The sequence below is a fragment of the Xiphias gladius genome, chromosome 16 (assembly GCF_016859285.1).
Source record: "Xiphias gladius isolate SHS-SW01 ecotype Sanya breed wild chromosome 16, ASM1685928v1, whole genome shotgun sequence".
NCBI classification, from domain to species: Eukaryota; Metazoa; Chordata; class Actinopteri; order Istiophoriformes; family Xiphiidae; genus Xiphias; species Xiphias gladius.
Genome location: NC_053415.1, coordinates 27556165 through 27698905, shown reverse-complemented (window position 1 = coordinate 27698905; position 142741 = coordinate 27556165). Strand labels below are relative to the sequence as shown.

At 42.7% G+C, this 142741-nt stretch overlaps 9 protein-coding genes and 1 long non-coding RNA gene across 15 annotated transcripts in view; 4 read left to right on the top strand and 6 right to left on the bottom strand.

The window, feature by feature from the left end:
* The window catches only part of itgav (integrin, alpha V), a 63090-nt gene extending 23522 nt beyond the window's left edge, over nucleotides 1–39568 (bottom strand). The window contains exons 1-14 of one of the 2 annotated variants that reach the window (XM_040148739.1): nucleotides 39486–39568; nucleotides 27184–27314; nucleotides 16842–16933; nucleotides 16319–16433; nucleotides 14634–14695; nucleotides 14116–14164; nucleotides 7311–7433; nucleotides 5539–5583; nucleotides 4944–4987; nucleotides 4593–4649; nucleotides 3129–3181; nucleotides 1859–1934; nucleotides 1459–1588; nucleotides 1209–1306 (exon numbers count right to left, since the gene is read on the bottom strand). In XM_040148739.1, the coding sequence (XP_040004673.1) occupies nucleotides 1209–1306; nucleotides 1459–1588; nucleotides 1859–1934; nucleotides 3129–3181; nucleotides 4593–4649; nucleotides 4944–4987; nucleotides 5539–5583; nucleotides 7311–7433; nucleotides 14116–14164; nucleotides 14634–14695; nucleotides 16319–16433; nucleotides 16842–16904 (915 nt within the window). In that variant the 5' untranslated portion in view covers nucleotides 16905–16933; nucleotides 27184–27314; nucleotides 39486–39568. Of the gene's footprint in view, nucleotides 1–1208; nucleotides 1307–1458; nucleotides 1589–1858; nucleotides 1935–3128; nucleotides 3182–4592; nucleotides 4650–4943; nucleotides 4988–5538; nucleotides 5584–7310; nucleotides 7434–14115; nucleotides 14165–14633; nucleotides 14696–16318; nucleotides 16434–16841; nucleotides 16934–27183; nucleotides 27315–30971; nucleotides 31519–39485 lie in introns of those variants that run through there. The other variant, XM_040148738.1, reaches the window with a different exon arrangement.
* On the bottom strand, nucleotides 37462–42169 carry LOC120801716 (olfactory receptor 6N2-like). Its single transcript, XM_040148904.1, has 3 exons — nucleotides 41263–42169; nucleotides 39486–39547; nucleotides 37462–37515 (listed from the first exon to the last, which is right to left on the bottom strand). The coding sequence occupies exons 1-3, from the start codon at nucleotides 42167–42169 to the stop codon at nucleotides 37462–37464; spliced, it is 1023 nt and encodes a 340-aa protein (XP_040004838.1).
* A 2600-nt stretch (nucleotides 42170–44769) lies between these two features.
* On the bottom strand, nucleotides 44770–45696 carry LOC120801596 (olfactory receptor 11A1-like). The gene has a single exon (XM_040148748.1). The coding sequence runs from the start codon at nucleotides 45694–45696 to the stop codon at nucleotides 44770–44772; it is 927 nt and encodes a 308-aa protein (XP_040004682.1).
* Nucleotides 45697–50842: 5146 nt separating this feature from the next.
* Nucleotides 50843–51769, bottom strand: LOC120801595 (olfactory receptor 11A1-like). The gene has a single exon (XM_040148747.1). The coding sequence runs from the start codon at nucleotides 51767–51769 to the stop codon at nucleotides 50843–50845; it is 927 nt and encodes a 308-aa protein (XP_040004681.1).
* A 5174-nt stretch (nucleotides 51770–56943) lies between these two features.
* Nucleotides 56944–57870, bottom strand: LOC120801594 (olfactory receptor 11A1-like). The gene has a single exon (XM_040148746.1). It carries the CDS (start codon nucleotides 57868–57870, stop codon nucleotides 56944–56946), a length of 927 nt encoding a protein of 308 aa, XP_040004680.1.
* Nucleotides 57871–60513: 2643 nt separating this feature from the next.
* LOC120801597 (olfactory receptor 11A1-like) lies at nucleotides 60514–61434 on the top strand. The gene has a single exon (XM_040148750.1). It carries the CDS (start codon nucleotides 60514–60516, stop codon nucleotides 61432–61434), a length of 921 nt encoding a protein of 306 aa, XP_040004684.1.
* Nucleotides 61435–71973: 10539 nt separating this feature from the next.
* LOC120801590 (MAGUK p55 subfamily member 4-like) lies at nucleotides 71974–92022 on the top strand. Its single transcript, XM_040148740.1, has 20 exons — nucleotides 71974–71995; nucleotides 73392–73513; nucleotides 73604–73681; nucleotides 75274–75357; nucleotides 75464–75595; nucleotides 80300–80381; nucleotides 80556–80641; nucleotides 81174–81245; nucleotides 82488–82684; nucleotides 83106–83164; nucleotides 83944–83961; nucleotides 84607–84648; nucleotides 84739–84759; nucleotides 85439–85477; nucleotides 85568–85735; nucleotides 87285–87365; nucleotides 88235–88328; nucleotides 88869–88977; nucleotides 90549–90683; nucleotides 91837–92022. Exons 1-20 carry the CDS (start codon nucleotides 71974–71976, stop codon nucleotides 92020–92022), a joined length of 1827 nt encoding a protein of 608 aa, XP_040004674.1.
* Nucleotides 92023–95318: 3296 nt separating this feature from the next.
* Nucleotides 95319–105079, top strand: tmem237a (transmembrane protein 237a). Of its 2 annotated transcripts, none has more exons than XM_040148745.1 (11): nucleotides 95319–95420; nucleotides 97371–97452; nucleotides 97538–97663; nucleotides 98696–98801; nucleotides 99050–99201; nucleotides 101229–101349; nucleotides 102211–102402; nucleotides 103098–103171; nucleotides 103257–103344; nucleotides 103879–104000; nucleotides 104804–105079. In XM_040148745.1, exons 2-11 carry the CDS (start codon nucleotides 97383–97385, stop codon nucleotides 104869–104871), a joined length of 1119 nt encoding a protein of 372 aa, XP_040004679.1. In that variant the 5' UTR covers nucleotides 95319–95420; nucleotides 97371–97382; the 3' UTR covers nucleotides 104872–105079. The 2 variants fall into 2 exon arrangements, with proteins under 2 accessions (XP_040004679.1, XP_040004678.1); XM_040148744.1 differs by having other exon boundaries at nucleotides 97535–97663.
* LOC120801601 lies at nucleotides 99772–106093 on the bottom strand. Of its 2 annotated transcripts, XR_005709116.1 has the most exons (5): nucleotides 105992–106092; nucleotides 105521–105649; nucleotides 103853–103989; nucleotides 103092–103169; nucleotides 99772–101351 (listed from the first exon to the last, which is right to left on the bottom strand). It is a non-coding gene; the product is annotated as an uncharacterized LOC120801601 (long non-coding RNA). The 2 variants fall into 2 exon arrangements; XR_005709117.1 differs by lacking the exon at nucleotides 105521–105649 and having other exon boundaries at nucleotides 105992–106093.
* Nucleotides 106094–106098: 5 nt separating this feature from the next.
* Nucleotides 106099–142096, top strand: LOC120801591 (abl interactor 2-like). Of its 3 annotated transcripts, XM_040148741.1 has the most exons (11): nucleotides 106099–106331; nucleotides 116666–116833; nucleotides 121736–121912; nucleotides 122651–122668; nucleotides 124334–124437; nucleotides 129549–129701; nucleotides 132888–133012; nucleotides 136470–136634; nucleotides 137021–137101; nucleotides 139131–139313; nucleotides 141504–142096. In XM_040148741.1, the coding sequence occupies exons 1-11, from the start codon at nucleotides 106119–106121 to the stop codon at nucleotides 141677–141679; spliced, it is 1563 nt and encodes a 520-aa protein (XP_040004675.1). In that variant the 5' UTR covers nucleotides 106099–106118; the 3' UTR covers nucleotides 141680–142096. The 3 variants fall into 3 exon arrangements, with proteins under 3 accessions (XP_040004675.1, XP_040004676.1, XP_040004677.1); XM_040148742.1 differs by lacking the exon at nucleotides 122651–122668; XM_040148743.1 differs by lacking the exon at nucleotides 129549–129701.
* The last annotated feature ends 645 nt before the right edge of the window (nucleotides 142097–142741 follow it).

Genomic DNA, 142741 nt, shown 5'->3' with positions numbered 1-142741 from the left:
TTTTGACCATTACCACGATGTACTCATTAATGTGATGCGGAAGATGAGGGGGAATTTGATACCGTTATCTACATCAAGTTATGTGAACGTGAAATTTTAGGTGAACACACCCGAAACGCCACACGAGTTGGGGTAAAAACTTTAACGTTCACTTTCATTTTCCAAATCTATGGTTTAACCTTTCTGAGCGTCTCTGAGGCGCCAGAGCGACTGTTTCATCTGAGTAAAATCTAGAGCCTGAAAAATTTTTCCCATGATAACTGGACAAACTCCATCTGCTGAGGAAGATCGTGCGATACGACCGAAAGCAACCACAACAACTACTGGATAGACCCTGTGGTGAGATTGTTCACATTAATGTGTGACACCATGATAAGCTACATTTTCCAATTTCAGATACAGTGAAAACCTTCATTTACGGGCAGCTCAATGAATAAAGTGTGTAAATGCTAACGCCACAAAGTCCAGCTGAGGCTCATGGGAACGTCTTTGGTTCTACGGGTATCTGGTCATAAACCAAAGCATTGAAGAAATTAAAATGTTGGCCTGATGATGGCGCTAGAGGAAAAGTCAGAGGATCACCAGCCAGTGGGATTGGTCCTCTGGGAAACATCCTACCAATAAATGGAGAAATATCTGTCTGTCTGTTATTCGGAGGTGTGTTCCTAATATTTTGTCAAGCTTAATTCACATAAACGGGATGGACAAAATATTAGGAACACCTCCCAGTATAACCCGGTACAGTTCAACAGCACCACAAAGTACAGCCCCCAGGGTCACGGTCATTAAAATCAATCAACGCCTTTTTCAAGCAGAGTCAGTATAATCTGATCAAGGGAGGAATTATTGCAGGACTGTATTAGTTTTATCTAGGTGTACCTAATAAACTGGTGAGTGAGTGAATGTGTAACAGCAGTCCTTTTGAATTTGTGGTCCAGTCTTTTCTGATCAGGTATCTGACAAACAGGATCAGCAGTAGCATTGAGATCAAATGGTGATGATTAGATGATTGAATACTATTCTGAACTATTAATCAGATAACAACCAAGTTTTGAACGGGCACTGCGCCGGTGAACTCCTTCATTTCATGTGAATCCATCTAAGGTTTGTTGAGAATTTCAGTCTGGACTGACAGAGACTGACATCTGCCACTAATGTGGCTAAAAAACGGATCTGGTTTCGGTGTTGGACATGTTGGCGGTACTTACCTGGGAAGGTGACGGGTCGGGCCCCCGCGGACGGCCATTGTGGATGTAGACCAAGCCGTTGTGGTCGGGGCCTCCATAAGGAGCAGAGATGGCCACATCTGGAAGGGGGACAAAGGAAAACAAGACACATGAGGGGGAGGAATTATCGAGCTCAGGGTCTGGACCTGGTCGGCACGCAGTGTCTTGCTCAGGGACATTTAAGCAGGCAGCTGTGTGTGTGTGTGTGTGTGTGTGTGTCTGTGTGTCTTACCGTTATATCCATCCATGTCCAGGTCTCCCAGCGCTGCGATGGCAGAGCCGTATCTGGCGTAGACCTCTGACCCCGTCAGCAGCTGAGGTGAACGGAAGGAAAATCCGCCTCGACCCAGGTACACAGACACCTGGACACACACACACACACACACACACACACACACACACACACACACACACACACACACACACACACAAACAAACACACACACACGGTTGGAGCTACTATGCAGAAGAAGCAAAAGTAGTGAGGAACTTTACCTACTCTACTTTGTAGAAACTACTGTCTTTATTACCACATTTGTGTGTGTGTGTGTGTGTGTGTGTGTGTGTGTGTGTGTGTGTGTGTGTGTGTGTGTGTGTGTGTGTGTGTGTGTGTGTCCAGGTTCGTTTCCTACCTGTCCCACCTCCCGGAGCTTTCCGTCTGACCCTCTGTCCATGAAGAGCGGAGCTCCAACCAGCAGATCCATCAAACTGACCCACAGACACAGGAAATGAGGAAAAGAGAAACACCACAGTGTCACGGAGCTTAACATAAATTATTCATCTTCTGATGATGAACTCTTCCTGCCCTATTGGTGTTTTCATCTTTACCACATTTTGTTTACAGTAAGATTTCCCATTAAGCTGGAGGCCTCACACACATGTTGAGTATAATTCCTCCGTCATAAAACACGTGTAAGGTATTTGTTCGGAATCATTTGAAACCAGCATTGTTTATTTCGATTTGTGGTCTGTGTGGCCTCTTCTTTTTTTTGGCACACCGCAGCGTTTTATGACACATTACTGCCACCAGCTGTTACCACACTGCAGCTGGCAGAAATATGTTGTGTTAACCTCGTGCGCTGAAGAAATAGTGAGTAGTTACAAGTAATAGTTTTGAATGTTAAAATGGACAAACGGAGGTCAGAAATCCAATACTAAGTTGGAAGGTAAAGTCCTCTCTACCCTCTTAGTAACTACTGGCTATTTACTAAACCAGGTCGCACCATTAAAACTTAAACGTCTTAGCTGGTACAAGACTTCAGTCATCTGTAAATCAGTCGCTAGAAAACAACTGTGACGCTGCACATAGATCTTTTGTAGTTGAAGTATTTACTGCATTTTATGTGTGGCTGTGCACATGGGTAAATATGTATTTCAGAGTAAGTAGTGTTTATACAGATTATGCTACCCTGGAAACCCGGCTCTGTTTGTGTTGTAGCTCTGCTCTGATTGGCTCAGAGAAGGTGTCAGAATGCAACGGACCTGCTTATCAGAGGGTCAAAGGGTACCTGAAACCCCCTCCCTCTACGCCTGCCTGCGGGCAGATTAGAGGGATCTGTGTCCAACCATTTCCGTAACAATCCACGTCGTGCCGTGACTGGCCAGCTGGAGAAGAACCGCTTGCGGGGTCTGAACTCTTCTCTAAGCTCCGTTTTTTCATTTTTTTTTTCTCTGTCGCTTCTCGTGCGAACAAAAACAAGAGCAACGGCAACAACTTGGCTGTAAAGAGTGTCTGAAAACGATCACGTCTTCACGTGAGGTCATTTAAACAGATGGACAACACGCCGTGTGAACTGTGACTCATCTACAATGACACGACATGATCGCAATTCTCATTTCACTTGGAGGCCTTCAAAGCCTTCAGACGGAGAATCAGTGCGAGAGCAGACACCACAGACTCACCCGTCATTATTAACATCAGTGGCAGCTACTGAATGTCCAAAGTAGGCGGCCATCTGCAAGACAGAGAGAGAGAGAGAGAGAGAGAGAGGAAACAGGAAACTGATAAAACTGTATGGGGGGTTCAGAGGGTGAGTTATGTAGGACGGACAGGAAAGTCAAGAGGAATTCTGTCATTACCTCTGAAAACGACTGCTCGTCACAGCCTCCCTCTTTCTCCCTCCCACCTCCCCTCTCTCTCACTCTTCTTCTTCTCCAGTGTTTGGGAAAGGTAATTTGGAAAACGATATGAGTTGTTTTATATTCTGACTTCAGTTCAGTGTTTACACGCTCTTCCACACCTTGAGAAGATTCAGCTCCTAGTTTCCTGACAGCATTTCAGAACAATCATAATAAAACTAGAATCACCACCTCCCCCAACCGCTCAAGTTGCAGTTCACATCCACGTCCGTCCAGACTCAAATAATATGAAGACTTTGAAGGAATTTAATCAAAAGTATTGAGTGTATTTCATCATAATTAGCATATGAGTTCTTGAGCTTTGGCTGAAAACGTCTTTTGTGAGGTCAGAGTGACCTTGTGCCTTTGAACTACGACCTCCAAAATCTACTGAGTTCATCCTTGAGCTAAAGCGAACGTTTGTGCCAAATGTGAAGAAGTTCTCTCGAGACGTTCCTGAGATATCGCGTTCACCAGAATGGGAGGGACCAAATGGCTAAATTGAGGCTGCGCTTAGTTCCTGAAAAGCTGACACTTGAATCTGGAACGTGGCCTTCAGTTGGTTTGGGCATTAAATAGAGTAATGCTAGTAAAAGCAGAGTGACTGAGTCAGATGAAATTTTATTTTCCATTTTTCATCATTTTAGCCACAAAGAGAGATCCTTTAAAAACCAAGAGTCTCCTTTCCTCATACTTATTTCCTCGGTTGCCGTCTCCACGATCACGCTCCGAACAGTAAAATTACTCCCCATTACTTGGAGGCAAGTTCCAGTTTTCTGTGTTTATGAGAATAATGAACTGACAGTCTCTTTTACTGACCGACATCGCTCACCACGCATCTTTTGTAAACCAGAAGTGTGGAAAAGCTTTCCACTGCTCCCCTCCACTAATGTTAGTCCCTGGGTGAGGATTCATGATGTTACGTTTTCACCACTTTCTTCAAGTTATTCCATCCAAACGCACCCAACCCTTTCCTTCCGTGGGACGGAGACCGTAGTGTGTGCATTCTGCCTTTTCGGTCGCGTCAACTAAACGACGTTATGACATACAAGACATCGATTTTTCTGGATTCTGTAGATTGATTCAGAATCGGAGGAGACAAGAATCGCCACCCGGGTTCTGTTTTTGGTCCTCCGTGACAGGGGCCCCGCTGTGCCGACGGCAGTTGAACCGACACACTGTGCGTATACACACACTGTCGTGACAGCCTCTAGCAGACACGTCTACCCGTGCTGTCCCGCAGCTCACCTGTGTTCCTGTGAAGTTGACCATGGACTCCATGTTGAGGCCGTTGAAGATGTTCACCTGAATCATAAAAACACAACACGGGACCTCAGCTGAGCGCTACACAAAGCCCTGTGCTTCCATGTTCTCCAGGTCCTTCATCCTTATTTTTCCACTACAATTATCTGAGCAGCCAAACAGATGATTAAAACTGAGCAGAAGCACAAATAACGGCTGTGTTCACCACAGCCAAGGAGATATCACCATGTGACTGCTGGATGACTCTAATTATGTCAATATCCATGAGTCAATTATGTGATGTACAGAGTGTGTGTGCGTGTGTGTGTGTATACTGTGTGGGCTTTTAACACTTACATAACCCAGTGCCTTGTCCCCCCGAGGTACTCCCGTCACGTAATCTACGGAGGTGAGGACAGAAAGCCGTGTCAACATAACTCTGACTAGTTTGGTTTGCCTCTACAGCTGCAGCTAACAATTATTTTCATTAATGATTAATCTGCTTAATATTTTTTCGATTCATCGATTAATCATACGGCCTACAAAATGCCAGGAAGTTTTTGTCATTTCCAATAGCCCAAGGTGATGTTATCAGATGCCTTGTTTTATTCAACCAACGTCTACAACCCCAAAAATATTCAGTTTACTATGAAGCTAAGACAGAAGCTGGAACCATTACTTTTCTGGCATTTTTGCTTTATCGATTATTAAACTAGTCACTGTCAATCAGCTAAGTGATTAACTAACTGAAAGTTGCAGCTCTGCATCTAAGGTCAGTCTGATTTACATGGAGCCTTTAATGCAACTAATAATTAGCAGCCAATTCTGAATAAATGTGTTGAGTTCTGACAAATCTCTTTCATACTGGAGCTGCGATCAGAGTTTCCTTTATGCCCTGATGTTGGTGGCAAAATCAGCCGAACAGCCAGAATCTCTGGGATCCATCTCTTACCTTCCTTTGCATCGTCATTGAAGTCTCCAACTGTCACAGAGTATCCTGGTGAACACGGAGAGATACACGCCAAAGGTCAGCGGCAGAGACTCTGGTTTCACATTTGTGATTAAAATGATAAACCAGCCGTTCTGTCCTGACGACATTTAGGTCAGAAAAAAAAGATCAACCTTCTAATCACTACTGGACGCAGTTACTCAGACTAATAAGATAACCATCACAGCATTAAATCAATGTCAATATCTACTACATACTTAGTCTTTAAACTCACGTGGTAAACGTTATCTCCGCTCCACAGAGTCCAGTGTTTTTATTGAATGATTTGAAGAAAGTATCTACCAGCAGCTGTTCTGACTACTACTGTGATTTAGGAGTGTTTTTTATAAACTGGACATTAAAGCCACTGACTAAACCTTTCATTATGTCAGTTGTAATAACAATGGCGGCTTATGTGATTTAAAAATTGCACCGGTTCAAATTACGATTTTTCACTAAATATTTTACGGAGGGATGAAAACCAATAATTTAACCATTTGTAAAGCTGGATGATAATTAAATTATCGCCCTTCAGATAAAAACCAATCTCAGAGCGTTGTTTCACTGATGCTGCAAAAATCATTCTCAACATTTTTCTTTGTGCCACTGTCTCTGATTTTTACACTAAAGAGGTTTCCCCTTCTTCCTGCCGCGCTGTGCACGTCGGGAGAGACAAACACTATGAGCGATACCAGAGACCGTCAGGGTTGTGGGATTTACCAAGACCAGAGATGTAAATGAGCTTCGGTTCATCTGATCTGAATTAAGTGCTGCAAGGTAAAATGTGATGCTGGGCCGTTTTGATCTGGAAAGCAAACGAGGTAAACGTGTGTTTTATTCGGTTCAACCCGACACTTTTGGATTTCAAATCAAGCAAAAGGAAGGTTTTACGTGGCTTTATGTGAAGGATATTAGTTAAAGAGCCTGCTGCTGAATGAGTACTGACAAGCAGTGGGAGATTTTTGGTAAAACTTTTGAACAACTTTTACTAGATTATTTCTGTAAAGACGTAAATAATGACATTACTATTACTGGCTCCTTTCTTCATATGGCACCGGACTGGGTAAACCACGGTCGGCCGCTATTTGTATGAAGGTATCACTGTCTGCCTCCATATTTTAAGCCTCTGAGTAGGAACTCATTCACTTGAATATTACAAGAGGCCAAACGTGCAATTTCAAACGGTGCCGCCTCCTTTACTTCCACTTCACCTGCTTGAAGCCTCTGCGCAGTCCTTCAGTAGAGAAGAACAAACAGTTGGACTGAAATGTGACCGGCTTGTTAACTCTTAAGCCACATCTTTTGGTTGTTGCTTTCTCTGACAATCATTTATCAGCTCTTCATCTTTTCTTTTAAATTAATCTTTATCCTACTGTATTGTATATCTTATGATTCTTTGCTTTTGTGGTGCAAAAACATGACACAAGGCCGATATTAATATGAATCTCTTGTCGACCGAAACCATAGGGAGTTTTTCTGCTTTCATTAACGTCCAGATATTTACAGAGAGATGCTCCAGTATCTGATCACATCCTCATTTGCACCAAAGGGAACCCGACAGTGACGATAGATATAATCATTTATTTACACTCGTCTTCTACAGCTTCAGGTCTGAAAATGTTCAGTGCGTCCAGCTGTGAGTGGAGCGTATTCATGCGTTTTTACAGATGTTAATGGTCGAGGTGGATCTTGTCTGTACACAAACGAATGAAAGGTGTGTGTGAGTGTGCGGTTACCGAGGTAACTGTCGTCGTACTGGGCACCGGCTGACTTGGTGGCGAGGGTGTTTCCGTACGGGGTGATGTAACCTTTGTCAATCCGCGAAAAAATCTCAGAGACGTCATCGGATATCAGCTGGCCTGAAGACAGAGGAGTTGAACATTAGAGAGCAGAGCAGAACAACAAAGGAACAAGGAGAGAATGAGAAAAGAGAAAAGAGGAGAACAAGAAAAAGAAGAGACCTAGGAGAAAACAGGAGAACAATGGAGAAAAAAGAAAAGAACAGAAGGGAGCAAAAAGAGATAGAGAGGAAAGTGAACCAAGGAGATCGAGGAGAGACTAGGAGAGAGAGAGAGAAGAAGACCATAAAGAATAGAGTCAAGAGAAAAGTGCAGAAATGGGCAGAAGAGAACATACGTCAACAGAGCAGAGGTGATGGAGAACAATATGAGCAAGAACAGAACACAGCAGAGCATAAGAAGGCAAAGAGCAGGAAAAGAAGGTTTTACACAAGTTTGTTTACAAGCTGATACGCTTAGAAAAACACACACAACTTGTAATTAAAGCAGCCACACAGCCGCCACAGACGCACAGTGTTAACAACTGTCTAATCAAAAACAGAGCTGTGTGTGTGTGTGTGTGTGTGTGTGTGTGTGTGTGTGTGTGTGTGTGTGTCAGTGTGTGGTTGGTTGTGTAACTGAGAGTTGACACAGCAGGAAACAACAATTAGCTCACACACCCAAGGCAGAGAGAGAGAGAAAACATGAGACTCATTCAGCGTTCACCCGCTATTGTTCGACGGTGACACAAACACGGTTACAACATGCTGCTGATACACACACACACACACACACACACACACAGCCACACCCTGTCTGAACCCTGCTCGTTAGACTCTTAATGATGATGATGCATGCTGCAGTCCAGCGTGAGACTGTTGACTGGTCTGGACTGTACCAGTCTTAATTTGCCCTTATATTCGTGTAATGCAGCCGTTTTCAGAGTCTGGCGCTGTGGGCCCCCGCACAGACGAAACTCAGACCAGTGGGGGGGCATTTGTCCCCATTAAAAGTACCCTGAATCAGCTGTGATCAGCTCCTGTTTGCAGAGGAGTTCTATAAGGAGCATCTCGTTTCCCCTTTTCTCCATGAACTGCTCCTCACTCACTTAAATCCTGTCTGGAGCCACTTCCCTTGGATTTTAACGTGGAGTTTGTGAAAATGGTTCTGTTGCTCTGATGTATGGGGACATACTAACGCCAACATATAGGCCCATTTGGGAACCACAAAGCCTAAACACCTAAAGCTCATCAAATCGTAGTGTCAGCTACGGGGAGATACTGCTGTTCTCTTTTTAGCCTGGTTGCTTTTAACCTGAATCTGTTCACATTCAGTCAAACTGTCTCCATTAAAAGCTGCTGAATCAGCTCTGATCAGTACAGACAACTATCACTGGATCACCGTGATACTGAAGGACTCTTGAAAAAAAAAAAACATGAAGATTCTCAGACTTCTGCCGTAACAAGAAGTGTAAAAAAAGGTGGATTTACTGATGTTTATTTGCGATGGACATGGGCGATCTAAGGCTGCTTCCACACCTTATTCTTCTAGTTCATTAAAAAAATCCCTGGTTTGCTTTCCTGGTTGGTGCAGTTTGTATGGGTTCCTGTGAAAGCTGTCAACCGAACCCAGGCTGCTTGAAAAGGATGGTCCTGGTCCGCTACCAGAGTCCGTATGGAAGCGGACGTTTGTGGTCTACTATTAAATCCATGTGCTGACTGTGAACTGTTCAGGTAGCAATCTTACGGTAGCTGTCTATATCTATGTAAATGGTTTGGTTACCATGGCTACATGTATGCAGGGACGTCCCTGATCAATCAAGTCTAAAGCAGTTAAAACTGTGTCGTGTTTGTGTCCTGCTCATTGTGCTTTGGCAGGGTCATTAAGTCCATTAAAAGCTTGTGACACAGTGATCCCACAGTAAGACCCCCCTGTAATATTTCTGTACAAGGTCTGATGACGCAGGATGACAACTGAGTTACCTGTCAGTCTGTATGACTTTATGTTTACTCCTCTAGGTTAGTTTGCAAAAACCGTCAGCGTGAACATGAACTGGATCAAAACTAAAATGCAAAAATGGATCATTTTTTCCCTTGGTTCCGACCAAATGAACTGAACTATAGGTGTGAAAGCACCTGAAAAAAATTGTGTTTCATGTCTGTGTGTTAGGAGTTAGGACCCACAGAAGGAGTATGATCTTTCACAGAAACTGCTCCAGTCAGGCGTTAAAGGTTGTAAAGCATCTTAACCACCTCCATCAGCTGTATGTTACCAGCCACTGCTGCTGCTCCGACTGACGACCGTGTTGGTGAGCGGACTAATCAGCAGCCAAACTACAATAACTAACTTCCTGTTGTTTTTAGAACACCTGTATGTAGCTGTCTGTCTCATCTCTATCCATTCATACACTAGATAGATATTTGTTCAGGGACCAAAACACTAAATTACAGAAAGAGCGGAAACATTCGGTTCTGGATTTACAGTAACTCACTTTTCACACTGAATACCTGTGGACATACAGATAAAAAACTCAGCCCCCTACCCCACTGCTAATGACCTCCAAAGGGCAGTGTGACACTTAAAAAATAATAAAATCCTGCAGATCCAGGTCAGGAGCTTCAGTCCATGTTCACATCAAACATCAGAATGGGGACAAAACGTGACCTCAGTGACTTTGACTGTGGCGTGATTGTTGGAGCCAGACGAGCCGGTTTGAGTGTTTCTGAAACTGATGATCTCCTGGGATTTTCACACACAACAGTCTCTAGAGTTTTTACTCAGAGTGGAGCCAAAAACTAAAAACATCCAGCGAGCATCAGTTCACGTTGATGAGAGAGGTCAGAGGAGAACGTCCAGACTGGCTGGAGCTGACAGAGGCTACGGTAACTCAGATAACCACCATTTACCGCTGCGGTGAGCAGAGAAGCTTCTCAGAATAAACAACATGTCCAACCCTTTGGTGGATGGACTACAACAGCGGTAGACCACGTCAGGTTCCAGTCCTGTCAGTCTAGAACAGAAACCTGAGGCTGCGGTGGGCAAAGGCTCACCAACACTGGACCTTTGAAGACTGGAAAACGTAGCCTGGTCTGATGAATCTGGATTTCTGCTGAGGCAGCAAATGGTTGGGTAAGAATCTGGTGTCAACAGCATGAATCCATGGATCCAACCTGCCTCGTGTCAACAGTCCAGGCTAGTGGCGGTGTAATGATGTGGTTAATGTTTTCTTGACACACTTTGGGCTCTTAATACCAACCAATCATTGGTTGAACACCAAAGCCTGTCTGAGTGTTGTTGCTGACCATGTGCTTCCCTTAACTGCCACAGTTCACCATCTTCTAACGGCTACTTCCAGCAGGATAATGCTCCAGGTCACAAAGCAAAAGTCGTCTCAAACTGTTTTGATGAACATGAGTTCAGTGAACTTCAGTGGCCTCCCTAGTCATCAGATCTGGATCCAGTAGAACCCCTCTGGGATGTGGTAGAACGGGAGACTGGCAGCATCAATGTGCAGCTGACAAATCTGCAGAAATGATGTGATGCAATCATGTCAACATGGACCAGAATCTCAGAGGAAAGTTCCCAACATCTGGTGGAATCCAGGCCACGAAGACCTGAGGCTGTTTGAGAGCAAAGGGAGGAACCACCAAGTATTAATGTGGTGTTCCTAACAAAGTGCTCGCTGAGGGTATATTTATGAAACTGGACTGTGACATTTGATGATTTTTCTGTACTTACTCCCTGATCCCAGAGTAGGCCGTGCCCACAATGACACAACTCACTCTGCTCATGGTGATCCAGCGGCATCAAAAAACCACCAAAAAACAACGCACAACCCAGCCAATCAACAACACCATGTCATCAACAATCTGGGATGCATTTCAAGTTTCTGGTTTGTTTGGACTAAAGAACACAGTCCGCATAAGCCAGAGTAGTCATTAAAGGAAAAGTCTGACATTTTGGGAAAAATGTCAAGTTGGGGTTTTCAACATGGTCATATTTTATTAGTTTTGGCCATCATTTCTATGAGTTATGATAAAACTGAAATCAGCAAGGAAATTCCTGATATCTGAGAACTCCACAGTTTCAGTAGAACGAGGTTCGACAAGGAAAGAAAGACGAGCAGTCTGACGATCTGACAGGTTGTAAACCAGCCATCAGTTTATCCAGATTATCTGAAACCACTTTATTTGAATGAGCAACTGAAATTCTGTTAATAAACCCTCATTGTGTACAACTGCAGTAAGTAGATCAAGGATGAAGCAGAAAGTGGGTCTATACACTGACATGGATTTTTTCCAACAGTAAGACAGTTTGGGTAATAATACTGTTCACATTTGTTTCCTCTTCCAATAAAAATTTAACTTAAACACCTGTCTTGTATTTTGTTTTTACTGAAATTCCTATCTAACCAGTTTTCTTGTAAACAAGGGTTTTGTTTACATTCAGTGATTTTTTTTTTTACCCAAAATGCACTGTGTGTATCTTTGTCTTGTTCTAACAAACACAACAAATTTCCAGCATTTTTTGAATATTTTAAACGCACTTGTCTTCTTCGCTGCCTTTTATTACACATTACCGTGTACCTTGGTATATTACCGCCTCCTGTAGATCACTGGAAACCATTCGTAGGAATACGTAAACAAAATGGGTACCCACTTATAGACACATCCCTCCACAGTGTTACTGTGATAGAAAATGAGGAAAGTTAGTGGGATTTTCATTTAAATATCATTTTTAAAGAAGGATTCAACTTAAACCCAGATTCAGCTCCAACAGATAGTCTGTCTTATGTAACATGTAATGTAAACAGAAGAGCAAGGCTTCAGTGTCTTCATGACCAAAGATGTTAACACTGTACTGTAGTGTTGATTAATGAAGTTGAGTTGTTGGGCTCGTGGTTTCCTATTTCCTATACATATGCATGTGAATGTATGTTTGGCAAATTGACCATTGGACTGAACTATACATTGATATGTACTGACCAACCAGAATGAGTTTCTTTGTTCTCTAGAAAACTATAACAGACTAGGAGACAGGGGTGTTTCGCCGACTTGTGTAAGTTGCTGTCTCCTATTATTGATCGATAATAATCACATTAATATTCAAATCCATCAGTGTCTGTGCTTTATTTTTGTCTGTGTCCAGAGTGTTTACAGAATTTCCACCACACTACTCGCAGTCAAAAACTCCACAGGGCGCCTTTAACTTTGTGGGTTGCAAGTAGCTCTTTTTGATCAAAACGTTCCAGAAACTATGGAACCAGAATGAGGCTTTGCGCAAACGTGCGCTACAGTTTTCATTGCGCCTGCGACCGCAATCTGTGTGTATCAGCGTCCGGTTTACTAAGACAGCAGCTCATTACACCGTGAGCTGCTGGACTGACCCCGGTACTGCACCCAAACTCTCACTTAAATGTTTTTACAAAACAAAGAAAAGTTTAGTTGCAGTCTGTACCGATTCACATCAGGGCTCCTGATGTGATGTGTGAGTGTGCTACTGTACTACTTTCAACCATAACTGTGGTTGAAAGTAGTACTTCATCTTCTTCACTGGCTCAGTCAGAGTCTCCCTGCAGGCACGATCCATTTAGCTGGTACCGTGTTCCAAAGATGAAGCGGTCTACATTTGATTATATTAAAAACCAAAATGAGGAGAGAGAGGAGGAGGCTGGGGGAGAGGGAGAGCCGACAAAAGGTCCCGAATCCGACTCAACTGATACTTTACTTATGTAAATCCCATCTGCGCCGTGTTTACGCCTCCTTTTCAGAGGAGGAGAATTTTCCCCACAAAACTGACAGTTGCATATATACATAATCATCCTCTGTAAACAGTTTACTCCCTTAAATGCTAACGTAATGAGTGAGACACACACTACAGACATGCGTACAAATGAAACGCAAACTGCGACTCCGGCCTGCTGAGACTTTTTGATGAAGACAGCAAAAGCGTTTGGGGCAGAATGTGTCACATCTGTGCCTCAGTGCGAAGGGCCCTGCATGACTCTGTCGTTCTTGATATTCACTGCTGTGTGGCTGATGTCTGAGTTGATGTAATAAATGGATAAAGAGGAGACTAACAACTCCAGAGCATGTCTTTCTACAGTAGATGATCTGTTTGTTGTTTGATGGTTATTTATTTCTGCTTTAGAACGTCACCACTATGAAACCATTAACAAGTTTTATTTCTGTATTTTCTTCCCTCTACTGCCTCTCAGTCACTCTCAATCACCCCACCCATAAAGTTTCTGAACCAGGGCACCTGGAACTATCGTACAGGATGTAGATTTGATCCCTGGTTCCTCCAGTCGAAGCGCAGCTTTAGCTCTTGGAACATTCCTGCATTGGAAATACCCTAAATGTTGTTATCACTGATAAAAACAATGGAAAAAACTACAAAAATAAAGTGCATCTATCCACTTTTAACTAGTTGAAAAGTGAAAGCAGAGAGCGACGAAGTATAAATGGAGTCAGCTTGCCTGGATCTGACCTGTTTCTCTTTCAGTTTGACGCCCTTTTCATACATACAGCCTGTTCAAGCTTATCCTTCCTCGTTGTCCTGTATAAAAGGTACAAACACAGAATGGGGGGGGGCATTCACAGAGCCGGATCGACGTCTGTGTAAAAGGTCCTCCTGACGGCAATATAGTGGGATCTCTGTTTAAAAGAGGGTAGAGTCACCAAACCTGCAGCAACACACACACACACACACTCTCTCTCTCTCTCTCTCTCTCTCTCTCTCTCTCTCTCTGTACAACACTCACCCTGCCAGTAGAAGCTGCCAGGTCCTCCCACCACCACTCTGTTGTTCTTCTGAACCCACAAAAACAAAAAGGGAAAGGAAACAAATTCATTACTTTCCTTTCGTATTCGGCCCTTTAAGACGGTCCAGTGCTTATTTCAAGAGGTGTGGGGGGTTAATGATAACACGTCAGCCTCTACAACCACACGGACCCAGATGCTTGCACTGCTGGCCCAGGATGAAACCCCGACCACAACACTGTTTTTCCACACATCAATGTATATCTAAATACAGTTTGCTATTGTTTTAACAGTCCGGTTAGATGTAGGAAAAAAAAAACTGCATTTGCTGTACTGGTACTTACAATGTGCAATGACAATAAAGCTGAATCTAATCTAATTGTAAATCAACCTGTGATTCCCAACTCTGTTATTACCTCCACGCAACAGTAAGCTCTACTCACAGTGCTGCAGCAATAAGCCCTTTGAATTAAAACCTGCAAAAACACTGAGTTTTTCTGGGTTAGTCTTGGATACCTACCTTAAGGAAGTCAGCACTGAAGCCGGCCTGGCAGAAGCCCTGCCCTTCTGGTGAGTTGGCACCTGGACAGAGGAATCAAACATTTTATCATATATAATATAAACAGATCAAGATCTAATTGTAAAAAGTATTCGTTCTCATTTTATATTCATTTATGTTTTTTAAATAATTTCCCATAAAATCTCAATGTTTCAAACTCAAACATTTGTCCTTCCCAACGCCGCTGCAGTTTGTGCTGGAAAAACCAAGAAAAGAAACAGAAATTCCCTGTGTCCCGCCCAATCAGCACCTTATTTTAGCTAGATCAGTGACTGGCGAAGGGCCCTGTTAATGCAACGTGAAAACTAACCAGTCACATTCCACTGAGAGGGCGGGTTCTTTTATTGATAAGGCAGCGAGGACTTCCACCAGCTAGAAGTCGTGAAAAGTGGCGATACGGTTGTGAGCTTGTTGATAACATCCTTTTCACCGCTGAACTTCAGTGAAAAAATGCAACCGGAGAAGAATGGAAGGGATTTGGCATCTGGTGGTTACCTGCTGGTCAAGGGTTCATTCATGAGATTACTCATGAGTGTAGAGGCAGGAAGGTTTTGGAGAGTGTTTGTGAACGTTTTTCGTCATCTGTTTCTCTCACATGAAGGCAAACTGGTAAATCAGTTTTAATTTATTACACAGCAGCTTAACAGACACACATCACGACTGTGATTTTAATGGTGATTTCAACAACAGCGTCGTTTAGAGAGGAGATTGGGTGCGTTCCATCAGCAGGCTCATCAGACGTTTGAAGATTTTGTCTGTAGGTGTGCGATGTTATCACTAATTAACGCTTAGTGCGCGATGCACTGTTTGTCTGAAATATTTACAGCTGGTACTAGTCACTGAGCCCTGATCCAGGATGCAGTAGTACGGACTTGGATCAGAGCTAGTTATTTCAACCTGGACTAAATGATTTTTGTCCAATTGTTTTCAGCAGAAACAAGTCAACACAACACTGACATATCATCATTATTTAAGTTGATATGTTGAACTTGTTCTCAGACAGATGCTTATTTCCACATCCAGATCCATTCATCTGGATCTGGTGTCTGAGTCACCTGATGAATCTAAGTCCGGTACTCCCCTTCTTTTAGCTCTGGTTTTGGTCTGCACCAGCTCCTGAAGGGAAACATCTGGCTCTTTAGCAGCTAAATGCTCCTCCATGTTCACCAGCTGTTCTCTGACTGTGTCTGTCTGCTGTTTGCTGCTGAGCAGGTAGTGAACCAGAGCAGTAAACAGATATACAATGAGCTGGGAGTCACTGCAAAGCTCCGTAAAGCCGAGGAGAGCTGCAGATGTATTCATTAAAAGAGTAACTTAACATCCCCTGACAATCTTGTCTTTGCTGACCTCCACTGGTTTAACTTCCCACCTTGCTGCACTGATGTACAGGTGTACTCCAGTACACTGTGAAATCACTGTTAGGTGTGGTTACAGGTGCGACTAAGCTCACATGTGGCTAACAACCAAGAGAGGTGAAGCAGACGTGAACCTTTCAACCCCAGAGAACAGCAAAAGCCCTGCTTTTCAGCCTGGTGTTAAGTTACTCTGTAAACAGGCAACACCTGCAACATTCATGGCTCAGCGTTTGTTGCATGTAAACTCTAGAGAAGACAGACGAAGAGAACAGGGAGAGGAAAGGAACCAACTTGATCTGCAGGGTGAGTATTCGACCACTGTGCCTCCTTTCTTCAGGTAACACGTTCCCACCGGCTCACGCTCAGAGACACCAAAGGTTGACCACTGGTACAGAGGAGCACAGGCCTGGAAAACACACACACACACACACACACACACACACACTTAATAAAAACCCAAACCACTCGGAGCACCAGGACCCTGGCTGGGAAACAATCGTCTTGTCTTACAAATACTGTAAATTATGTGTTTTTGAAACTGGTATAGTTAATGCTGTTCAACAAACTACACAGATGTACCGACTAACCACTTGGCAGGTGAGTGTGGAGGAAGGAGTTTTATGAACAACTGCTGAATATATAAAAGGTGGATTAAAGCCTTTGTAGAACCTCTGGGTTCTCTACGATCTCTTCAAATTTTACCGGAATTACACAGAATGAATATTTTGCATCCATCGTAACAGCTGATGCTATGGCTGAACTCAATTTAATGTAGCTATTACAGAATTAGGTGTGTGTGTGCAGTCCTTCTTACCAGGATGTGCTCTCCATCGGATCGTACCGAGGCTCCGAACCACTGCTTGGATTTAAACTCCATCTGAGCCCCGTCTGAATTCCTCCTGTCATCTGCAAAGAGGGAAATTAGTGTAATTATTATTAACTGACTTAACTGACACAAAAACAGCACGTTTTTGAGATATCAGAGAACTTCAGTATTAGGATCATAAGAGTCCAAAACCATCCTGGACCAGCAGTGTTGGCAGATTTGACGGACACCAAATATCAGAGCCGCAAACCTGCCACATCATCAAAGTAGTAGCCCGATTTTTGGAAAGGATTTGTCGTCCTTCCAACAAACGTAGGCATGAAAGAGTAATTTGGGATTTTTTTCCTTTCATTTGAGGTGGGTTATGATGATACCGTTAAAACCGCCTTGAAACCCAGGTGGGTATACATGGCAGTGCTCTGCACTGGTTCAGGTGCTACTTAAAAGGCAGGTGTTTCCCTGTAGGTATTGCTGACTACAGGCCAGCTGCAACAGGTATGAAGCCCAAGGATCGGAACTTCCTCTCAGTAACTCAGTAACAGAGTACCTGCGGGAGTCTTGTTTTCCTTTCTTAATGCAACTTCAGCTTAGATAATGGTTCCTTCCTGTTTTCTACGTCTGATAAACACTAGACCATTAAACCAGAGATTCGACCATTTCTGTCAGTTGAAAGTCTGGAAACTGTCATCCACACCTTCATTACCAGTTTATTTGACAACTGTAATTCCCTGCTCCCTCCCTCTCTCTCAGGAGAAAATCTCTCTCATGCTTACAGCTCATTCGAAACTCAGCTGCCAGGGTTTTAACCGGTGCAAAGAAACATGATCACATTTCCCTGATCCTTGCTTCAGCTGCTCTTTGTTTTGATTACAAAATCGCACTGCTTCTCTTTAAGCCCAGAGAGGTCTCGACCCAAGTTATATTTATGACCTTCTGTTGCCTTATGTCCCCTCCCGCCCCCTGAGATCCTCAGATGCCACTGGTTGTTGTTCCAAGGTCCAGACTTAGACAGACTTTGTGAATTATCTATTACTTCGTTGGTGTTTTATTCAGTTGCTGTCTTAAACACGTTTAATCTTCTGTGCTCTTATTTGTGTCCTGTTTTGATTTTTATTCTAAAGCCCTTTCTGTTTTGAAAAGTGCTGCATAATTCAAGTTCATCATTATTATTATTATAAACACATTACTTTAAGAACAATGTAACGTATCTATCAGATATGGATATTTACTAATATATTCATGTAATTTTAACACAAAACCACAATTAAAATTTCAAATTATGTTAAATTAAAAAGAAAAACCGTTCTGGAAAGTCTTTTTCACACAAAAAATAAGACTTTGGAAACAACACTTGAAGAGGAAAAAAATGAACTAAAACGGCTTTTGGTTTTTATTCTTCTCCATCATACTTATTCTAAATATTTGGACTCTATAGGATTGTAAGGCCGGGCAAGGCAGATTTATTTGCACCCCATCTTTCGACAACAAGGCAATTAAAAGTACTTTATATACTGTAAAACATAAAGGAATTACAACAAGTTAAGATAAAACAGAATAAGACAGATTAAGCCATAGAATAAAAAGTACAGTGAAGCCACAGTGCAATGGAAGATATGAATAAACAGTCCCAAAAAGCAGTCCCTGTACTGCACTGTACCAACTTTTCATCAGTGGAAACTGTCCATTGATGAAGTGAATGGCTCCGAGAACAAATCTACTACTGGATCAGAAATATTGATGCATTAATGTGTAAACGTTAAACATAATGTGAGTTTAATGTGAGAAGTACTAAATATACCCTGCTGAGTAGCTTGTCAATGATTATTAAGTCTAATCTTATCATAACCTATAATAATACATCGTGATTTATATTTTTATATTGTGGATCTGAATCTGCAATTTAACCAGCGGCATCAGTTGGCAAATAAATGCGGTGCAGTAAAAAGTACAACATTTCTATCCGAACTGTAGTCGAGTGGCAGAAATACTCACGTATAAATACTTTAAAACTGTACTCAAGTAAGTACTTGAGTAAACGTACGTAGTTACTTTTCACCACTGGACACTGACCGACTTTTTTGACAAGTTGGTTCTGTAACAGCTATCGGAATTCCTCTCGCAAAGTTGGAGTCAAACACACAGTTCATAAAGTTCAGGAGAGTTAAATATAAACCCAATGAACAACGATGAAATCAAAACCACAGTAATGCATCGCGTACACCACGTACACGTACTGTCCTTTATATACACGTACGTATGCTAACAAGTAATACAGTGTTAATGTGAGGAAGAGACCGCCAGCAGCCGGCCCGGCCCTGCTCTCAGCCTGGTGCCAGTTGGCTCCAGTTACGCTGAACTCGGAGCAGAAAACACCACAGAGCTCCGTGTGGTCGCTGAAACAAAAGGAGGAGTCTCACACACATCTGACACAATATGTCGATAGGAAGCCCATAAATGTTTAAGCCTGGTCTGGGAATAATGTACCTAGACAGCGAGGAAATGTTTGGGATTTTCCCACTGGGGCGGGAAACCCCAGCCTGCTGACAAATGTTGGCTGTTGAATTTCAAGTCCTCTAATTCTCAGAGGCACAGTATGTCTGGCTGAAGAAACAGCGGCTAGAAGGTTTTGGTTCCCATCAGACAGACGTTGTGGATAAAGTACAATAGGATTCATTTCCCCTGTTTGGCGATAAATCAGATATTTAATCCCTGATCTGTGATTACGCTGGTCAGTCGGCCATCCATGATGCCAGGGGTTTTCTGCCAGCTAGTTACCGTCTTAGCAGCACTGTAACCATGACAACAGACTCTGTCTCTCTCTGTTGCCTGTTCCTTAACCAAAGACATGAGTTAATTTGACAGTGTGACTGAAACACGAATAAGAGCGCACAGGTCTAAAACGTGTTTTCTGATCCTTAACGGTGGCCGTGAAGTAAATGTAAATATCGGCCCGAGCGGCGTCAGAGTGAACGTGTTTGGCCGTAGCATGTCGTCAGCATCATCGTGTCAGAGGTGTGAGTGGCGCGCCGTCGTTTATTCATGTGAGAATGGTGTGAGAATCAAGGTCGACATGTGACGTTGCGAGTGAACTTTTATGATATGAAATGTACCGGTAGGTGTTGCCTGAGCAGAGATTAGAAGTGAGCTACAGACATGTCAGACGTGCACACTTCTCCTGAACATTAAGCCGTCAAGTGTTCATCATAAGCGTTTGTCCATTTTTACCACTGTTGCCATCTTGCCTTTGCACGATAGCATGCTAACATCTGCTAATTAGCACTGATTCTATTGCTTTTTTATTTTAATCAATTCTTTAATCTACAAAATGTAAAAAATAGTGAAAACATGTCCCCTACAGTTTGCTAGAGGGATGTCCTCAAATCTCTGGTTTTGTCCGACCAACAGTCCAGAACCCAGAGATATTTAATTGACAGTGATCTAACGGGACGGACACGAAACAAGTTCTAAACACAGAACCCACTCTGAACGATGGTGGTCAAATCACAATGTAGGGGGCCTGAGTTATACTTATATCCTGTTTCCCACTCACGTCCTAGAAAAATAAATCCTTAAATGTCTAAATATATAGTGCACCATGACTGGACGAGTCACATTTCTGAAAGAAAATAAAAAACCCAGCAGGAACAAAAGCCTGTGGTGCATCATGGTTAGACATCCAGAATATATCACAGACCAACACTGAGTCAGAGTCATTAACCCTCCAACCCTTCCCCACCCCACACACACACACACACACACACACACACACACACACACACACACACACACACACACACACACACACAGCCAGCGATCACGTAGGTCAAATCCACAACAAAGGCTTCTATTGTGGAGGAAAACACACACACACACACACACACACACACACACACACACACACACGGCAACATAACTAGGCCACTCACTAACACCATTACAGTCAGAGCGAACAACATCAGTGTACAGTTTCAGCTTCCATCGGTGCCCGCAGGGTCCCAGTGCCCTGCTCAAAGGCGCTTCAGCAGGCCAGGAGAGCCGGTTATAATGTCAGGGTACGAGCTGAACGCCGCTGAAAGGTAAACATCCTGTGCAAACGGCGCGCTCGCGAAGATTTTTCGAAGCTCTGCGAGACAAATTCACCTTTTATGGGCATAACAGGCCTGGAACAGTTCACAGCATGAAGGCAAGGACCTGCAGTGCAGACCAGGTTTGATGTCATTTTTGAAACTGTGTCACCATTACATGACCGGACAGCACTGATGAGGGGTTTTTTAACTGTAAAATGCCCCACTCTGTGTGTTTCCTAGTCAGAATGAAAAGAGAAAAACCATCCAGGGAACCCATATCAGGGTTGTGTCATGTGTTTAACAGTAGAGGGAGAAGGGCACGGGGAGAAGACGCTCTGCTCGGGAAGGACCCAAACGGACGGGAGGTTTGAACCCAGAATCCACTCTCTAATAACTTAAATGACGAAACCGATGCAAATATAGCGGAGGATTAGTGGGAGAAGCGGCGGCATCTGTCCCTCGTACTCAAAATGGTCATTAATTAAAACTTGACAACAAAAAAACCTGTCAGCGCTGCAGCCTGAGAAAAAGACAAACTCTTCTTCTTTTGTTCTCTCTCTTTCTGTCATGTCTGAATGAAGCCTTGAGGAACTCTGACATTATAAAAGTCACTTGTGTCTGAATCATGAAAACCCATTTATGATTGACATTCCGTGACTCCATGTCTGCAAAGGGCTTACAGTATGTTCCACTGTGCGCACGGTATTCGGGCCATGGTGTCTATGTTGTGTATTTAAAAGGGGGCAGAGCAGCACCGCGTGTTTGTTACTTCCTACTTTCGTGGCCGAGGTCTTCCGCAGAATACCAACCAGCCTCGACCCAAGTCACAGTCCCACAAACGCAAACACACACTGCTCTGTCTGCTGGGATTCAAAGTTCACTTTTAGTCTTCCAGCACCTCCCTCGTTTGTTCAACAAATGTGTTTCTCAAAGATTTTTCTTTGTTGTCTTCTAGTTTCTAGTCTTTAATGTTGTCTCCCGTTTGCTCAGTATATTTCAGTGTTTCCAAGGGTTAAACAAGACGCAGTTCTGTTTAGAGCGCCAACGATTAGTCGATTAGTCCATCAAGACAAAATAAATTACCAGCCATTTTGAAAACTGAATAATCGCGTCAGACGTTTATTAAGCATAAATGCCGAATGTTTGCTGTCTTTAGCTACTCAAACGTCAGGATTTCATGCATTTTTTGGGCGTGACGACTTGATAGTGAACCGAATCTCTCTGGGTTTTAGACTGTTGGTCAGACAAAAAAGACAACTGAAGATGTCACCTTTGTCAGTGGGAATGGTAACAGGCACTTTTCCCTATTTCTGGCTTTTTAATCTATAAAACTAATGATTAATTAATTGAAAAAAACAATCTGCATATTGATGAAAATAACACTTGGTTGCCACTCTAGTTCTACTACTTCTTCACATGTAGCACAACGGGGAAGGGAGGGCATAGTTTCTGAATCTGTACCGGTTTGAACATGTCAAAAAAAAAAAGAACAACCTTATTTGTCCCTTTGGGCCAAGTTATCATCGTCATCATCGTCATCATCATCATCATCATGCGGGCATCAATCAGTTGTTGCTACATGACCTGAGTGGCCCAGAGGGGAAAACGTAAGCTACATCATATCATATTAATCTCTGTATAAAGCACCTGGCTCGTCTCTTCTCTCCTCTGCCTGTTGATTTCACCCGTTTCACTGCATTTTTGTCTGAACTCAGTTTCAACAAGACACAAGACTCCGTTCGTGCTCTCACAAAAGAAACCATCCGATTACAAAACAATAACGCCCGCTCTTAAAAATGCCAGCTGGCGGAGAAGTTAATCGTATAAAAAGGGCTGGTTATGAAAGTCAAGAGTCATGTCTGTCATCTGAAGCACTGAGATTGGGCATTTGTTGAAATAACACCTTTCATACACCGTGTCCCCACCAGCTGATTATCTCAGTTAAATCCTAATCATGAGGCATTGTGTCCACACCCAGCGTGACTGAGAGACAGATAAACCAGCAGTAACTCTGGGGCGTTCTGAGCTCTACTGACTCGGTGCTCGCTTTATTAGGAACACGTGAACATCGAATGTCATCCGTTACGCTTGTTCTGCCACAAAGTCTACTTTTATGTCTTCTTAGACACTGTGTTAATTCAACTCGGTGTTCTAGCGCTCAGCTCACTGTACTGGACTGCATTATATTCAGAACACCTCTCAGTATGATGTAGTCCAGCAAAACTCTGGCCTCAGAGATAAACATGTAATTAAAGGACATCTGAGTCCACAAAAACTGAACATTGTAAACTGTATTTACGGCAAAGCTGTCGTATTGAATTGCAACAGATCGTAGAGGTGTACCTAATAAAGCTGCCACTGGGGGTGTTTTTACGATGTAAACAACCACGCGGGATCAAGTGTCCCAGTGTGAGACAATGAAGGACGGGATGAAGGCAAAAAACGTCATTTGCAGACTTCTATTAAACTCGTGCAAAATCCTCTAGCTCCGCCAGGAATTTTTGGACGTTTGTCCCTCTGAGCTAAATTTCATCATCCCTGTGATTCTTTGTATTCCCAGCCTCACCAGTTGCTTGATTTTCACTGGATTGGTTTGACATTTGTACTGAACATCCAAGAAACCCCTCAGGATCATTTGCAACAGTTATCGCTGAACATTTTACAGTTATCAAATTAATTAAAAAAAAAAATTTTTTTAACTGAACAAAGAATTTTTAATTTTCAAAAATCAACATCTCTGCTATTTTACACTTTTTTTCCACCAAATTTTCATCTTTTATCTTTAAAACTTCTTTCAGTTTTTTATATATCTGCAGTTAATATTAGCACTTTCCCATAAAAGGAGATTAAAATAATCCTTCTTGGGAAAATACAAGGTCAAAATATCTTAATATCACATATTGCTATATTTATCAAGATGTGTGGCACAACTTCGGGATCTCCACTAAAATTTAGTTTGAAGTTATTTTTCGTTTTTGTGTTTTTTGGGGGGGGTTTTGGCATTTTGCCTTCATTTGACAGTTGCGGCAGAGATAAAGATGGGAAACTTGAGGAGGCGAGAGAGGCAGAAGACATGCAGCAAAGGTCCACAGCTGGACTCGACCTGGGGATGCACAACAAACCTAAACTTTCCATGACCATGTGATCTGTGTTAGGGTATTGTACACACTGACTGACAGTCTCAGTTACTGTCTCATTTACGCACAATTAATTTAGTGTTTTGATTAGGTAAGATGTAAATGGCTGCTGGTACATGGTTATCGTAAATATCCTGCTTTGTCTCCACACAGTTTTTTAAACTGCTGTGCCTTGTCACACAGGAAACAGACTTAACAGTCAGTGACAATTGAAAAATATGAGGAAATAAAAATTTTTACCAAGGCAGAAATAAAAACATGTTGTTGGTTCTTTAGCTGATGAGAGCTCTCCTTGTTGAGACATTTGGTTTTTAAGGCCTATAAAGTCATAACTTTAAAGTGATACTACATAACGGTTGCTGAACGGCAGCCGCTGTGGCCACAAGTGACGTTAGAGGATACTGATACATGCCCAAACATAAAAGCAGCACAAGTAGAGAAGAGTCATAAAGTCATAAAACTACCCTAGACTTTAGTTACCATAAGCTCCTGGTTAACCAGACCAAGTACGGCTCTAGCAGCAAAATCCCCTAGTGTACTGAACTGAACACAGAGCTGAGTTTCATTTCTTATGAACTGAACTTTGACTGTATGAGAGGAGAAACTTGTTATTTTTTTCTTTTGAGAGTTACACGGTCTCACCTTCAGCAACACGAAGGTCATTTGGAAAAATGTGGTCCACTTTTTTATCTGTTTAAACCTGCAATAACTTTTTTTATTTAGCCACATTGGAAAAAAGCTGTAAACACAACACTTACATGTTATCCCCTTTTAAGTCTGAACGGGAAACATTAGCAATAGTTTAGACGTGTTGACTAATCAAAAGTCTAACATTGCACTCTCTTTAAGCTCTTTGTTTGGTCTCCACCAACTCCTGTGTGGGGCTGCCCACTAAAAGTCGTTGCATCAGTCGAGAGGACCCTGAGTCGACTCGCATTTGCATCTCACTGCACTTTTTCTTTTTTAACTGCCTCAAAGTACACAGAGCAACGCGGGAGCAAGAGAGTGGGGGGCTGTAAACTTCATTCAACCCAGTCTTGTGATGACAGAGCAGTCCTCTGCTCCTGTTTCATTTCATTTTTGTTCTTCCAAGAACATGAAACAACACATTCGCAACACATTCCTGAATGTGTCCTGACATGAGACAACAGCAGCAGGCTGAGCTGAGCCCTTATTACCCCATCAATACTTCCCTGTTACTGCAAACTGAGAGATGAAAAAGATCACTGGCTTTCAGTGACCAACGGTCCCATCGGTGTTCTGGCTACTTATTGGCTACTCCTCCAAAGCAGCTTTTTAGTTTATAAGTCATTTTGAAAAGGGCTTTTTGAAATAAAATCTTGACAATTGTTTTTATACTCAAAGTTATAATCCTTAAGATTTTCATGGACTCAACCCATGTTTTTTGATATACTCAATATTATTTTTATATACAATAGTTTCCATCCAGCCACAGACTCCATCATCCCCTCACTGGATTCAGATTAAAAACCCAGCAGGAACAAAAGCCTGTGGTGCATCATGGTTAGACATCCAGAATATACCACAGACCAACACTGAGTGAGTCAGAGTCATTAACCCTCCAACCCTTCCCCACCCCACCCCACCCCACACACACACACACACACACACACACACACACACACACACACACACACACAAGGGATTGACAGGAAGTGACGCAGCCTGTAATCCAGTGTTACTGTCTGTACTTTAATATGATGGATATCAGCCTCACTGTTTACCGCTCACTCTCCTACATCTGGATCACAGCTGGATTAAGTTACTGTCACGCTAACGCAACACTTCCTGCTGCTGCTGCTTCACATTAAAAGACTAAGACCGGCAAAACACGGGGGGGGCTTTTAATGTGTAGCGGCCGAAGGAAAAGCGACATCATTTCCTCTGTGGTTAGTGGTGACCGCAGACGCAAAAATGTAACTTCAAAAAGAGACGATGGCTATTTTCTGCATTTCTTGTCTGTGGATCACAGTTTAATGTATTAAAGTTTAATGTTTGCGAGAGAGTGATGAAGAGTGGAGAGCAGGCACAGCGAGCTGTTGACATCTCCTCAGCACCAGAACCAGCTCCTCGGACCGTGTCCCGCTGCTGAGGGGAAAACTACTGGCTGTGCGCGGCACGAAATCAGACGGAGCTCGTGATCACCGCTGACTGACGTCTTCATTGAAACAACCTGAGTCTGTTTGGCTGCTCTGGAAACAGATGCACCGGCTGCTCTAATGGTGGGTTTCTGACGAAGTAGCTGCTCAGAAGGTGTCTGCTGTTGTATTAAACCACCTGCTGATACCGCGGTAACGACACGCGTCGTCAAATCAGGCAGGACCGAAGTCGTAAGGATTCTGATTCGAACTGGGACGGACTAGTCAGCGGAGCTAGACCGATAAATTGTCCAGGCCAATTCATTTTTTGCTCTAACCAAACAGTAACGACTGACGCACTGTATTTTCGTCCTGTTGATCAGGTAAATATGGCCGCTTAAGGTTTTCTTGATAACATACTTTCTCTATAGCTTCATACTACGAGCGAGCACCAATCAGGCTTTAGCTCTGTTCCAATCAAAATCTGATAAGACTCATGGGATTGATAGCTCGTGTTGTCACCATCAGATGTGTCTGATCACACCCAGGATGAAGCAGATCTGATGAAGCAGGCTAGCTGAGTTACAACAACCTGTACAGCTGCTGAATAAGTCTGAGATTTGGGCAGCGATTCACAGGTGCTGAACCGGGCGACTTACACGGCTAAAATAACTTGGGTTAATTCCTCTGTGTGGTAACAAAGAGGAACCTATTAAAGTTTCCAATGAGAAAAAAAAGACATTTGAATTAACTATGACTATTCCATTCTGCATGTAGGCAAAATATTTACAGACACTGTTACGCTCAATTTCGATTAGGATTACGAGGATTTCTTTGCTTTACGTCACGAGAAACCCACTGCTGCAGAGGGGAGGGAGGCAGGGGGGGCTTATTCAGGGAACTGGGGCCCCCGCCTCAGGGTATCAAAGCTGCCTGTAAACACCCTAAACAAATCAAAGCTGGGTTATTCCGAGCACGTCATCATGGCTGCCCTAAAGTGTGGAAGATTAATCAGAACTACCGGTACCTGAGTTGTCGAACTGCAGCTCCTGGCAGTTTGAAGAGCTCTTCCAGGAGCAGCTGTACACCGCTCCCCTCTCCACAACGCTGCTGGAGGCCGAGGTGTTGGCCCGAGGAGCTCCTATCAGAACCTCTGACCTGAGGAGAGGAGACGAGGATCAGAGAATTATTTTAAAGTGGTGCTTCAGCAATCTAGCCTTACACATTCATATAGTTGGGGGACTTGCAAGAGAGCATGGTCAACATTGAAGCAGCAGAGTCTGAGACATCCTGACTTTTAAGCCCGAGTCATGCACGCAGGCCGCAAGGGTCTGTGTGGGTCCATGTGATCTGCATTTCCTCATGTGCCCTGGTAGCCAAGGTCTGCGTACTGTCCATAATGTGTGACCCCATGCGCCACAGAAAGTATGATGCATCTCCTTGTCAACGCCTCTCACGTCGGCCCGTGTAATGTATTCCCATTCTTGGCCCTCTTCTCATTAAGCGGCCGCACACACCATTTTAGGTTTTGACCTTTTCTTGCCAAACACAACAAAAGAGCCCTTCTTTTCGTTTTCTCCTGCAGATGTGTGGAAGTCTGTAGCTGTACGCCTTCATATTGACATATAAACAAACTTTTACTGCCTAATATGGACCAAACTCCAACAACACTGGATACTACAATTCCCACAATGCAACACGACAGCATCTTTCATTACACCTTCCCAGACTGGCCCACATGATTCATGTCCCCCCTTTTGCAATGCAGAGTTTCTGTTGTAAATGTGTTGCCTCTGTGTCCAGGCCGGTCATTTTGTCAGACTGTGGCGACTAACTAATGAACTAACTAACGATTTTCACTATTGATTAATCTACTGATTACTTCCTCGACTGTTCGTTTGGTCGATTAAGCAACAAAAGGTTGTGGAAAATGACAACAAAAAGGACGTCTTCAATTTGTGTAATTTTTTCTCAAACGTCTCATTTACTACATGAAGTAGAAGAAAAGCTGAGAAAACGTACATCTGAGCAGCTTGAAACAGAGAATGTTTGACATTTTGGCTTGAAAAATTACTCAAATGTTTAATCAACTACCAAAACAGTTGCCAATTAGCGCTTAGCCACAGCTCTGCCTGTTTGTGGGCTCCTCCACCATGTATCGTCCTGAGAGAATACCGGGGCGACTGCACCTGAACTTACTCGCTGAAAAGAAGGATATTGTGAATAAAAATCAGAGCTGAAACTATAAGTTGATAAACTGATTATTGAAAGAAACTGAATCGCTCCAGAGGACTCCAGGCTACGGAGACACTCTATGTTGTTTCTGAATTTATCACCCGTCTGCAGCTCCTGTACATAGAACACAAGTGCTGCTGTGAGATATAAAACAAGATTTGGCCAAATGCAGTGACGTTGTGGGTTGACAGCTTTTATCTGCGTTCACAACAGAGCTGTTAGTAATAAAGAACGTCTTTGTTCGCACCAGCTTGGTTTTCCTTGCAGAGCGAAAAAAGGATTTATCTTCCCAACTTGGCTGGAAAGCAAAAGGGCCGTTCAGAGGATTACAATTCACGCGGAAACAAAGAAAATGTTAACCGTTTACGCTTCAAGGGGCCTTGGCTCTTAGACACAGCGCTGTTTATCGGACACTGGCTCATTTAGACTGAGTCCGTTTTATTGATTTATTGAGTCTGCTTTTCAGGCTGTCACAGAGCACAGTCAGTGGAACGAGACTAAAACAACAGGGAAACTACAGCTCCGGTAACCTTTCACTACATCTGAATGTGTTTTACTAGAAACCCCACAGTATATATGAAACAGAAATGAAACTATATGAAACTTTTTAAACATTAACAATGCACAAAGATGCTCTGAGTCTTACTTACAAGTTATGTTTTATTCTTACTGAAATCATGTAATGATGGTTATTTCTGCTATAATTATTTTTGAACCTTTTTTATCCACAGGTGTGGGATATTGTTCTGATTGCAGTATTGTTTACTTTTATTTGGTTTCATGTTATCTAATGCTGTGAACTGCCGCCACGTCTGTAAAAGGGGGCTCTTGTTCCACAGTGTGATAAACCTTCAGGCTTACAGCATCTGTTTTTCTTCCTCTTCTCACAGGGCACAGACTTTATGAAACGATGCACATTAACGCGTTACATGAAATTATTTACACGTACACGCAATGTTGCGGTTGATATTTTTCTTTTGGTTTTGTAAATCCGGCCCATATCTCATTATATTTTTGATGTCTGCTGATACACAGCATAGATCTCGTCGGCGTGTGCAATGGGCCAAATATTTGCCATGACACACGATAAAACCTCAAAAGTACATTGTAAACTCACTATTGTGAACCATGGACACTGCAAAAGTGCTTTAGCGGATCTGGTGAGGAAGGTCTAATCCTAGGAACAAAATAAAAGCAACGAATAAGAGCAGGTTGCCAGTATCCTTATCTTTTCAAACAGATACTGTTTGAATACAGCAGGAAACAACAACGGGAAACTTATGGACGTATGATAGGAATGTAATAGTGATATCAAAGGCCCCACACAATATAAACCATGTACAGTTGAAGTAATGGCAGTAGTGGACAAGCTTCTCTCAATAACAGTTTCAGAAATCCTTAATTATCTCTTAACCTGTGAACCCAGGACTTAGTACGACCCCAGGCTCCATTAACTCACTTGGGGCGGCTCAGTTTTATTAATGGGACGACTGATTAAACGCACCTTAAATTCACGGGTTAACCCCCTTAATTATTAACGCCATGGCACAATGTGTAGGGGCTGGTTTTGGACTGTTTGGCATCCAGTTCTGCTGCAAAGGCTTTTTTAAAAATACAAATATGTGTTTAATCATCCAACAGGTCAACTGAAAACTAGAGAGTAGTGGAAGAAGAATTCAAGACCCTCACTTCACCACACCAATACAGCCATGTAGAAAATACTCTGTTCCCAGTAGAACTCCTGCGTGAAAAATCCTTCCTGTGTGTAGAAGTAGTATCGACTAGTGGTAACTGAGTATCACAGTAAAAGTACTTCCTGTAGTCACAGTATCACAGTAAAGATACTTCCTGTAGTCACAGTATCACAGTAAAGATACTTCCTGTAGTTCCAGTATCACAGTAAAAGTACTTCATTGTGCTGGGACCTGTCTCCTGTGACTGGTCTCTGATTCTCAGATCATTGATCCAGAGTCACGGAGGCTTCGGCAGCGTTTTACTGCTGGAGCTGCTTTTAGTTCAGTCCGCTGGTTCCCAACCTGGGGGTCGGGCCCCTCCCCAGGGTCACCAGGTGAACCTGATGGAAGTTCTGCAGCCCTAACTTCCGTTCACAGTTTTGGACTTTTGTCTAATTTTGAAATATGTGATTTTTTTGGATTTTTTTTTACTTTGGCCTCTTTAAATCACAATGATTAAATTGAAACCATGTGAGAATTTGGAGGCAAATGTCTCCGTGTTGGAGCTGAAAGCAACTCGGAGACCTCCGAGGCTCGCTCCAGGGCCCAGGTGGAGTCCGCTCTCCGTCGGGGCCTTAAAGTGACTTTAATGTGAAACCGTCCAATAGCTAGAGCTGCCAAATGACTGAGGGGCAGTAGAAGTACAGTACGAGTACCTCGAAGTTGTACTTAGGTGTATTCACTTGTGTAAAAGTACTTAGTTACAGTATCCAGAGTAAATGGAGTAACGGTAAAATGTTGCCTTGAGGGGCAGAAACCTCGTTTCCCCAGCCGAGCATGTCCCCCACCCCCACCATCATCATCACTATCATCCTCATCCTCATCCTCGCTATCTGCTCTGTCTTACTTTTGGTTGTTCGGGGGCTTGAAGAAGTCCACCGAGAAGCCGAAGTAGCTTCCCTGCGGTCCGGAGTACACGGAGGGCTCGTCCACGTCCAGGTTGAAGGAGCCGCAGCGGTGGAAGCCGACGCAGACCAGGACGAGCAGACCGAGACCGGACCGACCTCCCGCCATGGCTGCTGCCGAGCACCGAGGGGAAGCGCCGACGAAGAAGATGCCCGCTGGTAAGCTAGCCTCCCGCGCTGTGTGTCCACCGGCAGAGTCGCTTTAAGCGGCTTTAAAATCTCAGTCTTCCCAGCGGGAGCTGTCCTCCGGAGCCGCACGGAGAACAAGTCGTCATGTAAGTGTTAAATAAACCACAACCGCGGCTCGGACCGAAGCCGTCGGGAACCGAGCGCAGCGGCAGCGAAGAGACCGGACTCGGTCCGGTTCTCGGCGGCGGTTCGTTAGCCTGTTTTAGCCGATAAAAGCTGGAGAAACTCGGGAACAATCCCGGGGAGAGGCCGCGACTACGTTTGTGTGTGAGTGAGTGAGCGAGCGAGCGAGCGAGTGAGTGAGAGAGAGAGAGAGAGCGTGTGTGTGTGTGTGTGTGTGTCATTGCGGGTTTGTCCCAACCAGCTGAGGTCAAGTCGGGACATCGAAACACACGTCCGGTTCAGCCCTTTCAAAACAAAAGCATCGCCGACTGCCAAGCTGGGAGTAGTTTCGGTTGTGAATCGAGCTTTTCTAACTTTATGTCTTTATTTTATTCACGAAAAATGAGATAATGTCTGTTTATTTATTATTAGTGAAATTAAAGTGTATTGAGTGGAAACATACTGAAGTCGGCCTGTAAAATAACCAGAGGACCGGACCTCAGGAGTATCTGCGACCTGGCCCCAGTTTTTTTGGGGGAAAAATCAAGATGTGGTTATGACAGAATCCACTGAGCGACTAGCAGGAAATGACATAGCTTCTTGTTAAATATGTGCGGCAGAAGAAAAATGCAGTCATGGCATTTGGTTTGAAAATACGAAATAAAGCATCGTAACGTCTCGTAGACACCGGGAGGAATATTTCTCCGTCCCCGAGGGTCTTGGAGAATTCTGGAGATACCTTCAGCGCAGCAGTCAGTTCTGCCAAACAACGAGCTTGTCAAAGAAGACTGAGTTTTTATTTGTTGGGATAAACCGATGCCTGGATGTCATGGTGATGCAGGCCTCACACCGAGGCCATGGGTTGGTTTCAGCCACGTGGGCGGGGGTTTACACTCAGGTATTGGTTATTGTAAGACCCTGGTTGCAGTATGTTTGGGCTCGATAGGATCCATTCTGTAGTTCACCAAAGGTGCCGGGATTTGTGGGATCGTCCGGACCGAAGCCACTCACACAAGTGAGAGTCTCAGGCCTCATGACGCTAATATTAGATATACACATTAACAAAAAGGGCACAGTGGAAGAAATCTGACATTCCTATCTCCCATCAAGCCTCGTCGTTCTTGCACTAATAGGATGAGCTGTTGTTTCTGTTTGCAGTCTTGACTTGACAGGCTCGTTAGCAGAGTATTTACAGCGTGTGTCCGACCGCACCCTCCACGCAGCGACTCAACCAGCTGCGCTGACAGATGTAAGCAGCGGCCGGATCATGCTTTTACTCTTACGGCTGAGCCGCTTTCCTGTGGTGGCCGACGTGTCCGCGGGTGACTTGATGCAGCGACTGCTGCCGCACAACAGGAAGTTCATTCCGCCTCCTCATCAGACAGAGGGAACGCGCACTTCTGCGAGACTGGCAGGCGTCGCCAATTACAAGGAAATGTTATGGGGGGGGGGGGGGTCTATTCAAGTCCTCTTTCCGGTCCTGCCTTACTTCTTGCATGGCTTCAGTCTGGGTCATCAGCTCCTGATGATCAGCTGCATGTTTCCGTGTGTGCGTGCGTGCGTGCGTGCGTGCGTGTGTGTGTGTGTGTGTGTGTGTGTGCGCGCACACAAGAGCTCTGAAATAGTCATAATAATCAAATGTGCTGTAACAGTTGTAGTAATAAATAGGACTGATACAACAACAGCTACGACAACCAATAAAAGGACCTTCTGTGTGTGTGTGTGTGTGTGTGTGTGTCAGACACGGATTAACCACAGCTCAAAATATTACACAGGCTGCACCTCCAGCATTATTGCCCAACTAAAATCTTCCAGTCTCTGTCTGAGGCCCCAGAGAAACCACTCAGACAGATCCAGATCCAGCTCTGGCTGTTTTTGGTGTGAAAGCACGTAGACTGATGGAGGCAGAGGAACCCACCAAACCCACCCGGCCTTGTCGAAAGACGTGATTCAACGCCTCCAGCTAGAAAACATTACAAAAACATGACATTTTTACTAAGAGGGAATGTGGATGAGTTTGATTGGATTTGCAGCTGCAAGTTTGCGATCTGTTGTTAACGTACTGTATTTACTGCTTGTCAAAAGTATGTTGAAGTCCTCGCTTATTATTTTATTTCTGCATTTCGTACTGCACAAAGTACCAATAACCACAATAAACAGAAGTGAAAAATAAGAGGATCCACAGGGGGACCACAGGACATTATTACATTAGATTAAGAACAGGATATTTTTAAAAACTTGAAATTTCTTACAACTACTAATTCTACTGCTATCGTCACTTCTATATCTGCTACTACAACTGTCGCCATGAAAGTGAAGCAACACATACTGAGTTACTGATGATACTGTCGATGCAGTTCGTCATTCGGTCAGAGGTAAATCCACTCACACATGCTGCTCAGTGGGCTGTGTTTACTCATACACACACACACACACACACACACACACACACACACACAGTCAGCTGCTGATGAAAAACTCAGACCGAGCACAGTGTTGTGCTTCTCAGCTTAATGGGATTTAAAGGGGCATCACATCACACGTTGCACCAACTGACTGTAATGCAACAAGCGGTTGCTAGCTTTGTTTATCCGGTTCCACTGATTTACAGACTACATGACCTGAGGTTTTGGAATTTCTGATTTTCAAACCCGCCTCCACTTTCACCAGTAAGGAATCAGCAGAACGGAAGTGAGCGACTCTGGTTCGAATGGCCATTTTGACATCGGTGGGGGTCAGCACCCTGACAGGAGCCAGATGAATAAATGGTAAATCAAACAGAAGCAGTGATGTTCTGTAGGATCCAGTCAAAGACACGTAGGAATGTAGTGACACCCTCTCTTGCGAAAACCTCCAAAGGATTGAGAGAAATGCGCACTTTGGTCTCACAGAAACCTCTACTTGAATTTATTAACCAGTTTCTCCATTTATGGACCAGATGACTACTCCACTATTTGAGTGAATACTTAATGGCAGGGGGGGGGCATTTTGGCAGAGGCTGGTGCCAAGTCTGTGTTTGACAAGTCACAGTTCTGAAATCAAGACAGGCAACTCCTACTTAAAGTCCCAAGTTAAGACAGTCCCACAAGTCTCATGTCAAGTTCTTAGTCAGGAAAAACAAGTCCCAAGTTAAGACAGTCAAAGCAACCCAAGTCAACCCCAGGTTTGTTCCCAGTTAGGGCAGGCAAGTACCACAAGTCTCACATCAAGTCCAGAGTCAGGAAAAACTAGTCCTAAGTCAAGTTGGCAAGTCTCTAGTCAAGTCCAAAGTCAAGTCCAATTCAAGCCTTAAGTTCAATACAATGATGTCAATACAAAGAACTCCCAAGTCAAGATGGGCCAGTCCAAGTTTAGGTCAAGTCCCAAATTAAGAAAGGCGGGTCCCACAAGCCACACGTCAGGTCCCATGTGACAAAAAAGTCAGATGTCAAGAATGGTAAGAGCAAAGTCGAGTCAAGTTCTAGTCCCAAGTCAAGTCTGGGGCTGTTTTATGTAAGTTCTCTTTTAACACATTGTAAAGATAGTACACACAGCAGTGGCTTAGAAAGACATCATCTGTAATGCATAAGCAAAAGTCAAACATTGATATCTAGAAGTTGTCTTACACAAATACCAATATTCGGCAACGCATCCAGCTCACAGAGTTACAACCTAGTGCTTTTTCTTGTAGACTGTAAATCCACAAGCAGTCATGTCAGTGTGCAGCAAAAGCTCAGATGCAGACCCAGCGAGCGAGTTGAGTGGTTTTCGTCTTATTTGGCCATGAGCTGCACTGAATCACTGCTACAATGAAGTGTGCACTAAAGAATGTGTGGCAGAACTCCCATGGGATTCACAGGAGGGGGGAGGTTACGTGTTTCTGTGTGTGTGTGTATCCTTGTACATCTATCTTTGTAAGGACCAATTTGAGTTTTAGACCCTCAGGAGTGAGGACATTTTGTCTGGTCCTCACAGCTTCAAAGGGCTGTTTGAGGGTCCAGACCTGGTTTGAGGGTTCAGGTTAGATCTAGGTTTAGGTTAGGGTTAGGGGCTAGGGAATGCATTATGCCAATGAGTGTCCTCACAAAGATAGAAGTACAAACGTGTGTGTGTGTTGGCAGAAGTGGGTCTTTTTGTTGTGCGGTTTCTGAACGTAGTTTCCAAACAAATGTGAAGCAGGAACTGCAGATTGGAATTAGTGAAGGTGAGAGGTCACACGCTGTGGGAGGGATTTAACTGAATAAATACATAACTACATGTCTATACGTTCCTGTCCCGACTCTCTACAATCCCCTTTTTTGGGTAGACCATCAAAATAACTTAATGAATACACTGATACAAGTGATTTACAGTTGGTTTTGTTGCTAGAGAATGATTTATACTTCCATGGGGAGGGTGTTTGGTGTAGCAATGGATTCCCCGTACATATCCTCTGTGGTGCCCCTGTAAGCAGGGGCTTCTGTGTTGTGCTGGCTAGTAATCAAGATGTCGTGAGAGAAGGATCTCTTTGGAGTTGATCTAAATCCATTCTGAAAGGGACAAATATTAAGGTAGAACCTCCATGTAAATAAAACCCCGCGCTCAGCTGCTACACAAATGACAGGAATAAGAGACAAAATGGGGGCGTTTGATTAGTTTACTGTAACTTTAAGCTGGCAGTGTTTACCTGTTAAAACAACTGAAATTCATAGTTAATGACAAGCACACACACACGAAAAAAACAACAACAAAAATATACTGAGTAAACTGCCACAAACATTAAGATGGGATGACGACAATAAATGGAACTAAAATGACAGATTTGAGACCCACCTTTCCCACGGGAGAACAGTAAGAAGGGAATTGGTGAAGAAGACAAATGGAATTTAAAGTGGAGACCAGAGAAGAAGAGGCAAAGGAGGTGGGGAGTTGGACGGGAACCTTATGGATACACGTCTTACCAACGTTAAGTTTGAAAGCCTTCCTACTCAGGTAAATGCTTCTATTTTGACACATTTTGTTCAAGTGTATTAAGAAGAAGTTACCAAACATACGACCCTGTTACACTCCTCTTCAAAACTCGAGTACATGTCAGGGCTACAGCAGCTACAGAGATGGTTATTGGTCAGTTTGAGCTGCTTGTGTTTTCTCCTAAAACTTTCCAACCCTGTCTCCTAGAAATTAAGTTTACATGTGACTGGACTGTTTTCCCAGTTATGTTGTGGTGGCAAATGTAGTCTCTGGCTGGATAATGTTCAGGGGACAGGTTTTTTGAATGAACGAAGCGCTGCATTTATTAACTGCACAAACGCACGACTGTGACGCCAGAGACCAGGTTCACATCCAGAGTCCCGTCTGTGGTTCAGGCAACAACAGCTCTTTGGGTAAGGTTCAGGAAAGATGGTGGTTTTGGTTCAATGTAAATAAACAGGTTGGTGTCTGAAGTCACCTTGAACTTTTTCTCTATTAAACCAGACCAGGATCTTTCCCGAACCTGAACCAGGTGCTGTGAGAGTCTAAACCGAACCATAAACCAGTTTAATGACGCTGGAGTCACTACAGGTGGATATTGAGCTGCAGGATCAGACATTTTGGTGGAAAACAAACACGATGTCTGTGAAGATTTTACTGATTCATTCAGTATCAACATGTTTGTGACTTGTCAGATTTGTAAATAGACAGCATTTCCTCATTATGTTCGTAGAAAACATGAACCTTTGCTGTGGCTCTAAAATGTGGTCTGGTGCTTCCTGTTTCCTTTAAATCATTCAGTTGTGTCTAGAACTCGACCGGAGTTCAACTTTGCCAAAAGCCATGAAGTCCAAAGAAGTCTCTGTAGACCTCTGCAATAAAACTGTGGCGAGGCCTAGATTAGGGTGAAATATAAAACCATTTGTAAAGCTTTGAATGTTCCCAGGAACACAGTGGCGTCAATCACTGTGAAATGGAAGAAGTTTGGAACCACCAGGACTCTTCCTAGAGTTGGCCGTCCCACCAAACTGAGCAACCGGGCAATTCTGGTCAGGAAGGTAACCAAGAAACCAACAGTCGCTCTGAAGAGCTTCAGACATCCTCTGCAGAGATGAGAGAACCTGCTGGAAGGACGACCATCTCAGCAGCACTCCGTGAACCAGGTCTCTATGTAGAGAGGCTGGACTGAGGCCACTTTGAGTAAAAGGCAGATCACGGCCTGCTGGGAGGTCTTCTCAGCAGCAGGGACAGGGAGACTGGTAAAACCTGAGGCAACGATGAAAACAGCCAAATACAGAGAGGTCCTTGAAGAAAACCTGCTCCAGAGTGCAGGCGACCTGAGACTGGGGCGACTGTTCACCTCTCAGCACGACAATGACCTAAAGCAAACAGCCAAGACAACGCTGGACTGGCTTCAGGACCAGTCTCTAACTGTCTTTCAGTGTTCCAGCCAAAGCCCAGACTTATCCCCATAGAACATCTGTTGAGAGACCTGAAGACGCAGGTCACAGACACTTCTCTTCCAGTCCGACAGAGCCTGAGAGGATCTGCCACAAAGAAAGAGATCAACTGCCCCAATCCAGGTGAGCAAAGCTGGCAGAGACTAAACCAAGAAGACTTGAACCTGTGATCACTGCCAAAGGGGTTTCGACAAAGTACTGGACTAAGGGTCTGAAGACTTTTGAGATTCAAAATAAGAGATTTCCGTCTTGGATTTTTAATAAATTTGCTAAATTTCCTGAAACCATGTTTTCACCTTGTCATTATAGGTTATTGATTGTAGATTGATGGACAATAACAATTTTATCTATTTACAAATAAAACTACAACACAAAATGAAAAAAGCGACGGGATCTGAACTTTGTGAATCCTCTGTACGAGCCTCTATGTCAAGTCAAGGTTAGACAGAGGAGCAACAAGAGCAACATTTAAAATGAGTCTGTTTTTCTTTAAACTACACACACACACACACACACACACACACACACCACCACCACCACAAGAGGCTTATTAGACATTATTTGCTGCCACGTAGTGGAGAGACAGGAGACTGCAGTCCGACTGATTTTTTTTCTGTCCACCTCCAACCAACTTATTTTACTGAAATAAGAAAAACAGGAACAAACAACTACATAACTTTTGTCCATCAAAAGGACACACAACCGTTTTTTTTTTGCTTTTACACATTTAGGCCACAGGAAAAATGCCATAAAGTCAGGTATGCTAACGTAAAGACACCTGGTGATTCTTCCTCCCAGATTACTTAATGTACATTTTTATATTCTCTTACTGTGTATATATTATTATTATTATTACTATTAATAGCAGTTTTTACATATTACTTCCTATTGCAATTGTAACACAGCATTATTCCATCATTAAACTTTTTTTGATTCTGATAAATCGACACTTGGATAAGAAACGTCCAAGGCCTGACTGAGTAAAATCGAATTAAAATGAATTTAAAAAACTTGTCCCGAACAATATACAGAATAATCCCATGACAGCTAAGTCACATAGAAGTAAGAATCAAGGTATCCTGTCCCTACCTACAACTGGAATTACATAAAAATGTGTGAATATAAATATTCCATCCACAGCTAAATGTCCCACATGCAGAACCAGCCACTATACAGTGTTTATCACTGGCCTTACCTGTCAAAGCTTGTACATGAATAACAGACCAAACAAAGTCAGCGGCCACTATTTTGTCTTGGCATGGGAGAAGATTTGCCAACAGCAGAGGACACATTTGAAACAACAAAAACTGCAAAAATACAGAAAACACTGATGACTGAAGCATGACGAGGTGCCACAGTAGGATTTTTTGTGCTCATCTTAATATTAGTTTGTAATATTACTGCTTGATTGTCCTCTGTGTGCATTACCGATGAAGCACACAGTCCACATATCTGGGAAAGTATCCACAGTCCAAGCAATCTAAAATAGTTACAGAAATACACACATCACCCAGCAAAGTATTAAGTTTCAAGGTTCAACCAAGTTATTAATAAGAAAAGTGAAGGCTTTCAATAATCAATGTCTGATAATGGGCTTATCAAATGAGAGTTCAACAGATGGACCCTCTACCCTGCATTGATCCAGACTGAAGCAGTTGTGGAAACTTTATGTTCTGCTGCTTCTGGGATGCAAGCAGCAATGTGTACAAACAGGGTCCAGTGCGGGGCAAAGCCACACACACCTGACTTCACTTGTGTTCTCTAATCAACACTCACCAAGCGCTTTAGTCGGAACACCACACTAATACTAGGTGGTTCCTCCCTTTGCTTTTCGTGGCCTGGATTCCAGCAGATGTTGGGAACTTTCCTCTGAGATTCTGGTCCATGTTGACAGGATGGCGTCACATCATTTCTGCAGATTTATCAGCTGCACATTGATGCTGCCAGTCTCCTGTTCTACCACATCCCAAAGGGGTTCTACTGGATCCAGACGTGGTCTCCCGCTGTTGTAGTCCATCCACCTCAGGGCAGGAGGTGTTGTTCATCCTGAGAAGCTTCTCTGCTCACCACAGCTGTCAACGGTGGTTATCTGGTGTCATTCTGATGTGTGATTTGAACATGAACTGAAGCTCCTGAGCTGTAGCTGCAGGAGTTTATGCATTAATGTGCTGCCACACGATTGGCTGATTGGCTAATTGCATGAATGAGCAGGTGTACAGGTGTTCCTATTAGTACAGTGCCTGCTGAGTTTATATTCATAAAGGGTTTTCCCAGTTATGCTGTGGTGGCAATTTATTTGGGGAATCAATCCCTGGCTGGATTATGTTCACAGGCAATGTTTATATAATATTTATTTAACATTACGTTTTTTAAAGGTACTTTGTATTTGAATTTTTCTAGTTTTTACTTTGCTGGCTGGTTAGCTTTTACATACATTGAAACATAACCGAATCCCTAAAATCACATGCTACATTTAAAAAATGTATTATTAAAGTTTTATGGAAGTAAGAGTTTTTTTTAATTTTGTACATTATCTGAACAGCCAACTTTTACATACAGTATGAGAGGACAGTGTGAATGGCAATGTAGAACAACAGGGAAAATGTGGGTAATTTTTATGAGCACGGACAGAAATACAGATAGGATTGTGAGGTTGACAGATACAGATAATGTCTTTGTGTTACACCCGTAACATCTCTATAATGAATATGATCTTAAATATAAAAATAATAACATCTATTTTTTTCAACAAGGTATTTTGGAAAAGGGTGCATTAAGTGTTTACAGTCTTACAGTCTTCACTCTACAGATGTAGAGTTTTACATCGGTCTAGGTACTATGAAGTGCTCTGAGACCAGACTGGGAACTGTTAAAAACACTATCATGTTCATAAAATATATCAATTGAGATGAAATGACTTTCTCCAGAACCTTAGATAGAAAAGACAGTTTGGAGATTGGTCCATAGTTACATAAGGACAGGGTGAATAACGACATGTTTAAAACTGTCTGGTAAAGAACCAGAAGCCAGTGCGTTGTTTAAAAAATGTAAAATAGCAGGGCAAACAGTGGAGAACACCTCCCTCAGCAGCTAGGTGGGGATGATATCTAGGATGCAGGAGGAGGAGATCATGTGTGACACTGTGCTCTCAACACTGAAAGTCTAATGGGTTGAAACTGGGTAAAAGAGGCAGAGATAACATGGGGAATGGAAAGAACACAAGGATCACACTGGATCTGGGACCTGATGCTCTCCATCTTATCCCCAAATTAACAAAAAATGTGATTGTACAATAGTTATTTTTGTTGATATATTTATTCAGTTTGTCTTGACAGAACAGCCGTTTGAGATTTCTTTCATTTTTAGTCCATATATGATTTAATTAAGGACAGACTGCCTGAATAAAATATGATTTGCTTATCAGATAAAAAGCCAATCAAAAGTGTTGGGTAGATTGCAGGGCTGCAAAGATCAGAGTTCCCATTATTACGTTACAGAAAAGATGTCTGTACATTTGTTTTAGTGTTAATACATCAGATACTTTTGGCTGGACAGAACAACCTCTTGAGGTGTTTAGAGATTTCTTTCATTTTTAGTCCGTACATTATTGGATTAAAGAGAGGATGATACGTTACTATTTGTAAAGTCATTATTAAACGTACAGTTTTTGGAAAATCTGATTCCAGCTGAACTGTGATAACATCATATGCACACAAACAGGAGAAGTTGATTAAAACCAGCAGGTGAGGTAAACAGGTCTGTGCAGCTTTTTTCCTGACTTCTCTACTGCTCCGATAGGATATGATGAGTATCCTTGTGTAAGTAAAAAGTATGAAAAGCACAGGCAGGAGTGCAACATTTAGCAAAATGACCAAATCATGTATAATTTGTGTATTTGAGACAACACATTGCAGTTTGTAAACTGTGTTGTTACAGAAAATTGCTTTCAAAGTAAAGCTGCACAGCTTTTTATTAGCACTCATTACAGCTGGTACTGCAACCTGACACGCTGGCAGGAGCCAGGCTAAAACCAGGAAAACCCTCACAGCGGCTTTTCTCATGATAGTTGGATATTGCAGAGGTTTACATATAGACACATACCTGTCATAGGCCATGGCTGCCAACAATAGGAACTCTGAACCGCCTAAAGAGTAAAATATTTGAAACTGAAAGAGACAGGTGGAATAAGAAATGATCTGTTTTTCAGATAAAAAGTCAATTAACAACTTTGGGTACATTGCCGTGCTGAAAAGAACAGAGTTCAGTAACAAAGCTGCAATGAAAACGTACATAGGCTCATGAAGGTTTTGGTGAATCCAGACGAGGCAAATGATGGTTGAATTACTGCAGATAATTAGAATATACACTGTAAACATGATCACAAAATAAAGATATCTGTATCTGTACAACTCCACATAGCCGTCAAGGGTTATAAATGTTGCATTTAATTCATCGTCCATTATGATTGTCATAAAATAAATGTTACCGTATAAAACAGGCAGGTTCTGCAACAGGCATACATGGATAAAAACGTTAAGATCAAGTCTTTGACGATTACATACAACCTGTTTAGGATGGTTTCATTTACAGTTACCTGCACTTGTGTGTATTCACCTTCAGAAGGGGACTATCCAGCTCTGTAGATTGTTTTTATCGGACCGCGTCACCCTCCGTGGATTTCATTAAACTCTCCACCAAGAGCTACTAACATGCCAACAACTTCATCAAACTCTGGAGGCCAGTACACATGAGCACCAACGGGGGGAATGGGTGAGTACTTCACGTGTAAAGGTCCCAAAGCTGCATTGAGTCCCTTGAACATGCCAGGGATAATATTACATTCCATTTTCGCCCCCTCTCAAAATGCATGAAGGGCTTCCACAACCCTAGTTCTCCAACAGAGTAAAACGTTTGCATTACCCAACCTTAGTAGGGGGTCTTTTAAGCCACTGAGCCCCTTTCCCACACAAAACATGGGAGCGCAGCCTGCACCATTAACGCACAGAAAAAAATCAGCAAAGCATCTCAAAAAATTGAGATGCTTTGTCCGGCCTTTACTGCAGCCGCCTTCATTTGCTGCTTGTTTGTGGGTCTATTTGCCCTCAGTTTTGGCTTCAGGAAGTGAAAAAACATGCTCTGTTGGGCTGAGGTCAGGTGACTGACTTGGCCATTGAAGAATATTCCAGTTCTTTGCCTTGAGATGTTCTTGGGTTGCTTTCTCAGTATGTTTTGGGTCATTATCCATCCGTACTGTGAAGCTCCATCCCATCAGTTTTGAGCATTTTGCTGAACCTGAGCAGACAGTTTAAAACTATATGCTTTAGAATTCATCCTGTTGATTCTATCATCAGTCACATCCTCAATAAACACCAGTGACCCAGTTCCATTGGCAGCCACACATGTCTATGCCATAACACTGCCTCCACCATGTTTGAGAGATGATGTGATATTCAATTCAATTCAATTCGGTTTTATTTATATAGCAACCAAATCATAACAGAGGTTAATCTCAGGGCACTTTTCATGTTGAGCAGGTCCAGACTGGACTCTTTATAGTTATATTGCTTTAGATCATGAGCCATTTCTGTCTTTCCAAACTTTTCTCTTCCCATCATTCTGGTTCAAGTTAATCTCCAAAGAATCTTGTTCCAGAACTGGGCAGGCTGTTTTAGTCTAATCTGGCCTTTCTGTTATTGAGTGTTACCAGTGGTTTGAAGCTTGTTCTAAACTCTGTGTATTCATATCCATGAAGTCTCTTGGTTGTAGACTTTACCAATGATACGCCTGCCTCCTCCAAAGAGTTCTTGACCTGGCTGGATGTTGTGAAGGGGTTTTTCTTCACCAAAGAAAGAATCCTGTGATCATCCACATCAGTTGTCTTCCGAGGTCTTCCAGGCCTTTTGGTGTTGCTGAGCTCACCAGTGCATTCCTTCTTTTTAAGAATGTACCAAATTGTTGATTTGGCCACTGCTAAAGTTTCTGCCATTTGTCTATTAGGTTAGATTTGTCAGCCTAATGACGGCCTCCTACATACTGAGAGTTCCCAAAAACAGCTACCACATGCAAGTTCAACACTTGGAATCAACTCCAGACCTTTTATCTCCTTCATTTGTCATGAAATGACGAGGGAACAGGCCACACCTGAACATGTCACTGACTGTCAGTCAACTCTCCAATTATTTTTGAGCATCTGAAAATGAGGGACAATGTATAAAAACTGCTGTAACTCCTAAACGGTTAATGTGACATTTTTGTTAAACCCCTTGAATTAAAGCTGAAAGTCTACACTTCAATCACATCCTCATAGTTTCGTTTCAAATCCACTGTGGTGGTGTACGGAGGCAAAACTAAGAAATTGAATTCTGATCACTGCTCATAGAATAGGCAACTGTGTTAACCAGCAGTCATTACCCAGGTGGTGTCCTGCAGATCAAATCATTATTCTGCTATCACTACATCGTCTGACAAACTGAACCAAACTCCAGGTTGATGACAGCAGCTGTGCCGTGAGATCGACTACGTAACATTTAAAATGAGTGATGACCCAGAGAGTTAGAGGCACAAAGGGCTGTCATGTTCAAGTGCAGCCACAAAGCTACTGAACGAGCCGCACATGCGTATTCGATAAGACGTGGAACGCGAAGAATGTCAACAAATCGACTCTGAACTATATACCGGTCATAGGAGTTGACAGACACAGCAAGAACTCTGATCCATTTAAAGAGTAATATTGACACCACTGAAATAAACAGGCTGAATATGATATAATCTGTTTTTGAGATAAAACATTAACCAGAAGCTCTGGGTAAACTGCAGTGCTCAAAAGAACAGAGTTCAGTGACAAAGCTGCAATAAAAATGTACAAAGGCTCTCGGAGGTTTCGGTGAATCCAGATTAGAAACACAATTATATAATTACTGCAGCTTATTAGAACACATACTGTAAAGATAATAAAAAAATAAACATATCCATATTTATCCACTTCTACGTACTCTTTACTGTTTTCATAGCGAACAGTAGCAGTAGAAAAGGCTGTACACGAGCAGTCTGTGTTAATATATCAGATCATTTTGGCTGGACAGAACAACCTCTTGAGGTGTTTGGAAATTTCTCTCATTTTGAGCCCGTATATGACTGGATTAAACAAAGGATGATACAAAATTATTTGCAGTGTCATTATAAAGCTAATAATTTTTGGAAAGTTGGATTCCAATCGAACTATAGTGATATCATATGCACACAAACAAGAGAAACTGATTAAAACCAGCAGGTGAGGTAAACAGGTCTGCGCAGCTTTTTTCCTGACTTCTCTACTGCTCCGATAGGATATGATGAGTATCCTTGTGTAAGTAAAAATTATGAAGAGCATAGGGAGTATTGCCAGATCTACTAAAGCAACCACACCATATATAGTGATGAATCTTGATTTTACACACTGAAGTCCGTAGATTGCATTGTTGCAAAATATTCCTTTTAGAGTAAAGTTACACAGTTTAGCTTCAGCACTCACTATTGCAGGAACTGCAATATGGCAAGCAGGTACAAGCCAAGACAAAATCAGGCAAATACTCACAGTGGCTTTTCTCATGATAGTCGGATATTGCAGAGGTTTACATATAGACACATACCTGTCATAGGCCATGGCTGCCAACAATAGGAATTCAGAACTGCCTATAGAGTAAAATACAAAAAATTGGAAGATGCAGGCTGAATATGATATGATCTGTTTTTCAGCCACAAAATCAATCAGAAGCTTTGGGTAAATAGTAGTGCTGTAAAAGACACAGTTCAATAGCAAGGCTGCAATGAAAACATACATAGGCTCATGGAGGTTTTTGTGAATCACGATGAGGTACACAATAGTAGAATTACAGCAGATTATTAGGATATAGACTGTGAACATAATCAAAAAATATAAATATCTGTATTTGTTAACTTCCACATACCCGCTAAGAGTTATGTGAGTAACGTTTAACTCATCATCCATGAATGTTTTCTAAAACTAAACATTCAGTAAGAAAACAGGCAGATTACAGGACATAACCATTGTACGTTTAGAATTATTCAAAACACAAGTCTAACTTTTACAGTTACACCAACATGTAACCTTTACTGGAGCGTGTTATTCATTCACAGATACCAGACCTCGAAATGAACTTGATGTACGTTCATCTCCAAAACCCAGGAAGTGAACAGTCGGAGTCGGTGGTGAGGTTTTATTAGACTGCTTCACCCTCCAAGGATCTCATTAAACTCCCCACCGAAATACCTCTTTGTTGACCATGTGCCCCATTATGCAATCTTTCAACCAAAAATATCCGCTATAGTAGTCAACAACAACTAAGTAGCCCTCTACCTTCCGTGAGAACAGTTCGAGGGTCTGCCATGGTCTGTTTGGTTTCTGATGAGAGGTGAGATTTGAGGCATGTTGTTCCTGGCATATGGAGCCATTTTCCACAGCAGGGGTGCTATCGTTATCCGTGCCAGGCCAGAAGAGGACATCCTCACCTTTGGCTTGCTCCTTTTAAATACCCATGTATCCTCTGTGGTTGTGCTCCAACATGTTATCTTTCAAAGTGGATGGTACTATGATTTTCTCTCCATTTAGCAGTTTGTCATCTCACTGTGATTTTGTCTCTAAAGTTCTGGTGGTCTAGGAGGGTGGGAGGGCATTTCCTCCTTTCGTTATGCTATCCTGACAGGACTGTCTGCTTTAGCATGGTTAGTTGCAGCTCCTCTGTATTTTCTGTCTTCATCTCAACAAACCCTCTGTTGCTCACGGGCAAGCTGCTTAAGACAGCATGGACCTGCCCATCCATACCTTCACTCAGTTAGTCATCATCAGTTAGGCTGCCTGTGAGGTGTGTCTGCTACAGGGTTGCCTTCCATGGGCAGTGCCGGATCTCAATGCCATATCACTGCAGCTGCAGACTCACTTGTTGCAGGCATGCTGGAGCTGTGGGAGTTGGGTTGTGGACTGACTCAGCTGTTTCTTTCCTTCTGTACATGTGAGCGAGGAAACTTTTACAGCTCAATAGACAGTGAAAAGCTTCTCTTTGATCTGCCCATAATAATTTGCCCGCCGATCTATCGGTGTCCGCAACCTTGAAGCATACGCAGCTGGTATACATATTAGTTTAGGAGCAGATGTACATGGACTCTAGCAGCACAAATGCTCTTAAACCACTTTTTGTAGTAGCAGAGTATGGATCATAGGTCTCTGGTGATGAGCTCTGTCATTTGCTGTGTTATGACATCTATCTCAAGTGAACTCGAAGTCTTGTATGAGCAGCTGGTGTAGTAGTACGTTGGCCTCAGACAGATGTAGAGCAAACCTAGCAGGGTCCTTGTGAACTCCATCATGGTGCGATCGGTGGCCCCCCTTTGGTTCTGCCATTAGCCACTAAATCGTCCATTATGGATACTATGGCACTGAGTTCTTAATATGTGTCCGCCATTTTCCTTTGGAGCATGTCTTGTCCCGAAGGGAAGGCGAGGGGAGTCGTATCTGCTATACACCGTGGTAAAGGCCGGAACGAGTTGGGGGCCAAGTAGCCCAACTCTGCATCCATGACTCTGAAGTTCTGGGCTCCAGCCAGTTACAGAGTGCTACATCCAATGTGGAATGCAAGTGCTGTGGCCTTTAATTCCCTTGTATGGAACCTGTGGGTCACTAACAGTCTCATCACACTAATAGTCTTCCAGTGTGAAGCTTTTCAGCGGCTGCCAGTTGGCTCTGTCACTTTGCTGATAATGCCTATCTACAGACAGGACTAGCTTGAGTTAGGTTGTGTACGGAAGGAGCTGCTGCTCTCACAACACGTAGTGTCTGCACTACATCTCTTCAGCCATACAACAGCTGTGCACTCAGATGTACTTGACAAATCTCACACAACTGTGTACAATGGAAAACCAGTAGGCTCTGGGAAAATACAGTCACTCTGTGTACAGTGTAATACACTGCTGCGGTTAATATGGCAGTCAATCTGTGACGCCCTGGTGGTTGTGGTGATGTAGTTGTTAAGATACATACCATATAATATCAACAGATATTCCGATCCCATAGTTGTTTGTTGCATACCAACCCACCCACCCGACCTCGTCTCTCTTCATGATTCCTGTGCAGACAGTATAGTCCAGTATCACATTTGTACGGTGCGTTCATAAAGTATCCAGACCCCTTCACTTTTTTCATATTTTGTTATGTTGCAGCCTCATGCTGAAATCATTTAAATTCATTGTTTCCCTCTTCAATCTAAACTCAATAGCCCATAAGGACAAAACAAAAACTGAATTTTATGATTTTTGGCAAATTTATTAAAAGTGAAAAAGTGAAATATCACATTGACATAAGTATTCAGACCATTTGCTATGACACTCCAAATTTAGCTCAGTTGCCTCCCATTCCTCATCTTTGAGATGTTTCTACTTCTTGACTGGACTTCACCTGTAGTAAATTCAACTGATTGGACGTGATTTGGAAAGGCACACACCTGTCTACATAAGATCTCACAGCTGGCAATGAATATCTGAGGTCGGAGGAACTGCCTGCAGAGCTCAGAGACATAGATCTGGAGAAGGCTACAAAAAAATTTCTGCTGCATCGAAGGTTCCCAGGAGAACAGTGGTCTCCATAATTCTTCAGTGGAAGAAGTCTGGAACAACCAGGACTCTACTTAGAGCTGCCACCCAGCTAAGCTGAGCCTTCAGGGGAGAAGGGCCTTGGTAAGAGAGGTGACCAAGAACCTGATGGTCTTTCTGGCTGAGCTCCAGTGGTCCTGTGTGGAGAAGGAAGAAGCTTCCAGAAGGATGACAATCACTGCAGCACTCCACCGATATGGCTTTATGGCAGAGTGGCCTGACTGAAGCCTCACAGTTGGAAACAGGAGATGAACAGCAATTCCCCGTGTTAAAGTCTTTCTGTTCTGTTGTTTTGTTGACCCATTCATCCACGCTGACCTCCTCTCCAAATGAACTTTGTGGATCTAAAATAATGGCACCTGATTTCCTACTTTCCTGCCTTACTCATTAGTCACTTGAACATAAACACATGTCGTTACGTGGCATTGTTGAAACGACTGACTCTGCTGTTCATCTTGGGAGGACAGCGGGACGCGGAAGTAATGAATCTCGCAGTGCAGCTGCTCAGGCCTTATTTAGGTAGAACAAAGGATGGCTTTTGCTGTTTTCACAATTCTTGTACACTTTGATTTGCAGTCAGCATAAATGGGCACCTGAAGTGCTCCATCTTATTCTTAGGTAGTAGGCTGTGAATGAATGAGTTGCCGGTCTACTACAGTTCAAATGCCCCACCAGCCCTACCATGCCTGGTTCATGACTTTGCATTCAACCATCTGTTCATTCCTTCTTGCTCAGCCCCATTTCATCCAGCCCCCTTCGATTCCCCTCATTCCTAAATCCCAAATTGTCTTTCATCCCTCTGGACCCGACCCTCATATTGTTTCAAAGCATTCTACACCTCACACAGCCTCACACACTGTTTCCTTCCACTCTGTTCTCAACGCAACAAATGTCTAACATCTGGGTTTACATCAGCTGCACTCCTTTGTCAAAAAGCCCACGGGAGTACCGGATATGCTAATCAAATGCCTGTGAAAAGCCGAGACATGATCACCACCTTAACATTTAGCACTGACATCAGACCTCCGCGTCCAAACCCTCTGCACAGGGTATCTGTCTCCCTTCAGGGACTACACCAGAATCCATGTTTCTCGTGGCATTCTGTTTCTTTCGTGCGATCCTCTGAACTCCCAGCCTCCACCTCCAACTACAGTCCTGCATGCCATCTGGGTGACGTTACCATCCACACTCCTGACTCGCTTTTATTCAACCTCGCATGAAGTAAGATAGACCGGCTTGGCATCTCTCACGCCATGTCTCTCCACTACCTCCATTGTTATCTGAGTTCATGTTGCCAGGATTCTCTTTTCATAAGGGAGTGAATTCAAGTTGTGATGCCAATAAACAGGGGCAACAAGAGTCATGACCACTCTAGTAGAGATCAAATCTGCTGCCCATTACTTTACTTCTAGTATTTATTCTCTTTTAATAGGATAGTGCTTGTTCCGTGGTCTGTACTCGTATTTCTTATTGCTGCTGACTTTTTGCTTTTCCTGTGCTCGTTGTGTGGATTTTCCACGTGAGCTTCTGTGGTCAATGCACCTTTGTATGACGCAATCTGTTATGTTAAACTTAATTTTGTTAAATATGGTCAAACAAATGGGAGGAAAGGTGGTAAATGCCTTTCAGAAGCGATCCCCCCTCCTCCCACAGCACAGGGTGCCATGACTGACGAAAGCTTTATTCCGTCGACATTAATCTGACTCAGGCTGATTCAGTCTGTTTCCCTCAAAGTGCTGGTTCGGTGTGTGTGTGTCCTGCTGTGGTGGGCCCATGATAGTTGACTGTCTATGAATAATTATTATTTTCTTTTTACTTTTCAAATCGTAACTTAAATGCTCTGTTGCAGACAAAGCTGCCATTTGCCAGCTCTGACATGAAAATCACCTCCGATGCTGGAGCACCGACCACCACACACACATTCACCCTCGCGCACACACAAAAACTTTCTTCTCCCGTTCGTCCAAGCACACAGGGTCTTTCAAGTACCGGCTTGGAGTGAAAAGCAATCATTTTCTCCGGAGTCAGCTTGTGCAGCAGTCGAAGACAAAAAACAGGGAACAGTAAATATCATTGATACTCAAAAAATCTTCGTTTGAAGGACACATGTTGGTACATTAAAGTCTGTAAAGTACAAAAAATGAAAAGGGAACAATCCCTTGAACACAGATGTGTAGACACTTTCAGGTTGTCAGGATTTGACACATTAGCCGTCTGCATTAATATAATTTATATCACTGAAGTTCACTATTTAAACGTTGACATCTTTTACCTAATAATTAATATAAACTTATAACGATACACCCGAAGCCAATGATACTAATGTGAATGTTGTCACTTGTAAACAGGGTTTAATTTTGCTTTTGAAATGACAGTAAAGCAAAACACAAGGAAGAAGTCAGACTTGATAATGTCGAATAAAAAGATTGAATAACTGCAGAGCGAACAGTGGCAGTAGAAAAGGCTGTACACGAGCAGTCTGTGATAATACATCAGATCATTTTGGCTGGACAGAACAACCTCTTGAGGTGTTTGGAAATTTCTTTCATTTTGAGCCCGTATATGATTGGATTAAAGAGAGGATGATACAGAATTATTTGCAGTGTCATTATAAAGCTCACAATCTTTGGAAAGTTGAAATCCACTCGAGCTATAGTGACATCATATGCACACAAACAGAATATACTGATTAAAACCAGCAGGTGAGGTAAACAGGTCTCTGCAGCTTTTTTCCGGACCTCTCTGCTGCTCCGATAGGATATGATGAGTATCCTTGTGTAAGTAAAAATTATGAAGAGCGTAGGGAGTATTACCAGATCTACTAAAGCAACCACACCATATATAGTGATGAATCTTGATTTTACACACTGAAGTCCGTAGATTGCATTGTTGCAATATATTCCTTTTAGAGTAAAGTTACACAGTTTAGCTTCAGCACTCACTATTGCAGGAACCGCCATATGGCAAGCAGGTACAAGCCAAGACAAAATCAGGCAAATACTCACAGTGGCTTTTCTCATGATAGTCGGATATTGCAGAGGTTTACATATAGACACATACCTGTCATAGGCCATGGCTGCCAACAATAGGAATTCAGAAGTGCCTATAGAATAATATATTAAATATTGGAAGATGCAGGCTGAATATGATATGATCTGTTTTTCAGCCACAAAATCAATCAGAAGCTTTGGGTAAATAGTAGTGCTGTAAAAGACACAGTTCAATAGCAAGGCTGCAATGAAAACATACATAGGCTCATGGAGGTTTTTGTGAATCACGATGAGGTACACAATAGTAGAATTACAGCAGATTATTAGGATATAGACTGTGAACATAATCAAAAAATATAAATATCTGTATTTGTTAACTTCCACATACCCGCTAAGAGTTATGTGAGTAACGTTTAACTCATCATCCATGAATGCTTTCTAAAACTAAACATTCAGTAAGAAAACAGGCAGATTACAGGACATAACCATTGTACGTTCAGAATTATTCAAAACACAAGTCTAACTTTTACAGTTACACCAACATGTAACCTGTACTGGAGCGTGTTATTCATTCACAGATACCAGACCTCGAAATGAACTTGATGTACGTTCATCTCCAAAACCCAGGAAGTGAACAGTCGGAGTCGGTGGTGAGGTTTTATTAGACTGCTTCACCCTCCAAGGATCTCATTAAACTCCCAACAAGAGGGGGTCACCAGTGAGATGAGCACAGTGTAGGTGTGTTTTTTTTCCACTTTTATGAGTTTTAAACTCTGACTTCGAATGCCAGATTCTCTACGGTTGCTCAGAGACCTCTGCTGTTTGTTTTTCCCTTTTACACCATCAGAGAGTTGAAAACAAGAATGTCTGGTACAAGTACACGAGGCAGAAAGAGAGTTGCTTCATATTAAGGTCCTCGTAATAAGCTCTAGTTAATAAGGCCCTTATCAATCCTATAGGATCCTTATTAATTAAGACTAAGTGTTAATAGTAGCATCATAAACACGTTTATTGTGAGACTATAAATCATTCATAAGCACTTATACAGAACTTGTTAACCATTCACAGAGTGCTTAAGGTCATTAATAAAAGCCCCTATGAGTTGCTTATAATTGTTTCTACTAGCATTAGAAACACATTTACTGACTTTAACAAACTTGCCTATTATGTCATTGTTTAACCTTTACTGAGCTTTTTTTTGTTGCATCAATACATCAATGTTACATCGATATAATTTCTAATCTATCAAAGCATAGCAACCGCTGTTTTGCGGATGTCAACAAGTCTCTTTCAGCCAGTGTTACTCTCATTAATGAAAACTATGACTAAACAAGTTTGCCAAAGACCTTTTTTTCCATGACTAAGAGGAGACGATGATGTCACATGGTCTCGTGTGACTATATCAACATGTAATATTGCTGACAAAAAAAAAAGACCAGACTAAAATGTAGTTTAGAAAATAAAAACCTTACCAAAATCTCTCTATATTTTTGTTGAGGTAAAAAAAAGGAGACAAATTTACATAGAGCATTTTTCAAACAATGACATGATCTAAACGTCCTTCTTTGAATGGCTGCGCTGCACATTTCTCGTCCCGCACATTCAAATCAGCTTCCTGGAGATTCTGCACACCAGCAGCGCACCACCACACCAGCACACCCATGAACTAGGTCAAGACTGGACCTTGCAATGCATTGAAATGCTACGGCTGTAAGGATGTCGGGTAACGTGCGGTAAAGGGAAAAGAATGTGACGCCAACAAAACGGGTTGAGATTTGGACCCACTTCAAAGGTAACACGGCTGAGAGAAAAAAACCAGTGTGCAGTAGCCTATTGAAAGTCAGCAGCCCAGTCAGCTACGCTAGCCAACTTTTAGCTTAAGACAAGTTTGTTTGTTGTGGTGTATTGAACCTGCCGTCCATGTTAGAGCACACACAACGTAATGGCCATTCATATGTCACTGATGGCTAATGTGGTCTGTTATAAACACGTCCTGTATAACATTATCTAGTACAACGCTACCACTACGGCCTACAAAATTACAGAGTAATATCAACACCTCTCTGACACAGTCCTGACAAGACTTAACCTTATAAAGGTAGGATTCATTGAAGGGCTGTTGTACAAGTTTTTTTTTTATTATTGTGAAGGGTTTTCTTTTTTCTGGCTCCTTTTGACTCATATTGCAAGAGCTAGATTGCAATGGATTTGCTAATGTTACATCTTTCCAGATTTTCAGACTTTTCAAAATTCAGTTTGCTGAAGTTTAACTAAAATGCTAATTCTCGGTCTTGATTAAAACTAGACTAAAATGTTTGTTTTTCTTTGACTAAGGCAAAACTAAAAGGTCCAGAGTTTTAGTCGTCAAAAAGTTGACTTAAAATAAAAAATCACCGTTAACAGCTGAAATAAAACACGAAGTACATGTTTGTATATATGTAACTCCCCAACCGGGTAGACATTCACGCGCGGCAACGCGGTGGTGAACACCCGCCATCCACCGCGGGGAAAAGGAAGAAAGAAACAAACGGAGACATGTGCCACTCAGTGAGCTGGCGGGGTTTCCTGGTCAGGTCTACAGGGGCCGTGTCCCAGCAACCACCTAGCAGCAGTGACAGCCTCCTTTTCGTTGGTGGGACTTTCACGCATTAAGGATTTATTCTCGCTTTAGATCCGGCAGCTGCTATTAACACATAACTATCTCAATAAGCATCTTATAAGGATTTATAAGGTCCTTATTACCTATTAACTGACAGGCATTACAAAGACCTTAATATAAAGCGTTACAGAGAGTTTTTCTGCCCGTTAACCATTGCTACTACTAGCCAAGACCATGCTAGCAAGAAAACTTCAGACACATCTTCAGCCAAAAAGGAGGACGAACTCACTTATTTGACAGAAAATCTCAAACAAGCTCCTGCAGTCTTCACATGAACAGTTTGAAAAGTTTGAATGGAGTTTTCAGAGTCTCGTGTCCACCCAACAAGAGCCTGCGGAGACACTTTCCACCACAGAAAATCAAAGGCAGCAAATTCAATCACTGGAAACTTCATTTGCCGAGTTGTAGCTTAACTCTCAGACCCAGACAGGCAATCCACTCTGAACACCTTCAAGATTTTTGGCATCCCTGAAGATGAGGAGAAAGGAAGACCAACCAAATTTGTCCAACCTCCAACCTGATCCCTGAATTGTTAACCACAACTTTCCCAGGTTAGTGGTGATTGATAGGGCACACTGTACCCAAACCACCTGAAGCGTCCAAACCTCATAAGATAATTGCAAGGGTGCATCTTGCACAGGAGAAAGAGAGAGTTCTAGCACTTGGGAGACCGTGTTCGATGGAATGTTGAGGTAACTGAATTTTAACCCACCCTGGTTGCACTACAAAGATAATGGAGTAATGGCGAGGTTTTCATGAGGTGCTACAGACACTGATGAAGAGGGAGACACACCCTTTGCTACGCTTGCCAGCAGACTCCATGTACACCACCAGGGGAAAGATCAAGAACTTTAAAATGCAGCTACTCTTTTAATATAAATGAAAGACGGTCTAACTGTGATTTGAGTGTGCACTGACATACTTTACTTTTCCTCTTTGTTGCCAGGTGGCGTGCATGCTTCAAGGATGGTCATGTTGTGGTTCTGTAGGGCTTCTTTGATCCTGTCCATCCAATGCTTCCTCAATCTGTTTCTGGGTCTAGTCCCAGGGTTATTGAGGTTCCATGCCCAGGAAGCTGGTTTGCCAGCAGACATTCTCACCATGTGCCCAAACCACCACCCTCTCGCCGATCTATGTGATGCTGGATAGGTGTTGTTCCCACCATCTCTCTAATCCTGTCATTCCTGATCTTGCCCCTTTTGGTTAAATTTGCTGCTCTTGCCTCCCCAAAACCAACCCCTTGTCCTTGTCATGGCAGGTGGACACAGACTCAGTCTGGCCAATTGGTGAAGCAACAACAGGCCCAGCAAGGCGGTTGTGGGTGTGGATGTGGAGAAAACAGTCTTTTTTTCACCTATCAGTTCCAAAGCTAGAGGTGGGCAGCTGGTGTAGTGGTCTGTGGCCTCCGACAGATGCAGAGCAAACCGAGCCAGGTAAATTGCCATGCCTAGGGGTGTCCTAGGAGTGTCCTTTGTTTTTTGGTGGAGTCATGCCCTTCATCGCTTGGATTTTCTTTTGTGTGTGGTTGTATGCTGTCTCAAGTCAGTTTGTGCCCAAAAAAATCTGACTTCCATTGCATCTACCCCACTTCTCTCCAGATTCAGGCATACACCTCAATTGATTGTGCACGCCAACATGGTGCAAGGATTGGTGTCGTGCTCCTCTTTGGTTCTGCCATAAACTAGTATATCGTTGACTATGGCTACCATGCCACTGAGTTCTTTATACTGCATGTCTCTGTGATTTTCCTTTGGAATCCGTCTGTAGCCATCGTTATCCTGAAGGGATGTCCTGTGGTAAAGGTGGTGAGCAGGAACATTTTGTGTTTTCATCTGACGGCTCAGTGGCCTGACTGTGTATCTGAATCTGAATTATTTGGCTCCAAGCAGTTTCTGAGTGACATCATCCAATGTGGGAAGCAAATAGTGTGGCCTCTGAATTGTTTTGCGTGGATCCTGTGGGTCGCTAACAGTCTCACCACACTCATAGTCGTCAAATGTGAAGCTTTTTAGCAATAATTCCGTCCCATTTAAATGCATGTTCCTGTTATGATCGATCTCGCAACATAAATGGCGTCATGCACAGGTACACAACAGGGAATCCTGGGAATTTTCCTTTGCACTGGAGAACATCTGCAAACTCCTTCATGATGATGTTGCACAGGAGACTTGGGAACAATTCAGACACTCTGATTCAAAATAGGATTAAAGCTATCACGCAGCCAGTGTAGAAAGCTGATATGGTTTCCACGTCAATCAATCTGGGACATCCAGGTGGCTCTAGTGGCTAGTTGTTAAGAACATGCTATACTGCAATGTCTATTGTTTGATTCAGATTAGTACCCTGAGGTTCAATTGTTATTCTACGCCGGTATACCCGGGTCTGGACCTCTAAATGTACTGAGCATTTTGAGTATTTCGACTTTTCGAGTATTAGGTTTTGTGCATCTTTCAGGCCACGAGGGTGCAGGGAACACGAGCATGATATGCATGAATCCAGAAGTAAAAGAATGTGCATCATTATGCTCCCAAAGAATAAAGCTTTAAAACTGATAACTTACTAAATCAAGAAGTGTTTTTACTCAACTTAGAGTGATAATAGTGTTGACGCTACATGTGTATTATTTTTACAATAAATAAAAATCTACCAGCTCGTATGTGTGTGGTATCATGGCAGTAGCAGAAATAAGAAGCGACCAGGAGATGATTAGAGTATTACAGTTAAAGTGCTGAACCCTAACAGGCACTGAAACCTACGAAACTATCAAACTGAAGATACAATGAACTGTTTCCGTGAGAAATAGGAATGAACTTCTTTACACCATGGAAACAAATGCTTACAGTAAATACCTTCATTACACTCTTGTAGTATTATTATTGTTAATGTTTTATTATGATTATTATTAGAGAAAACATTGCTATTCCTGTAACATCATTTTAAAACATCACATCACTTTACTTTGACAGAACAACCTCTTCAGGTGTTTAGAGATTTCTTTCATTTTGAGTCCGTATATAATTGGATTGAAGAGTGGATGATAGAGAACCGCCTGTAAAGTCATTATTAAACGTACAGTTTTTGGAAAATCAGAACCCAGTCGAACTGTGATAACATCGTACGCACACAAACAGAAGAAGCTGAATAAAACCAACAGGTGAGGTAAACAGGTCTGTGCAGCTTTTTTTCTTACATTTTTACAACTTTGATAAGATATTATAAGTATCCTAGTGTATGTAAAAAGTATGAAGAGCAGTGGGAAAAGTGCAATGTTTGTCAAAGCAACAACACCAAATACAGATCGTGCTCTCGAGCTCACACAGTGGAGATTGTAAATTGAATTGTTACAAAAAATTCCTTTTAAAGTTAAATTACACAGTTTCATATCGGCACTCATTATTACTACAACGGCAATCTGACAAGCAGGAACAAGCCAAGCTAAACTCAGAAAAACCCTCACAGTGGCTTTTCTCATGATAGTCGGATATTGCAGAGGTTTACATATAGACACATACCTGTCATAGGCCATGGCTGCCAACAATAGGAATTCAGAACCGCCTAAAGAGTAATATAAAAAAAATTGAAGGAGACAGGTGGAATAAGAAATGATCTGTTTTTCAGATAAAAAGTCAATTAACAACTTTGGGTACATTGCAGTGCTGAAAACAACAGAGTTCAGTGACAAGGCTGCAATGAAAACGTACATGGGCTCATGGAGGTTTTGGTGAATCCAGACGAGGCAAATGATGGTTGAATTACTGCAGATAATTAGAATATACACTGTAAACATGATCACAAAATAAAGATATCTGTATCTGTAGACTTCCACGTGCCCATCAAGAGTTATATCTGTTACATTAAGTTTGTCATCCATGAATTTGAAATTTTGTGAGTGTTGAAATTTTCAACAATATAAGAGGCAGATTAAATAGCCGGCATACATTACTGAAAATTTAAAAAGAGCTTCACTTTCACGATACCACTGACATCCAACCTGTGCAGGAGTGCCTTATTCAGTCACAGATGCCTGACCTTAAAGTGCACTTGGTGTACGTTCATCTCCGACAGCCAGAAAGTGAACTGATTCAGTCTGTGGAAAGTTTTTATTAGATTGCTTCACCCTCCATGGATCTCATTAAACCCTCCATTAAATTAGATTCTAATATGTAAAGACATTCATTAAACCCTGGAGGCCTGAAGTCAGAGAACTGTTTGACCCCTTTTACTTGGATGTGTGCCTCTGTTATACTATTATATAACTACTATACAGCTATTTTACATTAAAGTTCAGCACTATGGAAATAAGTGGATATTTTCTGTACCAACTGCAACTCTACCTTATTGCTTTTATGCTTGTTTGTTGTAACGGATGTACTGCTATGGAAATAAAAACTTGTGCCACTTGACGCACAGTCACTAATGAGCATGATTTAAAAGTATGAGCATAAGCTTCCTCCAGGTGCATCTGTGCCTTTTTGGATGAAATTCTATAATGTGATCCAATTGCATACAGTGTTGCCACTCTCATCAGGGATTAAGGTGTTTGAAGATATTAGGGATGCACCAATCCAACTGTTTCGCTCTCAATTTGACTCTGATTTCCCAGAGTATCTGCAAAAACCGAATACATGAAGGGAAGGCGGAGGGAGTTGTACCTGCTGAACGCAGTGGTAAAGGCCTGGGCACAGGGATAAACTGTGTGTCAGGTAGTAGTATTGAGCTCCAACCAGTTTTGGAGTGACGTCTTCTAAGGTGGTAAGCAGGTAGTGGGGCCAGTTGGCATATCATCTGTTCTGCAACCCTTCAAGGTGGGCAGGTGCCCACCTGAAATATTGTCATAAATTTACTTCTATGCTAATTTAAGCTGCATTTTTATGACACACTTTAACCCTGTTTTTTTTTTTTTAACTGTATATCTTAATTGGATGAAGGTTTTTAGTCATTGGACATCTGGTTTTTAAGTTTTCCAAGAAACAAGCTAAGCAGATGTTTGCGGAAGCTAGGCTAGCAGCTGCTCCCCAAACAGCGTTAACGAACATTGATTTTAACAAGGAACTGTTTTTGTTCAGTGTCTTTCTTGCTTCAATCACTGGCTTCATTAGTTTTAAGTGGATGATAAATCTGTGCACAATTTGGCCCACCGTGTAGACCCCCATTAAGGACCATCATCGATGAACCCTTATCCTAACCATGAAGAAGCTGACTACAGAGCACACTGAGTGAAACTGTACTTCTGTGCGTGGTCAAGTGCTGAATCACTGCAGCCGGGCCCGTCTGGGTCCTGACTCTCCGACCCTACACCTGAAGCCTCCTCTCGAAGAATGGCTGCGACAACAGCAATCAAAGACAAAAAAACTGAGCTGCAATCCACACAGAGGCTCATCATGGAGCTTCTCCATGTCCTTCCCTGTGTGGCATTGCTCTCCATCCCCACCCAGTTGTGAGCCAAAGTTTCATGGTACAACACTAATGATCCCTGACTTTGTAACCGAGAATCCACGCGAGTTTGCCAGACTGAAGGTTAACCTGCCTTGTATTTAAGAGTCTCTCAAAGGAACAGGTCAAAATTCGGATTCTGCCCAACACAAAATGCTGGGAATGTGGTCGGAGACATGCATTAACACATTGAGGATAAGGATAAGGATAAAGAGGTCCATCCATAGGTGAGCCACAGCCCTTCTGTGGAAAAGAAACATGTCCCTCCAAGGAAAACGAATAAGCTTATCACAATGGGGTATGCGATGAAAGTTCCACACACTGTCGATGTCCTCATGGTGTCCTACAACACAAAGAATCGCATTGTCTTAAACTGTTCCTTCAGTTACAAGGGCAGGAGCCTCAGCAAATGCCTTTTTCTAACACCAACATTAGGAGCGACCCTTTTGAGAGTCCTCTTGTAAGCATGCAATAAGCAATGTCATAAAGAGGTGTCTCATCCGGTGCATCTCTTATCTGAAAATCAACCATTCCTTCGATTCATCTGGTGAGACGCAAAAGAAGCAAATCATGGTGTCTACCAATGATTGGTATTACCATTTGGAACTACCTTTCGTCCTTGAAGTGCAGTGTTTTCCCTTCATAAACGTGACAAGGATCAATTACTATGCAAACTTTGTGTGAAACAGCACCAATTCATGCAGGAAATGTAGTCAATTTCCAAAGCTATAAACACTGAATATAATCATAGTGCGTTACCATAATTGTTTAGGCACAGACAACATTAGGGGGGTACATGCCCCAGAGTTTGACAAAGTTGATCACATGTTGTGTCTTTAGGTGAAAAGTTTAATGAGATCCATGGAGGGTGACACCATCTGATAAAAGCATTCACAAACTCAAGATTGTACACGTACTAAGTGCATGTCACAGTAAGGTAACAGTGAACGAATGAGACATCCAAATACAGATTTTATGGTAAATATATCTTCAAACTGAGACTTCCTCAGTTATTTGTAATTTAACTATTTCTGTTAAATGATCTGCCTGTTTAAAACATTGTTAATGTTTGACAGCATCAATGGATAAAGAAATAAATGTAACATACATAACTCTTAGCGGGTATGTGGAAGTTAACAAATACAGATATTTATATTTTTTGATTATGTTCACAGTCTATATCCTAATAATCTGCTGTAATTCTACTATTGTGTACCTCATCGTGATTCACAAAAACCTCCATGAGCCTATGTACGTTTTTATTGCAGCCTTGCTACTGAACTCTGTTCTTTTCAGCACTGCAATGTACCCAAAGTTGTTAATTGACTTTTTATCTGAAAAACAGATCATTTCTTATTCAGCCTGTCTCTTTCAGTTTCAAATATTTTACTCTTTAGGCGGTTCAGAGTTCCTATTGTTGGCAGCCATGGCCTATGACAGGTATGTGTCTATATGTAAACCTCTGCAATACCCGACTATCATGAGAAAAACCACTGTGAGGGTTTTCCTGGTTTTAGCCTGGCTCCTGCCAGCGTGTCAGGTTGCAGTACCAGCTGTACTGAGTGCTAACAGAAAACTCTGTAACTTTACTTTGAAGGGAATTTTTTGTAACAATTTAATTTACAAACTTTACTGTGTGAGCTCAAGAGTGCTCTCTGCGCTTGGTTTGATTATTTTGCTCAATATTGTATTTTTTCCAATGCTCTACATTGTTTTTACTTACACAAGGATACTCATCATATCCTATCGGAGCAGTAGAGAAGTCAGGAAAAAAGCTGCACAGACCTGTTTACCTCACCTGCTGGTTTTAATCAATTTTTCATTGTTGTGTACATATGATGTTATTATACTTAGACTGGAATCAGATTTTCCAAAAACTGCCCGTTTAATAATGACTTTACAAGTGGTTTTGTATCACCCTCTCTTTAATCCAATCATATACGGACTAAAAATGAAAGAAATCTCCAAACACCTGAAGAGGTTGTTCAGTCAAGTAAGATGATGTGATGTAATAACTCCGAAAGTCATTTCTTCAGAAAAGCAGAGATGTGATCTGTCTGGTCCTTTTTCATGACTTGTTTTAATAACTAACACACGTTAAAGGTCATTGTCAGCCTCAACAATGTGATGAGTGCTCATTTGTTATTCAAAAGTCAGTTTTTATTCTGTCAGGTAATCACAAGTTTCAGCCGTGCCAAAATAGAACCTTGTTACTAGGAATGACATTCATATGTATTGCAGTATCTCTAGTTGTATTGCAGAAGCTCATAATGACCATAGAGTGAAGACAAATATTTTAAATGTTGAAAAGTCAAGTTTAAGAACTGAATTAATGTGATGGTTCATATTTAAACTCTTAACCTTGAACAGAAAAGCACAAGCCTTTGTTTCACAAATTTTTCCTTCGATTTATTTCTATATGCAATTCAAACAAATAAAATCGTTTTAGTAACAGTGATATTGATGTCCCTCTGATGTCTTATGTTCCCCACCACTGACAGTCTGAAAGCACTGACAATCACTGCATTCAGTACACAAGTCTGACAGTAGAGTCGGAGTGAAGTGCATGAATCATCCAGAGTCCCGATTTACAGCATGAAAGTGAATACGGGACTGTGGTGAAATGTGATGACTGACTCGGCAGAGCTGGACTGTACAAGCAGGATCCAAAGGAAGTTATAAAGAACAATATAAGTCTTCAAAACATCGACATTTTTTCTAAATAATCAAACTGAAGAATTGTCTGTGTCACTGATACTGTGAAAGCAACACTGTGCTACACTCTGCTGAGCGCATGTTGTTAAATTAGCTGCTTCCACTGGGTCAAAATATAACTTCAAACTGCTTTTGGCTTAAAATGGCTTAAAAACAAGTCTCCAACTTGTTAAGGATCAATATTAGGTCCCCTGCTATTTACTCTAAACGTAAATAATATTTATTTTCCAACTCAACACTCAAGTATCACTCACAAACATGTCATTAGCAGAAGGATAATAGAGATCTAGTTCATTTAACATTAAGGAGAATGAAAATGCTGTTAAATGAATGAACGATGTTCAAATAGTAAAGATACCGATAGCAGCACCCATGTATTTTGGTTCTGATGCTATCAGAACCACCAATTTAAGACCGGCCCTTTGTAACCAGCCCCACTGGAGTCTCACCGGTGGACATTTGATATCTCACAACTGTCTCAATTCAAACAAAGAACACGTACCCTGTAGCAAAATATGCAGTTTAGTTTCCTGTTAACACATTTAATTCCAATTATCTTGAGCTTGACTCACGTTTACTGAGCTCTATGTTTTCTGTTAGAAGAGGCTACAGCTATTTGCTGCCATTTATTTGTAATATTGAAACTCCCCAGATGTTTCAAACAGTCCATCACAGTTAAGATTCTGCTTTAAAATCCTTGCAAACCCATGATCCACATACAGCTGTTCTCACTTATTATGCCTCATTAGACCTCTCAAGACTGTGTGGGCGTGTACAGATCGCGCTTGGTTGACATCTGCCTGAGTGTCCTGATGTACGTCTTAAGGTGGGAAACGAGTTTATCGTTCTTGTTGGTGGGCTGAGTTTGGTGACCTCACATAGTTCCCAACGTATGGTAGCTCTGCCCATCTTCAATCTGAGCCGAGGTCTTATCAGTCAAAGGGACTCGGAACACCTGTGTGCGTGTGCAGGCCTTTAAAGTCCCTTGAGACCCTTCTGCCTCCCACAGAGGTGTTCTCACCTTTGTTGCCTGTTAGATCTCTTCCCAAGACTTTGTGGGTAGTTACAAACTGGACTTGCCTGAAACCTCACTATTTCCCCAGGACGTTTTGTTCCACCTGTTGGGGCTGACAACTTACACCTTTATCATTCTCATTAGTACGTAGAGTTTGGTGACATTGCATGAATCGCAGCATAGCTCCACCCAACTTCCACCTTGGAGGGCTAATCAGCCAGGCTAACTGAAAATACCTGGGTGGGTATGCAGTGCTTTTAAGCGTTATGCGAAAAACATCTTCAGTGTCTTTATGTGGGCCATGTGGACAAACCACCCACAAGGCAAAGGCAAGACCCATAGCATGCTGACCCCTGGCTTTGAAAAATACCTCTAGGGGCCTCGGATGTCCACGGGCTAGTGCGAAGGGTGGAGCGGTACTAACACTCTGCGAACCTCTACACACTGCACTGGCTTTGGAACCAAACTTGTGGTTCAAATGGGGTTTTGTTATCGCACTGTCCATAGAAAACACCACATTAGAGCACAAGATAATTCATAAGTGTAACTACTACTATGTGAGAAGACATGTTCGAAATCCAAGGAATAAAAGCTCCATTCACCCTACTTATAATTCATAAGTGTACCTACTACCCAGTCACATCATCAGCTTTGCACCTCCTGGTCGTGAGTTGGACCGTTTTGCAGGGGAAGCAGCTGCACAGCCCTGGTAAACCCATAAAGTGAGAGTAAACTGGGAACATCTGCCTAAGCTCCAAGTTCCAGAGGAGCCCAGCATCCAATGGGGGACAAGGAATCCAAATCGGGGATGAACAGGTGATTTATACTTGTGAGTGGGATCCATTCATTGTTGGTTTTTTCCTTTTTTTTTTTGTTTGTTTGTTTCGTTTTTTCATGGGATGTGTTGTCAAGGTTTCCCAAAGTGCATTTAGGAAGAAAAAACAGCTGTAACTTGCCACCAGTCGCTGCAAATGTAAACAGCCATGACTTTCAGAAGACCTAGGAGAAGACATGTTCGAAATCCAAGGCATAAAAGCTCCATTCACCCTGCAGATCTCTGCTATGGTAGCAGAAACGGCCGGAAGAAGAGATTTGTTCCTGAACAAAAATCCAATTTCAGCCTTCAGTTTGCTTTTCAGATGCTCCATGTGGGTCTTAAAGATACTGTATGCAAGAAATTTAGTTTTAACACTGTGCCTGCGCTGGAGTGTCGTATATCTTGTATAGTCTCAATATAGTTTATAGTCAACCTATATTAACAGTGTAACTTTAGCTACCTCATCTATCAACGTGATGCCGGTCGATGTACATCACGTCACTGTTTTAGCCAGTGCCCAGGTTGCTTGCTCGCACCCACCTACAGAGAATAGAATATCTGATCTTGCAGCACAATATCCACTTGTAGTGACTAAAGCTTTGCTACCTCCACCAAGGAGGTTATGTTTTCGCCCGCGTCTGTTAATTTGTCAAGAGGATTATGCAAAAGTACTGAACCGATTTGCACCAAACTCGGTGGAGGGATGGGGCCTGGTCCAGGGAAGAACCCATTTCATTATGGGGCAGATCTGGATCATTTACCATGAATTTGAATTGTTTTCTCTGAAGTCTGGTGTATGTTGTTTGACATTGACCTTGTCGGAGGTCTGCGCTCTACTGAGTGCCATTCTAATTAAACTTTTTTATGGTTCTGTTTGGACTCTCACAGCACCTGGTTCAGGTTCAGGAAAGATCCTGGTCCGGTTTAATAAGGAAAAAGTTCACAGTGACTTCAGACACAACCTGTTTATTTACATTGAACCAAAACCACCATCTCCTCCGAACCTTAACCGAAGAGCTGTTGTTGTCTAAACGACAGACTGGAATCAAGATACGAATCCCATAGCGGCCATAGTGTCACAGTCATGTGCTTTGTACGTCCAGGATGAGTAAAATCTCTTATCTTATCTTCCTCTTCACCACTTTCCATGCTTTTCCTGGCAGCTTGCTTCAACACGTTTGTCTGCCTCTTTCTACGAATGCATTTGATCTTCAGTTGCTGTCTTCTTCACAGTGGACATTTCCAAATGCAGTTTCCCACTGACCACAAAGTTGAGCTGCTGACCGTCATCAGTGGAGGATCAAGAACGAAGCCCGGCTTATTCATTCAGAGTCGAGATATGAGGTCAAGCGTCGCATAACTTTTACACTTTCACAGGGGGTCAAAGAGGTCATAACACGGTGACAAAGTTTATAGAAAGTGCATCCTAAAGGTGATGTAGAGTATTGTTTTGATGTGTGTGTGTGTGCCACCAAGGAATGAGTGAAAAAAGCAATTTCCAATTAGCATGATGCAATTGACTTCAATAACACCAACATGGTGTCCGCAGAAGCCCAGAGCTGATGTAAGGACACTGTAATGAGTGTCATTAGTGTCCTCTACTGTGACCCCCCCATGCGTGCCACCTGCACTGTGGTGAACAACAGGCGAGGCCCCGGGGGACAGGCCTGGCTACAGCCGGTCTGGAAACAGCTAATTACCACCCAGCGGTCACAGTGAGCCGGCCTCATGGGACGCTCTGCGAAGCAAACACCTTTTACCTCTGTAATCAGAGAGAAGGGTCAAAAGGATCCAACGTGACCTATGATTACAAACTCTCCGAACCAGAAAAGTTTTATTTTAATTGCCTGTGTAATAAGTAGCTAAGTTATGTGAAGTCATTATCCCAGTAATGATGTTAGAGGTGGTCGACAGGTCATTATCGCTTTTGTCCTTTGAGAGCTATTAAACACATTAACACAACTCCAGCCTGGTGTAAAACCCCCACAGACAGGACACTTATAATATGATATAATATGGTATAATGTACTATAATAAACTAAGAGTTTACTGATAAACTTTGTGATGAGCTTTTTAATTATGATTCTTTGGTATAGATGAAACTACCCAGCTGTTTAAGAGGTGCACTGTGTTAAAGGAAACAAAATGTGCTCTAAATCTTTTTGCATTATTTGCACGTGATAACCCAGGTGAAGAAAAAGAGGCACATTGTGTTTAAAGACTTTTGTCTACTGCTCTTTTGTCAACATGGAAATTTGAAGCACTCGGTTTGTGTTGCAGTACCTGCATTAAATATATATCAGTACCTTATTGTCAATTACAGTTAAAGGAGATGATGTTGAGGTTGAAAATCAACCTTTGCCGCGCAGTTTCTATGTCACTTTCCAGATTCTCTTCGACACTCATACAGCATGATGAGTTAGATGGCCCCGATTATAATGAGGTACATACTGTGGTACTTGAGACAGGAAAACTTATGAACGTACTAAGGGTTTCATGTGAATTCAAAGGTCTTTGTTGGTGAAGCATTTGATTTCCATTTGTTTTCAAATCACTCATTTAAAGGCTTGTTCCACTTTTTTTTATTAGGATGTAGTTCTTATATTCATAGTTTAGCCCATGATTTCAATCAGTTATGAAACAGTTATATAACACTGAACCCATCAAAGTTATTGTTGGGATCCGGGAAAACAGAAATTGTGGAAAACGAGCACGTTAGATCTGATTAACACCCAAAATGTACAGTATATGTGTGAATGCAGCAGCCGGTCAGGACCAGGTTTCTCTTACGTTAAACTGTAACTAAGTCAACACATGGCGCTTCCTCTAACCTGTGTACGTGATAGTATAAAGGTAGAAACTCCACAGGTCCTTTCCAGAGAACAGCCGCTAAATGCTCCCATGCTGCATGAATAAAAACAGATTTGATCCAGAATGAGAACCAAAAACTCTCAAACATCCAAGAAGAGTTTCCATGATGAAATATTACAAAAAAAATAAATAAATCAAGAAACGTGAGCAGTCAAACGATCCGACTGTTTATCAGCAAACCAACATTTATCTAGATGATCTAAACCACTTCGTTTGGACATCAAACTGAAAGCGAGGCACCGAAAAATGTCACTAATAATCCCTCAAATTCCAGGTTTTAACAATTAATAACGTCATCATAACTAATAAGAAAGAAGGTCACAAGTAAGACTCAAGTTTTGAGAAACCACAATTATTCTTCAATATGGAACCTAAAGAGCATGTATTGGTCTTATATTAGGGTTTTATTGTTTTTTTTGTCTAAACCTACAGCAGGTCTCAGGACATAAACCTCAGTCTCTGGCAGAAAAGGTCCTGGGCTTTGTACATCCGCCTCCGAGTGACGAAAGTGTGGCGCTTCATCCGCTCACATCGACGTTGCCTCAGAGCATAATCTACGTTTTTCACCACAACGTAACCGGGAAAACAATTTAGTAGCCTGCTAAATAAACTTAAGTTCTCGGAGACAGGGATGGCTGCGTAGTTAGAAAGCGAGGCGCCCTGAGCGCAGAGGCGTCACTCAGAATGCCTCCCGCCCAGTGGAATCTATAAGACAATGCTGATAGTGTGTTCAGCAGGTGCAGTAGCTGCTGCGCTGAGTCTATTGAATATTTACTTCTGTCATTTCCATCTCCAGCTGCTCTTTGGCGCATTTTGAAACATGATTTCCCGGCAAAACACACAGTAAATACAGTTTACCTGGGGAACAGTTTGATTTTAAAGCGGTAGAAGGTTGGAGACTGTCTACCGAAGAAAAACAACATGTGTTTACATTCCAGTAACAGCGCCCCCTACCAGTCAAGGAGGAAGTCAGGTGATGGTGTTATAGAGGGTGGGGAAGGGAGAAGAGGCGAGAGGTTGGTGTGAATGGATGGGTCAACAAAACAAACCCACAATGTTGATTATAACCCAATGATCCTTCCCTAGACCAGTTTTTCTTTGTGCCAGAACCCAACCAAACACCGAACCTTAACCCTGGTGGTATCAGATCAAATAACATTCCCGGTGATTTGTAAGGATTTTTGGAAGGCACTGACATCAAGTGTGCAACAGCTGCCGACAGGGGGCGTCAGATCAGAGACATAATCTCTGGCTGGATCCTGTTCAGAGGCAACGAATTGTCCTGATGAACGAAGCTACATCCATTAACGGCAGCAGAGTCAGAAGGGAAAGCGGTTTGATGGATGGATGGCGCCCTCAGTAAAAATGTGAACACGCAGACACGATACACACATTTTCCAGGTCCAATGTGACCTACACAATTGCCAGAAATGTTTACGTTCCTGCTTTGTTCTCGTTCCTGTCCCAGAGTTTTAATCCCAGTGTTTCCTGCCTGCTTCAACCATCCGTCTGTGAGCCCGTTCTGTCTTCAGCTAAAGTACCTTCGCTGCACCGACCTGCCTTCGTGTGTCTGCATTTGGGACAGGAAATCACTGAGCTGCGACGTACAGTATCTGTAATTCGAATATACTCTCCTGTACTTTGATGAGGCTCAGTTTTTTTATGTTCTTCTATATAAATAAGGTTCATTGGAATTACAATACTCCCATCCTAATAACTCTGATTACATAGGAGATAAATGCACATAAAATAAAACCATAGGTAGAAACAACATAAAATTATATTTCATCATAAAAATGTTTTAAAAAAAGATCCAAACATTAACAAAAAAGCAAACTGAGATTAAAATAAATTGTCCTGCTACAGCATTCGATAAGACAACACAAGTATCGTATGGTTTCGTTCCTATTTTATGTCTCACTAAAGACAATTTTCCACCCTGATGAGAAATGAAATCGCCTTATTTCGGCTGCATTGTTAGTAGTTGCTGCATGTTCTCTGACGGAGGATGAGGAGGCTTTGAAAACATCTTCTGCATCTGGTCCCTGAACTCCCTCAGTCTTTTTTTTCAAGACAATAAAACCCCTTCAGGGCCCGCTGGGTGTTCAGGTGTTCTGTAACAGCCAAGGTCGTTAAATGTTTCCTATGTTCTTCTTTATATTTAAGATCAGTTTGACCTTAGGAGCGAAAAAGACAGTTTGTTGAACACAAAGAAATGTGTTGATGAGTGAGTCCCAGCATTTCAGAATCCACTTCACCACTTTCTCAGTGTCGCTTGTTAGTTGTCTGAGCGGCTTTGCTGTTTCGAGTCAGCCTGGTCGTCGGCTGCTGGTCGCTGTGGGAGGAGGAGCCTCTCTGGCGGCCATGTTTTCTTACATCTGTCTCTGTTTCTACGGACTCTCTTTCGCTCTTTCCATCTCTCTCTCTCTCTCTCTCTCTCTGAAGGATCAGTGTTAATCACGGGAGGTGACCCAGTGACCATTACCCTTTGATAACCCCCGACGCACGCACACACACACGCACACACACAGCTGGTAAGGGCTGGTCTCTTGAAGATCCAGATGTTGCAGAGGGATTTAATACATCACAACTACTGTTATTGTGTGTTTGTGCGTTGCCCTCTTAACACTGTGTTTCCTGCCGCTGAGCATGTCTGAACTGCTGCCTGCGTGTGTGTGTGTGTGTGTGTGTGTTGTGTGGCTAAAAGCAGCAAAGAGTTAAGAAGCTTTGTGATCTGTTGAAGTACTTAAAGTGAGTGAGGGAGCGAGAAAATGATGGACGGAGGAAGCCATTACAGTGAAGAGAGAGAAGGGAGAGAGACACTGACGTAGAACGCAGCAGAGCAACAGATGGAGCGAGTGGCGGGAGGGCCGGCGGGGAAGGAGAAGGATTTTAAAGATCCCAAAAGAAGGCAATGAGGCAGAGGGAAGACGGGGCGGGAGGGAGAGAGAGAGAGGGGGAGAGAGAGAGAGGAAGGGAGAGAGAGAGAGAGAGAGAGAGAGAGAGGGAGAGAGGTTGGTGCTTGGTGGATTAAGGCGGGTTAGAGAGGATTAGTGTCTGTTTTGGTTTGGTAGTAAAATCACATCCACGTCAGTCACCACTGGCGGCTGCTGACACGCTCACACACTGCTGATTCACTTCAGAGTTCACACACGGAAACGTCAGCGCTGAGGACGCTGGACCAGAGGGCGAGCAGGTGGTGAGTTGGTCTCATCTTACACTTCTGACTCTGGAAGTTTGACTGTATGTAAGGAGATGTGTGTGTGTGTGTGTGTGTGTGTGTGTGTGTGTGTGTGTGTGACAGAGAGGGAGAGGCTGTACTACGGACTCAGTGTGCTCACACTGACCAGGCTAACATGCCAAGTTAAAGTAACATGTTTACCAGGCTGATGGGCACGTCAGCAGTTAGTTCTGCAGGTTTTTGGTCGAAGCCCAACTACTGGACAAATGCAAATGTTAGAGGATCAGCAGAGTCATTCCAGGTCCTCCTGAAAAGAAACGTGAACGTCTGAACCACATTTCATCGCAGTCCATCCAACAGTTGTTGAGACGTTTCACCAGGAAACCGCTCATATCAACCCCACGGTGACGCCGGGGGAAAACGTTCCCATCAGGAACATGAATGTGTCTGTACTTCATAGATCACATCCCAGTTACTTCCCTGCTGCAGCGGCACGATGCTGTTTCCTCGGCTCATTTCAAACCAACAACACATCCTCTCGCTAGGGCCAATATTAAATCCAACAGCCTGACGCTGCTTATAGAGTCCGCAGCAGAATGAAGCCTCCAGGCAAACAACTTAAACTTCGCAGCTGCTGCAGCCCACAAAGACCAGCCCCGTGTCCTATAAGGTACGTCTCTGTACAACCCAACTGCAAAACGCACCTGAACCCCTTCCCCACCCACAGGCTTCACCACAGCATCAGAGCGTTAGCGCCCCCAGTTTGCTACGAAGAAAATGTTCTCAAACTACCTAAACGATCCATGGCGTATAAAGATAATCCATCTCTGCTCAGGGATTGGTTGAATCTAGGGGATCAAACATTTTGGTTAAATGTTGCCCTCCCACTTTATGGAAAAGTCAGACACTGATGTTTTAGATAACTTTATTTATACAATTTTACAGCTGAGAACTACAAACATATCCACAGTTGTCAAACTCCAAAATACCCCCAAGTCAAACGCCTGTCGAGCAGACAACCCGTAACAGTGGCAGGCCTCAGTAGCTGGACCTGGACTCTCCGATGAAGCTCAGTGAGGCTGCGTGGTGTGCTCGCCTGACTTTGGGAGACTTCAGGTCTGTTAATTGAAGCTCTTCCTGGACAGTGTAAGTGGAAACGGAAGCTGAGCCAGATAAGACGTGAACTCAAATTAGCCCTCGTTCACTAACCTGGTGCCGTGAGAGGAGGAACCAAAATAACACGAGCTGGGTTTTGCATACAGACAACGCGGCTCTCTGGACAAATGTGACAAAATTTTAACTCTCCTCTAAAATTAGAGATGAATAACACAACGACGGTTATCAGCTAATTTATAAACTGTGGATGTTAACCCTGGCAGGGATCGGGGCTTTACAGAGGAGACATTTCAGAAAAGATTAGTTGGTTTGTGGCTTTTTATCCGCCGACCTAACTGTTGGAATCAGGGTTCACGGTGATGTTGAATGAAAGTCTAACCTGTCAGTTGCACTCATCCATTCGATTTTGTCGACGAACTTCCCTGTTGTGAAAACACCCAGTTTTCCTTCGGAATTTGAACATTTCGGAAGAGCTCGCTCTCAGTTTCACCACCAAGCGAGTGGCTTAGACAACAGGGACAAACACTTCCACCGCTGTTCACCCCACGTGAGATGTTTCATCTTATCTTGTAAGATAAGGGCGGATACACAACACAGGCTGAGTCGGTTTTTGATTGTGACATTGCTGTGTCACACTCACTGTTGTCCAGCACAGTAGTAATTAATGAGATCAGTGTCCTTTAACAGTTGGTTTTTAATGATGTGTCTTTCAGTGTTTTAAGTCATGAGACCTCTTCAGAAGCTTCTACACAAACTAAAAATTCATTTTCCTTTATCTTCAGTGGAGAAAGCCTTTCTTCCTCTGCAGCGGGCCTGGACGATCATTATGAGACAAGAGATGGAGGACGGTGAGAAAAACACACACACACACACACACACACACACACGCACATCCCTGCATCGGCCTCCATTAGACCCTCTTATCCATGACCTTCACTGGCTGCATTCATAGTGTATCATCTCACTTGAGTTCAGGCTAAACCCTGAACTCAGGTCTAAATCCTGACCTGGGCTTCATTTGAGTTTAATCTGATCTAAAACCTAATTCAGAGGGTATTAGTGCCTCTCGGCGGGGTGGGGGCTCCTCAGTACCGTTAATCCTGTCTGGCCCAAACATTTCTGTTTTCCAGCTTCTGCTCAGGAGAAACTTCCAACCTCGAAGGTCTAAATATCCAGGATAGATTCAGTCCCCTGCAGTGCAATGCTTATTGGTGCTAGCGTTTATCATATTTGACATACTGTACATTTATAATACGTGGTTTTCTGCCCTTCGTCTGATTTGACTCGCTCTGTTCATCTGTGATTGTAGAACTCACCTGAAATGGTTCCTAAAATCAGCTCAGATTAAATCTTAATCCTTTCTCGCGATGGCGAAGTGAAATGGGACTCGTTTCCGAATGAGACTCAAAGTCTGCAGCCATGCCGGCGGCTCTGTGACGCTGATGCTCGTTAAGCACCGTGTGTTTTTGTTGCTCTCGTTCGACCCTGCAGCGACTCTTTAACCGCCAGGGCCTGCACGACAAGAACCTGCGACTGTCATGCTCAACACTGGACGGATTGAATGGACATTAGCACCGAACCCCTGGTCGGGTTTGTCCACTGAGAAAATTCTGTGGAGTTTCCTCATAAAAGACTATTGCAAAGAGAGAAAGGCAGCGTTACTTTGATAATGATAATGAGCTGGTAGACGCAGACAATACAGCGTCTGTTGTGCAGTGAAGTTCAGTCTCGGTCGAGACTTTTAGCCACAACATGGAAAACACTGCTTCAGTAAAACTTAAATAAGCTCACTGCAGTTTGTAACAGATCTCTTGAACCGAAGCTGAACCGCTCAGGCTGCAGACAGACGACCAAAACTTCTGACCCGCCACGAATCCAACCGATCGTCCGAGAGCCAGCTCGTCGATCGATCGGGTGACTGATCAAACTGATCGTGAATGAATCACTTACAAAGTGATTCATTATTTGATATTTAAATGAGCAGAAAAAGCAGAATCATAAAAAGAATTTACACATGAAATATGAATCCATCAATAAATCGTCTTTATTGTGCTAATCAATGAGACGCTTTACTACTGTTTCCCTGTCTCTTGTGGTCCTCCACACAGAACTGTCCCAACACATCGACTCAGTTCAAGACCTTGATTCATAGAGCTGCCAGTCAGCGGCTGAAGAGGACACGAGGACGTCGTGGTTTATGCTCACAAGATGCACATCTTCATTTCTTTGTGTGTGTGTGTGCAGGTGTCAGTGAGGTGCTGTCCGCTGTGGTGGAGGACGTTGGTCAGGCCGTAAGCAGGAACGTCAGCGGTGCCCAGCTGCTGCATGAACTTCTGAGTGCACCGTGGCTGCGCGCCCTGGTCAAGGTACAGCCCGAGTCACCAGGCGTGCACTGAAACGGACACGACGCCGTCATCTGTCCAGTGGTGATGTCATTTCCTGTTTTCTCTCTCCAGACGTATGAGCGCCTGTTCCAGTTCCAGAGGTGGACGCCCAGCCCATTTCTGCCTTATGCCTCGGGACTCTCACATGAGGTTTACACCCACACTCACACACCCACCAGTGTTGGAGGAAGTTACTGAAGAAAGAGCAACAATACTACACTGTTAAAGTTCTCCATCATAAGGATTTTTACCCAGAGGGCCACAGGATAAATCTGAGGGGTATTTTTCTAGCGTGAGTGTTTTAAAGTAGGAGGAGCAAAGAGCAGCTGAAACGAAACATCTGTGAAGAAGCAGAACATCTGTCCACAGATCTGTGTTGGTGTCATCCATGTCCCGGAAGATCCAATCTGTCGTCAAAAATAAAGACAGAAAAGATAAGACCTAAACAAAAGACTGGAACCTCGCTAACGAAGGGTGAACTGTCCTGTTGCAGTTGGTTCTTTAATACGGACGTTTCGTTATGGTTTAATTTTTCAGATTATTTCCCTCCAGCGCAGTCTCCTGTCACACTCCATCCGCCCACCAGATGTCCCCGGACCTTCTTCCTGTCTCCATATCCACTCACACACCTGTTCCCAGTTTCCTCATTATCCCAGCCAGCACTTTAACCAGCCCTTTGCCCCCCAGTCAGTTGTCCGATGCCTTCTTATGTCTCTGCGTGTTTCCTTATGTGCCCGCTACCTGTGTGTCGTCACCTGTCGTCAGCCTACTCCTCATCATTCTATCTATTAAAGTTCCTTCGCTGCAGCAGCCTGCCTGTGCCTAACACATGGTTTGTAATTAACATGGTGGTGATACTCAGAGACTGCTCTGTCATAGTCTGTTCTAAAGCTCTTTAGTGGTTTTGTCGGTCACAACAAGGATAAAAACCACAAAGAACAGAACGTTTGAATTATGAAATGTGAGGGCACCTCAACACTAAGATGAACGGCCTTGTTCAGTCTTTTTGCTCTAATCTGTTTGAAATGTTTGACCTCACGAGCTTCCGCTAGGGCTGTAACTAGAAGGGCGCTCAGTAGACCTCCGCCAAGGCCAATGTCAAACACCATATACCAGACTTCAGAGGAAAAAATTCAAATTCAAAGTAAATGATCCAGATCTGCACCAAAATTGAATGGGTTCTTCCCTGGTCCATGCCCCATCCCTCCACCGAGTTCGGTGCAAATCGGTTCAGTAGTATTTGTGTGATCCTGCTGACAAACAAAGAAAGAAAGAGACACTGGTGAAAACAGAAGCTCCTGTTGGTGGAGGTAAAAATGGAAATATGATCAACACACGGATGTGCAGCATTTCTTGCTCCAGGCTTTTTCCTTTCCAGTCCATAGCACAGAAGGAAGGGCGACGCAGCGAAAGCGAATATGACCTCAGGGGGTTTTATAGGAAATAGCAGCAAAAAACAAAACAAAACGGAGCCGATACCATAAACAATTCAACAGAAATTCAGTGTATTAACAAAACATGGCCCAGACCTGTCGGATGTCTAAAGGGGCGAGAACAGATTTTATTATTGAAGCTCCACCTGCTGATGTGGAGTGCAAAAAACACACAGGATAGTAGGTCAGTGTCACGCCAAGGTACCCTTGAGTTTGAGCCGGGTTTCAGGACAGCAGAGACCTTAAGAGTTTGTTCAAGTCTGTGTAGAGTGTTGGCGTAAAACGTGATTCTGTCTTCCCGTCCATCAGATCATGACAGTATTACAGAAGGTCCACCGTCCCTCAGACGAAGCCAGAGAGCTCTACAGCCTCCTCAGCTCACCACACATGCAGGTCTGTAAATCACTTAGAAACTCAGCCCAGGACTGTGTGTTACTCAGGTCTGATGCTCTGATGTAACACCTGGACCTGTCCCTGTGTCACTCTACCCATCCGCCAGGCCCTGCTGTCGTCCCACGACAGCGTAGCCCAGTCAGACTACGGACCCGTCTTACCCCCCCTGCCTGATGAGTTACCTGAGGATGAGGAGGCCATGAGGATCGTTTGTCTGGTGAAGAACAACCAGCCGCTGGTGAGATAGAAGCATTTTTCTCTTTCTCACTGTAGATGAGCTTTTAAATCTATAAATAAATTTAGAAGGACCTGCTTGTAAAGCACGGTGATTTAATTGTGTAGAATATGTGTGTGATTACAGCATCTCAGTAGTAGTCGTAAACTGTTCTCATGGTATGAGCTTTCCAGTGTAGAAAGATGAGACGGCCCTGGTGCAGTCTCCTCCTTTGGTGTGTATGTATGTCTGCAACAGTGTCTAACAGAGGACAATATCAGGCATTTACAGATCTGACACAAAGGATATCTGTTTGTTTGCAATTTCCAACACATCTGCAAGAAAAGTTATAGAAGTGCAAAGAGGTCGGACTTAATTCAAAACACTAGTTTTGGGGTTTTCTGTTTGTCAGCGGCACATTGGAGACTAGTATTCCCTCTGAAAAGTAATTCGACCTTGTCTCATAGAAATTACGTTATATTCTACTAATTTGCAATAGTAAATAGATTTTGTAAGAAATATAATGCTGTGTGGAAATGTTTATGATATTTTATACTTATACCAAAACATTCACTGTCAGCACATAGAGTTTTCTTTTTCATACAATCTGCTATTGCATCACAATATCCACTTCCAGCAACCTCATGGTTCTGTTCAGGCACTCTCACTCACAGCACTTGGTTTAGGTTAGAGAGAGAAGATCGTAGTCTCGACTATATATTGAAAAACTCCAAAGTGAGTTGAAGCTAAAGACGTGATGTATTAACATGTAACATGAAATACGATCTTTCCTGGAACCATTCTTGAAGGAATGGTTAGAAATTTTCTGCTTCCTTGCAGAGTTAAATGAGAAGATTGGTTTCATTCTCATGCTTGTTACGATAAATACGAAGCTACAGGGAGCTGCTGGTTAGCGTTACGGGGAGTTACTGTACGTGCTGATTTGAGGTGTAAGAAAAGCTCTTTTTCAAACCATAAAAAAATCCAGTTTCTCATATTTCATTCACCAAGAGTGGAGGCGAGCACAGTGCCAGTACAGGAGGCGCAGTAGCGGTGATTCCTAGCCGCTGGAGCAGCCTTCGCCGCTTCACGCTGGAGCGCCTCGTGCCTGCCAGGAGGGCGTGGTCAAGGGAGGAGCTCAGGCTGACTGAAAGTGAAGCCAGGCTTTTGCCCCACCCCAGAAAAGACCAGTCACAGCCCTCGCTCCCCCGCTATCAGTCAACCGGAAGCTGCTGTTCGTGTCCGCAAACCGCAGAGCTTTGGAAGAAAGGGCTCAACCAATCAGCTCCCTCTGTCTTTAGTCCCGCATCTCGTACTGGTAAGAGGAGGGGGAGAGGACGACGGTCAGTCCGTGCAATCACCAGTCATCCGATCATTTCTTAATTCACTCATTCTTTATCTGACCTGTCATCAAGCCATCCAGTCACCATCAGTGAAGACGTGTGAAAAAATTCGTCCCCCCATCCACCAGGGATCAGTATTGATCAGAGTCAGGCTGAGGGTGAACCACAGACTAATGACTGGTTGCGACACAATCGTGCCTAAAAGCTGTGTTTACCCTGTGGCTGTCACACCGTGAGAACATGCTCTCAATTACATCCCACAAAATGATTCAAGTTTTGCTGAAACAGTGTATGGTTTTGAGCTCATCATCATCAGTGAACATCTCTGCTTCTGCTGGAAGCACACTTTATGTCAACCTAAACGCCATCTCCTGGTAGCTCCGACGGTAACAGGTTAGGAGTCCTCTGATTGGTTGTGATAGGATTGATTTCCTGACTCTAGAAAGTTGATAAATTGGTTTCACCTCTAGACCATAAGTGTGTCACTCTGCAAATTTTGGGCAAGTTAGGGCTGAATTTCTACTTTGAGCTGCTTGATAAATTCGGACACACGATTTTTACTAATACATCATCCCTTCATTCGTCCATCCATTTCTACATTTCCACATCCCTTAGCCATAAAGTCCATCTTTTCACCCATTCAGCACATTGGAAGGCGACAGCCGGTTCATCAGCCGTTCATCCATCGTTTGTCTTTCAACTCACTCACTTATTTATTAACATCACCAACCCTTGATCGTCACCGAGCCAAAAAAATCGGTGTCACCTCGTTGTTTTCATCAGTTTTTTTCCATCACACTGTCAATTGGCTCCTTTTTTTCAGTGTTTCCTGTATTGCTGTTCTCTTTCAATTATGTGTTGTTCACTTTTCTGTTGGCACTATTTTTGCCAACTTCCTTTCTTGTCTTCATCCTCGTCTCCACATGGAGATTCACTTTCAGAGAAACCCAAACCCGACGAGGGAGAAGATACCTCTACTGGAGGAAGCAGTGATGACTACGCCAACCCTCCTCCTCCAGTCGCAGCTTACAGCCTCAGCCTTCCCAACTCCCCTGTTTTGTACAAAAAGGGGGCTACAGGGGGACAGTCAAGGAACATCCCCACACCCGGCAGAGCTCCAACTTGTGCCGGGATGGGCCTTCTCAGAGCCCACACAGCACCTTCTAGTCCTGCAGCTCAGCGCTCCACTCGTCAGCAGGGTGTTAGCACTCTCCCCACCCCTGGCAGGCAAACTGCATCTCATAACAAACACTGCGAAGAGCCTCTAAATCGTCCCTTGATGCTCTACGACTCTACCACTCCTCGTCACAATGGATGCCAGAATCCACTAAAACCGACACGAACAGACCATCGGCAACCAAAGCTCCGTCAGCGTCCTCAGCCTCCTGAGCTCACCAAACAGTGCAGCGTGGAGGAGCTCAGGTCCACTGTTCAGACGGTGGCCAGCAGAATCGAGAACGGGACTCAGGACGTTCGCCATCTTGGCCAGAAGATGGTTGCGGCGACAGAAATGATCACAGACAGCATGGAAGAGAACACCCAGGCGCTCAACCTGCTGGCTGAGGTGGTTGATAAGCTCCAGGGCCTCATTGTGGCCAGCAAACACCCCGAGTCGTCACCTCCACACAGGCGAAAGCAGCACACTCCTCCCCCACCTCCTCCAAGGGTCTCCTCAATCTCCCCAAAAGTTGTCAGCAAACCTCCCACGCCATACCCACATCACTCCTCGTCGTCTTCCTCTTCTTGCTCCTCCTCTTCTTCGTCCACGTCTGTCAGCTCCTGTGCAGATGGCTTTCTGGGATCTAGGAGTCCAGAACAAATGAACGGAGGCTCTAAAAGGACAGTGGTGACTTTTGGTGCAACCCATAGGGCCGGTGGTGGTGGTAGTAATGGGCAGGTGAGGCTCAACAATGGATCAGTTTCTAGAGCTTCTCTGGAGGACGAACAAGACTGTAACAGCACAGGCTGCTTGACAGCAAAGAAGAAGAAGAAGAAGTAGGCCAGAAACAAACTGTCTCCTCTCCTTGTCTGATCTGGTGTTGGAAATGGACTAGAAAACTGACTGAAATACCAGTAGTTCTTTAACTTTTTGAACACGAGAAGATTATGAGAACATTGTTCACAAACAAGAAACCATGCTGATGTAAATCTAAATCAGCATTTAGACCACAATTTTGTTTTTAGTTTAACTAACATTATTTTAACCATACACCAGAACCAGACCTCTACCAATTCTTAGGTACCAAACACTTTTGAGAGCAAGTACTTTTTTCATCACTGGATCCATCACTTGAGGTGGAAATAGCCAAATATTTTGAAGGTACAGAGAAATTACATTCTCTCAATCCACATTTCCCATTTCATCGTAAAAACTGTGACCACCATCACCATCGTTGTCGTCTCTCTTTCATTTTCATACAGTTTCTTTTCAGACAGTCTTCGCCAATGTTAAGAGTGGGACAAAAATCTATACAGCAGCACATCAGGGTGCTCTATCACATGATGCATTATTGACACACATTTGATAGATACACAATAGTCAAGATGAGCACCGAGTCCAAGCCTTTCTTATTTTTCAGTGATGACAATTATCTTAATTTCTCTATAATCAGTAAATAGAAGCTCATGCACATCAACAAAGGATGCATTGGGACTGCTTGGTGACGGAGCAAGTTAAATTTTGGTGTCATCTGCATAATTACAATGCAAAGGGAAACTCCACATCGAAATATATTTTTATCCATCTTGATTCTGACAGTGTCATAAGAGTGGCATGCATACTCGGTGGCGTACTCTTTGAATGGCAGCTTGTAAAGGTTAAACAAAAGAGGCCCAAGGATTGAGCCCTGGGGAACTCCACATATCAAGTGAGGTTGCCCATATACATAATACAGAAGTAGCTCCTGTGTCAGAGACATGATTTGAGCCAATTATAGACTGTCCAGTTTTTGGGTATTGTATGATCAACAGGGTCAAAAGCAGCACTTTGATCCAATAGAAGTATTTCTGAATCAGCTTCTAGACGAATATCGTCATATCATTAGTGACTTTGGTGATCCTCTGACCTTTCATCCATCACCACCATGAGGTTGACGTTTGTGGTTTCACCGACTACTGGACAGACTCCATCAGGATGAATTTTAATTACTCACCTCAAGGGGTTCTACCAGTTAAAATGAACAGCCAGTGTGGTAGTGACCCTAATGGGATATCAGGTGTTCAGCTTCCTTCAACAGTTGCTTCCATCCAATCCTCCATTTGTATTGCTCCTCCATTTATTCTTGTGTTTCCCACCTCTTTCCACAGAGCTACGCTAAAACCCGGTAGTTGCTTTTACTGTAGCCACTGAAGTTGCTTAAATTTGGGTCAACTGTCTGTCCGTCAGGGGGCGACTATAAGGAGGGACGAGGATACGGGAGAGATCTACATCGCCAGGGTGATTCATGGAGGACTGGCCGACCGCAGCGGTGAGATAAAACTGTACAAAATATAAGAGTGTTTGTGTGTGTGTTAATGAGAGAGGTATCTGAAGACAACACATTGCAAAAGGGACAAAACCCGAGATCCATATCATGTATTGAACATGGTCAAAATGTGCAGTATGATGGCTTAACGTGTCTGTGTGTGTGTGTGTGTCTCAGGCCTCCTGCATCCTGGTGATCTGTTAGTGGAGGTGAACGGTAGCCCTGTGGTGGGTCTGGAGCCAGAACAGGTCATCCAGATACTGGTGGGTCACTTTTAAGGGAGAGAAATGACAATAAATAGATAAACGAAACCATGTTGTGTTATGTGCAAAGCCAGAGATGGGAAGTAATTCCATTTTCTGCTATTTTATACTTCTACTCTACTTTGTTTCAGGAAGAAATATTGTACTTTTGGCAAATACATTATGATGTATGATCATATATGAAGCTACCTGGCAATATATGAAGTAAAACTAGCCCCACCTTTACCAGATGTACCGTGAATGCATCAGGAATTATAACCCATTCATATATTATTCTGAACTAGGCCTTTCTGCATGATCAGTACTTTTCCTTTTGGAACTTCATACTTTTGTGCTTAAAGTTGAATCAAATGTGGAGGACCTTTACTCATGGAGTATTTCTACACTGTGGTGTTGCTTTTTATACTTAAGTAAAAGATCTATTTCTTCTACCGCTGGACATGGCATAAGTGCTTTTTTCATTTTAATTTCTCATGATGAAAAGAAAAGAATGGGTCTTGTGTATTTTTTTGTGTGTTTTTCTCCCTGCCAGATCAATTCCCAGGGAACTATCCTGTTTAAAGTCATCCCGAACGCAGCTCGGAGCAGCGGCAGCCAGAAGCCGGTAAGAAACCTCCACCAAACATCCTCAGATGATGGATTCTGTGTCTCTGCTGCCCTCTCATAGTGTTGGGCAATGTCACAAGTAAATACATCTTGAGTCTCGTAAAACTCACTGTAAATATACATTTAAAAATCCTTTTAGAATTTACACGTTGCTGATATCACAGGCTGCTAGTATCTCTTTATAAGTACTGGACCTTTAGTGTCTGAAACTCAATTTAAAGCTAAGTCTCTCTAAACAACACCTGTCTTTAAAAATACCCTTTTAATCTGGCGGCTTATCTCCACAACTCTGAGGCATCTAGTCACTATTACAGTAAAGCAACGTACAGTTAAGTGATAAGTAAATTAGTCGTTCCACGAGATGCTACCAATCACTCATGTCGGTCTGTTCCACGTGAAGCTGGAGCTCGGTGTAAAGACCGGAACCGGGGGGGGGCGGAACGGCCATCCTGACTCTGTCCAGAGGGAACGAAGTCCACTCACTGATTAACACATCTTATCTTGTTTGTTTAATCTAGAAGACTAGAATCTGTGGCTTCACGGGCGGGTTGTGTGCTGAGCCTTTTCTTGGTCGGGTGCAGTGATTTAGGAGTTGCTCATATAACTGGCTGCTAATGTCTCTTTACAAGTGATACACATACTGGACATGTAATGTGCAAATGTATATTTAAAGATAAGTCTCTGCAGAACCCCTGTATATAAAACAGATATAATCGTTTAACCTGGCAGCCTGACTCCCCAACACTAAGCTGTTTAAAATGTAGCAACCAAGCAACTTACACCTTTGAAATACACTTTGGTTTATATCAAAAGAAAAGCAGCAGCTCCCCTGAAGATAGCAGATCCACACGTCTGTTTGATGTGAACAACCAAAGGCTAAAGAGCAGAATTCGAAATCCGTGAGCATGTTGAACCAACCTGAGCACGTTTTATCAGGTGAATTCCTCCGAGTCCTCCATCTCCTCCTCTCTTTTCCTCACGGTTCATTTTTTAAGCCTTTGTACGGCTCCAGGACTTTTGTGGATTAGATATTTCTGGACATTTATATTTATTTTTGAATGCGTATATCACAGTTACCACATATAGTTTTAAAGTTTCTAGCTTTTGTTGTTTTAGCTTTGTGGTTGGCAGTGTTCTTCTTTCTTATCCTGGCTGTTGATCTGGGCCCAGAGCTGCTGGATACAGTTGCTCCATCAGGGTTAAATGAAGATTTTTAAAATTTTCTTTCTCTCTGTCTCAGGTGTACATGAAGGCGATGGTCGACTACTGCCCCCTGCAGGACTCTTCCATCCCCTGTCCTAATGCAGGAATGGCGTTCAGCAGAGGAGACCTGCTGGAGGTGGTGGACCAGTCGGACGGACGCTGGTGGCAGGCCAGGAAGCTGCCCTGTGCTGTGTCCTGCGCTGGTCTGATTCCCTCCGCCGGCATGCTGAAGAGGTGACACCGCACACATCCTGAACGCCTGCCGAACTCGCAGGCTGCAGTCAGTTTAAATCCTTCAGCTGGGACCAGTCTGAGACCTGACACCAGGACCTTAACAGTAGAAATCCCTCCCAACAAACCACGGTTTTAACTGATTTACTGCAAATCCCTTATACTTTAGCAGCTACGTCAGATTCCTGGAACATGCTTTTACAATTTTACATTTTAGTCAATTCAAAATTTCATCCCATTACTGTGAACATCAACGACCTAATGCAGCTGTAAACTTCTGTTTATTGTATCGGTGCCCTGAGTTTTGTCTGTCAGGTCTCACGTCCACAGTCGGGTTTTTGGTTTTTTATTTAAACGGGAAACGTTTTGTTTGTTGCTGCAGTTCAACACCACATTTATCATCGTAATCTCTCTCTCTCTGCAGTAAGCAGAGGGAACAGTGGTGGTGTCAGCCATTACAGGTGCACACCTGCATCAGACCCCGTGAGGACTCATCGCTGTTATCGCTAGCCTCAGCGTGTATTCATGTATCCTGCAGTTGGCAGTTTGTAGCAGTAGAATAGTGAGTGTTTCGATCCCCGGGCTGGCAGAATATTTATTTATTGATTGGTTTATATGGTACATTTTTTCATATTCTGTACCAAAAAGCACCGATTCTGGTCCAATGGCCTTTACGGTGACGTCAAGAGAAGCAATAAACATTGCTGCAAATTATTTTTCATCTGTAGCCTCTGGACAGATGTTGCAAAGTCACGCTGACAGAGAACGTAACATTTGAATTCCAATGTAAAAGACGTCGCAGAGGAAGCCGACTGGCTGAAGATAACACAAAACGTCTCGTAAACTGGTCCGAGGTTGGTCTCACGTCGACCAACCTCATCGTCAGACATTTACATATGGTGGGGGGGGGTGAAATAGCAGTTCTCATCCCTCCGTCATTCCCACCACTTCAGGGCCACCAGCAGTGGGGACCAGTTTGACCAGTAGCCGACAGGTCAAACTGTGCCTGTGGTGGCACTGGGCAGTCTGAAAGCGTGTAACCGTGAGCGGGGACCCTGGCTCGCCGCCGCTGAGGCGAAGCCAGTCACCTGGGTCCCACCTCGGTACACTCATGTCATTTTGTGTCAGCGTGGTCTGTGTCTCTCCTCGTATCCTGTGTCTACTGATACTTCCCACCCGTTTGTGAATGTCTCCACATAAAAGCAGCGGGAATCAGTTTTAACGGTCGTCTCTTTTCTCTCCGTCAACCCCGCGGACCTCAGTGCCCCTGGCCGACAACGGTGGGTGTGACACAGCGGAACCAGCGTCTGCTGCCGCTGGCTGCTTTATCCAGACGTCAGATTCCGTAGTTTAGTAGCGTTGGTCGGCGTGTGATTCTGTTTATCTGTCTACCTGGTGGTTTTTTCACTACCCTGAAACATCTTGCTCCACAACATTTTTGTGAAAGGAGACAAATTGTCGTAGAAAGCAAAAAAAAGAGCATAGGGCATAAATATGACACACTGTTGAGACAGGAGTGTGTGTGTATTAACTTTATCGACAGCTCAGGAACAGTTTATTCACTGGCAGCAAACCTGCACCCGCTGTTAAAGCACAGATGACCATTTCTGGGGCGATTTCCCAGTTCACATTATCTGCTTCCTCAAATTCAGAGAAGGTTGAATTGCTACACTTGCTAGGACCTGGTAACCTGATCGAGAGGCCAACCACATGGTGGCACTAGAGGAGAAGTCTGAGGCCCATCATAGTCACGTCTCTTCACAGTAGGGCGGCATTAAGGCTTCACATCATCCCCGTTCAACAACAGCGGGGTCAGACTGTACACAACATTTTGTGACTCTCTTTAGCCTTTTTTGAACTGTGTGTGTGTGTGTGTGTGTGTGTGCTTTCTTGGCCTGAAGTGTCTTCTTTTTCACCTGTTCCAGAGGACCCTCTGGCGCTTGCTGATGACAAACGCACCCTGACAGGTAAATCACCTCATGATATGATTTGATGCTGAAATGAATCCTCATCCGTCAGCGCAGTGGAAGTGACCGTTGTTTCTCTCCTTTCCTCAGATCTGGAAGAAATAAATTTTGGTAGGTAAGTCTGTTCAGATCCATGAAAACGTCCGATCGGGTCACGTTCAACATCCAGATAAAATACTGATGTTGCAAGTTGATCACTGATCTTTTCTAAAATTATAACTTATACACAAAGTCCTGTGGAATCTCTAAGTAATTTGCTGTTTCTATGATATAATCTATGAGATTTTACCAGTTACCTGCTAAATATTTCCAAGTTAGCAGAATTTGTCATTTAATAAAAGCCTTTTTACAAATGTGGCCCATTTCAGAACTAAATAATAAATGATTCGGTGAAAGACGTGATGTTAAATGACATTATTCAGCTTTTTGTCTGTAAAAACTGAAGGAGTTGTTTCTAATTGTGACACGAAGTATCAGTAAAATCAAATCACAGCACAGGAAACAAAGTGAAGATAAGATTTCAATGTGGCGTCTCACAAACAATTTGTCCACACACTTCAAAAGCTACATAATTGTCCTTTTATGTTTTAATTTCATTGTGACCCAGTAACTGCAAACTTAGAGAGGAAATACATACGACAGCGTGTTTCTCGCTTTATTTCTTTAAATTAGTTTTATTTAGGCATTTTATCTCTTCCACGGTAGAACGGCTCCCCGTGTTAACTATGTCCTTTAAAGGGATTTTAACTCTGAAGACAGAGTGAAGAGTTGTGCTGTTGTCTTCCTTCAGGTGAGGCTGACTCGGACGTCACTGATGGAATCTACCTGGGTAAGACACACTCAGAAACACACTGAAATCCATCCTGGACCACCGCCACAAACGTGCAGTGGACGGGTGAATGACTGATCCTCTCCCCAGCCGGTTTCCGTCGGAGTTTCCGTCTCTGGAGGAGGACGTCCTACAGGAGGAGACGACAGTCCTGCACCTCCTGCTCGCCCAGCAGCAGCGCTCTGTCCACCCCCTACGAGGAGGTGGCTTTGTACCAGCGGCCCCCGCAGGAGAACCACCGCCTAATCGTCCTTGTCGGTGAGAGAGGAATATCTAAACCTCTGCCCGAAACTCACTGACCACCTGCACGTCAGGACGGACAGGGAGAGGGTTTTACAGGGTTTACAGTTTTGTAATTTGATGCAAAGCCACAGACCAATCAGAGCTGTGCTGCTGATTGAATTAACTTAGAACTGCACTGTTCTAGTTTTCCTCTTTATTTTAATCAGTGTTTATTTGAATTCAGTCTCACACACACTTCCCTCAACAAGTCCTCCGACCTAAACCCCTCCACAGGTCGTTTGTCCCTCCCCTCTGATACGAGCCACAGGAGCGTTTCCTGAGTTAACGGCCCTACAGCAGCAGGAGATACGCCACAGATAAACCGTTGAAAATCCCCGTTGAAACATTCATAACGGACCCTTTTGTAATGTGACCGCGCTGTGGTGACGGTCTGGTGAGGTTTAGGCACAAAAACAACTTGAAGATCATGATTGGGTTAAAATGAGTCTTTCTTAACGCTGTAGAAGAAACAACTTGGACTATTTGAAACAGGAGACGAACGGCGGCCCTCTGTGTTATGGCGTCATAAGCACTTCGGCCACCAGAGGACGCTGTCACTGAATGTAAACGTTGTTTTCCTGAAACAGCTGATGCTGTCTCACACGTCCTCTGGGCGTCGCTACACAATAAAGCACAAACATTGGTTTTAATAAGCTGCTGCACAAACAACCTACCTGCATTATTTAAAGGGACAGTCCACTGATTTGCCAAAAGCAATTGACTTGTCAAGCGGCGTATTACTCAGCCCCTGAAAACAGTTGTGTAATGTCTTCTTACAAGACCAGGTCAAAACCTAATATATATAGCTGGACTACTCTCTGTGCTCACATATGCAGTCATTCAATGCAGCTGATTTCCAAATCAAGCTGTTCTCATTAACACGTTGTTTCTGTTTCTGTTGTCAGATGGCGGAACAAGTATGAAACAGGGACTGAAACGTGGCCCATTAAGGCGACATATTAACCAGCAGTCGCTTCCAAGACATTTCCAAGCTGCTGCTCTGCTGCTAAAATCCTGATTTTATAACCACGACGTCGTCTGACAGAATCACCAGACACACGAGTTAAAGACATCGGCTGTTGTGTGATTTCAGGTGTATTTACCTGTAAAATGATCAGTCAGAGAGAAGTTAGAAGCTCATTCACGTCTGTGTCAGCTGGTTTGTGGTAAATTGAATGAGACGCATAGAGAGGTGCCTGTGGAGGGAAAACATGACCTCGCGCTCGTGGGGCAACACTGGCGACTCTCTTCCACGAAACATAGCTAAGGTTTGTCCAAAAATTCGCTAGTCGCCTGGTGCTTTTTTGAAAAACAGTCTCTAAAGGGGTGTGAAAAGTCGTTAAATCTAGCGACAAAGGTGCTGAATTGGCAACACTTCAATTCATTTTGAAAGAGCAACGGCCAATGGGGAAACTTCAACACCGTCGGTCACTGACAATGACTGTTGCGGTCCAGCCAAAAATATTCAAGTGAAAAAAGAAAAAGGTAGTAAGCTGACCTTGAGCTGTTTTTTTTTTCTGGACAGGGGCTTCTGGAGTTGGAGTCAATGAACTGAGGAAGAGACTCATCAAACTGAACCCTTCAACCTTCCAGGGACCTGTACCTCGTACGTGCCCTCCACAAATTTAACACATTCATTTAAAGTGTTTCCACAAGTTAAAAGAAGTCTGTCTTTTAATACTGAATGTGCAATTGTAGAAAATACAAAAACAATAATAGGTTTTAGTCATATCAATGATAAACAACAACAACAAATGTACTAATTGTGGTGAGGTGAAAGGGTGAAGAAAAAAGAGAGAGAAACAAACAAGAAAACATTTCAAGACAAAGACATTTCTAAATTAATTCCCACTTCTTTCCATCTTAAGTAGGTTGAGTAAGTAGTTAAAGTGTTTAACATATTTAGTGCATTTTGAAGCGAACGCTGAGGTCATGAGAAAACACCAAACCCAACTAAACTGCAACAGCCAATACGTTTTGTATGAAACGTAATTATGACCAGATCACGTTTTTATTAAAGTAATGAGGGACTGTTGTTAATTTACACATCTGACGAGTCACAAACACGTTGATACTGAACGTATCAGTGAAATCTTCACAGACATCGTGTTTGTTTTCCACCAAAATGTCTGATCCTGCAGCTCAACATCCACCTGTAGCGACTCCAGCGTCATTAAACTGGTTTATGGATCTGGTTACACTCTCACAGAACCTGGTTCTGGTTCGGGAAAGATCCTGGTCTGGTTCAATACAGAAAAAGTTTGTTGCCCCTGAACATAATTCAGCCAGAGATCACGTTTCCCACAAAACGTATCAGTTGTCGCAGCGTTGGAAGAACTCCCAGCAGGAGGTGGTCGCCAGTTGTTTTTCCGCTTGCTTGTTGCTGGATTTGGTTCCCGGTGTTGGGTTCTTTGCTCATCGCTGTCATCAGTGAAACATTACGTACCTGCTTTGACTGTCGTCCTGTTTCACCAGACACCACTCGTCCAATCAGAGCAGGGGAGCAGACAGGAAGAGAGTACCACTTTGTCACCAAAGAGCTGTTTGAGTACATGGTCTGTAACCACAGGTGGGATTTTCTTTTCTTTTGACTGCTTACACTTTTCACAAGGTTTCACATGATTCCCCCATTTAGCATTTAAACACTATATAAACAGTTAGTAAATGGTTAATGACACAGTTAAGCAGCTATAAGGACATTTTGAAGTGTTTATTAATGCACAGTATTTGTCAACGATTCCATCTTCTCCTATAAAGACATATTTTATATTTTTACAGCTGTATTTGATCATATTTTCATTCAAATTGCATAGTGTCGGTTGTAAGGATTGAAATTTATATATTTGGTCTTTATTTAGTATTAATTTTATTTTGAAATCGTATTTGTATTTATTGCATTAAAAGTTTTAGCATGTGTGTGTGTGTGTGTGTGTGTGTGTGTCTACCTGTCCAGTCACTGCAGATAGAAATAGCTGGGACTTAAAATAAAGTGTTACCAATTAATTAAATTTTTCTCATTTAAAAACCTACCTTTATTGGATTCAATTGTATGATTGAACATAGAAACAAAAGCAAAAGATCTTAGCTCATTTCTCGTGTGCGTGTTTAGGTTCGTGGGGTACGGCGAGTACAGGGGCCACCTGTACGGGACCAGCACCGACGCCATTGATGAGGTGCTGAAACGAGGACGGATGTGCATCATCGACGTTGAGCCACATGTGAGTTTCACTGAGAAGCTGGTCAGTGTTGACATAGATTCACTTGTCGTAGAGGCGGAGTGGAGACTGGCACAACTTCGCCTGCTGCCAGGGTGCATGGAGAGGAGAAACAGTCAGACCAGCGCGTTTCGGCCCTTTGCCTTCATCAGGGTCGTCATCGAACACGTGACACACACAGAGAACACTTAAATGCAGACGCAGACAAATCAGCCAGTGGGGCATCCACACGTAGGACGGCTGGATATATGGTCATATGGCTTCAGGCCAGTCATGACCCCAAACTGGCAGAGAGGATTAGTGTGTTCTTAAAAGCATTAGAGCAGGGACATTAAAAGCAGCTCTAAATAGGTGAGCTTTGGGTAGTTTTCTCACTGTGGACTGGTCAGCACAGTCACTAATGTGTTCTGGGAGAGATCCCCCCAGGTCCGGTGCTTGGTGCTGAACGGTGGGGATAAGAGCTTGGCATCTGATGAATGGAGACTGTAGGGAGGAGCGTGGCGATGGAGAAGGTCGGAGAGGCAGGAGGGGGCCTGGTTATGGAGGACTTGGTAGGTACTGAGAAGGAGTTTCAACTGGATGTGTTGTGGGACAGGGAGCCGGTGAAGGTTCTCGAGGACGGGGGCGACGTGGCGACGGGGGTGGGAGTGAGTAGCGGAGTTCTGGGTGTACTGCAGTTCACTGAGGACTCTGGATGGTGTTACATGGAGAATGCTGCTGCAGAAGTGGAGTCTGGGTGAGATGAAGGCTTGGGTGAGCGGGGGGGGCTGCATTCCTCAGCAGTGTTGGTGATGGGCTGTGGACATGGGTGACAGCAGGTTTGGTCCACGGAGGGGAGAAGTGGATCGAGCTTGTATCGAGGAGGTCTTTATCCAAAATGATCCGGTTTGTCATGGATTCACTTATTTCCCTCCTTCAGAGGAAACTCTTGATCTTTCTGAGCGCTCTCAACTTTTTCCCTTTTTGTTTTTGTTGGGAGTTTTTCCTTTTCCAGACCGAGCCTCTAATGATAGAGAGCGTCATAGGTTTTACAGACTGTAAAGCTCCTTGAGGAAAATTTGTAACCTGTGGTTTGGCTCTATGTAAATACATCGTCTTGACTTTATAAAATGGTAGTAGCACACAATACTACGGAAAACACATGCAACGTGCAATAACTGTCTTAGTATGAACTGTAATGAAACTATAATGCTTTTTCATCAAGAGGTCGATCTCATCTTCAGTGTCTCTGGCCATGTTCAGGTAGAATATGAGCATTTAAAACTTATTGTTTTGTCATCTCAAGTGTGTGTTTATTCATTTAGCTGCTCTGTGGAGCGTCTGAAACACCACTTAGTGCTATGGAGCCATGTTTGTACTAGTGGTGTTTGTATCACACACGTGCTCTCAGCTCCGAGCCCATTGGCTCCTGCTGAAGACGTAAATCTTTCAAAACACCTCATAAATGTATGGTTCCACTCTTTAAAGAAAGCCGCCGGTCTCTGCAGCTTTTCGCAGAAACGGCGCATCTGTTGGGGACTATTCTCAACCGTGCATTAAAGCACTAATTTCCAGATATGTTGTTTTATCGTCAGAGCATCCAGCCGCTGCGGACGAGAAAACTGAAGCCTTACGTGATTTTCATCAAAGCCCCCAGCCCGGAGAGACTGAGACAGACTCGGAGAGACGCCCGAATCATCACCAACTACAGCATCAACAGAGTTTTCACAGTAAGAGATGTCCCAACCGTCCTTCAGCCCGGTTTGTCCTGCTGGGACGAATATTAAGAGACTGAGCGACATCTGCCCTGAGGTTTTTACGCAAATGCATCATTTCTGAACAGTGCAACGTAGTTAAATGTAAATGAGTGAATTCACAGACTAACGTCCAGGTGGTCTGATCAGAAGGTAGGTTTTAATAACCTGAGGTTACATTACAACCTCCAGCATGAACGGCACCAACAACCGTACGTGAGGTCCTGTGCTGGTTTAGCTCGAAGAAATTTTGTTTGTTTTTTACAGTCCGTCTTACCCACAGTTAGCTTCATCTCACAAGTGTGGGACATGACAACTCAGCTTAAAAGAACAGTTCAGACTTACATACAAAAAACACTTATTTGCTTTCTTTCAGAGAGTCAGATGTTCACATTGATCCCACTCTCATGTCTCATGTGTGTTAAATATGAAGCTGCAGGCAGCAGCGGGTTAGCTTAGCTTAGCATAAAGACTGGAAACGGGGGGAAACTGCTAGCCTGGCTCTGTCCAGAGCTGATACCTGCCAGCACCTCTACAGTCACTGATTAACTGGTCATATCTCGTATGTTTAATCTGTAAAAAAGTCAAGTGTAAAAAGGATAAGTTGTTACAGGCGTTACAGACGGTCATGTGGAGGTTAGCTGTTTCCCCCAAACGTGGTCTGAAGCACAAGGACAGTCCACATTCATTACGTACTTGAATCGCATTGTCAAAACGATTTGGATCAGTTCAGTAACCTAATCAATGTGTTTCTGAGTCACAAATCCATCCCAGTGAAGTGAAAACACCGGAGAAATCCCCGCACTTTAAACACTTTTAACTCTTCAAAGCGTAGCCGCTGACTTTGGCTCATTAAACTGAATAAAATGAAGAAAGTTGATCCACCTCTTAAGAAACGATACCTCAGATTTCTAAAGGCACCGTGAGCCGGTTCATAAACTGGTTGAGGCAGAAGGTCAGAGTTTCAACACGTATATTTGATGCGACAGGTTCAATTACCCTGAACTTTACATGTACAGAAAGACCAAGGGAGAAGTGAAAGTGCAGATGATTAACACTGACAGACGAAAATGGTAAAGTGGCCGTTCAACACCTAACAAAGCTCGGCCTCATGTTTCTCCTTCTGCAGGAGGAGGATTTTGTGGAGCTGGAGGAGGTGTCGCGGCTGATGGAGGCAAAGTACAAACAGTTTTTTGACAGCGTGCTGGTGAACGACGACCTGCAGGACGCCTGCATGCAGCTCTGCTCCATCATCCAACAGGCTCAGGACGAACCACAGTGGATACCTGTCGGCTGGAGCCGGGCGGAGGAGTAGAGCAGGAGAGGGGAGCGGGAGATGTAGGGGGGAGGAGAAAACGGAGAGGGAGAGATAAGGATAGAAACAAGATGCACACAAGAGTACAGAGAAGGGAGGAGAGGGAAAATGCAATGGCAGAAAGAGAGAAGGAGGCCTGGATATGGAGACAAATGAGACAAAGGACAAACAAAGTTTATTCACACTGACAAAAAGAGAGAAAGGCAGCGTTGCTCTGCTGTTCTGCTACGAACAGAGAGGAAGAAGAAATGAAAGTAAGGAGCCCGAGAAGATGCAAACAGATGCAGTGAAGTTCAGCTTTATCTCACAGCGGTTCAGCCACAACAGCTGAAATTCAGCTCCAGCACTAAAACCAGCTGATGCGGTTTAGAATGGATCCATTGGCAGCAGCCATGCGGGAAATCAGATCTCAGACCTGCTCGGGCTGCGGACAGACGACCGGAACTTCTGACCCGCCACAAATCCAACCGGTCGTCCGAGAGCCAGATGGCGGATCGATCGGGTGAATAATCAGGCGTCCTGATCTCAAACCGCACGTCAAACCACGACCGATGTGACAGAAATTCAGCCCCTTCACAAAATTAGTCAGGGGAGACCAAGATGGGGCTAAAATCAGGCCGAATCTGTACAGAGTCCATCCAGCTTTAAGAGAATTCACACTGATGAAGGCCAAATTCTCCCCTTCTGTCTTTACCTCAGGCTTTCTGTTAAAAGCCGCACTTCGTGGTTATAACCCCTAAGATTTCCATGAAAGAAAACCCCGATTCTGTTTTTTTGTCAGCACAAACCAGAAGAGGTTGGGAACGTCTGGTTAAATCCTTACTGTTGCTGCTTACCTGCTCCTGAGCAGGAAGTAGACGGTGACTTTTTCCAGATGTTTCTGTGAAAACATCTGCCCGCTGCGGCCGAAAACGACGCCATGAACCAGAGCAGTAAACAATGAGCTGAGACTCACTGTGACGCTCCGGGTTCAGCTGACGAGTCTCCGGAGGTTCATCGCCACCAGAGACTCCTGAACATCGTCATTTCATACAGCACATTGTTATTGTAGAAAATAATAAGTATAGCAGCTTTGAGTTCAGTACTTGAGTAAATGCACTCAGTTACTTTCCACCACTGAGCTCAGTGACGCCTCTGCAGGACCTAATCCTGACTCCCCATCCTGACCTTTAGAGTTCCCCCAGCTATGTTTCACGCAGCCAGTCTCGAACTTCATGTCGCCGAAGCTCCTTTCTGACACCGTTTCAGTCGGACGCCGTCGTCCGTAACCTGCCGGCGGCCGGAGGACACGTCCTGTGCAGCGGGAGGCCTCCCCCGGCGAGCAGCACGCAGCGGCAGCTTCAGTCACAGCCTGACGCGTTCGTTTGGTCCGGAGCGACAGCGAACGCGTACATACTGTGTGTGTGCTAATTAAAGATCAAGGTAAAGTCATGTGGGCGCCGCCGTGTCTCTAAACCCAGCCCCCACCCGGACTCCACCCTCTCTCTCTGTCGCTGTGTTTCTCAGGTTAATCCTGTGCAGGGCAGAAGTAGCTCAGCCGATTTAACAGGAGGATTAGTGTCTTCTCCCTGCACCATTCAGCTCTATTGTCATCTATACAAACAGCAGGGAGGGGGGGGGTCTGTCAGAAATTTAACTTCCAGATATGGCAGCATTTACTGTGTTTACATGTTGAAATGTTCCTTATAAAGTGAGATTATTAATTAAAGTGTTGGTGTGGATGAAACTGGATTATCATCAATAAAATGTAAAAGCCTTTTAAAACTGCATCAAGTAATAAATTTAATTTACCCACTGAAACACAAATTTTATTGTTATTATTGTCATTACTTTTAAATACATGCATAATTATTCCAGTGGCAAACTCCAGGCTCCATGTGAACATTATGCAAGTTTGTGTGTGTGTGTGTGTGTGGGTCTAATAGGATTCATTGTGTTGGTCTGGCTACTGTTTGGTGAAGGTTTTTACCTTTGAACTGTTCACCCCAGACAGGACCTGCACACCTGCTCAGTTTCTGCAGTTTGATACAGTCCCAACAACAAAGTCTCCGATCCAGCCCACTGACTGAGACTCATGGGCGTTGTAGGGAAAACACGATTTCTCAGAAACCAACTGAGCGCAATTCAAAGTCATAGTCATAAAATGAACCTTTAATATCAGGATGTCACTACAGTATGATGTGTGTATATACACGTATAAAGCACATGGATAACATTAAGAGCACATCACTCACTTTGAAAGACTGTAGCAGTGAGTTTTTAGCAGGATAAAATCCAAATGACGCCTTCATGTCCACACTGTGGAGTCTGTCAACACGTCGCTCTGTCCCTCTGAGTTTCCCCTGGTCGCTCACTCAGTCAATCATCGTTGTGATTTCGTTTGTTTAGAACGAGCCCTTCACATCTACATGTTGCTACGGTGGCCCAGAACGGACAAACCGAACGCCGGCTCTAGAGAGGGCCTCTGACGGTTCTACGCAGCGACGCACTCTCCGGGAAAACCTCAGCCTTCAGCTGTTGTGTTGTGTGAAAAGCAAAGACGTGCCGCGGTTTCCAGACGCTGACGGGGGCTCTAAAAGTCTTCGGTTAGTCCAGAAAACCTCCCACAAAGTCTGTCACTGGAGCAGGGCAGGCTTTGCTCAATAAAACATGACTGGTTTGGGTTCTGGAGGAGTCAGTCTACAGTAGGAGAGGTTACGGCAGGCTGTGTTATTCTGAAGAGCCCATAATTCTGTTTTACATCTTCCTGCCATCCAAACACTTAATGGTACCGAAACTAGATCTGTTCAGATAATGAAATCAACGGAAGTTCCAATCATTTTAACTTCTCACGTGGAAAACATCGAGCAGTTTTCTCAAATCTGTTGCCGTAGCCAGAAACTCTTCTCTCTGAGCTGCAGAGTAGAGAGTGGGGGGCTCTGCTGGAGGGAAGACTGGCGTGGCAGCAGGGTCTGGGGTTTTTAGCATCCATGGCTGATTGGGAGCCGGGCCAGCTGGTGACATCGCAGCTGATCGACCAATCGCAAAGCTCCCAGGGGTTGTCACGGCTCAGCACACGATCCACCTGCCGCTTTAAACCCCGGGACGAGTGTCAGATCTGTGAAAGAGCTTCCTCTCCCCGTCTGTTTCTGCTTTCCGCTTCACATTGTGTCCTCGCTTCGATTTATGCTTCACGTTTCTCATTTAAAGATTTTAAACTCTGCGGCCACTTTGAATGCACCTCTTGGGATTAAACCAGATCAGAGGACAGAGAAGCAAAGCGAAGGAGGGAGAGTTTCTGTACTGAGGCTCACCCTAAGACACTTTTCCCCCAGCTTGATAAGATCAGAGACACAGGGAAAGCTGTGACTGTTTGTAGAGCGTCCTCTTCACAGCCGCAGACGCACTCAGCTGCAGAGGTGAGCACCGACTCTGATTCACTGAAACGCACCTGGAAATATCTTTTTAAAGATGTGTTTTGAAGAGAAATAGTTCGTCTTAATGAAAGAAACCAGGTTTGCAGTTAGAAAAACTTTAACTAGGGCATCTTTTGAGCAGGATCAAGCCAAAGAAACAAAGTTTCAGCAACGTTGGACCATTGAAGCAACACTGATTTTAGTTAATGTTGTTTATTTTTATTCCCCTCAGAGCAAATATCCCGTCTTTCCTGGTGCAGCATCGTACCACTCGTGTTTTGTGCATTTTGATTCTGTTTTCAGGAACCGTTTGGCAGCCTGTGGTGTAAAACTGTTAACTAAGAGAACTGAGACAAGGTTTATGAAAACTTGTTTGCTGGGACAATGTGAGGCTTTCTTACGCTCCTGGTACTAAAGTTTACATGAGTATGATCGTTAGACGTGTGTATTCATTTTAGTCACTGTGGTCATTTTTAAAAATGTTTCCATCCTGTTGTGAAAATGATCAAGGATTCAGGGAATTTATCGTCATACAGTAGAAACAAGTACATAAAAAAGAGAATTAGGTAGGAGTGAACACTACATAATAACATAGCAGACGTAGCAGTGAAGGGAAGCGAAGGCCTGGACGAGCGCTGTCTCTAATGGCTTGTGCTCTCGTCCTGCACCTGACGCCATATATGTAGTGCAGGTGTGGCTGGTTGCTCCCTATTATTCCTGGATACCTGGACCGTCAGCGTTGTGGTGCATTTTTCAGTAATCCAGGTACAGAGCCTTCAGATATGAAGTCTCTGTACTTTACAAGCAGCCTTTGCAGTCCAACAACGTTTCTATCTTTGAAAACCTTCCCTGCAAATTTATTACAAGGGTTTCAATGATGAGGAGTAGTACGTTTATTTTATTTTATGTGAACCATCCCGATAAAGCAGGTGGCGGTTAAAGGGTTGATCTGCTAAACTGTGTCTGTAGACACTAACCATGTTTCTGGTTAAAAGACGTCCTGTTACACCTTCCACTGAGGTTTTCCGCTGCCTTATTACAAACCAGCTGGGACGTGTAAACCAATATCACTTAGACTGACGGGGGCTTCGTTCATCGACACTTTTTTCCTGCTGCATGAATTCAGCCTAGCGACCGATGTTCAAAACCAATCAACCCTTCAGAAAACTAGTTCTGCATTTTGGGAAATACACTTACTCAGTTCTTTTTCTGAGGGATAGATGAGAAGACTGATATTGCTCTCATGACTTTACAGCAAACGTGAAGCTACCGGCAGCAGCTTAGACTTAGCATAAAGACTGGAAACAGTGGGAAACTGCTAGCCTGGCTCTGTCCAAAGGCAGAAACTGACTATTACTTGCCTGGGCGCACCAACTTCCCCTAGCAGCCTCATAGTTACACCGCCCAGGTTCATTCTCAGCTGTACAAGCTGAAAAAAGGGTTGGTGCTTCCATCCCTGGCTCCTCCTGTTCAAAATCTTGAGGGATGCTGGATCAAGAAGTGAGTAAGTTCTGGATAAAAGTGTCAAAAGTGACAAATGAATGTAAGTTAATGTAACACTGTAGGTTCAGATGAATCCAGACAGGGTATACTGCACGTGAACAAGACCTGAGAAAAATGACAAACTGCTGTTTTGGACCAACATCAAAGCTCCTGTATGCTGATGTACTGCAGTGTATTATCCTGGACTAACTCACATGGCAAAACTCTCTTTAAATATCCTTTAAGATAAATCTTTAAAAACATTTTGCGGTGTGTTTCCTGCAGCTTTGCTCCACCACCTGTCCTAAAAGCTCAGGCTAATCCAGTTATCTCAAACAGGCATCACCACCCGGCCACCTCAAGATCCTCCTTAAACGTTAACTGACTGACCTAATTTATAGTCTGTCACACGCCGAAAGATCCTCGTAGTTGACTGTGCGTGACCACGTTGAACTGTCGATCCTCTCACAGGGAGACGTCACCATGCCGACCGTCAAGAGCAAGAAGAAGAAGCTGAAGAAGGAGATCAACGATGGAGAGGAGCAGGGAGAAGGTGAGAGGTGACAGAGTTTACATCTGCAGCTCTACGCAACACTCTATTCTACTCTATTCTATTCTATTATGTTCCTCTGCAGTAGGTCTGGAGATGGAGATGGAGGAAGGGACCAACAGGAGCCATTCTGAAAGCAGAGACCCTTTGACCCCAGAGCCACAGGATCCAGCACCACAGAAGAGGAAGAAAAAGAAGAAGGCGCCTACTCTTGGTAGCGAGGCCTTCACTACACGAGCGGTTATTCGTGCAGCCTTTTACACCAAAGCCTTGCTTGATACACAGCTGGCCAAGTTCAGACTCCGGTCGTTTGGAGTTCGAACTTGGCGAGTTCAGACCGTCCACACCGCAGTGGACGGAAAGACGCAGGCCTCACGCTCAGATGATTAAACTACGCAGCTACACAACAGTTCTGTGACAGAATACCTCAACTCCAACGTCCACTAACAAGACTTCCTTCAATGATATAAAAACAGTTTTCCACTGAATTGATTGTGAGATGGAGTCGACAGTTAAGATAACTCTAATGTATATTTACAATCGAGCAAAAGTTCATATAGACCAGTCTCAGTCTACCAGAGGCTCAGGGGCAGAGCCTCTGTCTGCAGTGAGGGTTAACATTTCTACCTGGAAACTCAATCAAACAACAAAAAGACACAAAACAACCTAAAAAACCCCCACAAAAGACGTATAAAGAGACAAAAGGGAGGACTACAAAGAGACACAAAACAACCACAAAAAACTGCAGACTTGGATTACTGTCAGACGACAAATTAACATTGGATCATTAGATTACAAATACATCACTTATTTACTTTTGCTGTTGTCTTATTAGAAAGAAACTCTTGAGCCTTTATTCATGAATTATTAACAATTTTTAGACCTGATTGTTTTTCTTTATTAATGACTGTTAATGACTTGACTTTATAGACAAAAAAAAAAAAAGCAAGAGCAAAAAAACAAGAGATTTTCCAGAACCTGGCAGCCAAAAGTTTGTTCTCATTAAAGGCTTATAACTGCTCTCTAAAGCATTAGTGGACAGTTCATTAACATTTACTTTCAACTTATAAACGGTCCATAAATGGTGACTTATCAGAAAGTGGGACCGTGTTCTTCCCTACAAACATGTCTTTGGAAGAAATGGACCTTTCACCAGCCAGTGTTCTGTTACCGTGACCAGGCTGTGCTGTGTAATGATAATAACCAGTCATCTGCAAAGTCCTCACGCTGCATTATGTTGTGTCAGACATGGAAGCAGAGCATGCTGACGTGCCAAACGGTAACTTGGCCGAGCCAGCCACGGATGGAGAGGAGATGACTGTCGCCGTAACCAGAAAGACGAAGAGGAAGAGGTGAGTACTAGTGATCCGATCGTCCAAAGTGTCAAAAATCGAAAATTTTAACCTGATGATGGCACTGGATGAAAAGTCAAAGGTACCAAAATTTTCAGGATTCATCATCTGGGAACCGTGAAGTAAATGGCAATCCATTAAATAGTGGTAAGAAGTGGTGGACTGACTGACACCGCTGTCCTCAGAGCCATGCCACTAAAAAGATAAGTGACTTTGGACAGAATCCTCTTTCTTGTATCACCTGGCAGGAAGGCTAAGGCGACGGAGCACTACAATGACCTGGGAGCTGAAGAAGACGATATCATCACAGATGCCCAGTCCCCCATCCCCCAGCATTCCCTGTTCTCCGCCCCCCACGGACACAGCCAGCCGGCCGGCAAAGTCTTCGTGGAGAGGAGCAGTGAGTGAGAATCAGATTTTACAGCTTTAGTCGCACAGTCACCTGGTAAAAACAAGGCTAATAGGGAAACATACAGCATTTACTAGCTGGGGTTACTAAAATCTACAGTATATGTTTATATTAACAATGGAAGACACGGCTATGTGTATGTAAAAAGAGGTTGCCTATAGTGACAAACTCACAGAGAATTATTACCCGACTCTCACTGCTCTCGGAGCATCGTTCGCGGCCGCAGCAGGCAGATGTTTTCAGAGAAACAGCTGTAAAAAGCCACTGTCAGAGCATGTAACAGTAATGAACTGCAGAGAGGTAAATTGATATGGAAACGTGTCTGGAGTGCAGAAATGTATTCTTTTTTTTCCCTTGACTGCATTCTGTGCATACAAGAGTCTGGTAAATATGGGGTTTTATGGTAAGGCAGATGTTTTCAGAGAAACAGCTGTAAAAAGCCGCTGTCCACTTCCTGCCCAGCAGCAAACAGCAGACGGACTCAGTCAGAGACCAGCTGGTGAACGTAGTGGAGCATTTAGCAGCTAAAGAGCCAGATGTTTCCCTCAGGAGCTGGTGGAGACAAAAACCGGAGCTAAAAGAAAGGGAGTACTGGACTTAGATTCATCAGGTGACACAGACACCAGATCCAGATGAACCATCATGTTGCTTTGCGACTACTGGATGAGGAAATAAGAAACTGTTTGAGAACAAGTTCAATGAATGAGTTTGTGTGTGTGTGTGTGTGTGTGTGTGTGTGTGTGTGTGTGTGTGTGTGTGTGTGTGTGTGTGTGTGTAGAAAACCTTTGTCATGATCTTCCTTGGACTCTTTATACTCTGACACTATTTTTGATACTGTGATGATACTTGTCTCATTTCTAACTCCGGAAAGCTGAGTCTCCGGTCTGCACCTGAACCTCGTTACTGCAGGTTTAAAGTCACCGTTAAATAGCATTTGTGGTCATCCTGCCTGCAGCTCTGGTATCTTGGAGAAAGGAAACAGTGATTTTGCTGTTGACGTTTGTGAAGATGCAGTTCAGTGTATTAATAATGCGGTACAATGGTACAGCCAGCAACCACAAAAAACAGTGCGATTAAACATGTAGTGATGTGATATAGACCCTTGATTATTATGAGCCATAATGGAAATTTTTATCATACTTTTCCATCCCTCAGTAGAATTTTGTTCCAAAGAATACAGTGTTGTGTATCAAATGTTTCTTGAGAGCAAACCCGCAAAATTTTTCTGGGTTTAATTACCACATAAAATAATACATGACATTTTTAAAAGGCGTTTGTTTCTGTTCACATACAGCACATTTCCTGTTGTATGAACTAAATGAAATCAGTGCAAACGGCAGCTTTTTTTTCAAGCCATAAAGTGTCGCGTTAGGAGAAATGATTTTGCCACCAACAGGTTCCCGACTCTTCACGTGTCCCTTCTCCAACGTGGTTTGCAGACGATGTTAATGATCTGATTAGTGCTGTCTATCAGTTGGAAAATGGGTTGAGGTGTGAGCAATTGAATATGAGTGTCCTTCTTTATGCTGCCGAAATATTTTTCAGTGCAGAGACGAAGGAAACACTGCAAAAGAGACTCTCTTCTGCTAATGAATGGTATAAGAAGTGACACCTATATATAAACACAGAGAAAACAAATACAACTCACTTAGCATCTCATTAAAACCCATAAAAATGTTCCCGTTAAGTGCTTAGAGTATATAAACTGATATTAACCAGTAAGGATTTACTCTTGAGTGGTATTTTAATGGACAGAAGTTGCCTTTTAAACCCTCAGTAACCCAGAACATATTCCTGTTGGCACCAGCAGCCTCTTTAATCCACCAGAAGCAGTGCTGATGTCTGTGCGGGTCACTGGCATCTGACCTCACCTGACCCACCAAATCTCCTCAGACTCTCTGAGCCACGGCCTGGCCGCAATAAACAACCAGCTTCTAAAATGAGCGCAGAGTCGGTTTATGCCATTGTTCCACCTCAGGAATTTCAAACCTTCACGGCAGACATTTTGACTTGTGCAGGGCGTTTCCAGGCGGAGCGAGTGGAGCAGCTCCGACACTCAGAGCTGATGGACGACTACATGGACCCCAGACAGATCTGGACCACCAGAGACGTCGCTATGAGGGTTCACAACGGCTTCCGGTCTGCACACACACACACACACACACACACACACACACACACACACACACACACACACACACACACACACACACACATCACACATCACTTATATTCCTTTGAAGGACCAGGTTATGCTAGAAAAGGACTGTTTGTAGCACATCGGAAGGCAGGTAATGGTATAGTCTCTCCTGAGAAACCGTCATCGCGCTGCACTCGCTCCTAAACAGAAAAGTGACAATTCCCGCCTCGTGGTTGTACGTCTCCGCCAACCAGTCAAGTTGCAGTTTACATCAATGTCTGTTCAGACTCATAACATATGTAGTGAAGACATTGAAGGAATTTAATAAAAGGTAGTAAGTGTATTTCATCATCATGAAGTCTTGAGTTATGGCTGAAAACGTGTTTTGTGAGGTCACAGTGACCTTTGACCTCCAAAATCTAAACAGTTCCTCCTTGACTCCCAAGTGGAGCTTTGTGCCAAATTTGTAGAAACTCCCTCAAGGCGTTCCTCAGGTCGCGTTCACGAGACAGCGGGATCTGTAGTATGGACGTAGCCCCACGGTGGACAGTTCAGTGTGTGGGCTGCAGAAACGTCACTTCCTGTCTAAAAGCCGCCGGTGGCAGCGATGGGATCCGGAGTATCCTCCTGCGGCCATGCTTTTTAGCCGCTTTTCAAAAGTGGTCATAGTGTCGGTATTTGCAGCATAGGCACACAGTGTCGGTTTAACATGGCACTTGGAGATTCTGTTGTTATCTAACTGTTGACCGGATGAAACCACTCAGCCAATCAGAAGCCAGTATTTTTCAGGAGACCGGTATAACATTTATATTATTTTACACGTTGTCCCGTGGTGCGTGTGCAACGTTCTCCGTCTGCAGGGTGATCGGGCTGTTCTCTCACGGGTTCCTGGCCGGCTACGCGGTGTGGAACATCATTGTTGTGTACGTGCTGGCGGGGGAACAGATGACCACGCTGCCCAACCTGCTGCAGCAGTACCACCTCCTGGCCTACCCGGCTCAGTCTCTGCTCTACCTGCTGCTGGCCATCAGCACCGTGTCTGCATTCGACAGGTCTGAGCATCTGTGTGCGTGCGTTTAATCATACATTTCTGAGGGCCACGGGGGCATTCTCTAGCTGAGTCCAATCTTGCAGCAGAACACAGAGCATACGTTCAGGGTCTTTTCATTTTGCTAGATGAGTGTTAAATGAAAATTCTGGTTTATTTCAACCTGCCCCAGACGTAGATCCTCACGCATTCAGCCATAAAGGTCGTTTCAGGTCCACTTCTTTCTGTGTTTACGTTGGATCAGACTCAGAGTCAGTTGTTTGAAATGATTCATGTAAAAATCTGGTTTATCTAGAAAGCTGCAGGAGGCTCGGGAGAGCTTGCCTGATTCCCCAAATCTCACCAACTGAGGTGTTTAGTTCAAAGTTAGCACGACCCACAGAATCACAGTAGCTACGTTTATGGGAAATACGCCAGGCTGAAATAAACTGGGATTTTCCTTGAAGTAATAAGCACCTGTAACTCTGTTAGCCCAAACATGATCATGGGAAAAATGAGGTTTTCCTTCAGAAACAAGCAAAACATACAGAAAACATTCACTGTGGGCCCAACGTCTATAAAACAAGGGCCCCCCAGTGAGCAGAGTTGGAAAAAGGGGCCCATGGTTGAACCTAGTGACGGATTCCCGTCCTGCACCAATCAAGGACTTCAAATAAACAAGAGAGCAACAGACAACTTTGTGTTTGGTCTCACCTGCAGAGTGAACTTGGCCAAGGCCTCCATGGCCCTGAGAGGCTTCCTCACCCTGGACCCAACTGCTCTGGCCTCATTCTGTAAGTGAGACAAGACGAAGTCAGGATGACGATGAGGACGACGATGATGATGAAGTGGTTTAACGCCTTCGCTCTCTGTTTTCAGTGTACTTCATAGCCCTGATCCTGTCCCTCAGCCAACAAATGACCAGCGATCGCATCAACCTTTATCCTACGGCCAACGAGACTCTGTGGTGAGGACTTTGATTCCTTTCTTATATTTGACCTTTTTATTGTCATCGTGAAAAAAAACAAACTTTTTAAAAACAGTATTTCTGACGATATAAGTGAGCTCAAAGATGTCATTTTCTGAAAACACAAATATTACTGTAAAAAAGAAACATAGGCAAGATTTCTCTAACTTTTTCCCCAAAATGTCTCTAAGATTTGTTTGCTTGTCCCTGTTCTAAAAGTTTAATTATCCTCTTATTTTATATTATATTGTATTATTATTATTATCGTTATTGATATCTAAAAAAATGGGAGCGCGGTAGCCCCTGTTTTACCTGCAGTCTCTCAGAAGAAACTGTTTCTTTCTCATGATGAAATGTCCTAATAGAAACTTTTGAGACCATTTTTCAACTGTATTTTCTACTTGATTTTGAGCAAAATCTGGTTCTGTGCTTTATCTTAAAATGACAAATAAAAAATAAAAAAAAGGATCTCTTTATCGGTTTGTTTTTCTGATCTGTTCTGCTTTACCCCCTGTCCTCCCTGTCCTCCCCCAGGCCTCCAGGTTCAGAGCAGCAGATCCTGCGGCCGTGGATCGTAGTGAACCTGGTGGTGGCGCTGTTGGTGGGCCTGGCCTGGGCCGTCATCTCCACGCGGCCGGACATCGACTACACAGAAGGTGGGACACGAGAGAATGATGGTTAATATTATAGTGTAGGTAAAGCATCGCTAGCTACCAGTTAAACTGACTCCAGGTGGACTTAAGAGCAGGGATGATGACTTGTTTTACTCATTGATTCACGCGGTACGTGGACATGGTATGAGCACCGCACTGTACTCCGACCTGATTCCACAAGCGTGTTTCCCCATCCTCTAAAGATATCCTCAATGTTACTGAACAGAGAAACACCACCACTTTTAATTAACTCAGTCAGAGGCACAAATCAGAGCGGCAGTTAATTCAAGAGGCTCCGTTGCTAAAGCTGAGAACAAAACACGTCGCCGTTGTTTTAAAAGAATTTAAAAAGTGAACTGATTGAAGCTGCAGATTGTGTTTTCAGTTTTCTCAACCTCCTCATCTTCAGCTTCCACCTTCATTAACAGCTCATGTGACCAAATTTTAAGCTTGGCGATTGGATGTTTCCTGCCAAAATGCACATTGGGAGTTACCTCCCAATGTGTCTACCTCAAAGTTTTTATCTAAGCACCAGATATTTTGTAACGCAGTTTTAAATCTGTTGATGGAAGAGTTTCGAGGCTTAGAATAGCACCGACTGTGAGTCGCTAACATTGTCTATGGGAAAAATAAATGGGACTTACACACAACTGTATTTCGATATGACTCTAGGCTCTGTGAAATCACCCTGATGACAAAGAAACGGTTGTATTTTTTCCCCCACACAGTATAAAAGTGGAAATACTGTATGTGTGGAAGCATGGTTTCCATAATAATGTGATGGTCTTGTTTGTTTTTTTTTGCAGAGTTTTTGATGACGATGGAGATGGAGGGATACCTGAGAGGAGACGAGAACCTGGACACCCCTGCCTGAAACCCTGAAAACCTCTGTCTCTCTCTCTCGGAGTCCAAATCCGTTTCCTTGTTCGTTTAATGTATGTTTTTGTACAATATGCAACATTACATAGCACTTTGTTTTCCTGGGAGTCATTTTGTAAAAAAAAAGAAAAAGAAGGAATACGTGTACAGTAGCAGCTGTCGGGTGTTTGGTGTGTTTACAGCCTCTTATCACAGGGTGGAGCTGCTGCTGTAAGAGACAGAATAAAGTATTTGCTGCTGTTTGTGAGTCACTGGTTCTCCATATTCAAGATCACATTGTGTTTTTTCAGCATCCCGCCCTACAGACTGAGGTCCAGTGAGAGAACTAAGCTGTAATTAATTTAATTCCCACATTTTGTAAAATATATATTGAAGAGTGGCCTGTTGTAGGCAGTAATCGTCCGTTACACCCAGTTACGACTTTGCAACCTACTTTCAGGCCACAAAAGCTTTTAAACTTTCTCAAAACTTGCTGTCCTCCGACTCTAACTCTGGGCCATATCATCCCTCCTGGTCTTCCATCATACTTTCCTATTTCGGCCGGTAAGATCATGAAAAAGGTACTGAACTACATTCTGTTTGGACACAACCACTGGTGGAGGTTTGCTTCCAGGACTCGACCCCGGCTCTGGAGGCTGACGTACCTGCAGGACACCCGTCTGAGAAAAAAGCCATGTGTGGGACGAGTTCTGAGAGGAGGGCTTCTCTCAAACAGCTCTGTCAGACCTTTCACAGCAGCTATAACCCAGACCTCAGCTGGGGTAGTAGATCCGCTACAGGTGGAAATCAACTAAGTGAGTACAGTTTTGACGTACTCATACTTTACTTGAGTGTTTCCATTTCTGCGCCTCCACATCTCAGAGGGAAACATGTTTATCCTTTTTACTGGACCACAGGGTTTCTGCTGGGCAGCCCAAGGGCCAGTGTGCCGTCGTGAGCTGAAGCCAATCGTCAGTGTTTCTGCTGTGAAGTCCGGCTTCATGAATCTCGGCCCAGTTTTCACAGGTGTTGACACAGTCGGTGTAAAATGGAGAGCAGTAAAAAAGTATAAGAATGTTTTCCTCTGAAATGTCGTGGAGTAGAAGTACATTTCCGTAGAATGGAAGTACAGTTACCTCCGAATTTGGGTTCTTGAGTACCACAGATTTTGGCGGCTCGGTTGCTCCTCTTCCCGTGAAAGTCGCATCTCATCAACGCCAGCGAGACAGAAAATTCCCACCCTCCCATTTGTTCTCGGCTGCCATGTCACGCTCGGAGATTTCCCCACAGTCCCTGAAGGCAGCAGGACGCGTCCGGTCAGCGCGCGCCGCAGCCGTTAGTAGTAAAAGCCATGTAAAGATGGCGGAGCTACAGATGCTGCTGGAGGAGGAAATTCCTGCGGGACGGAGAGCGTTGCTGGACAGCTTCGCCAACCTGGAGAGAGTGGCGGAGTACTGCGAAAGCAACTATGTCCAGGTACATGCTAGTGTTTAAACACCGAGCCTCATAAGTCACGTCCGGATGACATGTCGGGGTAATGTTGGCAGGGAGTGGGCGTTTTTGAGAGGGGAGTGATGGAATGACCGTACCGAGCTCCGCTATGTTACCGTTAGCTTTTGTATGAAAGATAAAACTCCGGCGGATTTTAATTTTAAAACTGGTTTATTTTATGGCTGAATATCTAGGGTCTTCAAGCCAATTCGGCTGACAAATAATCCACCAAATACTGCTGTTTTTATGGAAATTCAACTTTTAAAACTGGTGTACACTGCACCGCGGCGTGTTGCGGTGAAACGTGACTGTTGGAATGTCATTTAAGTGACTTAGTTCTAAAAGTTGACATTTTAGTAAAATTATTTATTGCATGCATGCCGAATGAAAGAGGGATTCCTGTTTATTCGTAAAATGTCTTGAAGCATCTTCTGCAGGCGGTGTAACAAGCAGACAAGCAGGGAATCAATACATGGCGATTTTTCTATGGGAGTCTGGCCGTACGCGTTCTCCGATTTCTCCCTAGTGTGAACCATAAACCATCGAAAGGACGGCCCAGTTAAAACTGACCGTTAAAACAACTACAGCATGGATTACTCCACCAACAGAAAATTAATTGTCAATTATTTGATCAATCAATGAATTTTTAGTCATTTTTAAATCATTAACATCATCTTGGGTTTTGGGAAATTCACTATTACCAAAAGGATTAATGTCCATCACCAGAGCCTAAGATTAGGTCTTAAAGTTTTTTGTATGTCCAACAGCTGTAATTCAAAGAAATTAATAAATGAATTGATTGAATTTAACTGAAGTGTCATGCCATTTTGTGGCCCATCCCTCGTGGGATTGTCAGACGCCTTTACATCAAACACGTGACCAGTTTTCAGCAACTTCCAGCAGACTGTCCACATTCAAATAATTATTCCAAAAAAACAAAAAAAAAAAAAAAAAAAACCCCTGGAAAATGCACACATGGATGAATCATCACAATTATCATCATCATCATCGTCTCCCCACTCATGATTGATACGAGGTTCTCTTCCTGAGCTGCCCAGCTCTTCTTAAATAAGATGCCGATTTTTAATCATCATTCGAATAATTCATATCCATCATCTCAGTCATATCCTTTATATCGTTAAACAAAAGATGGCAAAGTTGCTAGAACAAAGTACAATAAAAAACAAATAGGATTCATTTTCAATTTCTCCGCCCCAGTTTTTCCAGTTCTTATTGAAATTAAAGCAGCTCAAGTCTAGTGAAAAATCTTAAATGTTACAAAGGTCGGCTTAAATGTGCTTTAAAAAAAAAAAAAAAAAAAGTTGAGGTCACCAAAAACTGAGAGATCATGTAAATTTCATAGAAAACATGCCTTTTTCAGGGATTAGAAACTAGTTCACTTCCAGCTTTTTCCTGTAGCAATGGAAGTAAATGAAGTTCCCCAACTTTAGTTGATGACTTAGAAAACCCTCTGTATGTACAAAGGCAGGGTTGGAACAAACTGTGTTACTACACTCTCTGATGCATTATCGGGACAACACTGTGCTGCAGAAGTAGGACTGTATAATGTTGTCAGAATGGTGGTGAACAGGCAAGTAAGAGAGAGAGAGACAGACTGGTTGGTAAGCGGTTCATCCAAAAAATGTCCAAAAATAGCAAAAGTTGCCCATCATGGTTTCCCAGAGTCCAAGGTGACGTCTTCAAGTTGTTTGTTTCGTCTGATCAGCAGTCCAAAACCCAAATATGTTCAATTTTAATACCACATCCTGACATCACACAGCAATCATCATAGCTGTAAAGCCGGAATTAAGTGATATTCAGCATTTTTGCTTGAAAGTGTCAAACAATTATCAAATAGTTGCCGATTAATTTTCTGTTGATCGCCTTTTGTTTCAGCTCTGCTTATCTGTGACATCCAGTGATGATCAACAACACATTCAGACAGCAACCAAGAACAACTTATAACCAACTTCTTATTTCTTATTTACATAAGAAATGGCCAGTTAGATAGCTGTTTATTAGGTTACCATCCTTCTCCTTGGTTGGTTTGTGAAGACATGAATGCTGTGTGTGTGTGTGTGTGTGTGTGTGTGTGTGTGTGTGTGTGTGTGTGTGTGCAGTTCATACGTGGGTAGGCGAGGCTGTTATGGACAACTGTTCTTCCTCAGTTAGCTCTAAATACACACCTGTTCATCGCCACATTTCATATTTGTCACATCTCTGCAGCTCTGTGTGTGAATTTCACTGTCAGTCAACAGAACAAGCTGCATTAGCAGTCTCTCTTTTCTTTAATTAATACACAATGATGAAGTAATGATTTAACTTTTTGCCTTTGTTCACTTCTTTCCTTCTTTCTCCTACTTTCTTTCCTTTATTCTTTCTTCCTTTCTCTATCCTTTTCTGTTGTTTCTTTATTCTTTCTATCCTTCTAGTCTATCTTTCCTTTGTCCAGTTTTTTTTTTTAAATCATTTTTTCTTTTCCCTTCTTCCTTCCTTCATTCCCCTCTTTCACCCTTCCTTCGTTTTCATCTGTTGAAATAACTCATAACGCTCTCTTCTGTCTCTGTGAGCAGTAACTTTTTCCTCTCAGCAATCATACCACGTCTTCTTGAGGGGAAAAAAAAAATTCTTCTAGTTCATTAGACTGTTCGTACTACATGTCCTAAAGGGGCCAAACAGGCCCCCTTAGCTCAGTACCCAGTGGATGGCCTACATTCCTACTGCCAGCAGATGATGCGAGCTGTTATATAATCCAATCGTGCTGTTGATCCTTTTTATGGGCTAAATATTTGGATTCAGACTTGACCCATGTTAAGCCCTAGTTGGCCCTGTGTGGCCCCCTCCTGGGTAAAGTGGCCATAGTGCACTCAGACAACGTCAGGATTAAATCTTTCTGCATTTATTTAAAGCAGGGCGGCTGCCTCTTGTTATATTGTTATAATAATACTCTTCATATCAATTTTAAAAACTGTCAAGTACTGAGGCATCAAATGCCTGGTCAGATAGGTAATGTTGTTTACTTGTGTCTGTTCTGATCAGACAGTTCCTGATCTATTAAAATTGAGGTAAAGGTTTTGAATGACTGCTGCAATGATTAGTCTACTAATCGATTAGTCGATCGCCAGAAAATTAATCAGCAATTATTGTGATAATCAGTTAACTATTCGAGTCATTTTTTGAGCAAGAATACCAAACATTTGCTGGTTTCAGCTTCTCAGATGTCAGGATTTGCTGATTTTTGTCTGATTTTTACGTCTTTGTAGACTAAATGTTTTTGGCTGTCGGACTGTTGGTCCAACCACACAAGTAATTTGATAGTGCCAAATTGCACCCTGTAAATTTGGGCAATTTGTTGACAATTTGCAGCCCTTTTGATCATTAATGTGATAGAGGAATTTGCCTAAAAATTGGACACCCTAACCTTAACTTGGAGAGTTTAATGTGTTAAAATTTTCAAACATCCCTGCTCCTAATGTTGTAAATTGGTAAAATGTCTATCTGAAATGGTCTGTTATGGCAGGAGCCCAGGTTGCCCAATATAACACCTCCCACATCTCCACTGTATGTTGTGGGTTTGTAAACTGAGACAGAAATTGAAGCTACAATGTACACAGTTAGAGCCTTAACGTGCTGCTCTCTTCTTTACAGAGAGAAACTCGGAATATCTACACAGTTTGTTAGAAAATTTACTTTGTAAGAAAAGTCATAGTAAAAATATCTGACCCCTCCCAATGTGATAAAAGTTGGTGAACTTGATGTGAACCTGAGGGAACTGAAGCAAGAAAAGGAGCCGAAACTCTACATCCATTAGTCGACATTTATTTTTCATAAAACACAACTTGGGATTTAAGCATTTGTGCATTTCCTACATTGAAGCTCCTGAGCTGGCCTGTACTGAGCATGTGCAGACACCCCCACCCCCAGTCCCGTCCTGCTTTTTTCCCTCTGGGTCCTCCACAGCTGGTACCAGTTAGCTGTCAGCAGAGGTAGTCGTAATGTAACTCGACCTCCTGCTGCTCATTGAAAACACATGGTACCACTGCAGGAGGCTGGACATGGACAGTGGTCGTGTGTGTGTGTGTGTGTGTGTGTGTGTGTGTGTGTGTGTGTGTGTGTGTGTGTGTGTGTGTGTTTTTAGTTGGAAACCATGGCGATTGGTTTTCCAGTTGAAGGAGTATCAGCCTCCACCTTCAGTGTTGGTGCCAGGAACAGCTCCTGCGGGGGCGAAACAGGCTGAGCATTTGGAAAGATGAGTTTGTGATCATAAGCTTGGCAACCTGAGCTGATCATGTGTGCAACTTGACATTATTCACATTTTTCTGTTAAACCAAAACTCCTTTTTAATGTTTTCTGTGATATTCAGCTCATTCTAGCAGTTGTTTACTGGGTGTCTGCATGTCTTGAAAAGTATTAAAAAGCATTGAATTCATTTTAATCAAACAAATGCCTTAGAAGGTATTAAAAAGTCTTAACTTCCTAACTTACAAAGGTCTTGAATAATTTTTCTTGCCTTCCGTGGATAGTAACATTAGTTGGTTGTTGTGGAACAGCAGCTAGGAAGCTCATCGACTCATAATGGACAAGTGTAGTTTTTAGAAAAAAGGTGGTCTTTGTGGTCGTTTTGTGTGTCTTTCAGGAACCCTAACAACTTGCTCTTCAGCGAATGTTATGTTTTTCATGTCAGTTTGGGTGACTTCGTCTTTGGTGTGAATCCAGATCCAATGAATTTTTGAAATTGGTTGTGGGGGGGTGGCAAAATGCTAAGCTCACTGAAAACTGGATTGATATCACCTTGTGACAGTCTTCTTGTAGTCTTGGTGGTTGTGAAATCAATTAAAAACAATTTACAAACATCAAATCTAAGCCCTGTCTTTGAATTACAGCCCGACCGATACTGGATTTTTTGGGCTGATGCCGATTTTTGGGAGTAAAAAAACTGGACCAGGTTCTGGTCTCCTGGGGCTGGACCAGGTTCTGGTCTCTCTTGAGCCCCTGGGCCTGTGAACTGGCGGCCTGTTCCACGATCCATCCATGGGTCAAGGTCATGTTAATTTATTAATTATATTACTAGGAATTATTGCTATGAACAGCAGGGACAAAAATGTGATAAAAATGTCTGTATTTTCCATCATTATTGGACCCCTATGACCATGAAAACGGTGTTGAATTTGATTCTGTGTGATATTAAAAGGTCTTAAAAAGTCTTAATGTTATTTGTTAAACATTTTAGAAACCTTGATTTAGCAACAAGTGGTGTCATTTGGCGAATGCACTTTGACTCAACCTGCCTCATCTACATCTACTGCAGTTAGTAATTTCTTGCATTTGCCAGAATAACTTTTAACAACAAGCAGAGAAGAGTCGTCTCCAGCACTGAAATTTATCACCATTTACCAGTTATGTATTTGAAGTGGAGATAACCTCCTGTAAGAGCTAACACGCAGACAGGAGAGAGGAATCTGTCCTTGTACGGTAAAAGCAAGCTGCTGGCTGTTGATGGCTGTCGTGTATGTGTGTGTGTGTGTGTGTGTGAGAGTGTGTGAGAGTTTGTGTGTGTGAGAGAGTGGTTCAGACTTGGGACTTGTTGGATCTGGTTCAAAGCCACAGAGAGAGGCTCTTATAAAGAGTTAGGAGGTGTATCTCACTCTGACACACTCACAGATTCCCCTCTGTCACACACTTCCACCCATGGTCGATGTAGAAAATACACACTCTCAAACAAACACACACACACTTTAATTTTGTCGACTCACTGCATTTTTTTTATAGTTGCATCACTGTACACAGAGCAATGCAGGATAACAGCAGCGCCGTATAAACAGTCTCATCTCAAAACCACCTAACTTCAAAACTGACAGTGATGGAAACTGGGCAGTGCAACTAATGTCCGTTTCCTGAAGTGAAGTCGACTAAACCCCTTTTGAACCAGAGGCTGGTACGACCTCCTCTACCGGCGTCCAATGTGACTCCTCCGCTGACAGAGCTGCCAGCTGCCAGTCAGGACGGAGGGTTTTACATTTGAACTAAGACCGAGACGCACACTTTTAGTTATCTCTGATGATGATGATATTATATTTAAATTCTATATTTTATATATCTTTTATATATATAAAATATAAAGGCTGAAACAATTGACGATTAACAAAATGATTAATTGATCAACTACTTTAATAGTTGATTCATTGTTTCAGTCAGTTTTCCAGCTTCTCAGACGGCACAACTTGCTGTTGCTCTCTTTGCCATATCTAATATTAAACTGAACATCTTTGGGTTTTGGACTCTTGGTCAAATAAAACAAGACATTTGAAGACGTCAGCTTGGATCCTGTGAAGTTGTGATGGACTTTTTTTTTTTTTCCCTTTTGATAGACCAAATGATTACTAGAGAAAATAATCAGCAAATTAATCAGAAATGAAAAGGATCGTTTTAGGCACTAAAAGTAAAGTGAGTTTGCTCTAAAAATTGTATTTATTTATCACTTAAAGTGCAGGAAACAGAAAAAACCTAAATCAAATCAGTATTGCTTCAGAATGAACTTGGGACCGATCAGATGCCTCCCTGATACTGTCTTGTGATGGATAAGAATCTAATGTGTCTAAAATGTTGTCACAGTACTGTATATATAGAAACCACAAGCACATGGCAGACTACAGACTAATATTGGGTGACTCAAAGTTAACGGAGAAAATTCTAATTCAGGATTAGCCCTGATGACAAGTATGAAAAAACAACATAGCTTAGTTCATCATGTTTGCAGCTCTCAGATTTAAGAGCTTCTCATGTGAACACACCACACAAGCAGCCTTTTATGTCAGTCTTCACTTTTACCTAAGTACTCTTTCTGTCTGTATGTCCTGTCCAGTGTGTGTCGCACTTTAGATTTAAACTGAGTCTTTGAATCTATAATAGATTTTATAGATTCACTGGAGTTTGCCCATTTCAGGTGTTAATTTGCCAACCTTAAAAACCTGGCTTAACACACACAATAATATCACAAGGTTTGTGTAGTTATCCAGGATCTGAAAGAAAATGTTTTTACTAAAATTTAATGTGAAAAACTTATTTTGCTAAACTGAAATACGAAACATTTGTTTAGGGCTGCAACTAATGATTATTTTTATAACTGATTTATCTTACGGGTTTTTTTTTTTTTTTGTTTTTTGGTTTTTGTTTTTTTTTGATTAATCGTTCACTGTATGATGCATCAAAAAATTCTCGAAAAATTTCACTGACCTGAAGGTGACGTCTTGATGTCTCATTTTGTTCAACTTAAAGTCCAAAACCCTCAAACATTCATTTAACAATGATATATAACAAAGAAAAGAAGCATATTTATCTGAAATCTGAAAACTGTAATATTTGACTTTTTTTCCACTATTTTTGCTTGAAAAATGACTCAAACAATTATTGATTATCAAAATGGTCGTACATCATTTTTCTGTCAATCGACTAAGGTTGAAAGGTCTTTCCATGTTTTCAGCTTTGTATTTGCATCATTAAAAAATGAAAAAAAACTAATAGCAGGGATTTCTACACTAAGTCTATCTTCATTAAAAAAGAGGTCAGAGGAATCAGAGCGTGCATATGATTCCATGTAGATCTGATCTGATTCATGTACATGAACCTCATATATTTAGTTTGAATTGAAAATAAGCAGCAGCTGTGTGTGTGTGTGTGTGTCTGTGTGTGTCTGTGTGTCTGTGTGTGTCTGTGTGTGTTGCTCTGCCCTGAGGAGGCAACCCTCCAACTAGGTCAGTGCTAACAGGACATCAGATGGCTGATGGGAAAGAGAGAGAGAGGCGATATAATGATGATGTGATGAAGATAGGAGGGAGTGGAAAGGAAAGAGAGATGGTGGAGAAAGTGGAGGAAACGGACGAGGAAAGAAGAATAGAGAAAAGGTGGGCAGAGATAGAAGAGAGAGAGAATCAGAAGGGAGGGGGAGAGATGAAAATGATAAGTTGAAAAGATTAGACAGAGAGAGAAGCATGGAACAAGGTTAAAACTGGACTAAAAAGATTGAGTTTTTTCATCAACATATTTCTTTTTTCTTTTTTTAAGCTCTAATTATTAGTTTTGCACAAAAATACCCTTTTATGTTGAATATAAGAAAACTGAATCTTCAAAGAAGTGGAAGGCAAAGGGCAGCCCCCTCCCAACAGCAAAACCCCTCACAACCACTAGGGCTGCAACTAATGAGTATTCTCATTATTGATTAATTTGCCATTTATTTTCTTGATTAATTGATTTACTGTTTTGTACATAAAACATCAGAAAACAGTGAAAAATGACCAATGCACAAGGTGACGTCATCGTCATGAAATGTCTTGGTTTGTCTGACTAACAGCCCAAACCCCAAAAATATTCCATTTACTGTCATGTAAATTTCCACTTCTTCCTATCTTCATCACATCATCAGGAAAAGCAACAAATTCCCACATTTGACAATGTGGAACCATCAAATCAGAGGTGTGTGTGTGTGTGTGTGTGTGTGTGTGTGTGTGTGTGTGTGTGTGTGTGTGTGTGTGTGTGTGTGTGTGTGTGGACGTTAGTCAGCAATAACTGTTTACATTGTCAATAGAGAGTGGCTGATCTCTAATTTACTCATTTAGCCCTTGTCGTCTTCCTTCTAATGTAATGTGTAATGATCGATCTGAATCTCAATGATTTGATCAAATCCCTCTCGTGACTATACTCTGCCTGCGTATTCAGTTTCATGCAGAAATATGTCACGTTACGGAAGCTAAAGATGCTCTACCTAACTCTGAGTCACTGTGACTTTAAGTAGCGCTTACACGCGCTGATGACTGCAGTTAGTGTTTAAGCTATTGACGCTACTTCTTGCCAATTTCTCAAGCCATTATACAGTGTAATTGGAGAAATGTATAGAGTATTATTGCACTGTAGTGTCTGAGCTCTGACTGTGAATGTAGAGCTCTGGGTCATTTTGATCTATAACTCTGTGTGTGTTTTCATTTGTGTAGTCCGTTGTAACATTTTTCATGTGTCTATGTACAGTAAGTGTGTATCGTGTGCGTAAGACAGAGACACACATGGATGTCAGTGTGTTTCTTGTCAACCTTGGGCATGAATGAGTTTGCACTGACCTACATCATGCCTCAGCAAACACACACACAAACACACACACAAACACGAATGCATCTCCTTAGACCTGCCTTGCTGTATTATGTACACATACGGTTTACATGCACAGTTGAATAAATTTACTGTGTGTGTGTGTGTGTGTGTGTGTGTGTGTGTGTGTGTGTGTGTGTGTGTGAAGGTGAAACAATTGATCGATTTAGTCAAAGAACAGAAAATTAGTCAGCAACAATTCTGGTAATTGATAACTTGGATTGTTCGTAATTTATTAAGTAAAAATGCAAAAAAATCATTGGTTCCAACTTCTCAGACGTGAGTATTTGCTGATACTTTTTTTTTTCCTCCTCTTTACATAAATATATTTAGATTATTTATTAATTGTTATCTCTCCCAAGTCGGTAGAAATACATCCAATGAATCTATGTAAGCGGAAACATAAACGCTTATTGATGAGCAGTGATAATGAACACGGGAGCCGGAAAAACAATAAACTGATATCTTTGGGTTTTGGACTGTTGGTCGGACAGACAAGCAAGAGGTCAGTTTGAGCTCTGGGAAATTGTGATGGGCATTTGTTGCTATTTTTGACATTTTATTAACTAAACAATTAAATTCATAGAAAAACTACACAATACAATAATCTATAATGAAAATAATCTTTAGTTGCAGCCCTAATACCGTGTCATTGCTGCAACTGCAGGCCAGTTTCGTTTCTTTGTTCTGAGAATTTAATTTCTGTTTATTGATGTTCTGTATCTATGTCCATTTGCTTGACATTGATATCATGCTGTCTTTCATATTCCTTAAAGGACTTTAAAGACTTAGAGTTAAGTTATTGCTTAGGTGATTGACAGAAAATTAACTGTCAACTTTTTTGACAATTGATTAATGGTTTGTTGTGGAAAACTCTCATCCATGCCCCGTTGCAGCTTTTCCAGTGTGAGGATTTGCTGCTTTTATGTGTTTTATATCATTGGAAACTGAATATTTTTGGGTTGGTTAAAACAAGACATTTGAAGATGTCACCTTGGGTTTCGGTCACTCTGGGATTGTTTTAAAACTAAAGCTGAAACATGTAATCGATTTGTCCTTTTAACAGAAAATTAATTGGCAGCTATTTTGATAATCAATCAATTTTTTAAGTCATCATTTCATGGAAAAATGCCCAAATTTTGGAATCTATGTATGGCCTGAATCTGACTCCTCTGTCCCTGCAGTCTGCAGACAAGCAGCGAGCGCTGGAGGAGACGAAGAGCTACACCACTCAGTCTCTGGCCAGCGTCGCCTACCTCATCAACACGCTGGCCAACAACGTGCTGCAGATGCTGGACATCCAGGCCTCGCAACTCCGCCGCATGGAGAGCTCCGTCAACCACATTTCACAGGTTGGTGTTGAGACCAGAAGAATATCGCTTTGGTTGATATTTCCCCCCTCTCATTTGAGAAGACTTAAACTTGCCAGACTCCAGGGCTTCTGAAACCCTTTGAAAATCACAGAAAAAGTTGTTTTTTGACAATTAGACAAATAAGAATACACAGTTTCATTTCACCTGCCCACATTGTCATCAACCAAGCCAAGTGTCTCCAGTCACACTGATGCTGAAAAATGTGTTAAAATTGATAAAATAATTTTTTTTAAATCTGAAATCTGTCTGTCAGCATGCATGAACATAGTCCATAAAATCATAAATACTGTGTAGCTCTGTTATTTATAGTGTGAGAGTACATGGGTAAAAGCACACAATATGTAATCATGTATGCATGCAAGCACATTTATGTTCAATGTTCTGTGGACACTGCTCTCCCAGCTGTGTAATGCAGAGCGCAGCAGCCCAGAATTCATCTCAGGAGGATTTTGCACTTAAAAAGATGGAAAAAAACACCACAGAGCATGTAACAGTAATGAACTGCAGAGAGGTAAATTGATATGGAAACGTGTCAGGAGTGCAGAAATGTATTCTTTTTTTTCCCCTTGACTGCATTCTGTGCATACAAGAGTCTGGTAAATATGGGGTTTTATGGTAAGGCAGATGTTTTCAGAGAAACAGCTGTAAAGAGTCACTGTCCACTACCTGCTCAGCAGCCAACAGCAGACAGAAACAGTCAGAGACCAGCTGGTGAACGTAGTGGAGCATTTAGCAGCTAAAGCGCCTGATGTTTCCCTAAGGAGCTGGTGGAGACCAAAACTAAAAGAGAGGGAGTACTGGACTTAGATTCATCAGGTGACACAGACACCAGATCCAGATGGAGGATCATGTTGATCTTTAACTGCTGGATGAAAAAATAAGAAACTGTTTAACAAGTTCAGAAAAGAAACAAAAGGTGATGATATGTCAGTGTTGTCTCTACAACTTGGCTCTGCTGCACACAAGGGGCAAAATATCAGTTTTTGAAGGTTTAAACAACTGTATCCAGTGTTCCTGCTAGAATGAGCTTCTTTTCAGGGAGGAAAGAAAAATGTCCATTGTTGCCTTGTAGTTCTGGTTTTCATTTATTTGCACTTAATTATATTTAATCACCCTGTATCTTCAGCAGTACATGGAAAACATTTTCTGTTAAGGTGACTGACAGAACCTTATGCTGCATGTGAAGGATTTATTTTAATTTCTGGTGGTCCCAATGCAAAGCCTGAGTTATATTTGGTTTACGATTGGTGCATTTATATGCACAAGATAATATTTATATGCATTATAGTATCTTAGTTGTTTGGGTTACCTTTTTGTGTAAACCCCCCCCCCCATAAAAAACACTGTAGAACACTGTTCAGTTCACTGTCTGCCAGGTGCATCTTCAAGTCCCGGAGTCTTGTGGCAGTTAGTCAGTCAAACTGAATGTATGATGATAAATGATGCAATGATGATCAAACACACTAAATTGAAAGTCTGACATTGGTATCGCAGATGATAGATTGTATCGTGGTGGTAAGTGGAGCAGAGTCCAATCGCCAGAGAGTCAGCTGATAAAGTTACTAACACTTAAAATAAAAACCAGCTCTGACACAGACAGTTAGAAAACGTGGGTAATGTTGGAATCAATTAGACAGGGAGGTTTCTAACCAGGTCTCTCAGCGTTTCAATCAAACCAGGATTAGACTCAAAAGAAGGACACTGGTGTACAAGTAAACATAGTTATTGAGTTATTACGTACATTTAGATGGGCACTAGAATCCTGCATGGCCAAGAAATATGATTTCTCCTGCAGGGTTTCTCTTGATCCATTATTACCCCATTCAAGAAATTCAGATTCAAGTGCCTTTTTACTTAACATCTACGATATCGGTATCGTTACTAGAGAAAGTTACTTCAGCCCGCATAATGCTGCCCCAGTGTGTGATTTTTAGATAGCATGCTGCCTCTCCGTTTTACACAGACGTCGATGCGGCTCTGTGACTACCTCCGCTGGCGGCTGAAAGGCAGAACAACAATGCCCCACCCACCCACCCAAAAATAGTTTGAAGAATAGAATAGTAAGGGTGAAGCATCACCAGGGGTCCAGTCAGGCTTACACAACACTCTGCACCCACACATCTTGCATTGCACCTGTGTCCAACATAATCATATTCGGAGGCAAACTCGCATATCATGCACACAAAGTAAGCTCAGTGCATTCTGTGTTGAGATAAATTATTTCAGCACAACTCAGACTGTAAAAAAAAAAAAAAAAAAACCTCATTGAACATTGAAATCCACAAGAGTCTCTTACAGAGTAGCTGTGTACTTAAGGGACTGACATCGTAGTTTTCAGTGCTACAGAGGATCCTTTCTCCTCCTCAGAGCCCTGAATAATCAGTATAACCAGAATACTCTGCATGCAGAGATAATGAGATGCTTCTCTCTCTGTTAGGCCAGGCCTGTGATTGCACATCATAATTACTGCTTTCTGTTCAGTGAGACACAGACACATCTGTTATGTAGGCGAATGTTTCATGCAGCGAGGCTCCCTCTCATAAACATCCATACTGAGATGATCTTTTATAATCTATTTTTATTTCATGCTGCTTGGTGTAGATACTGGAGCCAAACTCTCAAAATCCCAGATAGCCTCCAACCAGTGTTAGAATTTCCTTGTATAAATATTGTTAATTGTAACAAACTTCTATCTGATATAACTACCTTCATACCACGTTACCACATACAATATTGGCCCGGAGTAGAACATGATATTTTTTCTGGTGATTAGATTTGAAATTGTGGGGGTCGTCTTATATTTAAAGACGAGACAATTACGTGTTCAGAACATCAGATATTTGTCTTTGAACGGAGCAAATACCAGTGTACCATGGTCTGCTACAGAGTGTTGCATTATGGGATGTTTGTAGCCTCAATGTCGCGAGGCTAGCCAGTGTATTCGTTCTGTTTATAGTCAGTCTTTGAGCCAGTCGGCGCTAAAAGTGTCTTAGTCCAGTTCAACCTGCAGGAGTCTCTGACGGCTGCCGTGACGTGTTTTGCTGCCACGGAGGAAATAAATTCACGACGAGAGAAAACGAGTTCGCGGCGTCTCCCGCCGCGGCGTCTCTGCCGCAGAAATGAACCAGGGAGAAAATCTGTCCGACGGCCAAGAATCACATTTGTCACAGACGATGAGCTCAGAAAGACTGAAGCCTGATAAACACTGTCAGAGAAAATGATTCTGACCTTCAACAGTCCGACAGGAGAGAGTGAGAGTCTGTGACCGAGAGACAAGATGCACTGACGTGGGTTCACTTATCGCCGTATTTCATGTTTCGCTTTTAGCAGAGAAACGTCCTCAGCGATGAGGACTCTCTGCTCCTCGGATTAATTCAGACTTTCCCGGCAGGACGTGTGTCAAAGTGTTTGCTGGCGTGTTCTCAAAAACAGATGCTGGAAAAGTGGGGCCGTCCTACAGTCAGGCCAATATGGTATTGACCACATGTGTGTGAAGCAAACTGTTTCTGATTGCTGTTACTTGAAATGTTGCTGTTTAACTCTGCCACAGTACTGTTACCTTGGCAAGTTCAGCTTTGTCTGGCGTGTGGTGTTTCACTAAGTGACGTTTACCCAAATTTATTTTCTATGTGACCTTAGTGATTCGCCTGTCAAAGCGTTAGTTTACAGTACATAGAAACACCCACGCCCCTGGGTTCCTGTGTAAAATCCCACACACTGGTGGTATCTTGATGCACGTTAACTCTTCAGAAAAGCGAATAGGATAAAATTTGATCCTATTCGCCCCCAGGTTTGACATAAATTTCCTTTTAATACACCAGTGAAAATATGATTTAACACTTGTCCTGCCTCCAGACTTGAACAACAGGTTTTCATCCATATTAAAATGCAACGCACCAAAATATCCAACATGTGAGAACACACAACAGTGTGAAATGTGTTTCTCACGTCTTTCCGTCAGAAAGAATAAAGACTTCGCTAGGCTCTCAGGACTTGTAAAAGACTTCTTATAGAGAGTATGATTAATGAATCTGTACAGCGAGCAACAGATTGATCAATGATAGTTGCTGCCCAATCTTTAAATCAAAGCTGGCAGTTGTTTGAGACAGTACTGTTAAAATTACTTGACTTAAATGGCACAATAAGCTTTTATTAAAAAAGAACAAGAGGGATTTGGATCTGCATCACTCAGAAATGCCGTGACACACACACACACACACACACACATATACAAGCCATTCATGCAAAAATGTCGTCATTTATTGTACTGTCTGTTCTAGGCTGCATTTTTCTGTTCTGTCTTCTGTTGTCTCACAGACTGGAACAGTGTCACAATGCTCAATGAAATGTACAGTTTGGATGCAGTTTGAGCATCTTAAAGACTTAAAGACTCTGATTGGGCATTTTCCAATGTAAACATCACACTGAACAACTTACATTCTTTAAATTTGATCAAACTATGTTATTTTCAACAAATCAGTAGATTCATTTAGCAATGCAATGTACAATATGTTAATGTTAGAGTTATAATCCTGAAGATAGTCGTTTTACGTCGTTTTTTTTTTTTTTTAGTCGGTTTTTTTGGCACTATGGATGGCAGTGTCGGTCAGTGCACCACTTTGGTCCAGACTGAAATATCTCAACAACTAGAGGATGAATTGTAATAACCTTAGTGATCCTCTGACATGTCAACACAAATACCAGCAAAACTCATGACATTCCCATCAGCCTCAGCTGTTTATTGCTGATTAGCTAATGTTAGCATGCTAAACTAAGATGCTGAACATGGAAAACATTGTAACTGCTAAACATCAGCATGTTTGCGCTGCGAGTAGTGGGAGTAGCAGTTATAGTTATTATATTCTCTCTTTCTCTTTTTAGACTGTCGACATTCACAAAGAGAAGGTGGCGAGGCGGGAGATTGGCATCTTGACCACCAACAAGAACACGTCCCGCTCACATAAAATTGTTGCTCCAGCCAATCCGGAGAGACCGGTGCGCTACATCAGGAAGCCCATCGACTACAGCGTGCTGGATGACATTGGACATGGAGTCAAGGTGGTAATAATGATTGAAATAATGTTAATGTGATCATGAGGAAAATTACGTTAATAGATGTTTTCAGTGTCCCTAAATAGTTGCAAATGGAGACAGTAGAACTAAAAAGAAAACCTCAGAGTTGAGATGCAGGCAGTCGAGTCTAGATACCAGATGTGATTGTTGATGTTTTGCAAGCATTAGTAAACACCATCAGAACAAATATATCTGTGGATGGTGTGGAATTTACAACAGATGTTCCAAATAGCACAAACAGAAAGCAAAACACCTAAAACCAGCCACAAAAAGAGTTTTCAACATGAGAATACTAAGAACGAGATTATCTCAAGAGTGATGTGATTTAAACGTGCATGTTTGCGTGGATGGCTGAGTGTCTACAGCCACTGTGTGTCTGACTAAACTAGTGTAGTTTGCACTTGCAGCAGTGTAAATTGCCCACATGTAGGACAAGTGACATTAATTATCTAGTGACTGTGATTTCAAAAATATGATTTATTTAAGTACAGCTTGTCATCACTATTAGAGCTGCATCTCATCATTACGCAGCAGGACTTTCTCTCTGACTCTCTTTATTGCTTCATGTCTGTATTTCAGCCCTCCCCCCGGAATGTTATTTCTAACTTGTGTTTCTAATACCTGATGATGCTTGCATGATGCCTTTGCACTGACACTAACCTTTAGAAAACTTTTCTCTTCTCTTCTTTCTCCTGTTCCCATTGCTTTCACTGCTGTATTAAGTGGTTGTTGAGGTTCAAGGTAAGGATGCACAACACACCTACACACATCCAGTATGAGACCTGTAACTGAGGGAGGAAAAATACCACTCTGAAGGTGTCAGTGACAAACCTCTTTTCACTAGAGCGTTACCTCCCGTTCACACAGAACATACTCAGAAAACATCCTGGCGCCACCAACCACGATTCAAGTTCTAAAAGATGTCCACCTGGGGAAGTTGAGAAAGGTCCAACGATAAACAGGGAACAAACTATCACACCTGTTTTCACTCCTCGGGACATGGAAGCACTCTGTTTTTCTCAACCTTGTAAAAGTATTTCATACAAATGGGACAGAAGTATAATAAAAATAAAAATATAATTTTAAGAGTTTCGGGATTTAGTGGAAACACATTGGTCGGGAAATTAAGTTCTTTGCTGTACACGGGTAGACTGGCAAGGGGAGAAAATAACTGTCCAATCAAAGCTGAGTTTGTAATATGGCCAAAAGATTCAGGCTTGTGAGAGGCAAAAGAGAGCCTGCTATTGTGAGTCTATATGTGTGAACAGGGTGTAACTGATACTGTTATTTGTTTAGCCTAATACTAATATTGACATGAGAGAAAGTAAAAAAGAAAATCTAATAAAGCCTCTTTTTTTTTCTTTTTTTTTTTTTTTTATGCACATACGACAAAAACATTATTATAAAGGTCCCTTAAATTTGGTTATTAGAGAACTATGACGAAGATATGCACTGATTGGAACATTTTATAGTTGAAAAATAAACCAGTGTTCTCAGTGTCAGTGCTCTCTGGTGGATAAACTTTGTAATGGAGACATGTACTGTGCAAAAGTTTTAGGCACTAAAGGTAAAGTGAGGAGGCTTTCAAAAATAAGGCCATGAATCATTTTGATTTATCAATTAACTTCATCCAAAGTGCAGTAAAGAGAAAAACCCTTTGCCTTTAAAACCGCACCAGTTCTCCTCGGTACACTTGCACACAGTTTTTCAGGTTCTTGGCAGGTAGGTTGTTCCAGCATCTTGGAGAACCTGACAGTTGTTCTGTGGATTCAATCAGTCCAGACTGACTCTATGAAGTTGAGATCAGGGCTCTGTGGGGGCCAGACCATCTGCTGCAGGACTCCTTGTTCTTCTGGTCTCTGAAGATAGTTCTTTATGATTCTGCCTGGGTGTTTTGGCTTGTTGTCCTGCTGCAGAATGAATCTGGGACGATCAGACGCCTCCATGATGCATAACGGATAAGAATCTGAATATCTAAAACTTTTGCACAGTAATGTACAGTATATTCCACACAAATGTATTGATAAGTCTCCATCATTTACCATCACCGTCATGTTTACTAGCCTGTCAGTGACTTGATCACTTGACGGCTACAATCTACACACGGTCTCTCAGTTGTCCTATTTTTAGCATTTATACTGATTTTTTTTTTTTTTTTTTAAAAACAAAACAAAACATGCCATTAGGATAGTTTGAGAAATGTTATAATCACATTAAAAAATTTTGCACATAGGGGGTTCTAAGAAACACCTGGGCTGAGGTTAGGACTCACCTTTGAGTGTGTGTGTGTGTGTGTGTGTGTGTGTGTGTGTGTGTGTGTGTGTGTGTGTGTGTGTGTGTGTGTGTGTGTGTGTGTGTGCGTGCGTGCGTGCGTGCGTGCGTGTGTGTGTGTGTGTGATTCCACAGGTAAATGGCCAGCAGAACATGAAATTAGGAGGGGGTCTGTCCCGGACCAACCCCCCCACCCAGAAACCGCCCAGCCCTCCGAGGGCAGGCAAGGGCATCTTAGGGTATGTAACACACACATTTGAAAGCATACTTATACAGTGGTAGGAAAAAGTCAGTGTTCCCTTTTGAGATGACCTGGTTTTCTGCATTAATTGGTCATGAAATGTGGTCTTCATCAAAGTCAACCACAATGTGCCCAAGCTAATAACACCCAAACAATTATAATCTTTCATGTCTTTATTGAAAACACTCATTAAAAATTCACAGTGCTGGCAGAAAAAGTAATTGAAACCTTGGATTTAATAACTGGTCGAACCTCCTTTGGCAGCAATAACCTCAAACAAGATGCTGTGGATCAGACCTGCACAACGTTCAGAAGGAATGTTGGACCATTCTTCCTACAGAGCTGCTTTAGCTCAGACGTATTCTCAGGGTGTCTGGTGCAAGTGGCTCTCTGAGCTCATTTGACAGCACCTCTGTTGGGTTAAGGTCTGGGCTCTGGACTCCAGAAGGTGGATTTTCTGTGTTTGAAGTCTTTCTGTAGTAGATATACTAGAATTAATTTTCCCCTCAATGATGGTGAGCTGTCCAGGCCCAGAGGCAGCAAAGCCCCAACTTATGCTCCTTCCACTGTACGTCGGTGTGGGGATGATGGTTTCATGTTTGTGTGCAGAGCCCTTTTTACACCATATGTAGGGCTGCAAGTTGTTACCAAACGCTCAACCTTAGTTTCATCAGTCCACAGAACATTTTCCCAGCAGCACTGTGGAGTGTCAAGCTGCTCTTTGGCAAACTTCAGGCAAAGTATTTGGAGCGCAGTAGCTTCCTCCGTTGTGTCCTGCCATGGACACCATGGTCCATGCAACATGATCTGTGTATGGTAGACTCATGAACAGAGATGTTAACCAGGTCCAATGATTCCTTTAAGCCTTTAGCTGTTACTCTTCTTTTTTAAATCATTGACCATTCTGGTTTGTCCCTTCGGAGTCATCTCAGCTGGACATCCACTTCTAGGGAGAGAAGCCACAGAACTACATTATCTGTAGACAGTTTGTCAGACTGGACTGATGAATATCTGATCTCTTTGAGGTGACTCTGTAAACCTTTCCAGCTTCATGCAAACAACAATTCTTGACCATAAATCTTCTGAGATCTTTTTTTTGAGGCAAGGTACACATTAGCAAATGTTTCTTGTGAATAGCAAACTCAAAATGTTGGAGTGTAGTTTTTTTTTGTTTTTTTTTAAGTCAGAGTAGCTCTGACCCAGACCTTTAGTCTGGTTTCACTGACTGGATTCCACGTTTGAGGACTGGACTCCAGTTAGCTTTTGTTGATGTCATTAGCAGAGGAGTTCATAGTTTTTCCAGCCTACACTGTGAATGTTAGTGGTGTATTCAATATGGACAAGAACAACATAATGATTTGTGTGTTATTTGTTAAAATAGACTGTGTTTGTTCATTACTGTAACTTAGATGAAGATCTAAATATATTTTAAGACAAATTTATCCATTAATACAGATATTTCCAAAGGGTATTTATTTCTTGCCACTGTACAATCACACATATTCACCTTAACTGTCTGTTTTTCTTTTGTTTTCATGGTTTGCTGTTTTTTTTTTTTTTTTTTTTTTTGTTTTTTTTTTTTGGGGGGGGGGGTTTCTTGGAAATGGAAAATAGGGCAGACACAGATGCAAAGAAGTGTTGTCTTTGTGCTGCATTAGAAATAAGTCATGTGTGAATGTGTTGCCATTTCTGTGTGTGTGTGTGTGTGCGTGTGAGTGTGTGTGTTTTGTCTCTTGTGGAGGGACGGAGCGTCCTGCGGCAAGTTTACTACAGATTTGACCCGGCAGAGGGGGATGACATCACACACACAAACACGCACAAACGCACACAAACACACACTGAAATGCAGTGCTCAGAGGAATAACGTCATTCGTTGTGAAAGCTTGTTGTGTTCTCTCCCCTCAAACATCTAGGTCACCCAGCTGTATCTCTCCTTCCTTCTCTCTCCTTATCTTTATCTCCACTTTGCTCCCTCTGTATTCTTTTCTTTTCTTTTATTGTCTTATTTTTACTCTCTCTCTCATCCTTCATTCTTTCCCCTGATCTGTAAGGTCAAAGGTCATGTGTTTGTTCCTCTAAAGGAATAGTTTGATATTTTAGGCAATACCCCAGTTGGCTTTCTTGCTGCTAATACTTATTAAAACATTTGTTTGCCATAACATTATCGAATGCATATGTGTTTGTAGCCAGGTAGCGTGACTTGCCGAAGCTAGCTGGCCCAGCACCACCTAGTCCCCCTGTTGGCTGTGATCCTCCCTGTTTTTTGTATGTAACCTGCTGATCAGCAAGCTGTTTCTGTATGATGACTCTCAGTTAGGTTGCAAAACAGTTGACGCAAAAACCGGGGTGTGGGATGAGTTCAGGGAGGCCAGTGGAGAAGGACTTGCAGTTGGCCCCAAGGAAGTTCTGGCAAACCATCCAGCATCTCAAGAAAGGGAAAGCTTAGCTTAGCCCACACTGTTCCAGCAGGGGAGAAGAAATGCTTACTGGGGATATCGTCGGGCATTGGAATGAACACTTTGAGAAATACTGAACCCGACCTGTCCTCTGAGGAGGAGGCAGAGTTTGAAGAAGGGGTCTCACTCACATCTCCTCAGTGGCAAGGCGCCAGGAGTGGATGAGGTTTGCTCTGAAATGCTGAAGGCTCTGGACATTGTTGGGCTGTCTTGGTTGACACACCTCTGCAATGTCGCGTGGAGGTCTGGGACAGTGCCTGAGGACAGGAGGGTGTTATCGAATTATCTTGGTATCACACTGCTCAGCCTCCCGGGAAAAGCCTATGCCATGGAGGAGGGAAAAGAGACTCCGACCAATCATTGAATCTCTGATTCAGGAGTAGCAATGCAGATTCCGTCCTGGCCATGAAGCAGTGGACCAACTCTTTACCCTTGCAAGGCTACTTGAGGGGTTATGGGGGTTTTCCAGTCCAGTCTACATGTGCTTTGTGGACCTTGTGGAGAAGGCCTATGACCGGGTCCCTGGAGGGCTCTGGAGGGGGAATATGGGGTTCCGAGGGCCATTTCTATGAGCTATTCGGTTGCTATATAACCAGAGTGAGAGTCGGGTCCGCATTTTCGCCAGGAAGTCAAACACCGCTCCAGTAGGTGTTGGCCTCCGCCAGAGTTGTCTTGTTCACGACTGAGGGTAGAATGGAGTGGGATATTGATAGGCGGATCGGTGCGGTCTCAGCAGTAAAGCAGGCATTGTATCGGACCGTTGTGATGAAGAGGGAGCTGAACCTCAAGGCAAAGCTCTCAACCTACACTCTCACCTATGGTCATGAGTTTTGGGTAACAACCAAAAGAATGAGATCGCAGATAGAAGCGACTGAAATGAGTTTCCTCCGCAGGGTTTCTGGGCTCACCCTTTGAGATAGGCTAAGGAGCTCAGACATCTGCAAGGGAGCTCGGAGAAGAGTTGTTGCTCCTTCTCATCGAAAGGAGTCAGTTGAGGTGGTTCGGCATCTGATTAGGATACCTCCTGCACGCCTTCCACTGAAAGTCTTCTGGTCACGTCCAACTAGTGCGAGACTTTGGGATAGATTCAGAACACGCTGTAGAGATTATGTATCTCATCTGGCCTGGGAACGCCTCAGGATCGCCAAGGAGGAGATAGAAAATGTTAACGTAGAGAGGGGTGTCTGGGATGCCTTGCTTAACCTGCTGCCACTGCGACCCAACTCCGGATAAGTGGCAGAAGATGGATGGATGGATGGATGGGTGGATGGGCAGATGAATGGAAAGGATGGATGGAACTGTTCCCCAGCTGAAAGTGATACTTTGGCACTTTGGCAGATTTAAATGAACAAAACATAGAAGTAAAAATGACAATGATGTAAAAAAAAAAATAAGATGAGAAAGTCTTGGATTTGTAGAAAAGATTGAGCAGAAGCAGCTTAGCAGTTGGTAGGAACTGAAGCTGTGGTCAACAAGCCAAGTCCATCTGTTCCTCTGTCACCACACACACACTCAAACGCAAATGTGCACAAACACACAGCAGTGGGTTGGCACCACACAGGCTAAGTCCTTCTGTCATCACACACATTCAAACAACAGCAACAGCCCAATCACACGTGATTTTCACTTACTGTATTTGTGTTGTTCTTGTCTAATTCTTGTTTTTCGTGTTAACATACTTGTTTTTAGTTACACATTAAAGAAACTATCATCACCATCACAGGCTGTATACACATCATGCTGGTTAAATGTCGATTTTACTCTAGTAGGGAGTAATAATGTGCTTTTGTGTTTGTCTGCTTTTAAATAATCATATTTCACAGCTATACCATGCTTGTTTCTTTTTACTGCAATAACTGACATAATTTGTGTTGCTTTTGTGAGAAATCTTATTTCTGAATGTATCAAACTGACTGGTGTTTGTCTTCAGCCTGGTTTTGGTGTGTTTTTATTCTTTTATGATGCTCATTTGTCCTTATTCTCTACAGCCTTGAGACACTGGAGGAGTTGTAATTCACTAAAAATACTCCTTGACCTTTTAAAAATGACCTTAACAGATTTTTCTGTTCCCATACAGAAAGGAGGAGGCAAAAACCCAGCCCATACTTAATGTATAAATAATGTATAATTACACATTAGTCATGATGCTGTATTCATGTATCGTGCTACATTGAAATCCATGACTGTTTATGTCACATTTTGTTAAAATGTGTTAAAACTATCTTTATGGCTTTACAGAGTTGACAGTTAATATTAGAATGTACTGCCTGCCAAGTAAGAGATAAAGTGCTCTGTGGCTCTCGAACCACATTAACCTTGCTTAAAATGTTTCATTAAATGTTATCAAGTGAGAATCTAATAAGGATGGAACATTTTTAATTCAAGTGATATAACCTGGCTCTAAACCAAAAACAGTTTGGAAGCTCCAGATTTTGCAGAATAAAATAAATTGGACACAAATGAATTTATTTGAACAAACTTCAACTCACATTTTTATTTACAACATGAAACAACGTTACGTTCGAGGCTTTCAGGTGTGCGGATATCCTGTAAAGAGGGAGCCCCACTACAGGACCCCGGGGCCAGACTATCATCACAAACATCCTTTTCCCTCCATTAACCTTGTTTTCACCCTCACCTCTTGCATGTACAGGAAGAACTCCCCCTACAGGACCTTGGAGCCGGTGCGCCCCCCAGTGGTGCCCAATGATTATGTCTCCAGCCCCACCAGAAACAATATGGCCACCGGACAGCTTCCCAGTCCGGCCCGCACTGCCACCCTCAACCATCGACCCCGAACATACAGGTAGCCGGGTGTAAACATGGCTGCCAGAACAGGATCAGAGCTTTTGCCTCTGCTCTAATGGAGTCGTAGTACATAACATATATTGACTCTGAAATAGCTTTTTCCATTTTTCACTCTGATGTTGTTGTTGTTTTTTTAAAGATATCAGTCTCTTTGTGGTGCATTTACAAAAAGGCCAATATTCAACACATCCATATTTCTGGTTTGGGACTACAGATTTAGAAATATTTGGAATCACTGGTTGTATTTTTGGCTTTTTTCAATGCAATATGAGGTTAATAACTACATGTGTTTCACTTAAGTTCCCAAACTAGACGGACAGATGTGTTGAAGGTTAAGGTTTGACAAACTACAGGTTGCTTTTAGATGCATCCTTACTCTCTCTCAAAACATTCTTCTCTCTCATCGTGTTATAATTCCTTCTTTCATTCTTGGTATTTCTGTCTAATCAAGTCACTTAGCGAGGTGATTGTAAGTGAGCAAATATGTTGAATCAGCTTGAGGCCAATGAAAACGATCCCAAAATTATAGTTCAGGCAGAAAAAAAGAGAAAAGATCAATTTTAACGGTACCTTCAGCCACAAGAATTTGACACCAGGAGAGAAGGTTTAATACCTTTTAATACTGTATCTTTAAATGACATATTATGAGGTTTCCCTCCATACAAACTGAAAACAGGCAACACTCCCAGTTTGGGATGAGTTTGAGCATTTTGAGAAAAACACTTATTGGCTTTCTTGCTGAGAATTAGATGAGATGAGAAGATAGATACCAGTCTCAAATGTGTAAGATAAATATTACGCTGAAGCCAGGAGACAGGTATAAAGACTGGAGGCTGGAGGAAACATTAAATAAATGAGAATGAGATACAAGCATGTTCATCAGTGAGCCTTACTGGTGCTGGTAGGCAGATTTTCTACACCTCAGGAGAATAAGTATATTTTCCAAAATGTCAAACTAGTTCTTGAAACCCTCATGAGATTTTAGCCTGTGCTCAAAATCGTCTCTGTGGATTGTTGATGTGAAAAATCTGGGCAAGATAGTAACTTTAAAGTGACACTGCAGAAAAGACTATCGTCAGTGCGATTTGCTGTGTCATATTATCACCTTCTGACTTCATTGTTAAACTTGGCTTCGTCACACTTCCTTCTGCTTTGGCTTCTGCTGCTGACCAGTGTTTCCCCTGTGGTTTTATCTAGCAGTGATGCTTGGGGAGTTTGAAGTATTTTGCATTCCTAAACTTTTTCATATGGTCACTGTAATTAATGAACCATGTAAAAATCTAATAATTCACGATTAAAAATGTTTTTTTGTAACTTAAATAGTAAAAATGTTTAGAAAAGTTGTTGTTTATCTAACAATCCTTCGTATACTGCTTAAGTATTAAGTATTAAGAAAAACACTCATGAATAGATGGTACAGAATTACTGACACCAAACATCCCAATTTTCTTTTCAAAATGTGTCAACTGGCTAGTAATTTTCATTTCTTACTTTTTATTTAAGATCCTGATTAAAGATGTTAACATTTAATGGCCTAGATTTCAGTTTGCTTTAGCTGCTGCTAAGAGAAGGTCATAAGCAACTCACTTTGTGAAAAATATGGGGAGTGAATTTTTCCCTTGGGCATTCTCTAAAGAATCACTGCTGATCAAACACAGAGGATACTCAGTGCTAACGTTCTGCTTCCATCCTCACAGCATCAACTAACTAATTCTCCTCTCATCCATCGATTCATTTCCAGCTTGTGATTCGTGTAACTGTGTGGGCTTTATGGTGCTCTGGATGGGAAAAGAGGAAAAATACTTTGAAAGTATAAATTAAATTAAATTTGCATTGAACGGTAAATTTAAAATTCAGTCAAAATTTTCTTATGTTAGTCTAAAAGTACAACATGTATCAAGGCCACTAATGGAGAAAAAAAATCCGATTTTGAGATTAAAGCCATTATATTACAAGAAGAAACTTTTTTTTTTTTTTTAAGAGGAAAATGTAAAAATATTGTGATATTAAAGTCATATTGAAAAAAACATTGTAATATTTGGTGAAAAACCGTTTTAAAATCTTACACATTAGCCTCCCATCCAGTCTGGGTCACTCCGGAGCCTTCAACCAATCAGATTCTGTGTTTGCAGCTTTTCATTGTTTCATTGCTTTTGTGCTGATGTTAACTGTGCTGACTCACTGCTGCCTTCATGACTTCTTACAGCCATCGCTCTGCTTAAACTCTGCTGTTTCTCTACAGGCAGCTGAGTCCCCGTCCGTCTGTCTGTCTCTGTCTGTCTTGTCTTTTGTCATGTCTTCATCTTTATCAGTCTGTTCTGCTTCCACCCCTCCGCCGGTCTCTCTTCTCCTTTCTTTGCCTTCATTACCTGTTTGTTTCTATTTCAGCGTGTCTCTGCATCCTTTTTTAACAATTTAAAATGATTCAACGCATCATTATAGAGTTGATACTCATGAAATACTCATTTCATTCATTCATTCTTAATACTCATTTGACAAAGTGTCACCCATGAGGTGTTTTGTAGTTACGTTGTTGTTCTGTACCAACCACAGGCCACCACAACCACTTTCTTTCTTTTTAAGAAGAGAAATGTAGTGGACACGACATTGCCCATAAGCAAAACACTATGGGTTTACATTCATCTCAGTAACCAGGTTAAAGTCAGCTTCCTCCAGTAAGCTGCTTTCTTACACCTCATGTTAACTAGAAACCTGGTTTACGGATAGGGGTAGGGAATAAGAGAAACCTGGTCTTCTTTCTGTCATGTATACGGATATCCAGGTTTCTTATCGGCTTTTTACAAATATGCATGTGCATGAGATGAAAGAAGACGTAATCAAAAACGAATAAACAATATTTGACTAGTCGTTAAATTCAGACACAGTCACCTGTCCTGTCACTGTGCTGTCTGCTTGGACACAGACACAACAAAAACAAAACAAAACTGTCTTCCGTCACAAACACAGTTAAGATAAGAAAGCCACACTTCCAGAATGAGGCTGGGGTTAGTGAACTGCTTAAATCCATGCTAACGCACTGACTGTAGGAAACAGCGAAGGGAAGGCTGAGATAATTAATTTTTGTATAATATTTGTGTGGAGTTGTCATTACTTTATGTAGGAAAACAGAAATATTCAGTACACGGATTATACTGCTGTGTTGTGTGTTTGTGTGCCTGTGCAGTGGTAGCAGTGGAGGCAGTTATCCCAGCAGCAGCAGTCGGAGCAGCAGCAGGGAAAACAGCGGCAGCGGCTGCGTGGGACTTCCCATCGCTGTTCCGACACCCTCCCCACCCTCCACCTTCCCAGGTAACCCCCCCCAAAAAAAACACATAAAATCTCGCTCTCGCTCTCACATGCACAGGACACATACACACTTTACATCTTCCTTTCTTTTTCTGTCATCCTGATTTCAGGGAGCTCTTGGCCTGTACATGTTATTCATGTACATGTTACACTACTGACCTGTAAAGTGATCTGTTATTGGAGCTTTGTGTTGAATTGTATTAAATTCATTTTATTTGTTATTTCTGTCTTTTAGTTTGTCAGGTTTGTGTGTTGTGAATTGGTTTTACGGTGTGATGAAGTTGAACTTTGTGTTGTCTGTTAATGTGTGTGGTCAGCTGCTGCTTTGATGAAGCTAATGTGGATTCTAATAAATGAAATGGTTGATTTCCTTCCCTCATTCCCTCTTTTATTCTTTCTTTCTTATTCCTCTGTGCGTATTCTTTCTGCTTTATTCCTTTCCCTTTTTTCGGATCTTTTCCTTGTTCTTTTCTTTTTCCCGCTTTTCTTCCTTCCTTTTCTGTTTTCACATCCAATCATGTCATATAGTTAATTTTTCGTTAATTTTTCTAAATTTCAGTACTTTTTTCCTTAAACTACATAAACAGCATAATTTGTGGATGTGATGTTTGAATATCTTTTCGTAGCAACCACTTTATTAGATATTTACAGTTACGCCGTGGCTTTCACTTTGTTCCTCACTCCCGCCTTTAACCTTCCTTCCTTAACCTTCTGAACTCCTTCCTGCTTTTCTTTTTCTTTTCTTGTCCTTCCCTCTTGAAGTTTCCCCGACTACTGGACCAGCTAGCTCCTCTTCCACTGCTCCTAACTCCTCCCCCTCACCCTCCCCAACTCCTTCCTCCTTCTCCTCCTCCTCCTCCACCACAACCTTAACGCAACCCAACGCGCCCTTGCCATCAAACACACCTTCACAACCTACTGACTCCCCTCCTCAGTCAAACTTGCAATCAAATGCACGCACCAACACTTCCCCACCTTCTAACTCCACCCCGAGTACGTCCGAGGTCCAATCGGGTGTTTTGTCTGGAGAAGCGTCTCCTCTCCTTGCTCCTGCCCCTCCTCCTCCTCTCTTCTCTTCCTCCTCATCACCTGCTGAAGGTGAGTTACTCCAAGACCACCACCTCCATCGCCAACCTCGCCAAGTCCTGCTCATTCCCTTTGTGTCTGTGGTTCTGTCTCCTCTCACTGTCTCTGCTCCTCCATCTTCCTTTTCCAACTGAGAAAGGGGGAAACTATTGAGCAAGACGCTCCCCAGAGACCCAGACTGACTGAGTAGAGAGACTTTTACAGGTCGTTCACGTGCGTTGACTGTGTGGCTGGGCAACATGGGCAAAAATGTAATCACAATAATTTTTTTTCATATTGATTGAGAATTGCCTGTATAAACATTTAATGCCATTAGTGAGGAAGGAATCACATTCAACATGTTTGTTAGACCTCAATGATACACACAAGATGTTACGGGGATTTAAAACTGGATGTAAACATTGTTTGCAGGAAAACTCCACAAAGTCCCTTTTTAATCTGAATCTCGCGGGTTCCTTCAGTTTGGGATCGACTCCTACATCAATCAGAAGGTTTGTCCTGGTTCTGAACAGTCACTTGTGTTGGAATCAATAATGCGATTCTCTCCGTAACCAACACGGTTTAACATTAATGCTCATCCGGCTCATGTAAGGCTCTGCTGTGCCGCCAGTCCACAGGTCATTAGTGGTGGCGAAGTGTGTAAAGCCGCTCTTCCACTTTTTCTCTTCATTCTTCATAAAGCTGAGGCAGCGCTGTTTTTGAACAAGGTTCCCTCCTGGGACTTTACACCCAGAGTCAACCCCTTTGACTCTGGTTTTTCCACCGTTCTGACTGGTGTCGCGCCTTTTACTCTAAAATACGGAGCTTCTTTTTGAGCTTTTATCATACGAGGTAATGAGTGGAGAGGCAGACGGGAGCAGCTGCTGCTGGGGTTCGAACTGACGTTACCGCATGAGGTTTGTTTGCGAGCTCGGCTGCTAGCAGTGCTGGCAGCAGACTTTGTCTTTCCGTGTACTGGGTGGGACGGTAACGGTGAACAGATCTCTCTCTGCTGTTTATCCAGCAATCACTGATGTTGTGGCCTTTTTATTGCCACAATTTCATCATCTTATGTGTCCATCTGACTCTCTTCACGGTCGCTCATTTTTACATTTCCAACTGTGTGTGTGTGTGTGTGTGTGTGTGTGTGTGTGTGTGTGTGTGTGTGTGTGTGTGTGTGTGTGTGTGTGTGTGTGTGTGTGTGTGTGTGTGCCTTGTTTTGGCCCTACATGGGTCATCTTCATAACCCAATTGCTGTAACCTAACAAGGTGATTGTTGAGAGGGTTGTGTACTGTTGACCAAAAAGAATCCATATGATTATTTCTACAGCACAAAAAAGAAAGAAAAATGTTATGTCTTTCTGCCTATTATTATTTATTATTCGGTGATTTTTTTTTTTTGATATTGACTGATAGTTTTAATCCCATTAACAGCGTGACTGTAGAGATGGCACATCAACAACTAATGGATTTATTGGCATGAAATTTGGTTCAGACCTTTCTTTTCCTCAGGATGAACTGTAGTAACTTTGGTGATCCTCTGACTTTTCACATTTTAATGTGTCCAATACATTGTTTTATGATCAAATACCAGAAAAAAGAATGACATTACCATCAGCCTCAGCATCACTTTGTGTTTAGAGCTAATAAGATATGTTAGCATGTTAACACACTAAACTAAGATGGTGAACATTTTAGACATTATACCTGCTAAACATCAACATTGTTTAGTTTGTAAATTGTCAAAACAGTGCTTATGGTGAAAAATGTCCCATCAAAAGAGAAGAGAGGACAGTGCGGGAGATAGGGGGAGACAGAGAATGAAAGACAGGCACACACCTGGACCTTCACGTGCCTGAGGGAATAAACAAACAGAGGGTTAGCGATTCTCCAACTAGTTGCTAGCGACTCTTGATTTCACTTATCTTCATCCCAGCAGGCAAAGCACAGCTGGCTACAGGAGCTGTTCAGCTCAAACTTGCTTAGTGCGTCCTGTGGTTGGGTTAGAGGTCAGATCACGTTCTCACCGCACCGAGGCCGCTACCTTTTAAAGGGTCTCAGTGCGGTTGTTGTGGTCTGCAGCCGAATACGATTTGCTGTGTTCAGATCTCATCATACCATGAAGGAAAACAAACTAGAGTCCGATTCAAATGGACTAAACAATGCAGGTTTGAAAATGCCCTAAAAGACATACCCGTGTTCGAAGACTGACCAAAGTTCAGCGACATTTTTAAGAATTAAATAAAAGCCTTGTTAAAAATAAAGCGGTCAAAAGTGAAACTTAACACTCCAGTTCAAATTAATGTGTTAATGATACTAAACTGGATTTACAAAGTTTCCACTGGTGTAGTTGTGTGTCTACTTTGTCTAACTGCGGCCCTCTCTGCTGTGTCAGGTCCTATTGTCCCTCAGTTCTACAGTATGAACCGGCCTCAGCCACGACAGCAGGCTCCACAGGTGGGGGGGTCACTGCCTTATCGCCGCCCTCCCTCCGTGACCGGTCAGCCGATTGTAACACAGAACCAGGTCAACGGTGGTCCCTACTACAACGAAAGCCCAGGTACGTGGTATAATACAACAGTTACCCTGCAGCTCATAGTGGTTTTGTTCAGAGGGTTCTGGGATGTGGGGGGGCGACGGTCGTCAATGAGATTGTGGCTGGTAGTGAAGGTTTGATAAAGGTCTCCCAGTGACCACTGTTCCGCTTTTCAAATACTTTTTTATACAGCAGGACCTCGTGTGTCCCGTTGTCGCATTACATAACATCGACAGTGTTAGTGAGTGGTCAGTCAGTAAGGCAAATTATTTTTTTTTTATTTGTAGAATTTATAGAAAATATATTTCAGAAGAATTGATTTAGACTGAGGTGTTTACATGAGAGATTTTCATGCTGATTAACCTCAGAGCTCATGATGTTAATTAACTCAGATTTGTGTGGGTTTGCAGCCTCCCCACCACCCCCCTCCCTCCTCCAGTTCTCCCCCCAACTTCCTCTGATGGGTTTTGTTGCTCGAGTTCAGGAGTCCAGTAAGTATAAATGCTGTGTGTGTGTCTGTGTGTGTGTGTGTGTGTGTGTGTGTGTGTGTGTGTGTGTGTGTGTGTGTGTGTGTGTGTGTGTGTGTGTGTGTGTGTGTGTGTGTGTGTCTGTGTCTGTGTCTGTGTGTGTGTGTGTGTGCCTGCGTGCCTGCAAGTGTGCACCTTTTTTGTTTTTTTTCTTTCAATCATGCATCATAGAAATGACTCTTGAGTACATCTGTGTCTGGATTTACCTGCATTTGTGTGTCTGTGTGTCATCAGTCTTATAGTAAAACACTGACCTAGAGATCAGGATTCAAATTGATGCAGCATTGACTAGCTTCACCCTTCCATGATCTTTTTATCCTAAGTTGCCTTGGTATTTTATTTTTTTAAAGAATTGTGTAGGATGTTTTTAGACGTGAAGCACCTGGTAAATCTCGACCATAACTTTCGGGGCTTTCACAACCTTTAGTTCGGTTCATTTTCTCTGGACCAAAGAAAAAAAAGATGAATTGTTGCCCTTTAGTTCTGGTGTGTTTCATGTCCACATTTGCTTTTTACAAATGAACCAAGAGGAGTAAACATGAAGTTATACAGACTGATTGGACAGTGTTGTCAGTGCGGCATGGACCAGTGTGGGGAAATCAAATTCTATTGGCTGATGGCAGTTTTCTGCATCTTTTATCTTTATTAACTTCTCTGGTGTCACAAATAAACTGATTATGAAAACGAATAGTCCAGACTATAACTGGACCTCGTATATCAAATAGTGACAAACATTAAAAATGGTAAAACAATAAGATATGTTGTATCTTTAATGTTATGTGGAGACAGTTGCTGTGCGGTCGCTACGATTCGCTCATTTTTTATTGTGGAAAAGGTCAAAAGTACAGAGTAGGACACAAGCTCAGCACACCTGTTTCAGTTCTTTAAACTTTCTGACTGGTCGGGAAACATCTCAGCACTCACATGCTGAGGTGTCAGCACGGTTACCAAATCATCTTGCATAGAAATACATGTAGAGAGATGGAAGGTTGCTTTCATAACAGCGGTAGTTAACAGTAGTTTAGCTTTTGAATTCATTCTTCTGCTTTTCTGACCGCAAATGAACCCACCCAGTATGATTGGAAGTGTCGCTCTTGGACCAGTGGTTTAGTCTGCGCCGGAGTTCGGTTCGACAACTTTTACACCAGCCTAAATGAAGCGAACTAAACAGGCTAACAAAGTAGAGTTTGTTTGGTCTGAAGGCTTTCACACCGCTTAGGTGTGAAAGCAGCCTCATTCACACACTCACAAATTCACTCTTTCACATTCAGCAGACTGCAGATTTTCAACAATGGGGAGTCACTGTCACACAAACTGCACCACCTCTAGGGAAGTAAAATAAAAGCATCTACAGTCCAGCATCAATAAATATTGTTATTGTTTTCATCATTATCATTTTTATTATAGTAGTAATATAATAAATGAATCACGTTGGTGCTGCCGCCTACAAGGAAGGTAAAAGCTGCTGCATTTTTAACACCCACTGGCGCCACACGCAGGCAACAAATGTTACTGCAGGTTTTCTTTCTCCTCTTAGAGCTGCAGGGTTTTCGTATGTTTATTTAATAATTGTAAAGAGTAACTGAACAGTGGATAATGTATGGAAGAAAAACACGCTGCCCCGACGTCAGCAGTTGTACCACTCTGTGTCTGCATGTGACACAAACGTCGAGATCACAGCAGCTGTTACTTTCCTCTCACGGAGCCTGTCAACATCTGTGGGTGTAAACCACTGCTGCTGCTGCTGCTGCTGTTAATTATCTTCTCTGCAGATGGATCCGTTTGGACAGGTACTGCAGGTCCGGGACTGCAGATCTGTTGACTGGTCCTGGTGTCAGGTGCTTAACATCAGTGACATGAGTGTCCTTATTACTTGGTTGGAGAATCCTTTTGTAAACTTGTAGAGCAGCGCTGTGAGGTGTACAAGTGTTTGTGTCTCTGAATGTACAGTAGAATGTGCTGTTTCTTCTCCTCATTTCTGCTCCACCTCCAGTTTCAGATGCCCCTGCTCCCCCTCAGCCAGCGGCCGAGAGCCAGTCAGGGCCCAAGGAGCCCCTGCCTACTCCTCAGCCATTTGAAGACGGACATGAAGAGGAGGACTCAGCAGTAGTGGAGTACAATGACCCGTACGCTGAAGAAGACCCACCGTGGGCCCCCAGAAACTACCTGGAGAAAGGTAGCGCTACAGAAATACCCAAATACCCATGTCCCACATCATCTACACTTGACACTAATACTGATACAAAGTGCGTTCTGTTCTCTGAGATTTTCCTGGATCTCCACCATTGTCCCCTATTTAGTTTGACCTATTCCCAGCTGTGATAAGCTTCTTACCGTTTTTTTGTGTGTGTTGCACTGTGGGACAGGGATAAACATAACATCAATAACCTCAAACTATGATCTATGATGCTTGTTGGAACCACTAAGTCAGCCCCAGACCTGACAGACCTGATTCAGGACAAATTGACCCTGCAAACTTTCTTATCTTTCTTATCTTTTTAAAATTATTTTTAATGAAGTCTGGTGTTGATTCATTACTTGTCTACTTGTCACTACTGTCTTTTACACCTTTGCAGGTTGGAAGTTGATTGTTTCAAATACTTTTGTATTTCTTGTCGTATTTGTGTTGTTAGTTGTTGTTTGTTTCAGTTTAACAGCTGATTAGATTTGAACAAAATGAGTTGACTTCAAAAAGCAGAGATTTCCACGATGTTGAACGCTCTGAATTAATTTGGTCTCGACTGCAGTGTTATTTTCACGTTTGTTTACATATTATGTTTAGTTCTTCTACTACTGCATTTTTTTGCTGGGGTAATTTTTAAACATTACCAAAGGTTATTCCAAAGAAACAAACAAACAAGAAACAAAGTCAGTAAAGGCCTGCTCACAACAGCGTTTAAAACGAAAAAAAAATCTTGTGTCAAAATCAGCCCGTTCCCGTGAAATCGCTGTGATCAGTGGATTTCCTTGCTGAGGTGAAGTACATCTGCATAGATTTTTCATTTTTAGTTCAGCACTGGTGAACTTTGACCTGGCAATTTGAGTGGATGAATCATAGCAAGCTGTGCTAGGAGAGCTGACCTCTGAGTGAATGGAGAGCTGGAGAGTCCAAAATGGACGCCAGTTTAATGTAAAGTTAGCCTCACATTTGAGAATGTGGAACCATCAAATGTTTTGCATCAGTTACCATTATACCAGGGGGGAGTAAACAGAGCATCGGTTAGCTCGACAGCTACAGTGGGTCACTAACCGGCCCTGCTACTTTTAACTACATCACCAAACTCCTACAACTACATTTTTTGCAAACTCGTGGATAAATTCGTCATTTTAACCAGGCGTGTGTGGAGACGTGAGTCCTCAGTTCTGAGTGATGATTAATTCTGACGGATGATTTCTCGCCAGATCTCTCAGCCCGGCGGAAAAGAATATTGATAGCTGGTGTTGGAGCTCCCTCTCAAACTCACACTGGTCAAAGCTTTTTCTACATGTTATTCATATGGAGCGGTCTGTGGCTAGAATACATGGGGCCAGTCAGGAAACTCAGCAACTTTATATATTCACAAAATAATATAATGTAAATCTGTGTGTGCACATCATCATTATTATTATCTCCCTCTGTCTCTTTGCGTGTTTGTCTCTTTCCTTCAGTTGGTCTTAATTTGAGTCTGTTACACAAAGTGTTCTGACTGAATGTGAATATTATGTTTTGTGTCTAGCGCCTTCAGTCGTTATACATATATTTTGGTTTAAGATCATTTGGAAAGTGGTAGTTGTACGTGTGCATCTCTGAAGTGCTGTATGCCCTAAGCTAGTTTGTTTTATTTGTTATTTGTTTATAATGTTTAGGGCTGCAACTAACGATTATTTTCATTATCGGTTATTCTCTCGATTGTGTTCTTGATTAATTGATTCAATGCGCGGTCTCTACAGTGTCACAAAATGGTTATAGAATAAAAATAAAAGCCCATGGCAAAGTCCAAATGTCTGGTTCGTACTACAGTTGCGGCCGTCTGCATAGGAGTCCGCACGGACCCTCGCAGACACGCAAAGTACAAATTGGCCTTAAATATCTGTTAAGTTTTTAGGAAATTATGAGGAAAGTTTCCATGAAATTAGCTGGAAGATACAGGGCCCATAAAATAAAGAATTACCCATTGTTTCTCAAAAAATGACTCAAAAGTAAGTAATCAGTTATCAGAATATCTACAGATTAATTTTCTGTTTATTGACTAATCGATTAACTGACGAATTGTGTTACTGTGGGTATGGGGGTGGTGGTTTGGGTTTTTCTTTGCCTGTTAATAGGCAAAATAAAAAATTGATCATAGAAAATAATAATATTTTTGGTGTGTTCATCGCCCTCTAGTGGTGGCCATCTACGACTACATGGCCGACAAGGAGGACGAGTTGTCGTTCCAGGAAGGAGCGATCATCTACGTCATCAAGAAGAACGAGGACGGCTGGTTTGAAGGGGTGATGAACGCGACCACCGGCCTCTTCCCCGGGAACTACGTCGAGTCCATCATGCACTATGCCGACTGAGGGAAAAGAGGGAGAGTGTTTTTGTTGTCTTCTTAGTTCAGTCGCTCCTCTGCTGCAGATCAGTTTGTTGGATCTGAACTAGAAGGGGAAAACTGACTCGCCTCCATTTTTGTTTGCGGTTCCTTTAAGTCCACACCAACCAATCACGAGCAAATCGGAGCTTGTGAACAAAAATCATCGGTTCACTAATATTTTATTGTGAGTATATGACAGAATCTGATTCTAGCTCCTGTAAGTGACTGTGACTTTAGTTCTGCCGTCTGAGCTCCGTCCCTCTCTTTCTGCCCTGCAGTTCCCCTGTTAGAGGACTGAGAGGCATTTTCAGGCGTCTTAATGTTGTCACCTGACAGATGCGTTTGGTGTGAATTTAGCGAACGTTTCTTAGATGGAAGGCTAATAAAGATGTTTTTAAATTTAGTTTTCTTGTGATCGCAGATTGCAACATACCCAAGTTTGTTTTCCTGAAATCACAAAGTAATTTTCTTAATGCATCATGACACAGTTTGCATAAAAAAATCACACTCCCTCTTCTCAGTCAAACCTGAAAACACAGACCAGATACACACACTGTTAGATTTAACACCACTTACACTTTTCAGGGATATTTACGTCTTTGTCCATCCAGAATAAAAGTTTAATAAACGTCCATAAATCTGCTTAGAAATCATAGAAAAAAAGAGGCTCCTTACTGCTGCAGAACCTGCCTGAGAATCTTCCTGTTTTTAAGTTTCCCTCAGTATCGCAGTGACCCAGTGACAGTTGTCTGAACGTCCAAGGCTACGCTGAGAACAGGAGCCGATCACAGCTGGTTCAGCAGCTTTTAATGGAGACAGTTTGAAAAAATGTAATAAAATACAGGCTTAGACAACATCTCAAATAGTGAGGCAAAAAATAATGACAGGATTGACAAAATCCATGGATATTAACTTTCCTCGTGTTGCACTGTGGATACTAATGCTCAAAATGTCTCATCATGGTTCTTCTATCATTTCATCATTTCAAAAACCTGTGGACAGGAGGGGAAATGCTCAAATTTCAATTGCATAAAGATTTCATGAAAAC

What these genes read in the sequence shown, in the direction of transcription:
- LOC120801597 (XM_040148750.1), top strand. Translation starts at nt 60,514, where the DNA reads ATGGATAAAGAAATAAATGTAACATACATAACTCTTAGCGGGTATGTG.
- LOC120801594 (XM_040148746.1), bottom strand. Translation starts at nt 57,870, where the DNA reads ATGGATGACAAACTTAATGTAACAGATATAACTCTTGATGGGCACGTG.
- LOC120801595 (XM_040148747.1), bottom strand. Translation starts at nt 51,769, where the DNA reads ATGGATGATGAGTTAAACGTTACTCACATAACTCTTAGCGGGTATGTG.
- LOC120801591 (XM_040148741.1), top strand. Translation starts at nt 106,119, where the DNA reads ATGTCACGCTCGGAGATTTCCCCACAGTCCCTGAAGGCAGCAGGACGC. An exon ending in CCGTCAACCACATTTCACAG is followed by an intron (nt 116,834 to 121,735) that starts GTTGGTGTTGAG and finishes TTCTCTTTTTAG; the next exon opens with ACTGTCGACATTCACAAAGA. An exon ending in CCCACCCTCCACCTTCCCAG is followed by an intron (nt 133,013 to 136,469) that starts GTAACCCCCCCC and finishes CTGCTGTGTCAG; the next exon opens with GTCCTATTGTCCCTCAGTTC.
- LOC120801596 (XM_040148748.1), bottom strand. Translation starts at nt 45,696, where the DNA reads ATGGATGATGAGTTAAACGTTACTCACATAACTCTTAGCGGGTATGTG.
- LOC120801716 (XM_040148904.1), bottom strand. Translation starts at nt 42,169, where the DNA reads ATGGACGATGAATTAAATGCAACATTTATAACCCTTGACGGCTATGTG. An exon ending in ACACCTCAAGAGGTTGTTCT is followed by an intron (nt 39,548 to 41,262) that starts GTCCAGCCAAAA and finishes GCTGGAATCCAG; the next exon opens with GCCACGAAAAGCAAAGGGAG. An exon ending in TGTTCCGACTAAAGCGCTTG is followed by an intron (nt 37,516 to 39,485) that starts GTGAGTGTTGAT and finishes TCGTTGCCTCAG; the next exon opens with GTTTTACCAGTCTCCCTGTC.
- tmem237a (XM_040148744.1), top strand. Translation starts at nt 97,383, where the DNA reads ATGCCGACCGTCAAGAGCAAGAAGAAGAAGCTGAAGAAGGAGATCAAC. An exon ending in TGGAGAGGAGCAGGGAGAAG is followed by an intron (nt 97,453 to 97,534) that starts GTGAGAGGTGAC and finishes GTTCCTCTGCAG; the next exon opens with TAGGTCTGGAGATGGAGATG. An exon ending in AACTGCTCTGGCCTCATTCT is followed by an intron (nt 103,172 to 103,256) that starts GTAAGTGAGACA and finishes CTCTGTTTTCAG; the next exon opens with TGTACTTCATAGCCCTGATC.
- LOC120801590 (XM_040148740.1), top strand. Translation starts at nt 71,974, where the DNA reads ATGAGACAAGAGATGGAGGACG. An exon ending in AGGACTGGCCGACCGCAGCG is followed by an intron (nt 80,382 to 80,555) that starts GTGAGATAAAAC and finishes TGTGTGTCTCAG; the next exon opens with GCCTCCTGCATCCTGGTGAT. An exon ending in CTTCCAGGGACCTGTACCTC is followed by an intron (nt 87,366 to 88,234) that starts GTACGTGCCCTC and finishes CTGTTTCACCAG; the next exon opens with ACACCACTCGTCCAATCAGA.